Source organism: Squalius cephalus (assembly GCF_949319135.1).
Source record: "Squalius cephalus genome assembly, chromosome: 9".
Lineage (NCBI taxonomy): Eukaryota > Metazoa > Chordata > Actinopteri > Cypriniformes > Leuciscidae > Squalius > Squalius cephalus.
Window position 1 is genome coordinate 36,241,823 of NC_137130.1, and position 144,179 is coordinate 36,386,001.

Consider the following 144,179-nt stretch of genomic DNA (forward strand, 5'->3'; position numbering starts at 1 on the left):
TGAATTTCATGTGTTCACCTTGATTTTAAAACATTAAGCATGATGTGTGTGTGTAATTTATTTCTTTAGACAAGGACAGAAGATCAGACCAGCTTAAAAAAAAGTTGGAAACATCACAGAAATTCTAATGGTTTATATTAAAATAGGAACCATTGGCTTTTACCATTTAAACCATAATTCTTTTTTGTAGTGTGTTTGGGACATATTCCATTAGTATTTAATGCCCCCACCAATACAACCCAACACATATCAGTAGACCCACAGAGACCACTATAATTCCCATTACAACCAATAAAATTCCCATGAAAACCATTAAATCCAATAGAATTTCTGTAATGGTTCCTATAGTTTTTTTTTACCTTCACTTTTATAAGAAATACAGCCGCCAGGTTTCAAACCTGTCAACACTGGATTGGGCTGTCAAAGCAGTCAGGTGGTTCATGTTGTGGCGAATTCATGATCTTTGGTTCAAGTGTTCAAAATCTGGTTCAGGTCTCAGAAGAAATCTTTCAGAGTCTAAGTTTCAGGTCTCAGGAGAAATAACTTTACTGACAAACAATAAAGTGAGAAGCCGGCTGGCCATCCGGACATCTGATCTTACAATGGTCTGCACTTGGGTCTTATACCTTTTTTCTCACCACTTGGTGTCCAATTACCTCACTTAGTGTCCAATTAGCGTTCATATAGTTATCTTTTTATTTTTGCTCCTCCTCATCACTTCGCCACGATTAGAAACACCTGCATTAATGTCCAATTCCTATTGGTGGCCATACTGGCGCATGCGCTTTTCTGACAATGACTTTGCATATGGTTTTTGGGTACTTTTCCATCCCTATCCTCATTCAACCTTTTACCCAGTTTTCTGTCTTGTCCTCACACGACTCTTATCCTCACATGCACTTTTGACATGTCCTGTGTTTCCAATCATGCTTTGTTTTCTCTTTCTCCCTTAGTTGTAGGCCTCCCTTATCCTAGGCCTAGTTCATTTGATGTTTGTATCATGCATTCGGACTCATGTATGAGACAAATGAAATTCTCCAACATTCACTACAGGAGTGAACCAGTGTGTTTGCTTCAGAAGTCATTTTCACGTGACTAGTGATGTAATGATACAAGCTCCGAAGCAGTGGTTCATTGCAAGGACCGTTCGAGTTTGAAGCAAGCTTCGGAGCGTCGGTGTCAGACGTAACATCACTAGTTCTTAGTCTAGTTATTGTCTTGCTTGTTAGTCAGTCATCCTTACCTCTGTTTTACCCCCTCGTGGGCTTTGTTTTCCCTGTTTTCTGTTATAAATAAACCTTGTGTGTTTGCATATTGTCTGCAATTGGGTTCATCCTTCCACCCCCATGACAGTCACGGGTAGAGCAACAACTAGAACAGAACAGAGAGCATGAAGAGAGAATTTTTTTTTTTTTTTTTTCTGTTTTATTGAGGAAAATACACGCACTACAGAACGTCTAATTGGCCAGCTTTTTGATGGGTTGAGAGGTATCGTCCATGATTCTTCACAGGCAGCTCCACATTGGCACCCTTATCACCCACACACACAACATCCATACACACAGTCCCAGCTATATCAACATCCCCATCCTGACCTAGATTAGGATAACAAATGAATAAAAGTACAAAAGTTTACCTCATTTATGAGAAATATTGTTGAAATTGATTGTTCTAGGAAAAACCCTTGTTTAATGAACAATAAAACAGATTAGAACTGCTTACACAGAAACACACACAACCTCAAACATACATAAATTCATACATGCACATACATACTTCAAGCATACATGTACACACACTCTTAAACAAAACAAAATCACACATGCACAGCACACACACACAAGCATATACACATAGAAAAGCCACTGTCCCAAGCACTAAAGATTGCACTTTTGTATAGGCATGTTTGCCAAAAGTTGTTTTATATATTTTATTTTTTACAGCACTTCACAGCATTGTTATTTTTATTTATTATTTTGTATGAAAGACTTCTGATGTAAGATTCAGAAATATTTTGAATGTAGGTAATTGCACTATACTGCACTGTCACTTGATGCTTTTCATATTTTTCTGTATGAAAGATTTCTGATTTAAGAACATTAAATACTTTTGAATTTCATTAAACATGTTCATACATATTATGAGCCGTGTGTTTCATTTAGATGTTAAAGTAGGTGTCCTGTACGAAGGGGAAAGTGATTAGCCATATATCGGGTTAGAGCCTCCCTTGCTGTGTTGCCAGTAGCAGTTTCTTGCCTGTGCATTTGCAGACTTGGCTGAGGGTAATTTACTGTGGAGTCACGAGGTTCCTCCACCCTTTCTTTTTGGCAAAAATTGTGCAAGGCACAGCAAGTAACGATCATAGTTGGTGCAAACGTTAAGTGGAAATCACTCCTCTTAAGAAGAACCCTCCATCTTGACTTGAGGATACCAAAAGCCATTTCAGCGCCTACCCGGACAGAGCTAAGGCACAGGTTGAATGACTGCTGCTGTGCTGGGGTCAAATTTGGTGAGTTGATATAGCCTTTCATGAGCCAGTCCAGGAGGGGGTAGGCAGGGTCACCAATAATTTGAAGCCTGACTTCTTCTCCCTCAATGTTCTTGACAGACTGAAAGAGAGGACCAGAAAAGGGTCAATTCCTAATTGTATACACTGCCGTTGTATTTGTAATTTGCAATATAGTATGTTATCTCTGATATATTACATTGATTATGGGTTTCAGTGTGATTTATTTATTTTGTGTCCTTAAGATCCCAAGTGTAACTATTTTGTGTACCAGTATAGTGCATAAATACATTTCTGAAAGAAAATAAATATTAAAATAGAAAGGTAAAATATTAAAAATCCATCAAAAATAGACACATCTGCCAATATGTGTAGTTGGCAATACAGGCAACATGATAAATGTCCCTATTGACACACAAGAGTTAATTGAAACATTATTTACTGAAATGTATTAGCCAACTGTACCTTTGGCAGCAGGCGAGCCCTTTGAAAGAGGTCAGACATGCGCAGAACGTTTGCGTCATGTGCACTTCCAGGCATTTTGCAGCTGATGCTCCTAAAACTAGAGGCCAACATCACAGGGTTAGACTATGAAATAAACGTTGAACCTTACATGACTTGTAATCATAATGACTGGTAATAACGTGATATTGAATAATAAATATATATGCATTGGCAATGACATAAGATGATGATTAAATACTCTTACTATTTAAGTAGTTTAAATGTCCTACCAGCATTTGTCATCCACTACAGCCTGTAGAACATAAGAAGGCCATCCCTTTCTGTTGAAGAAATCTTTGTATCCACCAGACGGAGGGAGAATTATATTGTGTGTAATGTAATTTGGTACTTTCTGCCCAGGGACTGCAGATGAAATTTAGCTCTGTAGCTAATTCTCGGACAGTTTCTTACTGTCCATTGTCCCTGTCAAATAAATAAAAAATGAAAAATTGGGATGTGTGTGCCGTCGATAAGACCCATTACTCGCGGGACAGAATGCACCTCTTCAAAACTCCGGGTGATTTCGGAAGCCTCCACCTCACCTGGCATCCGTATAAAATCTCTTATCGGCCCATGAACCATTTCCCTACCAAAAAATATATACAAACTTTTGTACAGTGCTCTTGTCAACACTGAATTGATTTGCCACGAGAGGGTATTCTGCACAGCTGCTGAGTTTGTATAAAACAATAGCGACGCGCATAATTAGGGGAATGGGATTCCTGATAGTTACGTTTTCTGGGGCCATAAATTCCTCCACCAGTCCACACAAATGTGTGAACGACTGGCCAGTAGCACAACTCTCTCCCACCAGTCCTTACTACGAACCTTCATCCACATGCTTCTGGTCTTCTGAGGAGGGAGGGGTAGAAAATCGATGCTTCGTATCGCAGCACCACAACTAAAGAGGCCAGCTTCTTGCACCCGTCTTCTTCTCAAAGTTTGCAGCAACAGCACGTAGTCACGCTGTTGCTTGAATAAGATCAACACAATTCCTTCAACTAGCGCATCTTGACAGGATTGAAAATGCAGGAAATTATGAGCTTCCAGATGTGGCAGACAAGCTGTGTGCGCATGTCACAAAATGATTCCGATTGGAAGCGTCAGCACATGTAAACACCAGATCGGTTTAGATAACATCCCATGTAAACAGTCAACCGTAATCCTAGAACGATCTCAATCAGAATAGCAAAAAAGTGTGCATGTAAACGGGGCTAATCACACAGCGCGAGTTAATCTGGACACTTGCCAAAACTCGTTATGAAATCAATGACGCTGTTACGCTGCACAACGAAGCTCTTACTGTACTTACCTCATGATTGCATTGGTGAAATCATTAGTGAGAATGCAGAAACTGCTGCAATGATAAGATCTTCATTCACGCGATTAACAGGCTGTCATCTGCTCAATGCTCATCACTGCAGCCTTTTATGTGATGGGAATAGATCTAAATACTTAAAAAAAACTTCTCACGATTTGTTAATCCTGATAGCTGTAATAGTAAAAACGTATAATAACTGTAATAGTAAAAGTTTTCGAGAGAGTTCCACATGTAATGCTACATACAGTATTTCATATGCAAGCATGTCAGCCAATCACAGCAGTGGGCGTTTACACTGAAGTCTCACAGCAGCCAATCACAGCAGTGGGCGTTTACACTGAAGTCTCACAGCAGCCAATCACAGCAGTGGGCGTTTACACTGAAGTCTCACAGCAGCCAATCACAGCAGTGGGCGTTTACACTGAAGTCTCACAGCAGCCAATCACAGCATTGGGCGTTTACACTGAAGTCTCACAGCAGCCAATCACAGCAGAGGGCGTTTACACTGAAGTCTCTCAGCAGACATGCACCTTCAAACAGAGCGTTCAAATCAGAGGATGAAATCAGGCTAGGAAATATGCCTTTTATTTCTAAATTATTACAACTTTTGATCTAAAAAACATACTAACATTATAAGGGCACCCCTGGAAACATTCTAAAATAATAAAATAATCCATGCAATGGGACCTTTAAGCATAAGAAAAAGAGAGCGGCCGCCATCGCAGAAGAAGAGGTGCTTAAAGCTGCTATTGATGAAAATGTTGCAGTTGCAGACTAAGTTTAAATTCTGCCCCCTTAGAAACCACACAACGCACTGAACAATGTTATTGACCAAACCAAAGTACTAGAGACAGAACTCCAGCTGTGTGATGATGATGTCCCCCCAAAAGCAGAACCAAGTACAAGCTACAGCAAAACCTGAAGCCAAACCTTTTCTTTCATGCCAAACCAGTGCTGCTTTACAGCCACCTCACATTACTGCAAAACAGCCATGCATCTATGAAAATTAATATGCTCGTGAGTCATGTGAAATTAGATTTGAGAGCAATTCTGTGCAACCTTTCAGACCGCAAAATAACAGTGGTCATCCTACTCCTCTATCCTAGCCCATATCTTCAAATCATGGCAGCATAAAATAAAGAGATGGAAATCTTGCTGAAGTGGCTTGACTGGGAGTCAGCAGGGCACGTGGAACAGATAAGGTCATAACAAATCAACTATCCACAAGCAGGACTGTCTATGGCACGCGAAAGACTTGAACAAGCATATGGCTCAACAGAAGTGATAGAAGGTGCCTTTTTCAAACGTATCGACACCTTTCCAAAAACAGCGAATCGAGATTATCCTAAACTGACAAAGTTAAGTGATCTACTAATAGAGCTTCAGTCTGCTAAAGACGAAGGAGATTTGCCTGGCCTTGCTTTCTTTGACATGGCAAGAGGCATCAATCCAATAGTACAGAAATGGAAGTCTTTAAATGCCTCAGATGTAAAGTTATTCACTGTCAAAGTGACGCCAAAATGAATGGGAGTCAATGGAATGCTAACAGCAGGTGATGGTCTGCTAATCAATGGTGGCGCCCGGGGAAGCTTCAGTTTCCGGCTGATAGATTACCCCCCTGCTTGAGAAGGGTTAGGCTAGTCTCAAATCGCTCTCGCTGTACTTTGATGGCATACGTCACAGTCATGTGACATCGGTGCTGTATCAAGTTGGAAAAAATTTCTAACCGGCATGCACTGCTTCAAGTCAGCCGCCGATCAGTCTGCACAGAGCTGCATGAAGTCGAACAAGCCTATTACTTTCTTTTCAGTCACGTGAACGCTTCACTTTGCGTGTCTGAATGTTTGAACCCAGACCACTACTCTACAGGTTACTGCTAAGTGCAGGAGACATCTTAATTTATAAAGTCACATGGTTACATAGATCTCATGATCAACCAAGCCAAGGCCGATAAATTATCTAAATACAGTGTTGGACAGCATGCTACAGGAAAGAAGAAAATGGAAAAAAAAATATATATATATATTAAAATTAAAAAAATAAAATAAATAAAAAGTTTAACCATTTAAAGGTATAGTGGAGGATTTTCTTTTTCCGGGTGGATCATCAAGACTATTGGTCCTCCTAATTGTCAATCATTCTGGTGATATGTTTACGTAAGGCCGTCGTACGTGCTTGCAAGTAAGCATGTATGAGCGATGCCGACAGCAAATTGTAAACAGAGCATGCACGAGGAGAACTGGGCTCGTGCATGCTCTCTCGCACACGTTTAATAGGCGTTCTCTCTCGGGAGCAGGTAGAGTGTTGCGCATGTGCAAGTGGAGAGGGCGGTTCTTTTCAAAAATTCGGAAAAATCCTCCACTATACCTTTTAGTAATATATGAATTGTTATTAATTAAATGTGTCATAATGTATTAATTTCTTAATAACATATTTTATTAACTAAAAGTGTAAATTAATGCGTTAATTACCACAATTGGTCAAAGCAATGTACTTCAACTTCCAGTTGTCTGCTTTAATTAATCATTAGCTAATGATTTGCAAATGTATGTAAAGACTTGTTGAGGCACATGCAGTGAATGTAATGTCGATGAATGTGTGTGAAGGATGGGTGAGTTCGGCTGCACACAAATATCAGCACACCAGAATCTGAACACCTGACGCTGTTACAATGTGTTTAAACTGGACGAGACCAGCTGTCTACACTGGACATGACAGACCATTGCAAGTCCATTTGTCCTTCGTAACAGAACTAGCACAAGAGCTCGGAGTACGTCAGAGATAGAGTGTGGCATCGGTTTACTGTCGGGGTTTTGTCGTGTAGCGTCGCGCCGCATCTAGTGTAGCATCATTGATTATAATGGACGTTCTGTTGTCTTTGTCCAGTCTAGACACGGTGTTATGAAATAGCAGTGCTCGGCGCTGACCTCAAGCTGAACCTGACTTATTCCTGTGCCATGAACAACAAGGTACTGGATGCAGCAGTTCAACAGACTCAGTGAAATCTTGGTTGTACATGGTTGGAAACTGAAATCCATGGCTTAGTGTGGATGTCAAAACTAAAATGGCATATTACTTAATTAGTTAATAGTCATGTGCCTCACCAAGTAAAGTCATAACATAATGATACATTTGCAAATCATTAGCTAATGATTAATTAAAGCAGACAATTCGAAGTTGAAGTACATGACTTCAAACCATTGTGGTAATTAACACATTAATTTACACCTTTAGTTAATAAAATATGTTATTAAGGAATTAATACATTATGACATATTTAATTAATAACAATTCATATATTACTTAATCTATTAATCATTTAGAATCTTTATTAGTTGCTGATGCAGTAATCATTAATTAATGGTTTAGTTCTTCATGAGTCATACATTAACACATGATTATCTGTGCATTAGTTATGAATTAATGATTATTAGTGTACCCGTATTGTAAAGTGTTACCAATGTAATTGTGTATTTGGGTCATGAAACTTCCAGCTTAGCTGGCATAGAGTGGTGTATTTAGTGTATTTATTTGCCTCTGCAAGAAATAATAAATTGAGAATGAGGACTGCCCTCAAAACTCTGTATAGTATTGACCCAGTCTGTTTATTGCTGGAGAGTAAGAATCATTTTGGGGTATCATGAAATAACTGTCTGAAAAAGATAGATTTGTATTTGATATTCCGACAGACTTTACAAAGTCAGTCAAGGTTGCTAACTAGTCGCAAAATAGTGGGTTGTGAGAGTGCATGAGCAGGCATTACTGTCCTGGGCGGAGAGCCAGTTCTGGTGTATTGATCGGAAGGTTGATTGTTTTCTGAACCGTAGGCTAGGGAGTACGGACGTGATCAGCGTAGACCCTGAGACAGGGACGTCACTAGGATTGGAAGACAGGGGGGGCTTAGCCCCCAGGGTATTTGTAACTTGCGTTTATAGAAAATCTTACAGTGAATTGGAATAAAAAACAACTATGTTTAGCCGTATTTGTCTCTTCAACCCGTTACCATCTTCAACCCTGCTAGTCTCAACCTCGTCACACCTACATTTTTATTAATTATTTTAAGTTTATGAATAAGTAATGTTTGTTGAACTTAGTCAGAAATGTTCAGAGCAATCATAAGAATACTGATTTTAGTTCAAATTCTGAAGTTAAGCCACATCTATGATCAAAAATGATAGGGTTGCTGTCACAAAGTGCCCATTTCAGGCTTTAGTATAGTATAAGTGTAAAATTATATGTAAATTTTATGGTGCATGGTACAATTTCTGGTAAGCAATGCTTTTTTATTATTTCAATTCAATTATTGTATTTTTATTTAATATTGACTTATTTGGATAAATATTAGGTACTCAAGATAAGGGTTAATTTTTCTCAAGAAAAAAACAACTCACCTAATGCTGTAAACATACAGAGAGCCCAGCTGGTAGTATTATTTAAGGTTAAAATAACTCAAATTAAATATAGCCTAATATAATGCGTTTTTTTATTATAATAACTTTATTTAATGATATAAGTAAAAATATAATAAATATGTAATATAAAACACATATTTAACAAAATACTCTCTATAGCTCTTATTTTTTCTTGCCAGCTAACTTACGTGCTGTAGCCTATATTATGTTCATTAAATGGCTTTCGCTGAGGTAAATGTGACATAATTGTTCTCCAGCTATGTTATTGACCTCTTCACGCTGATAAAAACACTGATTGATCGATATTATGTATGATCGATATTATGTATGAGGAATATACATTTCGGTAAGTTAGTAGCCTACTGTATAAACACTATAGGCTAGTGTTCGTGTTTTTTTTACTATTAACGTTAGCCAGTAACATTAGAGATGATCGGTTCACGTGCGCTAAGGATCTGTCACGTAACATTTACAAACGCCAAAACGGTATTTATTGATTGAATTTCGTAATAAAATTGACAGAATCTGAGAGTTGAGATTCTTTTATATCATAAAGTAACCTGCTCTGTCTAGTCTGTCGGTCTCCGTGTCCTCGTTGCTTCGCGATTTTTCTGTGCGTGAGAAAACGTGAGAGCGTGTGAAAAGTGTTAATTGCGTGTTTCACGGTGAATGCGTGGTCCAACTTACTTTTCGGCTATTTTTTGTAGCTGGATATATCATTTGTTGCGTCTAAATATGAATGAGGATACGGTTATTGATAAATCGAATTGTTATTGCTGTTCTTATCATTTAGGGGGCTAGGAACATTTTGGGGTAGCTTCAGCCCCCCTAAAATAGGCCTAACGACGTCCCTGCCCTGAGATAATGTAATCAAAGACAAATACATTATCATTATACTCCTACCCGACTCCTCATGAGTCTAAGGTAGACCTTTTACAGGAGTTTATTAATATAAATAGAGGAAGTGGCTCGTGACCAAGTTACGTGATCGCGGTAGAAACTAACCAAACTCATTAATATGCTAATAGCACCGAACCCAAAACGAGCCCACAAGCTCTGCAGAGCTTCACACGCCCGGAACAACGACACACAAACCCATCACATTCTTTAGTGAGTGTAGAACATTGATTATGTTCTTAGTTATATCTGAATCGCAATTGTACTTTTGGGGAATCCGTAGATAGGACGCGGAACACTAGTTGGTCTAAAAACTACATGTGATTGACATCCAGTTCTCCAGTAAAGAATCAACGTTATACAAAACCAAGTTGTGTGTGACCATCATTCAACATGGTGTCAGAAGACGGTTCGTGGAAAAGAGAACGCCTTTGAGTTTGAAGTAAGTCAAGTTTCATCGAAAAGACTTGATAAAAGAAGTTTTACAGACCTCGTCAGAAATGGCGGAAGGCTTCCGAAGACCCGAACCGCTAGTGTTTGATGGCAACATTAGAGAGAAACCAGAATGTATAAAACGGAAATTCCGTGAGTTATGCAACCCACAAAAGAATATAACTATGGAACGCCATAAGTTTAATATGAGAAACCAAAAATCTGGTGAAACCATAGAAGCATATGTGAGTGATTTAAGGAACAAAGCAAAGACGTGCAGATTCGGTGATCTAACGGATGAACTCATAAGAGACAGACTCGTGTGCGGCGTGACCAATGATGGTATGAGAAAAATTCTATTGAGAGACAGTGAGTTAACACTAGCCAAAGCGATAGAATTGTGTCAAATCCACGAGCTGACTGATCTGCACACAAAGACTCTTGCAGCGCCTAAAAGCAACACTAACGTGGACAGTGTGTACCACAAGACTAAGACTAAAATGACACAAGGATTTAAACAAAGATCCAACTCCGATCGCACAGGCTCTCAGATAATATTGAATTGTAATAGTTGTGGAGGCAAGCATGAAGCAAAAAAGGAAAAATGCTCAGCATATGGTCAGCAGTGCCACAAATGCAAAAAATGGAATCATTTCAAAAAGTGCTGTAAAACTACACCAAAGCACACGCCGAATAGATGGAGAAGAGCCGTAGACCAGCTCAATCCTAAAGAAACTTCCACAGATAGCGCAGATGAATCCTACTATGTGGATGGAGTGTCACTTGAAAAGGCTGCTGTACAAACAGTGGAAAAGAACACCCCTCAAAAGACTGAACTAATTTGCACTGTGTACATCAATGGACATTCAGTTGATCTTAAAGTAGACACAGGGGCCAAATGTAATGTCATTTCTGAGGCTTTGTTCAAGAAAATAAAAAATGGGGAGGATTTAAGCTCATCAAAGAAGACCAAGCTCATAGCCTATGGAGGTGAGGTGATACCCACAGCAGGCTTTGCTACTTTCACCTGCCACACAGCAGAAAGGGCATATAACCTCTCGTTCTACGTGATAAAAAGAAACGTGCAACCATTGATAGGACTGCCAGACTGTTTACAAATGAAACTAGTCTCTTTCAACAAAGAAATTCATCATGTGACAACAGATGAAGTTTCAAGCTTTGCAAGCAAAATTCATTCTGAATATTCAGACCTTTTCAAGGACGAGATTGGTAAGCTTCCAGTAACGTATTCAATGAGACTGAACCCAGCAGTGCACCCAGTTGTAAAACCTGCACGCAAAATTCCAGCAGCCATGCAGCACAGGGTCGAAGCAGAGTTACGAAGAATGGTCAATATGGGTGTTCTTACCCCAGTCTCGGAGCCCACTGAATGGGTATCATCATTAGTGGCAACCCACAAAAAGAATTCTGAGGAGATAAGACTATGCATTGACCCAAAAGACCTTAATAAGGCCCTCCTTCGTCCACACCACCCCATGCGCACTGTAGAAGACGTTGCATCTAAAATGCCGAATTCCTCTGTCTTTTCCGTCTTGGATGCGAAAAGCTCTTTTTGGCAAATTTCTCTTGATGAAAAATCATCAATGTTGACAACGTTCAACTCCCCATTTGGGAGATACCGATTCCTACGCATGCCATTTGGAATCAGCACAGCGAGTGAGGTGTTCCAAAGGACAATGGAGCAAATATTCGCTGGTTATCCATGTGCTATTATAGTGGACGACATCCTTGTGGGAGGAAAGGATGTGGAAGAACATGACGAGAATCTTAAAAAAGTGCTGGATCGTGCACAAAAGGTCAACCTCAGACTTAACCCTCTCAAATGTAAGTTTCGGCTGTCAGAAGTATGCTATGTAGGACATGTGTTCACAAGCGAAGGACTGAAACCAGACCCCTCAAAGATCAAAGCCATCACAGAGATGGAAGTCCCAGAAAATGTCACAGCTCTACAACGCTTCCTAGGGATGGTTAACTATCTTGGAAAATTCATTCCAGGTTTCAGTGACCTCTCAGCACCTTTACGAGAGATGACTCACAAAGATACTGAATGGTGCTGGCTTAAACAACATCAAGATGCATTCAACAAGCTGAAAGAGGTCATCACAAGCCCACCAACGCTGAGATATTATAACGTCCAAAAACCTGTTACACTGACGTGTGACGCTTCACAGTACGGACTTGGTGCGGCATGCCTTCAACAAAATGCTCCCATAGCATATGCTTCACGAACCCTGACACAAACCGAGAGACAATATGCTCAAATTGAGAAAGAGCTCCTTGCAGTGGTGTTTGCATGTGGTAAGTTTCACGACTACATATATGGGAAGAAAGTCCACATTGAAACAGACCATCAACCATTAGTAACGATACTCAACAAGCCACTGCACATGGCTCCAGCACGATTACAACGCATGATGTTGAGGCTCTAGAAGTATGACTTCGTGATAAGCTATAAAAGAGGAAAAGAAATGTTTCTGGCCGACACTCTTTCACGTGCCCCCATGAAAAACACAGAAGTGTTAAGCAGTGAGAAGGCTGACTTTGAAGTAATGTCTGTTGAGCACATTTCGCTATCAAGGCTCACCGAGTTGGAAGAGCACACAGCCAAAGATCCAACATTGCAACAGCTTTCTAGGACAATACAACAGGGCTGGCCAGACAGACAAACAAAACTTTCACTTGAACTCCACCAGTATTACCCATACCGAGATGAGCTGATAACGAAGGATGGGGTCGTGATGAAAGGCCCAAAAGCTGTGATCCCCAAGTCACTGCAAAAAGAATACATCACCATTCTTCATAGAGGGCATCCTGGAGTTGAATCAACAAAACGCAGAGCACGAGGTGTAGTGTTTTGGCCTTCAATGAACAAGGACATTGAGAAGGAATGTGGTTCATGCTCTGTCTGCAATGGTATGAAACAGCACCAACAAAAGGAACCACTGAAGCTACATGATACTCCAGAACTTCCCTGGTCAATTGTTGCAACTGATCTATTTGAATGGAATGGCCAACATTATCTTGTTCTGGTGGACTCATATTCAAGTTGGTTTGAGATAGATCTTCTTCGCAGTCTGACATCAACCGCTGTGATTACAAAATTAAAGAGACACTTTTCAGTACATGGCTGTCCCCAAAAAGTGATCACAGACAACGGAACACAATTTTCCAGTCAACAATTTAAGAATTTCGCAAGTTCCTGGGATTTCGTTCATGTAACAAGCAGCCCAGAATATCCGCAATCCAATGGATTAGCTGAACGAGCAGTGCGAAGCGCAAAAGAGTTGATGGAAAAATCAAAGCGAGACGGAACAGATGTCTTCCTCGACCTACTCAATTTGAGAAACATACCTCGGGATGGAATTCTCGGATCACCAGCAGAAAGACTTCTGTCAAGACAAACACGGACGACGCTCCCAATTGACAGAAAGTTACTAGTCCCTTCCACCAAAAGCCATGTCATGGTCAGAAAACGACTTGCACACAAGCGTCATCAACAGAAGCTGTATTATGACAAAAGCAGCAAGCCACTCCGTCCTCTTTCCAAAGGTGAAGTAGTCAGGTTACAAACACCTCAAGGGTATAATAAAGTGGGAATCATCAAAGACATCTGCAAGGAACCAAGATCGTATATGGTGGAATCAGAGGGGAGGGATTATAGAAGGAATCGTAGACACATCTTACCAGTCCCTGAAACTTTGCCACAACAAAATGATGAATACAACCCAGCAGAACATCCAAAAGTTTGTACACCAGGAAAAGATCAAAGTTTCTTCTCCGATCACATAAGTGCACAAGTGACTGACTCTGAATTAAAACCGGAGGCCACTGCACCTACCAAAGAATCTGAAAAAAAACTTTATGTGACTCGATCAGGCAGAATCTCAAAACCAAATCCAAAGTATATCTAGTGACCTGCTTAGAGATGTTTAAGCATTGGAGAGACTGTTAAAGCATAAGAAGTAAAATGTTCTGAGTTTCATTGTTCATAAAATGTGACACTTTAAGTGCCAGTAGCATATTGGTTATACATGCCTTGATTTTGAGTTAATATGGATAATTTGTTGTTATAAGATAATGAGAGATTACTAAAGAAAGGGGATGTAGAACATTGATTATGTTCTTAGTTATATCTGAATCGCAATTGTACTTTTGGGGAATCCGTAGATAGGACGCGGAACACTAGTTGGTCTAAAAACTACATGTGATTGACATCCAGTTCTCCAGTAAAGAATCAACGTTATACAAAACCAAGTTGTGTGTGACCATCATTCAACAGTGAGCGAGTTGCTGGTCATCCTCATGCTCTCTCTCTCTCCCCTCTGCTCTCCCATCAGCCTTTATCTAATCTTTGATTCAAACCATCGATGTAAACTTAGGGAACTGCCTTGATTTGGTTTGTTTACAGATGTGAGGTAATCGGGGACAGTTGGTTCTCTGAGCACTGAGAGGAAAGTAGATTTATAACAGCTGAAGACAACATGCACTGGAGAAGAAACACTTTCGATCTATCACTCTATGGACTGTTTTTGACTTATCTCAAATGCTCCAGCATAGCAGGCAAGTGAAATATTTATACTTTTGTTTATGTTAGATATGCCAGCAGATATGTATACGTTCACTCACTCTTTTTCTATTAATTGTGCAGGTGTAAAGATTATTGGCCATGATACAACAGTCATGAAAGGAGGAAATGCCACTTTGTTTTGTCATCTGACGGAGACTGAGGAGAATTTAACTCATATCGTCTGGCAGAAACAGACAAGAGGAAACCCTGAACAGCACAGCTTCTTTATCATCCACAAGGATGGGAAAACTGAACACAGAAATGATTTACAGGACAAGGTCAAATTTATTGGGAACTTTAAAGAGAAGAATGGATCGATTCAGCTGCTGGGAATGCCACTCCTGGATGACGGGATCTACACTTGCATCTTCAACACATTTCTTAGTGGAAAAATTCTGACAAACATCAGTGTCACAGTACATGGTAAGACTGCGAATGTTATTCTCTCACTTTGGGTTTCAAGTTCAAACAAAATTGACAAATCTGTCATTTATTAACCCATGTAGCCTAGTGTAACTGTGTAACTCTCTTTATTCTTTCACAAAATACACTATTTTCATGCAATTACAATGATTGGGGACTGAAGCTTTCAAGCTTCAAAAACAGGACACAAAAGCATCTATCTATCTATCTATCTATCTATTATCTTTTCCCTACAATTACTATAAAGTTTCTCATGTAAATCTACCATATGGTTTTACAAGATTTGAAATATCGCAAATGAGTCATATAAATCACTGCTACGATATTTTAATGGTGCTTTTGTGTCCTTTTTTGAAGCTCGGAAGTACAGACATTTTTATTTTTGCAAAGGTCCCTTTAGGGGCTCCGAATGAAAGATTCAGTCCGCAAAAAATAAAATAAAGTTTTGGATGAACTACTGAATGTAATTCATCAGTATGTTTCATGAGTATATTTCCTCTCACAAACATGGTGTGTGTAGAGCCAAACTCGTAAAAGTGAAATGGCATTGGCAGTGTTTGTAGTTAGGTATGCACAATATCTAGAACATATTAATTATTGGCTAATTTTGATGACTCATGGTTCACAATTCATTTATTGTCCTTCTTCTTTTAAAATGTAGTTCCTCCTGCGGGGAAAGTAACGGGAAGCACACACGTTTCTGATCATTACGACGTTACTTTGGCATCATGTGTAGCCTCGAATGCCCGTCCTGCAGCAGAAGTGTTGTGGAGATTAGGAGCTCTGAATGACTCTCTGAGAACAGAAACCAGCAGCACACAGCACTCAGACGGCACCGTCACTGTTGTGACCAACATACTGGGAAAACCATCTAAACATTTAAACCAGAAGACGATCCAGTGTGTGGTAAAACACAGCACAATGACAAAGCAGCTTGAACTCGACTATGTGATAAATGTCCACTGTAAGTAACACTGTACACAGCGTAAAAGTCAAGCTAGTGTACAAATTAATATAACAGTCAGGGGCATCACTAGCAGGTCTGGGCCTCTGTTTATCATGTTTGTTTGCTGGTGGAGGTGGAATGCAGGTGGAATTTTTTACTCCTATATAAAACATTAATCACAGTTTTTGGCCTAACTAATGATTATACTTGGACAGAAGTGTAACTGGGTCAGTACAAGGCCAGGCCATTTCAACACCACATGAACGATGTTTATGGTAAGCCAATATTATTATTATTTTCATATTTTTGAATTCTCTTAGATCCTCCAGAAGTGGTGAAGATAATCCCTGATGATCCAACAGAGGCTGAAGAATATCACTGTCTAGTGGATTGTAACCCAGCACCGACTAGCTACATCTGGGTCAGGTAATGAAGTCCTCAGTTCTTTGATTTCTACACTTTTCAGACACATTCAGGCTCTGTCCACACTAGTGCATTTTCGTTTTAACACTGCGTTTTTAAAATGAAAACAATCCTCGTTCATTCTGGTGTTTCCACTGCGTTTCAGAAAAGATCTCCATCCACACTACATGACCGAAAACGCATGTCATTCATGCACACTGGTATGGAATGCCAAAGCTGACATAATAAATAAATAAATACATAAATAAATATACGAAGAAATGTAAAAAAAAAAAACAAAAAAAAAACACATAAATAAAGCCATAACTAAATATACAAAGAAATGTAAAAAAGTATTTATACTTTTATTTCCTTATTTATGTATATGTATTTTTACCACATTTATTTATTTTTTAATGTATTTATTTATTTATTTATGCATTTATTTATTGAAGAGTAGCTAGGAATCCACCATGCCTTAAAATTAGTCCATATGAAGTGCGCAGACAAAAAAAAATCCAATAAGAGAGGCACTTCAAAAGAGTCCGCACACTCCACAAAAGACGAAGGACGTCAAAAAGCGAGATAAAATCAAGCGCTTTTACTGAGAAAAAAGGCAAACGTTTCGGTCACATGCGACCTTTCTCAATGGCAAAGGTTGCATGTGTCACGCTTGTACTGAGAAACGAAGACACCAAGATAAAGTGACAAGGTTTATTGATCAAGCATAAGCAACTTCAGAATACTTGAAGGCTTGTAATGTCCCACGAAGATGGAAGTCCCCGGGGATACTTGTGAAGGAGTGAGGAGGGTAGAGCTTGAATGGATCAGCTGGATCTTACGATAGGAATACTAGAAGAGTCGATGATCCGTACGGGAGAACCCCAGGAAGGTTAACGTGCGTCACTGGAAGCCCACTTCACGGACGCTGCAGAGGAGATATAAACAGGACGTTAGGAAATGGTATAAACCACTTGAAGGAATCATAAACTTGAATCCGGACAAAGATCTCCAGGAACCAGAGAGTCAGGTAACGAAAGACGAGACCGGACACTGAATGAATGTTGACTGAGGTTATATAACAGCGTTCATCAGGGTGAGTGAGATTAACGAGCAGGTGGTAGCGATTAGAATTCCGGGGATGACGAGCGTGACCAGGTGCGCTGAGTTGATATTGATGGAGTGGTATCATTGATGATTGAATCCGTGACAGCATGTTACCGAAACGTTTGCCTTTGTTGTTTACTAGGTATTTTTGTAAGATTTAAAACCCAAGCATCGAAGTTTTACCACAGGTTTACAATAATAAGTGATACATTGATCATAATGAACTAATTTGTGTCAAGATTGCACATTAGTCACACAGAAATAAAGTGATATTTACAGTGATTTCACTAAAGAAGGAGGACGCACTTACTTAAGTTGTGTCTGATTCTGTTTATTTGTAGTCACAGGACATATTATTCACATCACATTTAGAAAGAATGATCATTTCTACAAATTTTCATCCAAGACGAAATCACACTCCCCCATCTCGTCTCTCTCTCATGCTGAGATCACCTGAATTCACCCAAAAATCTATATGGTTCAATGTGAACAATTATCATACAACATTATACAGGTCTGGTATCATTTGAAATGTCTCTAGATTCCTAGATTCCTGACTAACTGCTTGACTTGCAGTCGCATTACTATAGTGGGCTATATAAGAATACTATTGAGGTGATAGCAAGCATTGGAGCGGCATTATCTTAATGTACTAGCCATAACCTCTGGTTATTGTTTTGGGCTTTAACTAAGTTGTCCTATAGGCGACTGTAGGGCTACATGGGTACGTGTTGCGACATTGTTGAACTGCTTTAGCCATAACCTCTGGTTATCGATCAGACTGGCGAGTTTGTGATCGTGGTCCCGGATAATATGAACGGCCGGTGCGAGGCACCCGAATGAACGAGGATAATAAGAGTAAAGAGTTAAATAGAATAATCAAATGCGTCTCCAAACTATTATATAAATGACCAATAACCAATTGGCATTCTAACCTAAATTCAAGGTTGTGATAAAATGGAGTCATGATAAAAGTTTAACTGGAATTAAATTACTTTGCTATGCTGAAAAGACTGTAACATGCAGTAAACCTTCACCTGGGGAAACTGTCACTGGACCGATTGGGCAAGCCTTAGACTTTCGTATAATGTCAGTTTCTCTCATGTGTCTTCATTAACAGAGTGAATGGAAGTACTCCGCATTCTGAAGGCAACAAACTTTTCATTCGAAAATCATCCTCCGAGTTGAATGGCATGTACATCTGTACAGCCTCAACCAAGGATGGAAATGTTTCAGGTGTGCTCTATGTGGATAACACTGGTGAGTCCTTCTAGTTTAGTCTACACATGTATGCATTTAGGAACAGAAGTAAATCAACAGAGACAACAATATTCATAGACAAAACTTAAATATGAAACCAGACAGTTCTCTTTTTCTCGACCCCTTATGTTTTTGTAGGATCCACTGATGTCTGTTGGGATCTGTTGGGTTTTATCTCCAGCTGTGCCATCCTGGGGTTTATACTGTGGTTTTTATTCAGCACAGTGTCTCGAGTTCGAAAGTTCTACTGAAGTAAAAGTAGATTTTACTAAAGTAAGCACTATAATTAGACATCAACATAGGTCATCTCATGGTAAAGTCAACCACAGCTAAACTGATGTGTTGTGACAGAGCAGTGCTGGGGAAGGACATGTTACCTGCCTATGTTATGTTTCATGACTGTTTCAATGCTTGTGTGTGAATTATGTGTGCATGTTTAATTTTTACCATGGTAAAAAAAACTGTTACTGTCACAATACAGTGTGTGTGTGTAGCAGACAGACAGACGAAGACTAGAAGAAGAATATAATTCCAATACGAAGTTTGATAAATCCATATTATTAATATGATAATATCATATGATAATTCCAACACGAAGTTTAATTAATCCATAATAAATCCATACTGACAAGACAATCCAATAAGGGCAGAGAAACGTGACTGAACAGAGAATGAATGTGAAGGTTCAACTTGTATAGCAAACACAAACCAGACTAAATAATTACACACAGCTGAAACCAAAAACACAAACGAGGAGCAGGAAAACTGAACAAGGAAGAGACGTGACAAATGAAAACAAACTTTATTCAAAAGTCCGTGAATAACAAAACTAACAAAATATAACATTTACTGTGGAGTTACCTTTTCAAAAGTACACTTTTGTCTCTGCTCTGAAATGAGGAAGCTTTTTGTTTTTTTAATCAAATGCAAATGCATGTCACATGTTAAATGTTAAATGGTAAAACATTACACAAAAAAGAAAAAACAAATTCAATTCTATTTTGTATTTTCACATTATGTAATGAATGTTCTATTAATCAAAACCAATATAAATCTCATTAGTTTAAAAAAAAGTATTTTTACATTTATTCCAAAATAATAACGACAGTAATTGAAACAATTTATTTTATTTATGAACTGATGTTCTTTTTATTAGTCAGCTTATTCTCAGCAGTCGATAAACAATCACACCCCTGAAGAGTGCATATTAGTACCTCTCTAAGGTATAAGTGTACAAATTAGTACCTAAATGGTACATATTAGAGACTTTTGAAAGTATAGTGTCCCAGTGACAGCTTATGAACCGCTTGTTTCTGAGTGTAGCGATGGCTTCTCAGTGCACATGTGAATATTAGATCACTCCAGTTCTTATGTCTTCCTCCATGTTCAAATCCCTGTAGTTGCATTAAGTAGATTGAGTGCAACAGGTTTTTCAGCAAAGTTTTGATCCTGTTGATAAATGATAGGCTCTAGAAATTTGCGTTAGTAGGCTAATATATTTATAAATAGGCATTATACTTATTATTTAACAAAGTGTTATAAAGAATGTTTACTGTAAGTTATGTGAGAATGTGCCTTCAATGTTCAATGAATGATGTATTATGATATAAACATAAAATAAATTGTATTATTTGTTTCCTGATAAGATGGAAAATAGCAATACATTAATTTTCTGATGTCTCTATAGTCTCTCCATTTTAGGGTTAAACTGTCTGTTCATCAAAGTTAAAAAAGAACTGCATCCCAGAATCCACATTCATTGCAGAACATGCATCACAACTGTGATAATCAGAAATGTTTCTTAAGCATCAAATCAGCATATTAGAATGATTTCTGAAGGATCACATGACACTGGAGCAATGACTGCCTGAAATGAATCTATTGACTGTAGGTTTGATCAAATAAGTGCTGACTTGCTGAACATAAGAAAAAATACTGATCCTATAAATGTGTACAGTAGTGCAAACCTAACAGACTGTTCAGATAATTAGGATCAAGTCAGTTAAAAGTAGCACCTAAACCTGGCTATAAGCATAAACTTGACAAACTGTAAACTGGTTCCTCAAATCTGATTGCTTGATTTGAATGTTGTTGCAGGATCATAAAAGATGTACTGGTGTATCAAGTTCACCATCTTGGAACAGTGTCATCTATCGGTTATAAGATTGCGTGTAGTTGTTTTAGGGGTTTCTTTCAATCAGCAATAGGAAATGCAGTTGGTAAGTTACATTCACTGAGTGATCCATAGATTTATTGTTAAAAATGTTTAAAACACAAAAAAATATTGTTTTACTTTGAAGTGCTGATGTGATGAACATATTGAGAAACTGTTGTGTTTGTAGTTGAATGCGTTGTTTCATATCAAATGAGTTGAGCACGTGTTCACGAGGATTGAGATGTTTTTGTGTATTACCCTGTGATTTGTATTGGACTGATTTATGTTCTTCACCCAGTCCTCACCATTCATTCTCCATTGTGCTGACAATGCTTTATAGTGTTTTTGTGTGTTTTGATGCGTCTTAGTTAATAGATAATTATTAGGGCTGTCAATCGATTAAAATTTTTAATCGCGATTAATCGCATGATTGTCATGAGTTAACTCGCGATTAATCGCATTTAATCGCACATTTTTTTATTTGTTCTAAATGTAGGCCTACCTTAAATTAATAGCCTACTTTTCAAGTTTGTAATACTCTAATCAACGTGAGCATGGATAAATATAGATGCTTTATGCAAATGTATGTTTATTATTGAAACCATAGTCAATATAGAGCATGAAGACGAGACATGTTTCAAAGGTCATAGATGTTTTTTTCAAAGAACTTGTTCATGTCTATTAGACACATGTAGAAAGAACAAAGAAATACCAGGTTCCCATTACTTCTCTTTCTTTGCACTGAGCAATTTACTAACACAAACATGTTTAGATTTTTGCATGACAGGGCAGCTCTTCTGAAAATGCTAAATGTAAATTTATTATTTATTATTACATTGTAGTTTGTCTCTCTCTGTGCCCATTTTGATGAAGCTAAATTCTCAATAAAACTGTTTTCATTGGTATATTTTACTGTTTCTGTTGTCAAACAACGGAATGAATTTGAAATGGTGACTGAAACGCGACCCATTAAAACATAACCAGCTCTCCCTTCCAAGATGTTAAGTTAATCTGCACAAAAATTCTGATAATCGAGCCGTCGTCTGATGAAATCAAATACACATAAGATAAAGACAATATCCGTGCTCTGATTTCGGCTATACTTGTAAAATTAGAGAAGCAACATAATATCTGTGCTTAACTGAATTAAAGCGCTGCTCCTCCGCGCGAGACGCAGAGAGAGAGAGAGAGAGAGAGAGAGAGAGAGAGAGAGAGAGAGAGAGAGAGAGCGAGAGAGAGGTGCGCGCGCGTGCTGAGAGAGCAGTACCGGCGGTACCGGTAACGTTAGATTCTCAGAAACTAAATAAGGTTTGGGCGCTTTGTTGAAGGGAAAAAATCGCTAAAGGGGTCTGCAATGTCGCTAAGTTGGCAACACTGTGTATCTCCATTTCTCCAACTAGGGGTTGGGCCACGGGTCAAACAGAAAATACGCGCTGCGTTAATCGCGCGTTAAAAAAATTAGTGCCGTTAATATGATTTTGCGTTAACGCGTTATTAACGCGCTAACTTTGACAGCCCTAATAATTATATATTCTAGTAGCCTGCACCACTAGATGGAGACATTTCTACTACATTGGATTTTGTTTGGCCAGATCGAAAAAAATAAGAATTTTTACACATGATGTGTTGATATAGTGTGTTAATGGAGATGACGATTTTGCAATTATACTGCCTTGATTAATACTTGATTTGCTTTAAAGTGATGTAACCTAAATAGTAATAATGCTTTTGCTTAAATAGATGTATGTAACCCAATTATTAATGCTGAACAAAATATGTATTGTGTGATTTCACTATTATTAAGAAAACTACTTACTTGCATGAAATTTATGTATTGACTGATTTAGAGTAGAAAGCACTTATGTATTAGAAATAGTTTTTATGAAAAATGGAAAATGTAGGCTACTAGTTAAGGTATGTGTTACAGACGATTAAGAGGAGAAAGAAGAGAAAGAGAAGACGGAGGCGCCGTGAAGGGATACGCCGTAAGCAACTGAGGGCCGTGGTGAAGGAGTTGGCAGAACACCATTTGATGGTGTCCGAGGAGAGTCTGGAACCTGCTTTGGGAAGCTTGCGTATAAAAGACTGAGAGAGAGACTGAATTGTTGGAGACTGAATAGCGCAGTGTCCCTCGACGCCTGAAACCAGCTGATTGTACCTTAATTGAAACTTATTATTGTAACCTAACTGTTACTTTTATAGAACTTTTGTTAACTTTAATAAAACTTATATTATATTATTGGCAAGATATTGTCTAACTGAGTAATAATTTAGAACCTTGAAGGAGAACTCCGGTCAATTTTAACATTGAGCTCATTTTTTTGTAAATTTGGAGTGCTGTCAGTACAGAGAACAACGACAAAAATCGGTGTTGCCTACACCGTGTTATCCTCTTTTTAAAATTTGCACCCTGTTGACTTTGATATTTGCTTACGAAAGCCATTTAGATTATTTAAAAAGAAAATAGCATACCACATGATTTAATAACTCTGGCATCATATTTTTTCCAGTCAGGTCCAGGTTCCTCCGAATTTTTCACTGCCCTGTTCACTCTCTCATCATTTTTGTAGTTGGCCAATAGGTAACTCCATCACTGTACCAATTTTGTGGCACCAAACATCCTTAAACGAGAAGGAAGTAACAAACAGCACCAGATAAATTTAACTTCCTGTTTCAAGAACAGGTCAGTACGTCTACCTTGGGTTATTTCACCAAGTGCATGGTGTAATTGCATATGGGTCACTTTTAAATTAAAGAAGCTGGTCCAAAAAATAAAAGAAATTCAGATATGGTCAACAAATCGGAATTGGGCATCAAGACCTGCAGTATAAATGTGGCCTTATTGAATTTAATTGAATCAACAATGAACTGTCAACATACAGTGAAGTTGCTGAAGAACTTACTGTCTTAAAGGTGCCATGTGTCAGAATTGAGGTAAAAATATCCAAAAAATGAGCTACACGCATCAAAAGAATGAGAAGAAATAAGGGCGATGATGTCATTAAAAAAATGACAAGTTATAGTGCTGCAGAGATAATATCAACCTGAATTAGCATTAGCATTACTAGCCACGGCCCGACAGGTGTCGTAATACCAGTTTCGGCCATGGGAGGCGGTATGCGGGCAACATAACCACCAGTCAAACATGCAATACACGAATAACTCGCAAGGCTTGTGGGCGTACTTGAACCTGATGTCAATCGTGTGGAAAGTAGCCTACAGCCCACTACTACATTCAAATAAAATCTGATAAAAAAAGGAACAGAACCAGAGTAAACATTGGCACTGCTTTCCATCGCTGGAGACAACTAATGGACATGAAAGAAATGAGGTTCGACTCCGAACTTGCAACATTTCTTTTGGATTGGTAAGTAAGATGCTGTTAGTATTTCGTTAGAAGTTTGTTTTATGTTTGTGTTGTTTTTTTCGGGAAGTTATAACATAGAAATGTATCGAAGGCTGTCCGATAAACGTATAACGTACATATAGTATTGTAATAGTACACATAGCACAATCTCTATAGCTTTTCTTGCCAACTACGTGACCTATATTATGTTTATTAAATGGCTTTCCTGAGGTAAATCTGACATAATTGTTCTCCAGCTGTGTTATTGACCTCTTCACGCTGATAAAAACACTGATTGGTCGATATTATGTATGAGGAATACATTTTGGTAAGTCGTAGCCTACTGTATCTTTCAACAGTGTTCGTGTTTATTTACTATTAGCTAGTAGAGATGATCGGTTCACGTGCGCTAGGGATCTGTCACGTCACATTTACAAGCGCCAAAACTTATTGTTTGAATTGGGTAATAAAATTGACAGAATCTGAGAGCTGAGATTTTTTTCAGCGTCTGTAGCGAGTCCGCCCTATATGGGGAGGCTGCAGACCTGGAGCCGGTAGATCTACGCCCCTGGCAGTTTTACGCCCCTGTTGTTCCTGATGCGTCCAGTAGGGAGAGAAGGAAACACGGCGAAATAACACTATATGGGGAGGCTGCAGCAGACCCATGACCTACTGTAGAATTTATTATTTACATTTATTTATAAACTGTTTTTATATACAGGAGACTGACTGATATATGTTGTTGTGAATTTATATAAAGTTACATTTAGGTATTAACCATATTTAGGCCATTAGACATACATACATGCTGTACTATTCATAATTGGTCGTCATACAGCTACAAAACATGTCCTACATAGCATTTTATGAAGACAAACACAATTTAACCCTTTTCTAAAATTCCAAGGGCCATTTAAAAGAAAGAGACAATATTGTTGTTCACAAAAAAAGTTATTTATTAACACCATGACTCCTGTAGATGACTCTCCTATGGCTTGCCACTCTTCTTTAATTGTTTTTTTATCCTCCTGTCAAAGTGCTCCCGCTCACTGATAAAAATAAATAAAAAAGCAAAAATAGTGGTAGAAACAATGGTTATTTATAAATAATGGCAGGATGTCATGTTTCAACATTTTTTCCTTTATAGGATCCTTACAGTACCTTGCGTCAATGACAGGTCCTTGCAGGAATTTCTCCTCAGCCTCCAAGATGGACACATTTTCCACAACAGCGAGAGCACAGATGATGGACTACCAGAGAAAGAATTGAGATTTATCACAGCCCAAATAAGCCAAGCATCATTTTGCATGTTTAGTTTTTTTTTTTTTTTTACAACAAAATCAAAAGTGCCTTTTCTGTATTAAGCACAAAAGTATTATTTTTAGAGCAATGGTCTAACATTATGATAAACTATTTGACATTGAAAACAATGTGAATCTGACACCATGCAGAGCACAACTAACGCACAAGACCTACCTCTGGAAAAAGGACATCCATAATGAATCTGATCTGGTCACTGTGGGTGTGTGTGCTGTCCAGAATTGAAGTCAGGTGAGTGTAGATAACATCAATTTGCTCCTGATCTTCAATGAATAACGGCACAGGCACTTTCTTGATGGTACACTTGGAAAAAGTGTCAAGCCACTTTGATTTTTTTTGTCCATTGATGATGGACTGTGCAGAGAAAATTGAAAATGACATTAAAAATATTTCCATGAATGTGTAAGTTGTTTATTTACTAGACAATCTATTGGTTTAGAATGCAGTTAAAAAAATGCATTCTTGATGCATGTACCTGAATGTGGTTATCGGTTCCTCTTGCCACAATGAAGTCCACCAGAGCCTGGTTGGACAACATTCGGTTCCTCTCGGCAACAACATGTTGTGGCAAGTCATGTGTTAATCCTGGAAAACACCTGTAAAGAGGTCGTAATGTCCCTTCAGTCAGGCATCTTGCCTCCTCGGTCCAGTGGGCGAACCTTTTCCCATGCCTTTTAAAAAGAAAGAAAAAATCTACTTTGTTGGCCCCCAATAGGACAACTCTTGTTATGGACAATAAAAAGGCTGCATTGATAATTTAATCATGTATAATTAATAATTACATATAAGTAATGTATAATGTATAAATAATTTAGCGACCTGTAATGCCTCAGTTTGGTCAATTATTTCTACTGACAAGGAAGGAACAAAGAATGAAACACCAAACTGAGACGTAAAGAAACTAATACACATACCCCTCTGTCTCAAACCGCTCAATTAGACGTAGACACCACCACTCCCTGATTGCAGGCATGTCAAGCTAACAGAAATTGTAATGTCACAGGATTAGTATTTAATTTGTATTGTTAGAATTCAATGACCAGCAATAAAGTACAACTTTATAGCAACCTTCTAAGGAAGAAAATAGAAAAGCTCACCGAAGTGAAATTGAATGGAGTGTTCAGCACAGTGTAAAGGGCATACTGAAAAAGAGTAAAGATTAATTTCCAGAAAAAAGAAAGAAAAAAATAGCTTTAGTAGCCTGTTTTAATAGCTTACCATGAGCATGAAAACTCCACAATCAATGCTGTTGGTCTGTTGAGGAAAGACCTTTAGGATACAAATATATTAGAATGTGAAATAAAAACATACACAGAGCTGAAAATATGTACAGTAGTATTGTAGTTGTGTGTCACCCCAATATCCAATCCTGTGACTTCTGTCCACTGTCCAGGGTCAAGACGATGTGCAATACTCCTAAGATTTGGGTAAAAGACAAATTAACAAAAAAAAGCCATGAGGAGTCCTATGTTACAAAGCCTATGTAACAGTATATCATATGGCCATAAATTAAACCAGCATTTTTACTCCTCTGCTCACACCCATTTGAGTCTATTTTCTCCCACAGAACATGGACGTCCTCATCCACAAAGAGGCCTGATTTTGCTTTGCTGGTTTAATCTATTAAGATAGATGCTTCTATCTAGAACAATGTAACCACATGTCTACATTACATGCCATAAGAACGTGGCAACTGTAAATTAATATGATAACACATACTCTCGTAGCTAAATAAATAAATAAATAAAAAAGACTGCTGGAACAATGCAACCGCATGTCTACATTACATGCCATAGGAACGTGGCAATTATATCTTAGCTGTGGACCTAAAGATGTCTCTGTACAGGTCATCTCCAAAACCAGACTCATGATTACTACACAGGGAGTCTAGTAGGAGGATCTCTCTTAAGAGTGGCTTCAGTACCTATAGGGATGCATAATCATGGTTGTAGCTAGGGAGTGCAGAGAGTGTTATGACAATCCATTTCACATTTAAATTACCTTTGCTTTATGATATAGAGGGTAAAAACACCCCAATGTAAAACCAACATAAAATAATAATCAGTCAATAATAAGAGTAGTCAAAGCTGTATAAAACGTGATACGCAAATGTTTTTTGAGCTACACCATAACTTGTAAAATCTTACACATAACAGGTAATGTTCTGGGCCGGCAGCTTTTGTCCATAGAGGGAACACAAGTGCATCCTTCATGTCAGCATCATCCTAAAAAACACAATCAACAAATATGAAAAATTATTTTACTTCCGACTTACATTAGATGTCAAATACTAGTATGATTTATGCATTCAATACTCACTGGAAAGTAGGCTAAGGGATCTACACTGTCTTTCCATGTAGTAACAACATACATATCAGCAGTATATATGTCTTTGCCCTGTGATAGCAAATGGAAATATTAAGAAGACTATCACTTGCCATTCATATTTGAAATGAAAAAATTCAAAAAAAAAATAAAAAAAAGTATAAACTACAAATAGCTTATTTAAAATCATGTGAAAAATATATATACATGTGCTCGAGCATCTTCATAAATGAGTTTCATGCAGGCATTTCCAATCTGCAAGAAATAATCAAAATAGTTAGCACATACACAAAAGTCTAAGTTCTTTCTACAAAGAAAACAAAGAGCATACATTGCACTCACAGCTGTACTTTTTTTGGTCCATGAAAAATATCTACATGAAAACGTTACTACTTACATCAGACTCCATTTCCCTTCTCAAACCCAGTGTCCAAAAATCTTCTCTTAAGAGGCATATCACTCCCTCCTTCACAATGACCTCATCGGCCAGCCGCCCCGTGTCCAGGATGTATCTGAGCTGCAAAGGACAAAAGAAAGACTAAATGCTTCATATTTTGTTTAAATAGGCAACTTGCCTTTATAAAATGGATGTTTTAGTTAATCGTGGATGTCACAATACAAGCTACTGTGGACAGTATGTTTTAGCATTGATAGTGAAGACATGAACAACTACCAATTTGTCTTGTAGAAGATTATGAGGCTTCATCCAAGGTTGAGCTGAATACTCATCTGCATCCTCCACAATCATATCCTCATCCACTTCCTCCATGTTCACATCTGCAGAGGTTTCTATGGGAATAAAACGAAACAATCTCGGTCATGAATAATGAACTGCAATGGAAAATGACTGTAAGTTAGTGCAATTACTTTATCCATACTCATGCCTATAGCAGGGGCATCAAAGTCTGGCAAATCCACTGTTGCCTCTGAGCCACTAAGGTCTGTAAGGCATGCAAAATTAGATTATTAGTTAATGACACAGAATACAAATGCAATACAACCATTACAACAATGAAATGACAGATGTAGACGTCAATAAAATCAAGTACATATCAGACGTTGATATAAAAGGGTTAATTGATGAGTTTGATATTAAAAGATGATATAATATTGGACCACATGCAAATAAGGAAACATTACATTGTACTTCGCAATGCTTAGCAATAACAGACTAAACAAGTGCCATAAAGTGGCTTGATCCTCTACTGTGTTACTTACTGGTCACTTGGCGAACGTCTGTTTCACCAGATTGAGTAGAGGACTCTGAAACAGCTTAATTGGATAACACAAAATATTGGTACATGACAACATCTGTACAAGTAATATTTAGAACCAATTCTAAAGTCGTATTGCAGTAATTCAAACATTACCAAGAATAGCCTGGTGGTTGATGTTCAGCACCACTTCTGTCCCAAATACTTTTTTTAAGGCCTCTAGTCTTCTCAAATTCTTCTGACTGTTGTGGTGGTGGATGATACTTCTCATGAGGAAGACGTGGGTTGATGGAAGGGTCATATTTAGAAAGTAATTATTTTTCTTTAATTTGCTAAAGAACTGCTCCGCAACCTGGCTATTCACTTTACCAGCAAGTTGAGCTACAAGACCAATCTTGCGGAGAGCATCCCGTTCATCTTTTGAATTGTCTTCATGAAATTTGTCATTAAGGACATAGTGCTCTGCTGAGCCTGTAATTGGGTGGCCATGGCTGTCTGGGACTTGTTTTTTTATACTAAGCCATGGCAAGGAGATCTTCAGCTTTCCTTCCTTTGCCATCTTTATGTTCCCATCTGTTGGGTCAGCTAGACGACCTTCGTGTGGCGTGAAGATTAACGTCTCAGGATAGCGAAGATTGGTGTGTGTGGCCAGTCCCCGTGCAAAATCATAGATTACTACATTGGGTATGTGTTTCCATGAGAGGAGGACATCTGCAAAGTCTCTCGGACTCTCTGCGCGCAAACAGCATTTGATGCTATACACAATTCCACAAGGGCACATGACCTCAGCCCATCCTCCTGGGAAAAAAACATCTACGTCAGGCAGCAGTAATAAAAGTATAAGGCCTACAAATTTAAAGTGGCAGTCACAAACATACCAAAACACAAGCATTTGTTTCTTACCAGAGGCACCCCAAATCTTTTCGAATACTTTATCATAAGTCTGTCTAGATTTCATCTCAGATGAAAGCCTCTCTAGGAGGTCACTTTTTGAGCCAATGGAATCAACACCACATTCCTTGCACAGTTTCCTTATCACCGATACCTAAAAAACAAATCAAAATACAGTTGCAACAAAAATACTTACATGCTACTTAGCCAAAGAAACCCTTCACACTAGTCGCAGAAATTATAAATGAAATCAATTTGACCTTTTTCTTATAAAGCTCATTTTTAAGTCTATCTTCAGAGACAGTTATTTCGCAAAGCTCAGCTTCTTTGGGTTGGTGGATTTTTTGGAACTCTGTGTTGAGGCATTGACTGGACTTGCGTGTATTTCTTCCAATCCATGGTGCCCAAAAGTGGTAATTGGGGTGGACAGTGAAGGGATTGTCGCTCTGTTCTTAAATAACAACAGAAAAAGCAAAATGTTCAAAAAAAGATTGTAAATAGCATACCAAATGTCAAGAAGAGGCACATAAAAGCAAGAGAATTACTTTTTACAAAGCCACGACCAATCATTTGCAGGGCCAGTTTATCCCAGAAATCATCCATATCCATGTGTCCATTGAAATCCTTTGGTGGTGGTTTGATGTCACTCACTAACAACATACAGAAATGAAAAATATTAATAAGACGACCTGTATAATAGAGAAAATTAGGTATAAGCTTCCTGTGGCTAAATATGCACAAGCAGTGTCAAATCACCCAGATTGTATTATATGCTCAAAGCACAGAATTTCAATTTGGTCTATGCCAACACACTTACATGACATGTTGAATGCTCCTTTTCTGTGGAGATCCATGATGACAATGGGTGGATGATCCCCACATGTCACGCAAGAGTATTCATACTCGTGACCTGTGAGTGCCTCAAAATGGAGATAGGCATGGAGCACTGTTTTGGCTGGAGGAAACTGTTCCCCTATAGTGACCTCCAGACACTGAACCACTCTCCCGACAGCAGTGTGGGCCTATGATTTCAGATAACACAATCAATAATTGCTATCCACTTCTTGAAAAACCTTGCAAAGCATTACTTTTACTAGAGGTAATGGTAAATTATTTAAGATAGCCTAACCTGTAGCATGTTTCGAAGATGTATACATAAAGGGAGGTCAAGAATGACACTGTCATTAAAATTATGCAGGCCATCTTTCCACTCTTGATACCTGTAGTGGATTCCACATTGGTGGCAACATTTTGAGTAGGTGGCAACGTCTGAAAAATACCATGTTAGAAAATTAAGCCATACTACAATACCATTTAGGACATATTCAGAACTGATGTCAGTATGTATTTTATAGATCCTATTGGCACCAAAATTACTTACCATGGATAATTCTTGTATTTGTAAGAATTTTGGCCTTTGATGTGATGAGCAGAGGGTCTGATAAAGGTACTTTTCCAGCACATCTGTGGCAGAACATCTCATCAGGAATGAGGCTGGTTGGGTATGTGCTTGAAAATGAAGGCAGACGCAGGTGCTCAGGAAGAGCTGCAGGGATGGTCTTGTTGTTCATGACATACTGAATCATAGATTCCAGCTCTTTTGTCGGGGGGTACAGTAGGCCTGCGTCATCTACACTTTCATGAACTGGACTGGTCTGATCTGTGCTTTGGACGGTCCTGAAAAGCTGATGCTCAGTCTGGAACAGGTGCCATTTTGCTATGTATTTATGGAGGCAGGATCTTCTTGACCTGGCACAAGGACAATGCCAGGAGTTCTGCTTTACATCATATGTGACCATTATTCTTCCAAGTTGGGCATAATATGATGCATGTGGCTCATACACTGAAATGCACCTCTTTAAAGATGGCATTGTCGCCTTTGTCGCAACAGACAAGGGTTTGTTGTCTTGGGTGGCCAAGCTTTGCCTTTGTAGGCAATCTCTCTTTCTTTCATTGCCAAACCATTTTAGCCTGACCATTTCTGTCAGGGTACTCTCTGAAAGAGAAGGATCATCAGCAAATGACCCACAATAGTCTAGTGACCTGAGGTGATGGCATTTGTAGTGGCTTAGTCCACTCCTCCTGGCTAAGTCGATCTCCACTTGACAGGATGGCAACTCACATCTTACATTCTGCTCCGCTCCCCAGATTTTGTACACAACATGGATCGGAACACTCGAAGAAAAAAAATGTTTCTGGACTGCATAGACACCGTTAGCTCGGTCTATGCAGTCAGAATAAAGGTGATGGCTTGCTGTAATGTCATCCCTAGATTTTGTGTGTTTCCTCTCCAGATGTTTTCTTAAATTTTTTTTTTGAATAGTAATGTGACAATGAGGGCAATTTGCTTTGACAACTACGCTGTTTCGTAGTTGTGATTTTATGAAGGACCTACTAGCAGTTAAGGGAGCCACATCAGGAATGGTCGTCGATGTACTGGCAGGCAGGGGAGCCACATCAGGAATGGTCGTCGATGTACTGGCAGGCAGGGGAGCCACATCAGGAATGGTCGTCGATGTACTGGCAGGCAGGGGAGCCACATCAGGAATGGTCGTCGATGTACTGGCAGGGAGGGGAGCCACATCAGGAATGGTCGTCGATGTACTGGCAGGCAGGGGAGCCACATCAGGAATGGTCGTCGATGTACTGGCAGGGAGGGGAGCCACATCAGGAATGGTCGTCGATGTACTGGCAGGCAGGGGAGCCACATCAGCAATGGTCGTCGATGTACTGGCAGGCAGGGGAGCCACATCAGCAATGGTCGTCGATGTACTGGCAGGCAGGGGAGCCACATCAGGAATGGTCGTCGATGTACTGGCAGGGAGGGGAGCCACATCAGGAATGGTCGTCGATGTACTGGCAGGCAGGGGAGCCACATCAGGAATGGTCGTCGATGTACTGGCAGGCAGGGGAGCCACATCAGGAATGGTCGTCGATGTACTGGCAGGGAGGGGAGCCACATCAGGAATGGTCGTCGATGTACTGGCAGGGAGGGGAGCCACATCAGGAATGGTCGTCGATGTACTGGCAGGCAGGGGAGCCACATCAGGAATGGTCGTCGATGTACTGGCAGGGAGGGGAGCCACATCAGCAATGGTCGTCGATGTACTGGCAGGGAGGGGAGCCACATCAGGAATGGTCGTCGATGTACTGGCAGGGAGGGGAGCCACATCAGGAATGGTCGTCGATGTACTGGCAGGCAGGGGAGCCACATCAGCAATGGTCGTCGATGTACTGGCAGGCAGGGGAGCCACATCAGGAATGGTCGTCGATGTACTGGCAGGGAGGGGAGCCACATCAGGAATGGTCGTCGATGTACTGGCAGGCAGGGGAGCCACATCAGGAATGGTCGTCGATGTACTGGCAGGGAGGGGAGCCACATCAGGAATGGTCGTCGATGTACTGGCAGGCAGGGGAGCCACATCAGGAATGGTCGTCGATGTACTGGCAGGCAGGGGAGCCACATCAGGAATGGTCGTCGATGTACTGGCAGGCAGGGGAGCCACATCAGGAATGGTCGTCGATGTACTGGCAGGGAGGGGAGCCACATCAGGAATGGTCGTCGATGTACTGGCAGGCAGGGGAGCCACATCAGGAATGGTCGTCGATGTACTGGCAGGGAGGGGAGCCACATCAGGAATGGTCGTCGATGTACTGGCAGGGAGGGGAGCCACATCAGGAATGGTCGTCGATGTACTGGCAGGGAGGGGAGCCACATCAGGAATGGTCGTCGATGTACTGGCAGGCAGGGGAGCCACATCAGGAATGGTCGTCGATGTACTGGCAGGGAGGGGAGCCACATCAGGAATGGTCGTCGATGTACTGGCAGGCAGGGGAGCCACATCAGGAATGGTCGTCGATGTACTGGCAGGCAGGGGAGCCACATCAGGAATGGTCGTCGATGTACTGGCAGGCAGGGGAGCCACATCAGGAATGGTCGTCGATGTACTGGCAGGCAGGGGAGCCACATCAGGAATGGTCGTCGATGTACTGGCAGGGAGGGGAGCCACATCAGGAATGGTCGTCGATGTACTGGCAGGGAGGGGAGCCACATCAGGAATGGTCGTCGATGTACTGGCAGGCAGGGGAGCCACATCAGGAATGGTCGTCGATGTACTGGCAGGGAGGGGAGCCACATCAGGAATGGTCGTCGATGTACTGGCAGGCAGGGGAGCCACATCAGCAATGGTCGTCGATGTACTGGCAGGGAGGGGAGCCACATCAGGAATGGTGGTTAATTTTCTGGCAGTCTTGCAGCCTTTCAAGTGGGCCACAAAGTTGTCACGTCGGATTTTTATTGAGGAACAATATACACAATGATAGTGTAATTGTGACACACAACCTAGACCACACCGGTGGATTGTATAATCTGAAAGAAAAAAGAAAAACAAAACAAAAATCTAATTTTCTTGCATTCCTACTTCATGTGATCAGCTTAATGTTTCAATGACAATGCTGACATTGCTTTATTTGAGTAATACTAAAACATCAATCATGCATCCATTTAACATTAACATTCATTACAACATTTTTAGAAAAAAAATATTCTACCTTCATGGACGACTGCCCTAGAAAAGTGAAGCTGAAGATGAGTTTGTACTTTATTTTTCTTTGAGGGCTTGAAAAAGTCAGAAGTACAGAAAGGACAGTGAAATAGGGAACAGCAGGAGGTGCATCTGTTAAGCGCAGGTAAGTTGCAACCTCTCTGTATAGATGTTATTTCTTCCCCTGAAGAGAGAATACAATTTACGTTTGGAGAGAGAAAAAGAGATGGGTGTTTAGAGAGAGTTTAGAGAGAGATATTTTAATTTTCTTAAGTAGCTAAAGCAAACACACACCTTATGAGGTACAAGTTAAAAAGAACTAAAGACAGAGTATGCTAAAACACACATTAAGTGCACATACATTTGTCCAGATCAGTAAGCTATTTTAAGAAAACTGTATATTAAGATATACATTAGAGAATTAGATCATCTCATTTATAAGAAACAACTAAAACCAAAATCTACATTCAAACCATATGGGACCAAAGTTTTTAAAGTGGGTTTTATCATGCATGACATATGTATGTATTATTTGACAAAATATTTGAGTGAGTGTGCAGTTCAACTCTTTTTACTTAGAGACAGAGATTTGCATACATACATACATGCATACATCATAGACTGTCAAAAAAAAAAAAAAAAAAATTCACACATTTCCAATATCCACTCTAATGTTGCTCCAGAAACCATGTGGAGTATGCTTAAATGCAAGGAGTAAGCAGGGTCTTACCAGAAGAAGCCATGTCACGCAAGCTAAAGACAGACAACAAGATAAAAATAAAAATGTAATTCATTTTAAAAGTGAGTGAGACAGAGCGGGTAAAGAGAAGACTAGGGGCAGCCTAACCTCTCTCGAAATAAATTATAGACCCATCTTTTGAATTGATATCGCATCAATCGTTTATAAATAATAAATGTTGCATCATTACAATACAATCAACAACAATAACTTGTGAAGTTGAATAAAAAAAACCTGTCACGTAGCACAGTCTCATAAGTTTAAATAATTTGTCTAGTTTTAAGGTCTGTAAGAGGACAAACTTAGATTATAAGAGAAATTGTTAATATTTTAAAATGTTTCCGACCTGCAATGAACAAATGTCATTTCCACCACATCTCTATATACAGCTGTTATTTAAAAAACAGAATAACTTATGCCACTCAAGAATAGTCTAAGTTCATGTTTGTAACTAGTTTTATTCGTTTTTCCACAATGTACAATAATTATACAATTATATATATTTATTATATATATAAATACAATAATATATTTGTCAATAAGATAAATTAACTGCCCTAAGGACCAAATGGTGCACTGTACACCTGTCACACTCTGAAATTTAATATTGGTTTGGGCAAGAGCTTATTAGAAAATAAATTACTTGAATTTTTATATTAAGTAGAGCATGATCTCGTAAATTGTGGATACATATTTAATGTGTGATGAGAACTTTTTAAATATTTTTTAAAAATGTGTGTGGTGATGAAAATGGGTGGGTGGTGGAAATGACAATGAATTAACGTGAATGTAGAGAAACGATGATATTTATTAGAAAAATTCTGAAACTCATCACACTCAGTAAACTCAATTCACAAAGTCATTAAACATAACCACACCTGTTTTTAGTATAGTGCTGAGTTTGATGTATACAACTGATTTGTCTCACAGATGAACGGTTACAGTGCATACTGTAAATAACTGACACAACTGATGGCAAGGCAAAAATATAAGCAATAATTGAACAACAAAATTTAATTTTCATTCATCTAAATGAAATCAATTAATATAAAAGTATAATTTAGAAATAAAAATAATATCATAATATAAATATAAAAAGTATTGTAATTTATTATAATATTATAATATAAAAAGTATTACACAAATCTACTCTTGCAATCCATATCAGTTGTACTTTGTAATCATAATGTAATTTCCACCACAGTGGGCAGTGTGGTGGAAATGACATTTCTGTAGTTTTTTGAGAAAAATTTGGAAGACAGCTTCACTGATTAGCTTTGAATTAATAATTAGCATTTCATGTATGCAAAATACTCTTATTTAACTTAAAAAAAAAAAAAAAAAAACTTTTTAAAAACACCCTTGAAGGTACAGCATGTTTGGAAATGACGCAGAATAAATATATTAACTGATCAAGCAATATTTACCTTGATTTTTCTTCTTTTGTTCTTGATGAAAATATTAAATTGCTTTAATTTCCAACATGTGCTCTGATGTCTCTGAACATTTCCATAGAAACCACCTAAACAATCTTTCACACAAACTTTTTAAAGGGACATTGTGTATAATAGAACAGTGTTGTGCTGGAAATGAGACCAATACTGTGGGACAGCTATATTTTGTATAAAAAGTAATATTGATGGTGGTCTCACATTAAATATAATGTATTTTAATTATTTTACTAGTGCTTAATTTAGGTATATTAATAGTTACCAGATAAGTCATATTTTTAAACTGCATTTTCATTGTTGAAGTTAAAAAGTCTGGGTGTGCAACAAGGAGAAAACAGTGATTTTGACACCGATAAGGAGGTTTAAAAGTATGAAAAAATCATAATAGAAAGGAAGTAAAAAGTTTTTAAAGAGGTTTTATTGTTAGTTTGAAAAAAAAAAAGAGGATTTTGTCCAAAATTATATGTATTTTTAAAAATATGACCAAAGTACATAAAAGTGCCCATAGTGTAAGAATCACCCATATAGAGCATCACAGTCCCGCCCACAGCCCGAGAGCGCTTCGGTGCCGGAAGTAAATTTCCCATTCATTTCTCCCATTGACGTTTTCGAAAATCCGTATCTAAAGAGTTTTAGAGCATGTCTGAGGATATCCAGCTACGGCTGAACTCATAGGCATACAACATATCATTTCGAGTGAAAAAACGGCGAGAAAATCAAAAAAAAGTCAAAGGTACAAGACTGTGTACATATTTTCATTTCCGAGCGAAGGAACTAACTTACTCATCCCATAAACCACCGCGCCTCACTGAAGTCGACTGAAGCCACAACCGCGAAAGAGCCTTTAGAGCGACTTTAAAATCTGACGACAGCCACGCGAACTTTTTCTTGTGCCGTTTATGGCAGTTCTTTCTGTAGTAATTGTGTAAATAGACTGGAAAGCATGGCTGGCGGTCCGTGGCTCACGGATGCAGATCTGGCGGTCCGCGCGGCGTTCTGCTCATCAGTTTCAGCGGCCCACGGGCAGGTTGCTGACAAATGCCTCAACAATTTCCCACTTGTGGTCCATGCTCATTTTATTCATGAAGTTATAGTTCATCCTTAATTTTAATAACATTTAATGTATTTTCTTAATAACAACAAGTGAAAATTAAAAAGTGAAGGTCAGCAAACCAGAAAGTGCATCATATTCAGTTTATTAACTTGCCATGAATTATTGCACAAATGTTCAGTAAATGCATGAAGAGCTCTCTATATGGCTCTGGGTATGCCTAAGCTAAATATTGTTTTGACAGTGGCATCATAAAATGCCTGATATGACTCATACCATATATGAAGACTCCTCGGTTCAAATGTCACATCAGTGATACCGTGCACAAAAACGCAACAGTTTTTTTTTTTTTTTTCTATTTAGCTTGAGTCTTCACGAACTTTCGCGGGGTTTACACAAGCTCCACCAATCAGATGCATCACTGTGGGATTGTGGGATTGTTTAGGATTGTGGGTAATGAAGTACTTCTCCAAGACATCGCGAATAAAAGGCATTTATCTCAAAACAAGGTTAGTGCCCCATGAACTTTTGGCGGTTATATGAGCATATACAATCGCTTAGTACTGCCGTAGCTGGTTTTAAGTCTACCATGTATGGTTACGTTTTTATGGCTTATACCCCAACTGTCAATGGAGAAATTGTATTGAATTTTTACTTCCGGCACCGGCTGTGGGCGGGACTGTGATGCTCTATAAGGCTGCTCTGATATGTGACTAAGCTCATATACTAATATACAGCTTCCCCCTACTGGACGCATCAGGAACAACAGGGGCGTAAAACTGCTTGGGGCGTAGATCTACCGGCTCCAGGTCTGCAGCCTCCCCCTACTCAGTCCGCCAGGTGACAGTGCGTCAGGAGGCGGGGCACATGTTAAGGCGCGTCCGAAGTGCGGATCCGTATGTGATCCGTTCTGGGTCCGCCGATTTAAAAGCGCAGGCGGGGCCGATCCTGGAGGCGGGACTGATCCTGTTAGCGCAGCGAAAACAGGCCACGGACTCCTTTTTCTGTGTAGGGCAGTAGTTACTTGTGTCGTAACAACGTTTAGTTCATGAGTTATTGAACGCGGAAGTCAGCGAATGTGCAAATATAAAACCAACTTTACCTAAGTGATTTAGTGAGTTGAACAGAAACTATTGTCACAAAGAACTGCGAAGATGTTGTACGTCGTGAAATACAGTTTTCTATTGATCAGTGTTTGTAGAAGCATGTCATGGGCAGCCACGGTAGTGCAAGGTATGAATATGTGTAAGTATACACTTTTTGTATTTGTTAACATAAGTTAATGCACCGTGAAGTAACATGAACAAACATTGAACAGCTGTATAACGTTAACAAATATAAAAAAAAACAGTTACAAATATTGGCAATTGCTCATTTAACTAATGTTAACAAATTAATAGTGTACATTTTGTTATCCAATTAAATTTTTTACTTTGGATTATTGCTATGGCAGACCCTGCAGTAGGGGAGACCGGGGACAGTTGCAACACTTTCTGCATTTCTCTCAGTTACTCAGAGACTATTTGAAATAGACCAACCAAATTTGTATACAACTTGCATCTGTCTGCTAATTACCCATACCATTTAAAGATGATTATATAAGACATATCGTTCACAGTATTTATTTGAATGGAAGAAGCCAGATGTTGCAACTGACCCCAACCCAGGGACGGTTGCAACATGTTAAAAATACCTTAAATTTCATTAATTAACTTAGCTTTTTGTCTCAGTGAGCATAGAATTCTGAAAATATTAACTGTTTTAGGCCTACTATAATATTATAGTATTATTAATTTCAATTATATTATTGTAGCCTATTATTTATTTATTTAGTCATATTTATCAAATAGCCTAGAATACATTGTGTAGACAAGTTAAAGGGTAACTCTTGCCAAAATTGAACCTAGGCTCTTTTTGTTAATGTACCAGAGTCAAACTTTCGTGTAAAAGCATAATTTGAATCAGGGCCGTTGCTAGGGGTGAAAGGTGGTGACAGTAGTAAACTTTGTGTACACAAACAATGTAGTCAATGCTCAAGTTCATGTGTAGAGCCCCTGGTGATACTTCGAGCACAGTTTTATGTTGTGTCGAGTAAAACGAAAATACTGTCAATCTTAAAAGTGTCGTTTGCATTCTAATTATGCTTTTACACTAAAGTTTGACTCGGGTAGATTAACAAAAATAACCTAGGTTCAATTTTGGCGAGAGATAGGGCCTACCCTTTAAGAAAATATCAAGCACACACAAGATAGCTTTGCAAATTAATTAGTGTATTTAAGTGTTTGCAGAAAAAAAGTCTTAACAGTTGCTTTTCTTCAAACAGTAATCAAATCTTCTGGGCATGATGTCACCATCGAGTGCGCTACTGATAAAAGTCCTCAAGATGGAGTGTACATGTACAAACAAGGAGAAAGTAAACAGCAGAAACTCTTCTACTTTTACAAAGAAAACGATCTTATCTTCAAAGCAGCGAACGAATCCAAAGTCCTTGTAAGTGGAGCACTTCCCAACCTCAGTGTCACCCTCTTACATGTAACTGCCGAAGACATTGGGCTTTACTGGTGTGAATTTAATTGGGAAGAAAAAAATACTGTTGGCAAGTTCACTTGGTTATGGATAGGTAAGTGTATCTTATTGCATGTAAATAATTGTATTCTAAAACATGATGAGTTTATTATATAAATGTACCGCATGTGTTTAGTATGTAAATGGTGTGAATGGGAAAATTTGAATGGAGAGATTTAGAAGTACAATCACTTTCTGATTGATATTAAATGGAAAAATGCATAGAGTATAAAAAGTATAATTCTAGAATTCTCTGGCCCTGATTTTTTTTTGTTTATTCTGTCATTGGAAGAAAAAGAAAAAGACTGCCCAGAAGATGCTCTTTCTATTGTGGAGATCATCCTCATTGTGTGTGCTGTCATACTGTTCATCAGTGTTATCTGCTGTATGATTATGGTAAGCATAAAATTACAACATATGTTGTTTAAAGGTAAAAACAAAACTTATGGACAACCTTATGCGTATATCTGAAGTGCATTACTGAGCTATGCTGTCAAGTGACTTTTCATTGATGCTTTTTGTGGTTTGATGTTGAAAATCTTCTCATGTGTAATTATTTTGCAATTTTTAAGCTCTGGGATGATTTTAAATGTGCACCATTGGTTCTCAACTCGGGGCCTGAGGACCCACCACTCTTCACATTTTGTACGTCTTCTTTTTTTTAACACACATAATTCAGATCATCAGCTCATTAGGAAAGAACGTGAACTGAAGTGATTGCATCAGATAAAGGAGACATACTAAATGTGCACAGCAGTGGGTCAAAGAGATGTGTCTTTAATCTAGCTTTGAACTGACAGAGTGTGTCTGCTTCCCGGACAATGTTAGGAAGACTAGTTCCAAAGTTTTGGCGCTAAATAGAAGGATCTTCCCCAGCAGTCGATTTTGATATTCTAGGTATTATCAACTGGCCAGAATTTTGAGATCGCAATAGACGTGAAGGACTATAATGTGTTAAGAGCTCGGATCAAGTTGCGTTTTTTGACAGAAATTATGATAGTAGTCAGCCTCAGCCCTCAATGTCCTCTTTTGTTACTTTTCCGATCCATTCAATTATTTCTGAATAGACAAACAATGCCGTTTACATGCTTCATCCTTGTTGCATTATTCATTAAGATAATAATTAATAAATGCACGCGCAATTATGAACTTGATAAATGTTACAGATATGTTTTATGCACAAACAAATGCCTTTCAACTTACATGTGCAAAATTCTGAATTAAATGAATGTGCTGCAATTTGTACAAAAAGAGAGTCTGTAGTAGCCTACGTGTTTTAGCCATTAAGTAAGCACATTTAGTTTCAAGTTTAAGTTTTGTTTTGAAGAAAGCTTTTCTTTAAAGTGAATTTCGTTTAGTATAAATTGTAGCCTATCTTAAAGGTCCCGTTCTGCATGATCCCATGTTTCAAACTTTAGTTAGTGTGTAATGTTGCTGTTAGAGCATAAATAATATCTGTAAAATTATAAAGCTCAAAGTTCAATGCCAAGCGAGATATTTTATTTAACAGAAGTCGACTACAGTGAACGGCTCGTTTGGACTACATCCCTCTACTTCCTTCTTTAATGATGTCACTAGAACCGTTTCTTGACTAACCTCCGCCCACAGGAATACTCCCTCGACTCTACTGGCTACTTGCGCACTTCTTATAACTTACTGTGTTTACTCAGCTCTTACGGTGATTTTCTGAAGTAAAACTGACGCTTCATCTTTTGTGTGATGTACAATAAACTTTATTAAACTCATCAGTACATGTTTGATCATCATTCAGACAGCAGACTTGTAGGCTATTAATAAATAATGGATACATAGCCTACAAGCAGATGACAAATACGTTATAATAACCGTAATTAAACTACTGAACTATACCTGTTTCATCTCTATACAGCACTCTGACTCTGTAGGCATTATTGTCTGACTCGAACTGAACGCCGTTACTGAGAGTTTCTGATATTATCATCATTCCGTGAGATGAATTTGTCCTGAGAGACTGAGCGCAAGCTCATGAAGCTCCGCCCCCTGGGTCGTCCAGCAGCTGCTCATTTGCATTTAAAGGGCACACACTGAAACAGCGCGTTTTTCTGAGCCCCAAAAAATGTCAATTTAAACATGCTGTAAAAAATGATCTGTTGGGTATTTTGAGCTCAAACTTCACATACACACTCTGGGGACATCAGATACTTATTTTACATCTTGTGAAAAGGGGCATATAACGGGACCTTTAATTTTAATACATTTTTCATCAACCAATTGCCTGAATTTAATACATAAAAAGCAATATAGCAGACAATATAATCATGACATGGAGGCGCCGGTGCGCCGCGGTCACTTACACCATTTGGAACTCGTAACACACGCTGTAACCGAATTTACAAATGCACATCTTGCTTGTTGTTCACACACATATTATGTTGAAATAACAATATGTTGAAGTAATATTATTAATAATAACTAATCTTTAAGAATATTTGATTGAATGCTGAATGTTATGTTGTTCAATTTAATAAAATTAAAACTTTAATTGTGATAATTAAAATAATTGAATATTTAATACTGAGTTGCCAATTTTTGCTCATTTATTAATAGTATTTGTATAATATATATAACTGCGCAGCTCCCCCCTGTAGCCTAAATGATCTAGCACAGCAGCATCTGCGTTAAAAAAATTCTGGCGCCGCCCCAGGTTATAACGGCCCACATATTAAAAATGTTGGGTTTAAATCGGGCTCGGGGCCTCGGGCTCATAATTACAGTGAACGTGTCGGGCCGGGCCGGGCTCGGACACAACGTGCTCGGGTACAGCTGCGACTACAGGGCCAAATCTAAAATAAATCATCTTTTGCAAAACAAACACTTTGACAAATAAGTTGTTCCAGATACTCTTCAGAGACCAGAAACAATATTATTTAATTTATAAATATAATTGTATTACAACACGAATTATAATATACATTATATTATAATCGCCAAGCAGGGCATTCATTTGAGAGGTGTGACATTAATCCTTAAAATTCAATTTCATTGGTTTGCTACCCAGTGCCAAAATGGGAGGGGGTGTGCTTTTATTTTTTGCCTTTAAAAAAACACGGCTAGAAGTGTGGCACAGGTAATAGCAAACCAAATCATCTTTGACTGGAGTGCACCAACTAAAATTGAATCTGATCAGAGAAGTAAGTTTACAAGGAGGGTATGAAATGCTAAACATCAGACAGAAGTACCACAGCCTTTTGCAGGTCACGAGATTTGCACTAACTAAATGTGTGAACGACACCATAAAACAGCAAATGCTAAGCAGGCAACACCGAAACAGGTGAAATAATTTCTGCCCACAGATCTGGCTGTACTGAGAGCAACTTGAAGTAAAGCCATGACCATCGACCCATTAGAACTCACTCATGACACTACGAGTGATAAAAACTCTGATTAATCTCTAATGCTCATATGAAGCAGTAGACTGTGAAAGCTGAACTGCAAGAGCAGCTTCAGGTGTCACACAATGCACTGAAACAACAGCAATAATTCAGACTTGGTCAATGAAACTCGGTTTCATGTGACATCTGGAATTAAAATTGCAATGGACATGATAATAGAGCAAGTAAAAGAATTCCACATTTCTGAATTTGAAGTTGTTGAAAATATCAGAATTAACTGTGGTTCTCTCTGCATTTGTTTCTGTCTCAGGTTTACTTCCGCAAATCCCTTGGAGGATGGACGCCAGGACGGGCCGGAACCCACCTGGATCAAGGCTAGGACAGCGGAATTGTTAGAACATAACCTGAGACTCGGGAGATGGGTGAAAAGACACTTCAAGAGGCCATTCACATCTCACAATAGTACATCACTGCATAAATATGGCCTCCCAGTATAGAACTGGAACTAAATTTGCAACACAATTATTATAGATTATTCCACCCATCTCCTAGACACGAACACTGAACACATGCCTTCATCACTACACCCTCACAGCATCATCACCTGGAATAAATTTAGCCAGGCTGAACACTACAAATCATAAGAAGATAAAGATGACATAGAGGGCCCTATTTTAACGATCTGAAACGCAAGTATCAAGCACAAAACGCAAGTAACTTTGTGGGCGGGTCTCGGACGCAAATCTGAAATGTGTTGGTGTAGCTTCATTATTCATAGGTGTGGTTTGGGCGTAACGTGAAATAAACCAATCAGAGTGTCATCTCACATTCCCTTTAAGAGCAGGCGCGCTTGTTCCATGGCGGATTGCTATTATAACGGCGGATTTGCCAGGCGCACGCCAGGAGCGGTTCACAGCCGAGGAGACCGACGTTCTCGTCAGGGCCGTTGGGGATGGAGAAACACCCAAATTAACTTTGGTTAAACAGGTGTACGACAATTTGGATAAATGTGTAAGCTAGATGTATGCTTTTATAATAAACTATCTATCTATCTATCTATCTATCTATCTATCTATCTATCTATCTATCTATCTATCTATCTATCTATCTGTCTGTCTATCTATCTATCGTAATAATGTATGATTTGCAAAAATGAAAACCGCTGCGTCTGTGTGTAGATGAGAGAATTAAAGTGTATGTGTGTTGTGCACACGCTACATTGATTATGGCCAAGCATGCGCCCTTAAAATAGCATGAGGGAACGTTTGCGCCGGATCACGCCTCCTCTTTGCGCTGAACCGCCCTGGGGAGCGCAAGTGTATTTCTTAGTTAACGACGTGCGTCTGTGGAAGGAAAAGTCCGCTGTGCACGGGTGCAAAATAGGAATGATACATGCGTCAGTGTACAAAGTCAATTGCGCTGGGTGCAAGATAGGGCCCAGAGTCCAAAAGTGTCACTTCACTAAAGATCTATTGTCCATCTTCACACTAACAGATCCAGATAGCTTCACACATATAGGATGGTAAAGCTAATCCCATGATTACCGCCTAACAAAGACACACTACCATGCGCTATTCACAATACACTGCCAACTCATTGAAAAACACTGTAATACATATGAATGGCTACAGTCACAAATCAATAATGCAAATTCCATTAAATTTCAAAATGTTTAAACTTTCTGATTGTTATTAGGGTGGTTGGAAAATCAGAGGGCCCCTGATTTCTCAACATACCACTAATAACAGAAACATAATAAAAACGGATAGATCTGGGGCTCGTTCTTCGTACGTTGCTGATGATATCATCATGCTAATCATGATCTGGCTAACTTCGAACACACTTGCCGGATATGATTAGTATAGCTGGATTGAGTTATCTGAGTTAATTGCGTGTTCATGCGCTGGTTTAAAAGGGGATAGTAGAAACATTGATCAGCAACGCTGCTATTGGCTGTTCAGCGTGGCCAAAGAGCGCGCTCAGTTTTTCAAGAACTAATATAGTCAAAGTTTATTCGGAATTTTAATGTTTAATCAAAACGCCAGGGAACACCTCAAAGTCTGCAAAAGCCAGGAGAGAGGGCTGGCAAAAAGTAGCAGACAATTTAAATCCGTTAGAAGTGGCCATGTTAGATGTTTTTAGCACTTATTAGCCTATATTTTTGTATTTTAATAATTGCATAATTACTTTGTTCATTGTAATGTCAGAGTCACCACACTAGATCATGAGAACAAATAAAAGTGAAGTACAAAAATATTCTACATAATGGTAATTTTTTGTTATATTATAGTCTCTTTTATAAAAGGCACTGTTAAATAAATGGTGTTCTGTTTATAAAAGCATTAGTTCACCTCAAAGTTGAAAATTGTGTCATCATTTACTCACCCTCAAGTTGTTTCAAACCTGTATGAATTTCTTTCTTCTGCTGAACACAAAGAAAGATATTTTGAAGAATGTCGGTAAACAGACAGACTTGGGTCCCATTGACTTCCATAGTAGGAAAAAAAAATACTACCCAAGTTACAGACATTCTTCAAAATATCTTTCTTGGTGTTCAGCAGAAGAAAGAAATTCATACAGGTTTAAAACAACTTGAGGGTGAGTAAATGATGACAGAATTTTCAACTTTGAGGTGAACTAATGCTTTAATGTAAAAATATTTTTTTTTACATTTTTCCCCAGTGTAGTTCATTGTAATGACATTGTGTTTTCCTCTTTTGTGCACTTTTACATAATACACCAACACTTGTATCTGTTCCCAAGAAAGTGGTGGCTGAAATATGTGCAGTAAGTGGACATTTTCTACTTTTCAAAGGAAAGAAAGTATAAGACTTTGTAATGTCCATTTGTTTCCATTGCACTGGACAGTGAATAAACCCTCTCAGATAACTGTCATATGGAGGAACTAGCCTACCTGCAAGTGCGTAAATAACTTTACTTAATTTATACTTGTATGCTTTCTTTCTTTCTTTCTTTCTTTCTTTCTTTCTTTCTTTCTTTCTTTCTTTCTTTCTAGCAATTACAATTATACTTATGCAAAATAGCAGCCATTTATATACTTATTTCTGGTTACAATGTAGTCTATTACTTGTGGTGAACACTATTAAAAAATTCATGTAAAACTGTGGGAACCTTTTCTGCCATCTAGCAAAGAATATGGATGGGCGATATGACCAAAATCTAAATTTTACTTCACAGTAACAATATGGTTTCACAATTCTCAATATCAGTTTTGATTCCACAGCATAAACTGAATTTCTTTTTTTTTTTTTTGCAGGTAGTCCAATGCTTTTTAAGTAATTTTATTTTATTTTATTTAAAGTTTATTTGTTTCTATAAGTTTATTCAAATTAGAAAGTGTATCTAAAATTTAAAATTAGAATTAATTTAGATTCACTTGACACTATTATAGTGTGATTTTTGATTATTATTTTTTATGTACAATAAAACTAAAAGCTGAAGATGTTTGTGGAGTATCATTCATCAGTGTTTGTTTTTCCACTCCAACGTTCCAATAATTCCTGCCCACTAAAAGCTGCACGGATAAATTTGCTTACCCCACAAATAGGCACATCTTAATTAGTTAATAGTCATGTGCCTCACCAAGTAAAGTCATAACATAATGATACATTTGCAAATCATTAGCTAATGATTAATTAAAGCAGACAATTCGAAGTTGAAGTACATGACTTCAAACCATTGTGGTAATTAACACGTTAATTTACACTTTTAGTTAATAAAATATGTTATTAAGGAATTAATACATTATGACATATTTAATTAATAACAATTCATATATTACTTAATCTATTAATCATTTAGAATCTTTATTAGTTACTGATGCAGTAATCATTAATTAATGGTTTAGTTCTTCATGAGTCATACATTAACACATGATTATCTGTGCATTAGTTAAGCATGAATTAATGCATATTAGTGCACCCGTATTGTAAAGTGTTACCAATGTAATTGTGTATTTGGGTCATGAAACTTCCAGCTTAGCTGGCGTAGAGTGGTGTATTTAGCTTGTATTTAGTGTATTTATTTGCCTCTGCAAGAAATAATAAATTGAGAATGAGGACTGCCCTCAAAACTCTGTATAGTATTGACCCAGTCTGTTTATTGCTGGAGAGTGAGAATCATTTTGGGGTATCATGAAATAACTGTCTGAAAAAGAAAGATTTGTATTTGATATTCCGACAGACTTTACAAAGTCAGTCAAGGTTGCTAACTAGTCGCAAAATAGTGAGTTGTGAGAGTGCATGAGCAGGCATTACTGTCCTGGGCGGAGAGCCAGTTCTGGTATATTGATTTGGAAGCTTGATTGTTTTCTGAACCGTATAGGCTATTTCACCAATCTCGGTCCTGGAGGGCCGCTGTCCTGCAGAGTTTAGCTCCAACCAGCTCCAACACACCTGTTTGAAAGTTTCTAGTATGCCTAGTGAGACCTTGATTAGCTGGTTCAGGTGTGTTTAATTGGGGGTGGAGCTAAACTCTGCAGGACATCGGCCCTCCAGGACCGAGATTGGTGAACCCTGGGCTAGGGAGTAGGCTACGGACGTGATCAGCGTACACCCTGAGATAATTAAGTCAAAGACAAGTACATTGTCATTATACTTATACTGTATAAGTATAATGACAATACTCCTACCCGACTCGTCATGAGTCTATAGCCTAAAGGTAGACCTTTTACAGGAGTATATTAATATAAATAGAGGAAGTGGCTCGTGACCAAGTTACGTGATCGCGGTAGAAACTAACCAAACTCATTAATATGCTATGGACCGAGCCCAAAACCACGCTGCATTTCCACTGTTGGGCCACAAGCTCTGCAGAGCTTCACACGCCCGAACAATGGTTCGAATTACGTGGGAGCCAGTGGGAGCCATAGAGAGAGGATGAGCCCCATGAAAGCAGTAAAATCATACACCTGTGGGGGTCTCTAAAAATCTTCAGCACCATTATTTTAAATTACAAATAAAGCACTTTTTCCTTAAGACTACTGTAGCATGACTTAAAAGATAGGTCAAGATGCCAAACACATGGATCTCACGGGATCGTCATCACACTACATCCTTATGCTTAAATCAAGTGATCAAAGTGCTCGTTGCCGCTGCGATCAGTGGCGCGGATACTGTGTTTGTTTGTGGCTCGCGCATTCTTCACTCGGACGCGCGCTTCAATCCGTTGTGGAGACTCTCTATTCGTTCCAGTGAAATTACAAAACAAAATGCACACAAACGTGTCTCTGCCTGATATACAACCACTGATAAACATAATCGGATTTGATAAAAAGAGAAAAAAAAAACCTGTACGGATTCGAACCCACTACCTCTGACACGCTTGGCAAAAGTTCAACCACTAGACCAGTTAAGTACACGCTTCAACTTTACCTCATTAAACGACAAATTAAACCAAATGTACTATTTAAATTGAATTGTGTCCAACGCTTTTTTTTTTTTTTATTAAATTTGAATTATATTTACAAATTTTTATATTTTTATATTACATTATTAAGATACACCGCCCCTGCTCATATGCTACTTTTTTTTTTTTTTTTTTTTAAAGAGACCCCCACAAAGATGAAATCATAATTCGAACCCACAAACCCCTCACATATCATTCTTTAGTAAGCGAGTTGCTGGTCATCCTCATGCTCTCTCTCCCCTCCCCTCCCCTCCCCTCCCCTACCCTCCCCTACCATCCCCTCCCATCCCATCAGCCCTCCCCTCCCATCCCATCAGCCTTTATCTAATCTTTGATTCAAACCATCGACGTAAACTTAGGGAACCGACTTGATTTGGTTTGTTTTCAGATGTGAGGTAATCGGAGACAGTTGGTTCTCTGAGCACTGAGAGGAAAGTAGATTTTTAACAGCTGAAGACAACATGCACAGGAGAAGAAACACTTTCGATCTCTCACTCTATGGACTGTTTTTGATTTATCTCAAATGCTCCAGCATAGCAGGCAAGTGAAATATTTATACTTTTGTTTATGTTAGATATGCCAGCAGATATATGTTCACTCACTCTTTTTCTATTAATTGTGCAGGTGTAAAGATTATTGGCCATGATACAACAGTCATGAAAGGAGGAAATGCCACTTTGTTTTGTCATCTGACGGAGACTGAGGAGAATTTAACTCATATCGTCTGGCAGAAACAGACAAGAGGAAACCCTGAACAGCACAGCTTCTTTATCATCCACAAGGATGGGAAAACTGAACACAGAAATGATTTACAGGACAAGGTCAAATTTATTGGGAACTTTAAAGAGAAGAATGGATCGATTCAGCTGCTGGGAATGTCACTCCTGGATGACGGGATCTACACTTGCATCTTCAACACATTTCTTAGTGGAAAAATTCTGACAAACATCAGTGTCACAGTACATGGTAAGACTGCGAATGTTATTCTCTCACTTTGGGTTTCAAGTTCAAACAAAATTGACAAATGTGTCATTTATTAACCCATGTAGCCTAGTGTAACTGTGTAACTCTCTTTCTTTCACAAAATACACACAAAATATTTACATGCAATTACAATGATTGGGGACTGAAGCTTTCAAGCTTCAAAAAAAGGACACAAAAGCATCATTGTCATAGTGATATATTCCAAATCCCGTACAGTTTTGGGAAAAGATGAAGGGGGAGTAACATCACGACAGGATTTTCAGTTTTTGGATGAACTACTGACAGTCATTTAAATGTTTCATGAAGATATTTCCTCTCACAAACATGGTGTAAATCAACACTTGGAAAGTGAAATTACATTAAAATAGATAATTCTGTGATCCTGTTACACACCCTTCATGTTTTTCCAAACCTGTAAGGATTTTATTTATTTAATAATAAGGGGATGTTTTGAAGAGTATTATCTTTACCCTACAATTACTATAAAGTTCCTCATGTAAATCTACCATATGGTTTTACAAGATTTGTAATATCGCAAATGAGTCATATAAATCACTGCTACGATATTTTAATGGTGTTTTTGTGTCCTTTTTTGAAGCTTGGAAGTACGGATATGTTTTATTTTTGCAAAGGTCCCTTTAGGGGCTCCGTATGAAAGCTTCAGTCTGCAAAAAAAATAAAAAAAAATAAAGGATTTTCAGTTTCGGATGAACTACTGAATGTAATTCATCAGTATGTTTCATGAGTATATTTCCTCTCACAAACATGGTGTGTGTAGAGCAAAATTTGTAAATGTGAAATGACAGTGTTTGTTAGGTATGCACAATATCTGGGCCATATTAATTATTGGCTAATTTTGATGACTCATGGTTCACAATTCATTTATTGTCCTTTTTCTTTTAAAATGTAGTTCCTCCCGAGGGGAAAGTAACGGGAAGCACACATGTTTCCAATCATTACGACGTTACTTTGGCATCATGTGTAGCCTCGAATGGCCGTCCTGCAGCAGAAGTGTTATGGAGATTAGGAGCTCTGAATGACTCTCTGAGAACAGAAGCCAGCTGCACACAGCACTCAGACGGCACCGTCACTGTTGTGACCAACATACTGGGAGCACCATCTAAACATTTAAACCAGAAGAAGATCCAGTGCGTGATAAAGCACAGCACACTGACAAAGCAGCTTGAACTCAACTATGTGATAAATGTCCACTGTAAGTAACACTGTACACACAGTAAAAGTCAAGCTAGTGTACAAATTAATATAACAGTCAGGGGCATCACTAGCAGGTCTGGGCCCCTGTATATCATATTTGTTTGCTGGTGGAGGTGGAATGCAGGGGAATTTTTTACTCCTATAAAAACATCACAGTTTTTGGCCTAACTAATGATTATACTTGGACAGAAGTGTAACTGGGTCAGTACAAGATCAGGCTGCCCTCCTGTAACTAAGCATACCTAAATTTCAACGCCACATGAACAATGTTTATGGTAAGCCAATATTATTATTATTTTCTTATTTTTGAATTCTCTTAGATCCTCCAGAAGTGGTGAAGATAATCCCTGATGATCCAACAGAGGCTGAAGAATATCACTGTCTAGTGGATTGTAACCCAGCACCGACTAGCTACATCTGGATCAGGTAGCCTAATGAAGTCCTCAGTTCTTTGATTTCTACACTTTTCAGACACATTCAGGCTCTGTCCACACTAGTGCATTTTCGTTTTAACACTGCGTTTTTAAAAAGAAAACAATCCTCGTTCATTCTGGTGTTTCCACTGCGTTTCAGAAAAGATCTCCATCCACACTACATGACCGAAAACGCATGTCATTCATGCACACTGGTATGGAACGCCAAAGCTGACGTAATAATAAATAAATAAATACATAAATATACAAAGAAATGTAAAAAAGTATTTATACTTTTATTTCCTTATTTATGTATAATTGTATTTTTACCACATTTATTTATTTTTTAATGTATTTATTTATTTATTTATGCATTTATTTATTGAAGAGTAGCTAGGAATCCACCATGCCTTAAAATTAGTCCATATGAAGTGCGCAGACAAAAAAAAATCCAATAAGAGAGGCACTTCAAAAGAGTCCGCACACTCCACAAAAGACGAAGGACGCCAAAAAGCGAGATAAAATCAAGTGCTTTTACTGAGAAAAAGGCAAACGTTTCGGTCACATGCGACCTTTCTCAATGGCAAAGGTTGCATGTTACCGAAACGTTTGCCTTTCTTGTTTACTAGGTATTTTTGTAAGATTTTCCCAAGCATCGATGTTTTACCACAGGTTTACAATAATAAGTGATACATTGATCATAATGAACTAATTTGTGTCAAGATTGCACATTAGTCACACAGTAATAAAGTGGTAATTACAGTTATTTCACTAAAGAAGGAGGACGCACTTACTAATGTTGTGTCTGTTTCTGTTTATTTGTAGTCACAGGACAGTATTTACATCACATTTAGAAAGAATGATAATTTCTACAAACTGCCCGTGCAAAATCAGTTTTTGTGTGTGTTTTTAGTAATTGTTGGTTTGGTGCCCGTGAAAGAGACTGTGAACGCATTGAATTCAGGGAGCAGGCTAGGTTACTACAATTGATGGCCGTGAATAAAATATAATATTCAGAAGTAAACAGTGTAGCTGACATAGTGTTTATGTCAGAATGTTTATTTTTAAACCACAACCTTCTAAGTGCTTCTTTTACCGATATATTTAAGAAAACGCTATGCTTGAGCAAACAGTTTGTGAATAGGCAACTACAAATGATGCCCGTGTAAGAGACTGTGAACGCATTGAATAGGATATGTTTAGTTGGTGAATAGCATAGGTTCCCTTTCGTCATCAGGGAACTCCAACGCCTCGTCGGGGGAGTTCCCCTGACGAATTGGGATCACGCTAGGGAGACCAATTGCCTACGAGTGAATTAAACGAGCCAATGAAAATTGGCATGCAGGACTTGCATTCCGCAGCCCGCCTACCAGCGTGGGTATAAAGGCGGAAGCAACGCATTGCATAGTGCTTTTCGCTGAGGAGCCGACCGATTGTGTCCTCTCTGAGTGAATGAGCTTTAAGATTGTATGTATCTTACGCTCTACGAGTCTGCTGTTTCGGGAAGGGATCTCTCTGTGTTGGTGAGACGGCGTTTCAGCGACCGCGCGATTTCCTGTCTGCCGGCTGCGTCTACACGCTGTTAATTCAAAAGCTGTTTTTACAGCTGGTAAACGGTTGAATGCGCACAGCGGGCTTGCAGTTTCCCCGCTGTGTCGCCGCGTTGGGTCCCTGTGTGCTTCAGCACAATAAAGAGAGTCATTTCTTCCTGAAAGAGCAACACGAGTGAAGATCGCGTCCTTTTCAGGATGACGTTTCACTCGTGTGTTTCTGGATGTGATTGTTTCCTGTCCTCATTTGACGGCCACATTCGTTGTTTCACATGCCTAATCAGTGTGTGAGACTACGTTCGTGGGTGGTTCATGTTCTCTCAGGAGTGCATGACCACGTCGGCACGTTGTTCGTCTCCCCTTTTTTAAAAGGCTCGAGCCGCTCAGCGTGCCGTGTGCCGTCGAGCGCCGGCTGACAGCGCGGGTTGTCACGGCAATTCGGCATTCGGCGCTCTAGATGCGCGATCGAGACTCGTGTACCTCTACGAGGTTGAGTCCCTTTGCTTATTCCCCATCTAGTTCCTTTTCAAAAAAGAGGACTACTTTGGCTAATAGCATTGGTGATCTGGGGGTTACAGTGCGGAACGTCTCGCCAGGTGAAAGACCCTCACGAGCTTCCCACTCCTCTAGCGCATCGCAAACATGCTGAGACTGTGTTCGTGGGTGGTTTATGCTTTCTTATGAGAGCATGACCACGTCGGCGCGTTGTTCGCCTTGCCTGAAGGCTTGAGCGCCAGCGTGCCGTGTGTCATCGAGACGATGGCCACGTTCACTGTCTTGCATGCCTGGTTGACGGCCACGATCACTGTTTCACATGCCTAATCAGTGTGTTGAGACTGCGTTCGTGGGTGGTTCATGTTCTCTCATGAGTGCATGACCACGTCGGCACGTTGTTCGTCTCCCCTTTCTCGTAAAGGCTTGAGCCGCTCAGCGTGCCGTGTGCCGTTGAGGCTTTCGGATGGGATTCTGGTCTTTCTCATGAGGGACCAAGCATTTCATTCGGGGCCCCAGGGGAGGGCAGATGTCGATCGCTACATCGGAGAGAGAGCTGTTATACTCTGAAAATGATGCTGAGTTCCTACTATAATGGTGTGTTCTCATGCTGAAGATTCAGACTTGACAGCCACACTTTCCTGGGCTGTTCTAAAGTGCCTGGATGGGTGTGAAAAATTTTGGCAGTATGGAAGCATTTTGGTGCCAATATGGCAAGCCAAACATGCTTAAATCTGCAGAAGTTTTTCCTCTCTCACTACCCCTGCACATTCAGTGCACGTGGGTAGTTCTGACTCGGAGTAGAGCTGCGCTTTATGACTGACCATGATTAGTCACAGCGCTGGCCTTCGTTCAGACGATGTCCACACTGGTGGTCCAGAAGCGCCTTAAAACCAGCCCACTCGGAGTTCGTTTCCCCCCAGCAAAAGTAAGGGAAACGACCCTGAGAGGAGCGACCCAGAGTATGTGACGTCTGCTCTTCAGGAGTGTGTGTCATCACCACTCCTTCCCCCGGAGGAGGGCCGGGTGGAGAATCCTTTGTTGAATTTTCTTGTTTCTGTTCCGCCGCCGACCAGCCGGTCGGTGGTACCCAAAACCTCATTAAAAGAGCAGTTTCTTCCTCCTCTGGGTCATTCACGGTTGGGACTGCCGAACATGCAGTCTCTCCCGCTCGAGAGTGGGACGTCAGTGTGCGCCACCCTCGGGTCTCGCCACTCTCAGTCCCCTCTTCCCAGCTCTCAGATAGCAGTGGCGCCACCTCGGTCACGTCACTCCTGTCTGCCGCTGGGCGGGAAGGCACGGAGACCAGCAGCCGCCCTTGGGCCTCGCTCCTCGTCTCCTCCCCTTCCCTCGCCAGGCGACAGCCCGCAGCAGAACACTCTCGGGTCTTCTCTGCCGTCTGTCCCCCGGTGGAAGCAGGTAGGTGTTGTCCAAGCACACACCCAGACCCCGCTCTCGGCCGCTACAATGCCACCGGAGCCGTGTCCCTGCCTTCCACCTCGCTGCCCCTCCGCGGGTACGCCGACGGTGCGGGTGGGCTCGTTGCGGCGGTCTCTCGGAGCCTGGTTAGCGCTCCTGAGGCCGTCGCGCTGGCTCATCCGCACCATCCGGCTCGGCTATGCAATTCAGTTTGCACGCCGGCCTCCCAAGTTCAGGGGCGTCCACTTCACCCGTGTGCGTCCAGTGGATGCTCCTGTCTTGCGGAAAGAGATCGACGCCCTGCTGGCGAAGGACGCGATCGAGCCGGTCCCTCCAGCCGAGATGAGGTCAGGGTTTAACAGCCCTTACTTCATTGTACCCAAGAAAGGCGGTGGGTTATGGCCAATCCTGGACCTGCGAGTATTGAATCGGGCCCTGTACAAGCTCCCGTTCAAGATGCTCACGCAGAAACGCATTTTCGAATGCATCCGTCCCCGGGATTGGTTTGCAGCGATCGACCTGAAGGACGCGTACTTTCATGTCTCGATTCTTCCCCGACACAGACCATTTCTTCGGTTTGCTTTCGAGGGTCGAGCATATCAGTACAAGGTCCTACCCTTCGGGCTGGCCCTGTCGCCCCGTGTCTTCACGAAAGTCGCGGAGGCGGCCATTGTTCCCATGAGAGAACAAGACGTTCGCATTCTCAACTATCTTGACGACTGGCTCATTCTGGCACACTCGCGAGATGTGTTGTGCGATCACAGGGACATGGTGCTCCGGCACCTCAGTCAGTTGGGGCTTCAGGTCAACTGGGACAAGAGCAAGCTCTGCCCCGTGCAGAAGATCTCTTATCTCGGTATGGAACTGGACTCGGTCGCCCAGACTGCGCGCCTCATGGAGGAACGCGTCCAGTCAGTACTCAACTGCCTCAAGTCTTTTCGAGGCAAGTCAGCGGTCCCACTGAAACAGTTTCAGAGGCTCCTGGGGCATATGGCAGCTCGGTCTGTTGCATATGAGTCCGCTCCAGCACTGGCTTCACGATCGAGTCCCGAGGTGGGCGTGGCAGAGCGGCACGTTCCGGGTCAAAGTCACCCCGCACTGTCGCCAAACCTTCACCCCTTGGTCGGATCCTGTGTTCCTACGGGCCGGAGTGCCCCTAGTCCAGGTTTCCAGGCATGCTGTGGTATTCACAGATGCTTCTGCCAAGGGCTGGGGGGCCACGTACAAAGGGCATGCAGTCTCGGGTCTGTGGACGGGGCCCCAGCTGCATTGGCACATCAACTGCCTAGAGTTGCAAGCAGTACGCTTACCCTTGTGTCGCCTCAAGGGCTTTCTCAAACACAAGCACGTACTGGTCCGTACGGACAGCACTGCGACCGTTGCGTACATCAACCGACAAGGTGGTCTACGCTTCCGTCGTATGTCGCGACTTGCCTCCCACCTCCTCTTATGGAGTCAGAAGCATCTGAGGTCGCTTCGTGCCGTTCATGTCCCCGGGGAACTCAATCATGTGGCCGACGAGCTTTCACGTCAGCCTCCCCTTCCGGGAGAATGGCGACTCCATCCCCAGGCGGTCCAGCTGATTTGGCGAATCTTCGGAGCCGCACAGGTAGACCTGTTTGCCTCTCCGGACACGACCCATTGCCAGTGGTATTACTCCCTGACCGAAGGAACTCTCGGCATGGATGCCCTGGCACACAGCTGGCCCCGGGACCTATGCAAATATGCGTTTCCCCCAGTGAGCCTTCTTGCACAGACCCTGTGCAAGGTCAGGGAGGACGAGGAGCAGGTCCTTTTGGTGGCCCCGTATTGGCCAGCCCGGACTTGGTTCCCAGAACTCATGCTCCTCGCGACAGCCCCTCCTTAGCCGATTCCTCTGAGGAAGGACCTACTTCTCAGAGAAGGGGCACCCTAGTGCACCCGCGTCCAGACCTTTGGAAACTCCATGTCTGGTCCCTGGATGGGACGCGGAGGTTCCAGATGGCCTGCCACAGGCAGTGGTAGATACCATCTCTTCAGCTAGAGCCCCCTCTACGAGGCGCCTCTATGCTCTGAAGTGGAACCAGTTCGTCGGCTGGTGTTCTTCCCACGGGGAGAACCCACGAACTTGCCCGATCAGAGTCGTGCTCTCCTTCCTACAAGAGGGGTTGGAGCGAAGGCTGTCTCCCTCCACTCTCAAAGTGTATGTTGCCGCAATAGCCGCACATCACGATGTAGTTGAAGGTAAGTCCGTGGGGAAGCACGACCTGGTCATCAGATTCCTTAAGGGTGCTAGGAGGCTAAATCCACCTCGCAGTTTGCACCCTGTACCCTCTTGGGACTTAACTTTAGTGCTTAGAGCGCTTCAAAGTCCTCCTTTTCAGCCTTTGCCGACAGTAGAGCTTAATTACCTGTCCATTAAGACAGCGCTCCTGTTAGCGTTGGCTTCCTTCAAGAGGGTAGGGGATCTGCAGGCATTTTCGGTCGACGAATCGTGCCTAGAGTTCAGGCCTGGCCTTTCTCATGCTATATTGAGACCCCAGCTCGGATATGTGCCCAAGGTTCCTACCACTCCCTTCGCGGACCAGGTGGTGAACCTGCAAGCGCTGCCCCAGGAGGAGGCAGACCCAGCCTTAGCTTTTCTCTGTCCCGTCCGGGTTCTCCGGGTTTATATAGACAGAACGCAAAGCTTCAGGACCTCAGATCAGCTCTTTGTTTGTTACGGAGGCCAGCAGAAGGGGAAGGCTGTCTCCAAGCAGAGGTTAGCCCACTGGCTAGTGGATGCTATCACCAGGGAAAGCTTATGAGTCCCAGGGTGGGCCCTAGGAGTGTTGCCGCTTCCTGGGCTCTGGCACAAGGCGCCTCGCTAACAGACATTTGTAGAGCTGCGGGCTGGGCGACACCAAACACGTTCGCTAGGTTTTATAGCCTACGTGTGGAACCTGTTTCCTTCCGAGTACTTGCTACAGCCAGTAATTAGAGGGAATAGGTGTGTCGGCTTGCGACGCCATTCAGTGAGCGGATACGTGCGTCTTTTTTGCTCCGTTGGTTACCCAACAAATGGCTAACCTCGTGAGTTCCTCCATCACCCCCTCCGGTGCCAGGCGTTGCGGACCACCTGGCACCAGGTCTGCTACCTTCAGTAAGGAGTTGCTAGTAGACTGGGTGCCTTTTCCAGTGGTCCCTGCGGTGACCATGATTGCCACGTGCAGTTCAGCCGTGTCTTCCCCTTGACAGACTCATTCTGTCGTCCCTGTTGAGTATGCTCCTCACTCCTCCGGACTGGGACTACCTTCAAGGACTGCCATATGTTTCACTACCCTACGTGGTTAGTACATGTGTGTATTTGAGGGCCTTCCTCTAGGCTGCCTCAGCTTCTGCAGCGTTCCCCCCCCCCCTTATTATTTCCTTGGGGTCGGGCACGCTTTCCCAGTGTTATCCAATATCCACTGATTGGGTCTTCCCGAGTGAGATTCCTTAGCTAGCTCCCGCAAAATTTTCTGGAAACTGCTGCAGGGTAGCTTAGCTGGGCGCTGGAAGGGGCCAGCACCATGTCGTTTTGGTAGGGATCCCAATTCGTCAGGGGAACTCCCCCGACGAGGCGTCGGAGTTCCCTGATGACGAAAGGGAACGTCTCGGTTACGTATGGTAACCCTCGTTCCGCCTCGTCCCGTCGCCATGTTGCTGTACCTTCGCGGAGGACCGGACACCGTTCGGCTCCTCAGCGAAAAGCACTATGCAATGCGTTGCTTCCGCCTTTATACCCGCGCTGGTAGGCGGGCTGCGGAATGCAAGTCCTGCATGCCAATTTTCATTGGCTCGTTTAATTCACTCGTAGGCAATTGGTCTCCCTAGCGTGATCCCAATTCGTCAGGGGAACTCCCCCGACGAGGCGTCTCCGTTCCCTGGACTCGGGGAACGAGGGTTACCATACGTAACCGAGACGCTACTATTACACAGTAGCGATAACGTTAAGCGCACCAGAATCTATCTATAAATTACAGAAGTAAACAGCATAGCTGACTTATAGATTCAGTTTACATCCACAAATGAATATGAATTACATCCACAATGAATTACATCCACATCCGTCGATTCAGGGAGCAGTGCAAATTGAATTTGAAATCCATCGGACTAACGGTTCGAGAGATATGTGGTTAACAGACACACACACAGACAGACACACACACAGACAGACACAGACAGACAGACAGACAGACTTTTCTGTAATTTATAGATAGATAAATAGATTTTCCACCAAAAATACAAACGGAGGACCTTTATATGACTTGTCTGATTTCTTCAAGCGGTCATATTTACCATGTTTACTATGGTAATCAGGGTTTGAAATTAACTTTTTCACTCACTGGCCAATTTGGCTACTAAATTTTTAAGTTACCGGCCATTCAGAACTTCTACTTTAGCCAAAAAAAGAAATTAACCAGATTAACTATGTCACAGCTTATATATAATGGATTTCATACATGAATTTCTTATTCAAAGAAAATCCTGTCATCCATCCATCTCCTCCCTTCCTCTTTCCTCTTTCAAGTTTCCAGATTATTGCCTTTTACCATTTTACATCATCACATGTATACTGTAGGTCTTGAGACATTAGAAAATGCCGGGCAGTCTGGTTGATAAACAACTCTATGAGAAGACAAAGGACGTTTCTGGAAATTAACATTTGAACTCTCTCTTGAGAAACTAGCATCCCCATCCAAGACGAAATCACACTCCCCCATCCCGTCTCTCTCTCATGCTGAGATCACCTGAATTCACCCAAAAATCTATATGGTTTAATGTGAACAATTATCATACAGCACTATACATGTGTGGTATCATTTGAAATGTCTCAGTGCGACTGGTACAAAGGTCTCATCCCCAAATAAGTCAAACATGAGGTAATACAGTTTTTAAGAGTTTAGCGATATCTTGCTTACAGAGGAGGTTGGGTCTTCCATGCAAATGGCATCCTGCCATCAAAAGGTGTAAACTCTGGTGGAGACAGTGATTCATGCAAATTCCCATTGTTAGCACATGTGAAAAGAAGTTTCTGTCTCGGTCTGAGTACTTAAAGAAATGCCACAAGAGGCTCAGTGCGATTTTGAAGTTGACATCAGCCTGTAATGATGGACGTCTTCAGACATTCAGCATTATGTATTTTTCTAATGTCAGGTTTGCGTCTTTTCTCTTTATTCCAGAGCATTTGAAGTTTTGTATTTATTATCTTTGAACATTAACCTGACCATTAATAAATTGTTATATTTGGATTTATTCTGACTTTGAAATTATTAACTTTAATAGATTACGTTGTATCCATTGTTTCCGCAAATCTGCGTCCAGGCTTAAGTACATACTAGATCCCAGTGTAGATGGAGCGTGAGGCACATCCGGTGGGATTCTAGATTCCTGACTCACTGCTTGACCTGCAGGCGCATTACTATAGGGGGCTAGATACGAATACTATTGAGGTGATAGCAAGCATTGGAGCGGCATTATCTTAATGTACTAGCCATAACCTCTGGTTATTGTTTTGGGCTTTTGCTAAGTTGTCCTATAGGCGACTGTAGGGCTACATGGGTACTTTTTAACAAAAACAAGCCTGTTGCGACATTGTTGAACTGCTTTAGCCATAACCTCTGGTTATCGATCAGACTGGTGAGTTTGTGATCGTGGGCCCGGATAATATGAACGGCCGGTGCGAGGCACCCGAATGAACGAGGATAATAAGAGTAAAGAGTTAAATAGAATAATCAAATGCGTCTCCAAACTATTATACAAATGACCAATAACCAATTGGCATTCTAATCTAAATTTGAGGTTGTGATAAAATGGAGTCATGATAAAAGTTTAATTGGAATTAAATTACTTTGCTATGCTGAAAAGACTGTAACATGCAGTAAACCTTCACCTGGGGAAACTGTCGCTGGACTGATTGGGCAGGCCTTAGACTTTCGTATAATGTCAGTTTCTCTCATGTGTCTTCATTAACAGAGTGAATGGAAGTACTCCGCATTCTGAAGGCAACAAACTTTTCATCCCAAAATCATCCTCCGATTTAAATGGTGTGTATATCTGTAGAGCGTCAACCGCGTATGGAGGCGTGTCAGGTGTGCTCTATGTGGATAACACTGGTGAGTCCTTTAAAATAGTTATGTTTTTTATTATTATTTTATTCATATTATTCTTCTGTTCTATTCAATTCTAGTCTATACATGTATGCATTTAGGAACAGAAGTAAATCAACAGAGAAACAACAATATTCATAGACAAAACTTAAATATGTAACCTGACAGTTCTCTTTTTCTCGATCTTATTCGATCTGTTTTGTAGGATCCACTGATGTCTGTCGGGATCTGTTTATCTCCAGCTGGGCCATCCTGGTTTTACTGTGTTGTTTATTCTGCACAGTGTCTCGAGTTCTAACGTTCTACTGAAGTAAAAGTAGATTTTACTAAAGTAAGCACATGGTAAAGTCAACCACAGCTAAACTGATGTGTTGTGACAGAGCAGTGCTGGGGAAGGACATGTTACGTGCCTATGTTATGTTTCATGACTGTTTCAATTGCTTGTGTGTGAATTATGTGTGCATCTGTTTAATTTTTACCATGTTATTCTTGGGTGTGTTTGAGTACACTCTCAGAAAAAAAAGGTACGAAAACTGTTACTGTCACAATACAGTGTGACAGACAGACGAAGACTAGAAGAAGAATATAATTCCAACACGAAGTTTAATAAATCCAAACTGACAAGATAATCAATTCAATAAGAGCAGAGAAACACACAGAACGCGACCGAACAGCGAATGAGTGTGAGGCTTCAACTTATATAGGAAACACATTGAAACCAAAAACACAAACGAGGAGCAGGAAAACTGAGCAAGGAAGAGACGTGACAAATTTATTTATTTATTTGTGAACATTTATTAGAGGATCAACCCCATGAGATGAAACATCTCGTTTTCATGGGGGTCCTCAGGGTCATGTCCAAACAACATAGAACAGCAGAACAACAGAGTAGATACAATCAAATAAAGCAATAAAATCATAATAATAATAAAATAATAATACAAAAAAAAAAACCTTAACGCACACACTCACACACATTCACACGCACCATATGGACATGCACGCGCACGCACACGCACACACACACACACACACACACACAAGCTCTCACTATCCCCACCCATCACAGATGGAGTAAAGTAAGCCACAGTGGTTCCCAAACTGGTATGTATACCACTAAACACATTTTATTTTATTTTATTTTATACCCCTTTTAAGTAAAACCTTTTTAATCTAGGACTCAGCATGAAGGTGCTTTGGAAGTCGAGCGTTTTAAGAGGGGTATTTGATGTGAGATGTTTGAGAACAACTGGTGTAACATATTGCATATAACACAATAATCCCAAATATAACTGACAAAGTTAACATCACTATATATGTACATATATATACGTAAGCACATTCATATATAGCCTACCCACATACATAACATGGCACATATCGATGCTAAATGCTGAATGCTGAAATGCTAGAAACATAGACAAGTATTCCGAAGATGTGTTAAAGGAATAGTTCACTTTAAAATGAAAATTCTGTCATCATATACTCACCCTCATGTTGTTTCAAACCTGTATGAATTTCTTTCTTCTGCTGAATACAAAGGAAGATATTTAGAAGAATGTCAGTAACCAGACAGTTTCTGGGTCCCATTGACTTCCATAGTATATATTTTTCCTACTATGGAAGTCAATGGGAAGTTTTGATCCTGTTGATAATTTATAGGCTCTAGAAATTTGCATCAGTAGGCTAATATATTTATAAATAGGCATTAAACTTATTGTTTAACAAAATGTTATAAAGAATGTTTACTGTAAGTTATGTGAGAATAAAATGTTTTAAAAATGTGCCTTAAATGTTGTAACAAGCATTGCCAAACAAGCATTCTGTTTTCAATGAATGACATATTATGATACAAACATAAAATATAATGAAATTGGGTAACACTTTATAATAACCGCTAATCATTAGTTAAGCATTAGTAAACAGTTAATTCATCATTTATAAAGCATAATAGACATTAATAAACAGTTTATAAATACAGCTATAAATGCTTTATACTTGATTAATAAGCATATCTATAATGTTTAATAATTGTATTTTCATACTTTATTAATGATCAGTTTATCATTTCTAAATGAAGTATAGCATTATTTACAAACCAGTTACATTATTTACCATTATTTACAAACTAGGTGTTGTCATTGATTAATAAGATCACTTAGAAAGTGTAAGTAAATGTAGTAGATTCAGGTAGTTATAAAGCATTTAGTTGTGGTCAGAGGTCAGTTAACTATTTTGTGAGCTCATCTAAAGTGAGGACTAGTTATGCTTTGTAAAGCGTTTACAACGGAGATTTAAAGGCTCATTGATCTTCTAAACAGAAAAAGGAAACAAACACAACACAGCGATACAGAACAAAAAAATATTTAACAGCCTTTAAATCTCCTTTGTAAACGCTTTACAAAGCATAACTAGACCTCACTTTAGATGAGCTCACAAAAATAGTTAACTGACCACTACTAAACGCTTTATAACTACCTGAATTAACCATGAATTACAGAAGAAATACATGTTAATAAACCATTGTTACGACCCCCGATATAGTGTAGGGGTTCGGGGGTCCAATATTTAAAATTGACATTAAAGAGAAACATATATAATCTATATGTTGTACAAAGACCCACCAATCCAAGTAACTGTGCAAAAAGCCAATACCTTTATTCAGTACAACAAGGTTATAGGCAAAAGTGAAGCAAGACAAACACATATAGATAATATACAGAATATACAAACACAGAATATAGATAATATATACAGTGGATACAGAATTTCTGTAAGATGGTCAATACCACAAAGAGGAAGAGGGGACGTGGGCGGCGCCAAAGAAAAGAAAGTAACAAAACCAAACAAAGTCTAATTTTTAAATAACCTTTAATCCTAACTAAGAAAATAAAGAAAACAAACAAAGATCTTCAGCGTCCATGACCCCCTATCTAATCTTCACTAACTACCCAAAACCAAAAGTACATGGAGTGGCACTCGCTCCTAACCCAATGTACTAGGCAACCCAAAAAACCCTACGTGTTGCAGCATATGTCACGTGACGTTCTTACCTGTCCACTTCTTTCAGGACTAGTAACATACAGTGTATACTCATGTTGCATAAAACAAAAGAAACGAATACAAGAAGAATTTACACATACACTCAAATCAAGCAACACACAAACAAATGGGTTACAGTAATAACAGCAGGGTAATTTGTGCAAGATATCAACACAAAGCCACGTGGGGAGAAAGAAACGTCTGGCATTCTCTGTTATCTGAGGTGGTATTTTCCCATTGGCAACAGTGATGATTCTGACCATTCTGCTCTGACTTGGGTATTAAATCAGCCTAAACCATCCTCCCGCTTGACCAGGTGGGCTTTAAGGTTGCAAGGTTTTAGCTTCACTGCACCGTAAGGGATCATGTAATGTGGTACCTGATGCCCTGTCCAGAGGAATACCTGTGCAAGAGGTGGTAAGCCACATTGCCCTATGCCAACCCACAAAACCAGACCCTAATTTACCAGTCAGCTGGGATGAGATTGGAAAAGCTCAAAAGCTTGGTTCTTCTTTACAGTCATTATGGGAGTCAGCTAAGCAACCTAACACCGATCAAAACTGCATTGCTTACAGTTGAAGCATAAAAACACAAAACAATAAATAAAGTCAAATATACCTTTTTTTTAAACCAATCCTGCAATGGTACTCAATGGTTTGCCTTGGGTTTGCAGGGCTGGCAAGACACAGGGCTTTCTTGAAAGCTGCAGGAGAAATCGACGGTTGCCATGTCCGAATCAAGCCTCCAAGCGGCCCTGATGGTCAATGCTACAGGAACAGGAAAATGTTCCCGTCCATCATCCTGCAGGCTGTTTGTGACCATCAGGGCAGCTTCAGTGACACCTGCGTGGGCTGGCCCGGATCAGTGCATGATGCACGAGTGCTCCGCTATAGCCCTTTGTGCAGGAGGTCAGTGTACCCTCCTCCAGGGCACTTCATCCTCGCAGACGGAGGGTACCCATGTCTTCAACACCCACTCCCCCTCATCACTCCCTACAAGAGGCCAGTGCGAGGTGTGGGAGCCCGGCGCTTTAATCTCCATCATTCCAAGGCACGCTCCATTATAGAGCATGCTTTTGGGATGATGAAGACCAGGTTCAGGGCCATCTTCCTAAAAGTGCTGGAGGTGCACCACAACTTTGTACCTCATGTAAGTGAACTGAAAATACATTTTCAAAAAAACATAAAAATAATTAACTTGTTTTTTTCCAGACCATATCTTTCTTTTTTTTTTTTATCACATCCTGTGCCATCCTCTACAACATCTGCCTTGAGGTTGGTGACACCGTGGCCCCGGAGGATGAGCACGAGGAGGATGTGGCAGAGGATGAGGGGGAGCATGTTTTGGAGATGGTCAGTGGGGCTCCCTGGCGAGACCAGCTGATTGCAGAGGTGTCTGCCCTGGAGGAGGTTCCCATTGACCATGATTATTTGTAACAGGCAAGTCAGAGAACTGTAAAGCTGTAATGCCCAAGACCAAAACTGATTGGCCATAGAATGGGTTTGCATGTTGAAATATTTTATGCTTTGATTTAAGGATGCGGGTTAATTTCTTTTATTCTTCCCTCTTTTTGAAATTATTTCAGTGAAATGGCAGCTGTCGATTGAGTCAGCCCTGCAAACCTGTTGTTAGACATTGTAGTGGACAGTGGAAATATGCAGTCAAACACTCTGGAGACCATCCTAGATGATGTCCCACCGGCAGAGAGGCCTTACCAGGGTCTCTATTGTGGAGCCCACCCAGTTCCAGCAGCACCACCAGGGTCTCCCTGCTCAGCTCAATTCTTCTGTTTTAGAATATGATATACAGAAGTTATGTTATAAATAGTTTTAAAAAGTTCTTTATGTATATAAATATTTATTTTTATCTATTTATTTATTTAAAGATTTTTATTTCCAAATTACACCTGTCATTAAAAAAATAAGCAATGTCCAGAACTATTCCTTTTTATTTCACCACATCAAGTTACAAACACAAACAGACGGTCTGGTCGAACGATTAAATCGCACGTTGAAAACAATGATTCGTAAGTTTGTTCACGAGGACGCCAAAAATTGGGATAGATGGCTGGAACCCCTCTTGTTCGCTGTGCGCAAGGTCCCGCAAACCTCCACAGGGTTTTACCCCTTCGAGCTTCTTTAAGGACGTCAGCCCCGTGGGGTTTTAGACGTCCTGAAAGAAACTTGGGAGGACGGACCTTTGGATAGTAGAAACGAAATTCAGTATGTTCTAGACCTGCGAGCAAACCTCCACACACCGGGGCGGCTCTCTATGGATAATTTGCTACAGGCTCAGAACAGACAAAGCCAGCTGTACAATACGGGAACTAAGCTACGAGAATTTACACCGGGAGAGAAAGTGCTTGTATTGCTCCCAACGTCCAGTTCAAAATTATTAGCAAAGTGGGAAGGTCCTTTTGGGGTCACACAGCGAATAGGAGATCTCAATTATGAAGTGGTTCGAACAGATAGGGGCAGGGCACGCCAGATTTACCAGCTCAACCTCCTTACAAAATGGAGTGAAGGGGATTCAGTGATGCTAGTGACGGTAGTGAGTGGAGAGGAAGATCTCGGACCAGAGGTGAGCCACAAAGTACAATCTCTCGCTCTGGCCCCGGGAGGAGATCACCTCTCGCCTTGGCAGCTCACTGATTTAGCAAAATTACAGACAGAGTTTGCGGACGTGTTTTCGCCCCTACCTGGCCGAACCAATTTGATTCAGCACCATATTGAGACGGAGCCGGGCGTGACGCACTTGGCCATACCAGTTACCTGAACACAAAAAAAAGGTTGTTCAAATGGAGTTAGAAGCAATGCTGGACCTGGGAGTAATAGAAGAGTCACATAGTGACTGGGCGAGCCCGATAGTTTTAGTGGCAAAAACAGACGGCTCGGTGCGTTTCTGTGTTGACTATCGCAAGGTGAATGCTGTGCCGAAATTCGACGCATATCCAATACCTCGGATTGACGAGTTGCGGCTAGGTTTATTCAACATTGGACCTAATGAAAGGATATTGGCAGATCCCCTTAACTCCAATGTCCAAAGAAAAAACAGCACAACGCCGTTCGGGTTGCACCAATTTGTTATGCTTCCTTTCGGGTTGTTTGGGGCACCAGCCATGTTTCAGCGCCTCATGGACCAAATTCTTCGGCCCCATGCCGCATATGCCGCTGCTTACCTGGATGATATAATCATCTACAGTAATGACTGACAGCGGCATATGGAGCATTTGGCCGTCCTGAGAGCGCTGAGACTGGCTGGTCTGACGGCTGTAAGAATTGATAAATTAGGAAATTCCAGACGGTCTGTTTTGGGGGTGACCAGGCCCTGAGAGAACAAAAGGACCTCTCTGGAGATTAGCATTTGAACTGGCTCTCATGCACCATCGAGACGAAAGTCTCACCCCCGAGTCATCTAATCTGCATCTCCTTCCCTCTCCCCTCACCCCCTCTCTCTCATGCTCAGGTGACTACCTGATTTCACCCAAGAAAATGTACAGTTTAATGTGAATGATTATCACAGAGTATATTCATGTTTGGTATCGTTTAAAATGTCACAGTGCGACTGGTACAATTCTCTCATCTCAGAATAAGTAAAACACAAGGTAATAAGGTTTTTGAAGGTTTATGGATAACTAGCATACAAGGAGGGGTTGATCTCTCAAGCAAATGGTCACACCCCCCCAAGAGGTGCTACAGTGTACCTCAGAATGCAAATTTACTATTGTTAGCACATGTTTACATGTGAAAGAGGTCTGGCTATTTAATGGAGTACAGCAGGCAGATTGGGGCCTTTTTCTGTATTTCAGATCGGTCCGTTAGGCTGGGAGATGTAGATCTCTCAGCCTAACGTATTTCTTAATGTTGGGTTTGCATCTTATCTCTATTCCAGAGCATTTGATGTTTTGTATCGATTATCTTTGAATTGATTATGGAATTGGCATGATACATTTACCTGACATAATAAATTGTTACATTGTTGATTATTCTAACTGACTTTGATATTATTTCCATTGAAGAGTTAAACGGAATAGTCAAACATTCACTCATGATTAATGATCCACAGATATCATTAAAACCTTTTCATTTATGGAGTCAGATGAAATAAACGAGTAAATATATGATTAATATATATTGCATTTAACCAACCAATACTTCGCATGAGAAAAGGACAGTAAACGTGAGACCTTCCCTGTGTTATTGGAAAACCTCCATTGGACCAATTTCACGGGCCTTACACGGCCAACCCGAAGTACTGTGCAGTTGGGCGTGTGGAGGTTAAATATCTGGGCTTCCACTTGGGTCACGGACAGGTGCGTCCCCAAATTGACAAGACGGCAACAGTTGCAACAAAGGAGGTTAGACAGTTCCTGGGGCTGGCGGGATATTACAGAAGGTTTGTACCTAATTATTCTGATCACTTTTATCTGATAGATAGATAGATAGATAGATAGATAAAAATGGTGCCGTCCTATGGCGACATAGTGGCGCTCTGTCTGTCGATATGTTTGTTAGTGTTATGTTTTTGAGTGGATTACGTCTTTGGGCAGATAAAATACGAAAGGCTGGCCCTCCTTCACATACGAGACAATATGTTAAACTATCAACTAAAGTTGGACTCTTACGCTTAAGATGTTTTTATCGGATCTGCAGACACCAGGGTTAGGCGGGCACATGCCAACCACAAACCCCAGCGGAAGCCCAGGAAACGGGGCAAAAGAGCTGGCGCTCTAGTCCGGCTTAAACGGCCGCGACATCGATCTCCACTACCGAGCATTCTACTGAAACCTGGCTTGGCGCTGGCATTCCTGACTCAGCGGTTAACCAGGACGGCTTCACCCTCCACCGCACCGAGGCTTCTCAGAAGGCCAAAGGCGGCGGTGTATGTTTCTACGTGAACGAGAGGTGGTGCACGGACACAACAGTGATCGCACAGGCCTGCTCCCCAGTTCTCGAGACGCTTACCATAAAATGCAGACCGTTTTACCTACCAAGGGACTTAACTTCTATCATACTGGTCGCTGTTTATACACCTCCTCAAGCTACTGAGTCTGAGGCAGCCCAACAACTTTCTGCTCACATCATGAACGTCGAAAACTCTTATCCGGATGCTACGGTGTTGATTCTAGGGGACTTTAACCACGTCAACTTGAAGCGGTCTCTGCCCAGGTTTAAACAGCAGATTTGGGTGCCCACCAGGTATGATAAAGTATTGGACCAGTGGGGATAGAGATCTATACAAGGCAGCTAAATATGACTATGAGAGAGCTGTTAATAAGGCCAAGGCTGACTACAGGCACAAGCTGGAAAGCAAACTAGAGGCTAATGACAATAGAGGGGTATGGGAGGGTCTGAGGCAGATTACCAACTATACTAGCACAGCACCAGTGGTCAGTGATGATCCTAAGCTGCCTGACAGTCTCAATGAGTTTTACTGTCGCTTTGACAGAAACCATGTTTATGACATCACACAATTGATGAACATCAATACCCCCAGCCCTCCTATTGTAATAGAGGAGAATGAGGTTAGGCTCTTACTACGAAAGCAGAACTGCAGGAAAGCTGCAGGTCCTGACCTCGTGTCCTCTGCTACTATTAAACACTGCAGATGAACTAACCCCAGTCCTCACAGACATATTTAACTGGTCCTTGAGGGAATGCACTGTCCCTCAATGTTTTAAGTCCGCTGTCATAATTCCTGTGCCCAAAAAACCCAACATAAGTTGCCTGAATGACTACCGACCTGTAGCACTAACACCTGTTATAATGGAAATTTTTGAGAGAATAGTATGTAAACATCTGTCCAGTGTGGTCAGGCTCGACCCCTTCCAATTTGCCTACAGGGCAAACAGGTCTGTTGAGGACGCTGTATCCTTATGTCTCCATTCCATTCTACAGCATCTGGAGGCCCCAGGCAACTATGCAAAGATCCTTTGTATAGATTATAGCTCTGCTTTTAATACAATCCTACCTAGCAAACTTTTTCTGAAACTTCAACAAATGGGGGTCCATAATTCCTTATGTTACAGGATCTTGGATTTTCTGGTGCAGAGAACACAAGTGGTCAAAATAGGTAATAACATCTCCAAATGTCAAGCACATTAACACTGGAGCCCCCCAGGGGTGTGTCTTGTCACCTCTTTTATATTCGCTATACACAAATGACTGCACATCACACACTGATTCTGTTAAAATGTTTATATTTGCAGATGATACAACAGTAGTCCGGCTCATTTCTGGGGATGATGATGTTTCCTATAGAAAAGAGGTCCTCTCATTCATTGAATGGCGTTCCAACCACAACTTAGAGTTAAATGTTTCCAAAACTAAGGAGCTAGTGGTTGACTTCCGCAGAAGGGGGAAGTTGTCCCAGCCCTTGCACATCAATGGGGAGGTGGTGGAGCGGGTGGACAGTTTTAGGTTTTAGGTACAACAATATCATCATCTTTAAAATGGGATGATAACATAACCAACATTACCAAAAAAGCCCATCAGAGGCTTTTTTTCCTTCGCCAGCTGAGGAAATTTGGGGTAGCCTGTAAGGGTATGTTGCAGTTCTACTGAGCTGCCATCGAGAGTGTCCTTACTTTTACTATTACTGTCTGGGTATGACAACTCTACTGTCCAGCAGAGGTCGCAACTAGACAGGATAGTCAATACAGCCTCAAAAATCATTGGCTGCAAACTCTCCCCCAACTGTGTGATCTACGAGGCCCGTATTCACCGGAAAGGCCTAAAGATCCTACAAGATGATACTCACCCTGCCAACTCCCTTTTCTCCATACTCCCATCAGGGAGAAGGATGAGAGCTATTAAGACAAAAACCTCCCTCTTCTTCAACAGCACATACTGCAGAGCCATTAAATCTCTAAACAGTTCTCAACCCCTGAACCAGTCCCTTATGAAAAAAGGTTCTCTTAACGAGTCTGCATAATTTGCACATTTCTTTATAATGATTTTATTATAACTTTGTATATGTTTTATGCCAACCATACTAGTGTTATTTTATCTATTTATTGTAAAGTTGTGGATTTGCGCTCTGTATCCCTATGCAAATTGTGGGTGGGGGCTGCAGGACGGATGGCTCCCCGGGCTGAGTCGGGCGGTGGGGGTATGTGGTGGGGGTATGTGGCAAGGGGGGGCGTGGTTCAGCGACATCTGTGACAGGAGAGAGAGTCAGGAGACGAGCAGCGTGTAAGTAGGTAAAGTGCATAATGACATACACCTGGATCTCGTTGCAGTAATTGCCGTGGGGAACCAGATAAAAGCCACCTTGAAGTGTGAAGCAGAGAGAGAGAGTGGCTGTGGAATCGTGTGCACGCTGCTGGCTACAGAGAGTCAAAGAAATTGTTGTCAAGAAGCTATTTGAAAGAGATTGTGTTTGGAGAGCGCTGAGAGCGTGACTTTTGTTTTGAGAAATATTGAATAAAAAGGGACACACGTTCCACAGTAAGCCGACCCTGTCTCCTTCCTTCATCCATTTATTTTGAACCTTGCCACAATTGTATTTACCTTTAAGTACAACTAGGTGTCATTTGAACGTTTGTAAATGTTATAGAAAGCAATGTAAAAGTAATTAGTCTTTACTTTGACAAATGTGTTTGTACAATTTTAGAGAAGTAATCTGAAGTTTTTGAGGTACTTCCCCAGCACTGCTCTGTCACAACACAGTTTAGCTGTGGTTGACTATACCATGAGATGACCTATGATGATGTCTAACTAATAGTGCTTACTTTAGTAAAATCGACTTTTACTTCAGTAGAACGTTAGAACTCGAGACACTGTGCAGAATAAACACCACAGTAAAACCAGGATGGCACAGCTGGAGATAAACAGATCCCGACAGACATCAGTGGATCCTACAAAACATGGAATAAGATGTTTAGATCGAATAAGATCGAGAAAAAGAGAACTGTCAGGTTACATATTTAAGTTTTGTCTATGAATATTGTTGTCTCTGTGTTGATTTACTTCTGTTGATAAATGCATACATGTATAGACTAGAATTAAATAGAACAGAAGAATAATATGAATAAAATAATAATAAAAAAACATAACTATTTTAAAATATGAAGATTTTAAAGGACTCACCAGTGTTATCCACATAGAGCACACCTGACACACTTCCATACTTGGTTGATGCTGTACAGATGTACACACCATTCAGATCAGAGGATGATTTTGGGATGAAAAGTTTATTGCCTTCAGAATGCGGAGTACTTCCATTCACTCTGTTAATGAAGACACATGAGAGAAACTGACATTAAAAGAAAGTATACATGTGATGATGTAAAATGGTAAAAGGCAATAATCTGGAAACTTGAAATTTAAAATTGCACATATCATTATTTTGTGTAGCCTCCTTACTGGACTGACACATTACACTTTTATTTCCTCTTTTTTTTTTTTTTTTTTTGAAGTAGAAATCATTATTAGTCGCATTTCCACTGTTGGGCCAGTGCGAGCCAGGGCTTTCAACGGGCCAGGCTGGCATTTTTGTTGTTTATGATATTTACATTTGTGCATTTGGCAGACGCTTTTATCCAAAGCGACTTACATTGCATTTCAAGGTAAACATTTATATTCTTATTTATATTCTTACATTGAGCTACAGGGACAGGCTAATATATAAATATAAGATTTAAAACCCAAGCATAACATTTTTACCACCGTTTTACACTAATAAGTGATAGATAGGACGAGAGGATAATTGGATAATTGCATCACAATGGCCTGGCCTGCTATACTTTATATTTAGCCTAGTTTGGATGATGGATTGCAAATGGATATAAAATGTAATACATGGGAGTGATGTATAGTACTCAAGATTGGATTTTCATCATGCCCTGCGTCATTTTAAGCCAAAATGGGGGTCAACCTTGAACAAATTGCAACAGAAGCAAACTCAACTGATTTTGTATCCTCAATTATGTCCTGAGTAAGGAAAAAAAAGTCCCGAAGAATCCCATTAGGGGAAAGTTTCGAAAAAGACCCAAATATACCCATACACAAAAGAAATATATTTGAAATATATTTTCAGGATATATTTTGGAATATATGCAAATATTTGAAATTGGCCCAATAAATATATTTCATACTTATATTTCATATATTTTTGTTATATTTCAGAATAATGTATTTTTTTTTCTGTATGGGTCCCCAAAAGTGTCAAAAATATATGTGGCATATATTCCAAATACATTGTGTCAAAAATATATGTGGCATATATTCCAAATACATTGAAATATATTCTGAAATATAACAAAAATATATGAAATATAAGTATGAAATATATTTATTGGGCCAATTTCAAATATTTGCATATATTCCAAAATATATCCTGAACATATATTTCAAATATATTTCTTTTGTGTATGGGATAGCCTATTCATATGCCTATTCATTCATTTTCTTACATGAATTGGGTAAAAATGTTAACCTTTAGATATCACCATGAAAATTATTGTGTTGATTACTTACATCAAGACAAACACAAAATGTATTACAAGTTTTTTTTAATTGTTTGTTAACAAATTGTTTGTTAACAAATTGTTTGACTAGCTTCTGTTGCAATTTGTTCAACTTTTTTCATAAAATGACTGGACTACTATCCGTCCTAAACAGTATGTGAGATTAAAATAAGTGTGTCCCAAAGCATAGTATGTTGAAAAGAGTATGCCAGGAGTCCCCGGATAGTCTACTATTTCCGGTGGATTTTCAAAGTGTGGATCCGTGCTCACTATAAAAGCTAATATCGCCCACAACCCATTGCGCTTTCGAGGAGGATTCGATGTATCCATGTTGTATTTCATCTGCAACAACGTGAACTTTTATATAGTGTAGATCCGTTTGGCCATTAGCTTTTAAAGGACAAGTTCAGTATTTTACACTTAAAGCCCTGTTTACAGATCGTTTCTGATGAAATAGAACGGTTAAGATTAAAATTTGGACACATGCTGCTGTCCCGAGAATTTTAGGTTTCACAGCAAATCCAAAACAAGTCAATGGAGTTGGACAAAAACTACGATAAAACCTGTTGGAAAGCATCTTTTGCAGCGATTTTTGTGTGAGCATATCAGTGAACACCCCTGACCACTCGGTGAGTTTCACGTCTTTGTAAACGAAAGTTTAATGCGTTTTAGGAAGGATTGTTCCAGTGCCCATAGGCAGCCATTCAGGTGGGGGGGAAAGCGAAAGAAACCTAAAATTCTCGGGACAGCAGCATGTGTCCAAATTTTAATCTTAACCGTTCTATTTCATCAGAAACGATCTGTAAACAGGGCTTTAAGTGTAAAATACTTGTCCTTTAAATGCATCGTTATGCATGAATATGAGGAGAGTCTCTGCATGAAAGACCATGACTGGCAGATCAACATGCTTCTGCATTTCTTTCCGATACAGTAGGAAATTAAATTAAATTAAATTAAATGTGAAGGATTTTATCTTTGACAAGATGATTGACAGGTCAGATTACGTGACAGGATGCGTGTAGCTAAGCGACAGAGCGCAACCGTTAAAAGACACTATTTTATGACGTGAGAGTATGTACCAGTATGTACCAAAGCTTGTAACTCAAATGTATCTATATTTTCTTCACAAAAAGAGTACATACTTTTAGGGTTTAGTAGGCGAATTTAGACGCAACAATGATCTTGATAATGTCATGGACCTGGAAATAATTGGACTCTGTCATGACTTGGACTCTGTCTGCTATAGTAGCCACGCCCCAAACTCAAGCTATCCACCTTATTTTTCAATGCAGAAGCAGGCTATTTTCTGTGAATGTGTAGGGCACTTCAGGTTTATTTGCAGCTCTAGGTAAATAACTGGAAGAATAACAAAATGTACTCCAGGACAGGTTTGAGAACCATGGGTGTAAACATTAACATGGAGATGGAACTGCAAGACTTTGTTGTCCTTTTTTAGCAGCCATTGTGCAGTTAAACTCTGCATTTTATAATACTGCAGCTGCCTATTATTGGCTATTATTAGAGCAATCGGTAACAGCCGGCAACTGTTTACACTACACGAATGCCATGCGTTTTTGGTCATGTAGTGTTGACGGAGATCTTTTCTTAAACACAGTGGAAACGGCAGTATGGACGATGCATCTCGCGCTTCGCCCCTCAGTGCGGGTATAAACAGGAAGCGGAAGCACGCACCATTTGGTTTTTCACTGAGGAGCCGTGCAGGAGCCTGGCCTCAGCGGTGGTCCAGCAATACATACGTAACCGAGACGTTCCCTTCCAGTCGGTCACGTCCGACGTAACGCCGATGTCATCAACGTATTGGGATCCCAAGTAACATGCCACCTATTGCTGCCACCTTCCGGTGCCCAGCGTAAGCCTCCTGATCCCCCCGCACATTGGGGAGGAAGACAGGACAGGGCTCAGGCCTAGGGGTGCGGAGGAACACTACAGGGTTTGGCTAAATGGGAACTCTCCTGGAGCAGAATGGCGCACGTATCCGGTCCATAGGAGAGGAATAGCGCAGCAAGCCGACACTTTGAGCGGGGCCTACAGTGTTCACAGGCAATGGGAAGCAAGTACATGGGAGGAAACTGGCTCTACCCGAAGCCTATAAAACCTAGTGAGCGTTTGGTGTCACCCAGCCCACATCTCTACAGATATCTGTCAGCGAGGCACCTTGTGCCAGTGCCCAAGAAGAAGCACAACTCCGAGTGGAGTTGGCTAGCAACCTGAGGGGGCACGTTGCGTCTTGGGATTGGTATGGAAGACGATGGCATCCACTATCCAGTGGGCCAACCTTTGCTTGGAGACAGCCTTTCCCTTCTGCTGGCCTCCGTAACAGACAAAGAGCTGGTCTGAGGTCCTGAGGCTTTGCGTTCTGTCCACGTACAGGTGCAGAGCATGAACGGGACAGAGAAAAGCCAGGGCTGGGTCTGCCTCCTCCAGGGGCAGCGCTAGAAGGTTCACTACCTGGTGTGGTAGGAACCTTGTGCAAATATCTGGGCGAGACTCCCAGGCACAATTTTTCGACCGAAAATCCATGCAACTCCCCCAACCCTCTTGATGGAAGCCAAAGCAAGCAGGAGAACTGTTTTCATGGACAGGATTTTTAACTCAGCTGCCTGCAGTGGTTCAAAGGGTTGTCTCTGCAGTGTTGTGAGCACCAGAGATAAGTCCTAAGAGGGTATTTAGGGTGAGGTGGATTTAGTCTCCTCGCTCCCCTCAGGAACGGTGAGGATTTTCCATCCACTCCATTGCGATGTGCGGCAATCGCGGCAACATACACTTTGAGCGTGGAGGGAGACAGTCTTCACTCCAACCCATCATGCAGGAAGGAAAGCACCGTACTGACCGAACATCTTCGGGGGTCTTCTCGGTGAGAAGAACACCACTCAACGAATAGGTTCCACTTTAGGGCGTAAGCGTGCATCGTAGACATGACACAGAACAAAATGAACTGTGATTGGTTGCGTTACATGTCAGTCAGACGTCCTATTGGGTGGTCCTTGGGCAAGAAAAGCTGCGATAGAGTCCAGACATTCTGCCATCAGTCTGAAGGTCTGGCTATGCCAGACTAGGAAGTGCTAGCCAGGCTCCCAGGCACCTAGCCAGGGGGACCAACGGGACCACAGACAGACCCACAGTGGGGCAGCGAGATGGAAGGCAGGGACCCGACTCGGATACGGCATAGCGGTCCAAAGTGGGGTCTGAGTGTGCGGTGCAACACTTACCTGCATACTCGCTGCTGGCTGGCGTTGTAAGAGGGGGCTGAGGGTGGCAAGGCACACACCGCCAACCTTGCCCTCTTGGGGACCCAGGGACAGAGGAAATTGCTCTTTTATTGGCTGTACGGCCATTGGCAGAACAGAACAGAAAACAAACTGAAGCCCCCTCCACCCAGCCCTCCTCCGGGCACCGGGCACTCCTCCTGCAGACACCATCTCCCAAAGAGCTACTTCCTCCATCCTTGGGTTTCCCGTCTCAGGGCCGCTTGTGCTTGCGCTTGCCACCTGACTTGGCAGTAGCTGGGACGGGCTGGGCGGCCTTCCTGCGGCTGGCTCCACGCTGGGGTCTGGGTGAAGGCTGCTGAGCAGACCGGGCGGGAGAGGCGGCCCGGGCAAGCATAGCCATCAACTCTTGATCAGGCTTGGGCAATGCAACTCTCCCAGAAGGAGGAAGTGCAACCAAGTCCTCATCTCCAAAAACTTAAGCTCACCCTCCAATGCTGCGATTGACATCTGATCGGCAGGGGAAGCCCTGAATGAAACGACTGGCTGGTCATGAAAGGGACCAGAGCGCTCAGCCAAAATACATACAGTCAACTGTTCGGCTCCGAAGCGAAAGACCAATGGTACGTGCATCCGCTTCCTATTTATACCCGCACTGCAGGGCAGAGCGTGAGATGCAAATGGAAGGGAACTAAGGACTTCATTACCTGACCCAGATGTAGCTAGTTGGTGTTGGGTTACAATCCACTAGACAGTGATATTCTTCAGCCTCTGTTGGATCATTAGGGATTATCACCAATACTTCTGGAGGATCTAAGAGAATTAAAAAATATGAAAATAATAATAATATTGGCTTACCATAAACATTGTTCATGTGGTGTTGAAATTTAGGTATACTTAGTTACAGGAGGGCAGCCTGACCTTGTACTGACCCAGTTACACTTCTGTCCAAGTATAATCATTAGCTAGGCCTAATAGTTAGGAGTAAAAAATTCCCCTGCATTACACCTCCACCAACAAACAAATGTGATATACAGGGCAGTGGCGGCTTGTCCATAGAAAAAATAAGCTGGGGCGCCGCCCCCATCAACATTTCAGAAATTAACATGTGTAAAAACATTATATTAAAATTAAAAAAATAAAATAAAAAATTGTTTACTCATGTGCCGGCTGGTAGTAAGAGCCTCAGAATTTAATAAAAACTGTCTTTAATCGATTAACTATATTTACTATGTTTTTCAATACGTTTCATGGGCGAGGGACGCCAGACACATGGGTGTCTATGTGAGTACACAAATTCTCGGGCAGCATGTGACCTGAAGCTGGTCTCTGATTGGTTTCTTAAAGATACTCCTCGGGGCGCAAGTCGTTGCGTCCCTGGCCAATCATAATTGGATACATGTTATTTTATCCAATCTGATCATTCAACTGTACGCGGCGGGAAATAACCTTGCTTGCTACTCACTCTTTATTACGCAATGGCAGCAGTTAATCCAAATTCTGTTATTTATTTACAAAAAAACCCTTTCTCAAGACTTTCGCTTGAAGAAAAAAAAAAGATTAAGGATCTCGGACCGGAACAACCAGATTTACACATCCAGAAGCAGGCAAGTGACAGAGGACGAAGCTACAAACGGAGCTTTACCCGCGCTTGTTACGAGAAACGGAGCTGGCTGACTGGATGTGATGTTAGCAATGCCCTGTTTTGTTTTCCCTGTCTTCTTTTTCAAAGTGTCGGCACTGAAGTTTTGTGGACAACTACGGGGGTAAGCGACCTCAAACATCTATCTGACAAATGCAAACGTCATGAAAGTAGCCGCAGCCATCTTGAGAATAGCGTGAAACTAAAGTTTTTGGGCAAAGTAAGCATTGCGGAACAACTAGACGAAGGCTACAGGATTGGCATTAGGAGGCACAACGAAGATGTGACAAAAAATCGACACATACTGTCCAGGATAATAGACTGTGTAAAGTTTTGTGGAGCATTTGAGTTGGCTTTACGTGGTCATGATGAGAGTGAGAGCTCAGATAACCCTGGTATATTTCGCGGGTTGGTGGATTTTGTGGCCTCTCTTGATGGAGCATTGAAAGAGCATCTTGACAGTGCTACTGTATTTAAGGGAACGTCGAAAACTATACAGAACGAGCTTCTGGACTGTATGTTATCTGTTACAAGAGAAGAAATAATCAAAGAAGTCCAGACAAGTAGTTTTTTATCAATCCAGGCAGATGAAACCACAGATATTGCGACACTGGCCCAGCTTGTGCTTGTTTTGCGCTACATCGACGACAAATATATAACGTGCAGGAAAGATTTTTTGAGTTCATCCCTCTGCAGTCAGCTACAGCTGAGTCCATTGCTACTGCACTAAAAGAGCGTCTTGCTTCTATCCTCCGAGGATCAGAAAAGTAAGCTCATCTGCCAGGCATATGATGGGGCCAGCGTGATGAGGGGTGCCACTGCAGGTGTACAGAGAAAAGTACAAGATGTGTATCCAAATGCCCACTATATCCACTGCTACGTTCATCAGCTCAACCTGATTATGCAGCAGGCCACGTCTCACATATCCAAGACGAGAATTTTTTTTTTCTAACATTGGTGGATTTGCCAGCTTTTTTTCTAAGTCACCCAAGCGGACATGTTTTCTGGATAAAGTGGTTGCCCATAGACTGCCAAGATCCAGCAATGTCAGATGGAACTTTCATAGCCGTGCCATTAATACAGTTTTTGAGCACAGAGAGGATCTCATTCACTGTTTTGAGAGCATACAAGACTCAGGTGACTTTGACCCCAATACTGTCAGAGAAGCAGGTGCCCTGGCCATGCTACTGGAGGATGATGATTTTAAGTTCTTTCTGGAACTTTATCACCACATCATGCCACATGTAGACTTCCTCTATGCCAAGCTCCAGAAGAAGAACATTGATTCGGTCCATATCAAAGTGAGCATCCAACAGTTCCAAGAGGAAATACAAAAGATCAGGTAACTGTATTTCTGTAATATGATCATTATTTGGTTTCTCTTTCATTATTAACTCTCTCTCTTTTGCCAATATTATAATAAATTAGCTTTGTCCTTTGCAGAAACTCTCTCCACTCCATTGGTGAACAAAGCAGTGGTTCTCAGCCAACAAAGAGACGCCGGGTGCTCAGTCCGGAAGAACGTGAAAGGATTGGAGCAGAGGTGAGTTTGTTATAGAAATCAGTCAAAATACTATTTTACAATATTGTTGTGCTGCAGAAATGTCCTGCCTGCATATATCATATTCTACAGACTCAAGAAAACAATTTTAGTTTGGTATAAATCCTTACAAAAATCATCATTTTAATATTATACAACAGCATCCCAAAAATAATAAATTGGCAACATAAATATAAATGATCAAATTAGGGATGCAAGTTATCGATTAATTCATTAATCTTTAGTTGATTGACCTTATCGATCGATTAACGATTAACTGATAAGTGGCTATTTTCCTGAGAATGTAAATTTCTCACGGTATCAATAGTGTCTTAAACATAAAAAGCAAAATATTGTTTATATACTGAATAAAAATGCATGTTATATTGATGTTTTATGTTTTACAGATAATGGCATTTATGTAGTTTAACAAAATAAATTTTGCACAGAAAATTAAAATGCATAAAAAATAATTGTGGACTGGCACCTGTTGCATGTGAAACATTAAACAACATAACATACATTTTAAATAAAAATCTATATGGGTAGGCTTAGCCTACACAATATTAAAGGGAAAATGAAGCAGTCAATCAAGTTTACATGATTTACTAGATGGATTTTTACTTTAATCAACAATTATATAAGAAACATGACAATGTAAACATATAAAAAGAAAAACTTTATATATTTCGCGACCAAGGAGCCGACATTGTGCAGTATTCTAACCTATGACGTCACGGGGTTGGTTGGCTCAGGAATATAATCAAACTGTCTACACCACGACACTTTGACCACAAACAACTAACGTTAGGTACAGTCATTATTAGCTAACAGCTGTAAGCATGAACTAACTCATGCTAACTTAGTGTTTAGCTAACTTAGTGAAGTTTATTAGTACCAGACAAAAACACAGCATGGTAAGTGTGTGCGCCATGGTGATGCAGGATTGACTGACAGCAGATGAACTCTGACACGGTGGGCATCGCAGTACAACAGCCACGTTACAACAAACACATGCTAACTTACGAGACGTTGAAGAGAGACAGGAATATGATGGCAGACATCGCAAACATATGTTTCAATGTGCAGTTTGTTTACATATAACGTTAGACGTCGTATTTTTGTCTGGTACTAATAATCTTCACTAAGTTAGCTAAACACTAAGTTAGCATGAGTTTTATTTATTTAATATTTATTTGACAGGGACAAATGCATAGAACATTGCTTTATAAAGAATACAAAGTAGATGCCATGCATACAGGTTTATAGCCATGACTAATTTGCAACCCCTGTCCCTGGTTAGGCTTGTAAAAATAAAACAGAAATTACAGATTATTGAATTAAAAATGTATAACCATTTGTTACGACCTCATTGTGGGTCATATTGTGTGGGTTTGGTTGTCCTTTGTCATTTGTTTTGTAGGTTGGAGTGAGTGACGTCATGATGACTGATGGTTTACACCTGTGCTAGAGCTGATGCCGGCAAACTAAAGCAGCTCCCTTCAGTCGTGACGGGTTGCTCTCCCCTCGTGCCATTTTGTTGTTTTGTTCCCGTTTTGGTCTATTCTATTACTTTATTACTTTTACTTTAATAAATGTTATTCCTTTTTGCATATCATTTTAACGTGTTATCTCCTTCTTTGTCGCGGCTTGCGAGCCGGCCGTGACAAATGGGGGCTCGTCCGCTTGTTTGCTAACTTTTGAAAATTCCTGTTATTTGTCGACATGGTTTGGAAGCGTTTTTGTTGCGTTCGGTTATTTTGTAATGAACTTGGCACGTCCATTAACTGAACGTAAAACCGGAAGAATGTTGTTTGGGTAAACGCTATTGTTTGGGAGCTTATTCGTCGTTTGGAAGGAAATGCGCGTTGAATTTATTTGTTTTGAGGACATATGTGACTGTATCATCAGTTAGCTGTTCTATGCTGTTTCTAAGAGGTAAGTGATTTTGCAAATCATATCGTGGTGAGAATATTGTTGATGTTCCCTTGTTAGGTGTAGCTGCTTGGTCCCTTTTGGAACAAGTAGGTAATGTAATTTTTGTTATTTTTGTGTGGCGACCGTGAGTAGAGCAGTTGTCTCGGGAGCATGGCCGTGGTATGAGATAGTCGCCAGCGTGCTGGTTGCTTTTCTTGTACCAGCGGGAGTTGGTGCTTAAATACCCCTCGCCAGTAACCACACGAAGATTAGGGGTGAGTTAGCTAGTTGTTTTTTCCTATAGATAGGGAAAGGGAACTTTTTATTCCTACCACGTGAGGTTTGTGAATCACACTATATTAATTGTAACGTATATTCTAGAGGAAGTATGTCTAATCTCGTAGAAGATTTTATTATTTCTCCCTCTGAAGCGTTACTTGAGTTGTTTACAAAAGATCAGTTATTTAAGATTGCGGATCATTATGAAATCGAACTTGAAGATAAGAGATTAAAAGAGAGTACAATTAGAGAAACAATTAAAACAAAATTGATAGAACAAGCTATATTGATTGAAATGTCTGATACAGCTACTGCTAGTCAAATTAAACCACCAGTTGGCCTTTTAACTTTTGAACAGCAAGAAAGGTTATTGCTCTTACAGCTTGAACAGGAGCGTGTAAAGTTAGAAATGGAGCGTGAGAGAAATAGAATTAAACAGACAGATATAGAGCTGCAAAAATATCGCTTGGATATGATTAGAGAAGGCAGAATCGATGATGGTTCAGATGATGCTTTTCAGGGTGCTTCTAAAATGTTTGACACTGCGGGAAACTTGCGTTTGATGCCTAAATTTAGTGAACGAGATCCGGATACATTTTTTACCTTGTTTGAACGGATTGCGGAAGCGAGAGGTTGGCCTAGTAGGGAACGTACACTACTTTTACAGTGCGTGTTTACTGGCAGGGCTCAGGAAGTCTATTCTTCTCTTTCAGTCTCAGACTGTAACGATTATGACATCGTAAAAGCAGCCGTTTTGAAATCGTACGAGTTAGTACCAGAAGCGTACAGACAAAAATTTAGAACTTTGTCTAGAGGTGTTAATGTTGCTCATGTTGAGTTTGCTAGAGAGCTCAGTACTGCATTTAATCGCTGGTGTATGGCATCTGAGGTAACCACGCTTGAGGAGTTGACTGACTTAATCGTGCTGGAACAGTTTAAGAATTCTGTACCCGCTCGTATTGCCACATATATAAATGAGCAGAAAGCGGACACAGCTGCTAAAGCTGCTGAATTAGCTGATGATTATGTGTTAACACACAAAAGTTTTGAGTTTCGGAGAAGGGACAAATTTTTCGAAGATAAGGGAGATCGTATGTCCAAAAATTCGTCTCTTATCTGTAACTACTGCCATGGTAAAGGCCACTGGAAAAATGAGTGCCCTGTGCTTAAAGCCAAGAGTAAAGGGGGAAAGGCTCCTCGCGTTAAACCAGCTGCTCTTGTGGCACCCGTGTTAAGTCCTGTTAGTACATTGTGTGAAGGATTTCCTAAATTGGGTAATCTTTTGGAAAATGGTGATTATGCGCCTTTTATTACCTATGGACATGTGTCGATGATTGGTACAGAGATAAAGATTCCAGTAACAATATTAAGAGATACAGGAGCCTCTGAATCTTTTATATTGGAGGATGTGTTGCCATTTTCAGTTTTGAGTGACACTGGTACTAGTGTTCTTGTTAGAGGAATTGGGTTGGATGTGATGTCTGTTCCTTTACATAGAGTAATGTTGTCATCTGAGCTTGTGAATGGTGAAGTGGTGATTGGAGTGCGTCCATCATTGCCCGTGGATGGTGTGGATATAATCATGGGGAATAATTTGGCAGGGGGTAGGGTGTGGCCTGATACCTTTTCACCTCCTGTGGTTTTATCTGTTCCTCTTCCAGGTTCTGAAGAAAGTTACAAGAATTATCCGGAAGTGTTCACTGCATGTGCGGTAACTCGTTCCATGACCTCTGCTCAGCCAAGGGTAACCCCTGATTCTGCTGTAGTCAAACCATTCTCCTTGCCTGATGACTTTTCTGTTTCACCTTCTGAGTTGCTCCAGGAGCAGCGACTTGATTCATCTCTCCATCAATTGTTTGAGAGTGTGATGTCTTCTGCTGAAATTAGAAATGTTGCTCATGGTTATTTTTTGCAGGATGGAATGTTGGTGAGAAAGTGGATTCCTCATGGTAGTGATTTTGCTGGGGATCCTCTCATGCAGGTGGTAGTTCCAGAAAAGTATCGCTCACTGGTATTACAGATTTCCCATGATAAACTTGCAGGTCATTTAGGGGTAAAAAAGACCTATCACCGGATCCTCTACAATTTTTTTTGGCCAAAATTGAAGAAGGATGTGTCACAGTATATCAAGACATGTCATACTTGTCAACTAACAGGCAAACCAAATCAGAAGATCAAACCTGCTCCATTGTTTCCTATTCCTGCTGTCAGCCCGCCTTTTGAGCACCTGATTATTGATTGTGTAGGCCCGCTGCCTAGATCAAAGTCGGGTAGCATTTATTTGCTCACGGTGATGTGTGCCTCTACTCGATATCCTGCAGCATATCCTCTTCGTACGATCACTTCCAAATCAGTGGTGAAAGCCTTGACTCAGTTCATTTCCATTTTTGGCATTCCAAAGATTGTGCAAAGTGATCAAGGTTCCAATTTCACTTCTCATTTATTTTCTCAGGTTTTGAAACTGCTGCACATTAAACACAATAAGGCTAGTGCTTATCACGCCCAAAGCCAAGGGGCTTTGGAGCGTTTCCATCAGACGCTGAAGTCTTTATTGCGTTCTTATTGTACAGAGATGGAAGGAGATTGGGAACAAGGATTGCCGTGGTTGATGCTATCAGCACGTGAGGCATGTCAGGAAAGTACTGGGTTTAGTCCCAATGATTTGGTGTTTGGGCACACAGTTCGGGGACCGCTGGCTGTACTCAGTGACCAGTGGGTTGAAAGTGCACCACCAAAAAACTTGATAAGTTATGTGAATGACTTTAAGCGTAGATTATATGAAGCAGGTAAAGTGGCAAAAGAACAATTGCATTCTTCGCAAAAGCGTATGAAGACGATTTTCGATCGACGAACTGAGGAACGGAAATTCATGCCTGGCGATCAGGTGTTGGCTCTGTTACCTGTGGAAGGCTCACCATTTCAAGCTCAGTTTACAGGTCCGTATGTGGTAGAAAAACAAGTTACTGACTTAAACTATCTGATTGCCACTCCAGAGAGGAGAAAGTCCACCCAGTTGTGTCATGTTAATTTATTGAAGCCCTATTATTGCCGTTCTCACAAGATGTCAGACGATGAGGTGAAACCTGCATTAGTAGTTGAGAGAATTTCACTTGTGGGGGAGGGAATAGATGAGGGAGTTTCTTTTCCAGAGGATACAGTACTACTGGGACGTCTAAAAAATTCAGAGACTCTTAAAAATCTGTATAACATGTTGGCTCATTTGCCTGATGATAAATGTGGTGATTTGATTGATATTATTAATCATCATGTTTCTTTATTTGGTGATGTACCTTCGCGTACACATTGGTTGGAGCATGATATTGATGTTGGGGATTCGGAGCCCATTCGCCAGAATTTTTATCGGGTGTCCCCAAATAAACTCCTGCATCTTAACGCTGAAGTTCAGTATATGCTGGATCATGATATTGCACGACCTTCATTTTCCAGTTGGGCATCTCCCTGTTTGCTTGTAAATAAATCCGATGGTACTTATCGGTTTTGCACCGACTATCGTAAAATAAATAGAGTAACAAAACCAGACTCATTTCCACTGCCTCGTATTGAGGATTGTGTTGATCGGGTTGGGGCGGCAAAATTTGTAAGCAAGTTCGATCTGCTTAAAGGCTATTGGCAAGTTCCGTTGACCAAAAGAGCTCAAGAGATTTCCACTTTTATTACATCGGAGGGGTTATTCTCTTATAACGTTATGAGTTTTGGCCTTAGAAATGCGCCTGCAACCTTTCAGCGACTTATGAATAGGGTTGTTTCTGGGTTAGAGGGAGTGGCCGTCTATCTGGACGATGTAGTAGTGTTCAGTGATTCATGGGAGCAGCACTTGAAGCATATCGCAGACCTGTTCTCTCATTTTGAAGAGGCTGGCCTGACCGTGAATCTGGCTAAATGCGAGTTTGCCAAGGCCACTGTGACTTACTTAGGTAAGGTAGTTGGACAAGGATGTGTGCGACCAGTTCGGGCCAAGGTTGAGGCCATTGATCAATTTCCTTATCCTACTACTAAGAAGGAGTTGATGCGGTTTTTGGGGTAAGTAGGGTACTATCGGGGATTTTGCAGGAATTTTTCTACGGTGGTAGCCCCCCTTACTGATCTGTTGAAAGCAAAAGCAGCTTTTGTTTGGACAGCTGCCTGCCAGGTTGCTTTTGAGGCAGCTAAATCACTTCTTTCTTCCACTCCTGTATTGGCAGTGCCTCGTTTTGATCGTTCTTTTCAGGTATGTGTGGATGCTAGCAATGTGGGTGCTGGAGCAGTGTTATTACAGGCTGATGAGGAAGGAATTCACCGTCCAGTTAGCTACTTCTCAAAAAAGTTTAATTCTTATCAGTTGAATTACTCTGTGGTTGAAAAGGAGACATTAGCTTTGATTTGGGCTTTGCAACATTTTGAGGTGTATGTGGGATCCGTGTCAGACCCATTGGTTGTGTACACGGACCACAACCCGCTTGTCTATTTACATTCTTTGCGTTGCCCAAACCAACGATTGACTCGTTGGTGTCTTTTTTTGCAATCGTATGCACTTGACATCCGGCATATTAGGGGGACTGACAATGTGGTAGCTGACGCATTGTCTAGAGCTCCTTATTCCTTTTAACTGATTGACTAACTATGTTTTGTTTTGCTCTACTTGTCTGTCTTAAATTGCTTCCACAGGGCCCGTGGTTGCTGAGGATATTGGAGAGTATTACAGAGTGGTGGGTTTTTCCAGTTTTTGGAGTTGTCGGGTGACGGGTTTCATAAATGTCCACCCTTTTTTCTATGGGGGGGGGGGGGGGGTGTTACGACCTCATTGTGGGTCATATTGTGTGGGTTTGGTTGTCCTTTGTCATTTGTTTTGTAGGTTGGAGTGAGTGACGTCATGATGACTGATGGTTTACACCTGTGCTAGAGCTGATGCCGGCAAACTAAAGCAGCTCCCTTCAGTCGTGACGGGTTGCTCTCCCCTCGTGCCATTTTGTTGTTTTGTTCCCGTTTTGGTCTATTCTATTACTTTATTACTTTTACTTTAATAAATGTTATTCCTTTTTGCATATCATTTTAACGTGTCATCTCCTTTGTCGCGGCTTGCGAGCCGGCCGTGACACATTAAAATACATGTAATAAATACATCCCATACATGAAAATAAGATATGGGCTTAAATAGATGTAGAAATCAATATAAAACTAGTCTAGACACATTTAACAATACAAAAACACAAAAATGTGCATATGTCTATGGCTAACAACTTTGTTTGTATGCATTGTTGTATCCTGTACAGTCAGTGTTCACACAGTTGTTTTAAATGTGTATTAAAAACCTTGAGTTCTGTAAATGTTTTAATTTCTGATGGCAAAGTGTTTAGTTCATGCTTACAGCTGTTAGCTAATAATGACGTTAGTTGTTTGCGGTCAAAACACAGTTTGATGTCGGGATCTGCTGAACAGAAAGGAAGATATTTAGAAGAACGTCAGTAACCAGACAGTTTTAGATACCATTGACATGGAAGTCAATGGTATCTAAAACTGTCTGGTTACTGACTCTTCTAAATATCTTCCTTTCTGTTCAGCAGAAGAAATTAATTCATACAGGTTTGAAAAAAACATGAGGGTGAGTATATGATGACAGGCTACTACCTTACATTTATGTATTGTTTAATTATCTCTATAGGTCTGTGACACAATCCTGGGACACACTAGGGAGCGTTTCTCCTTCACAGACCACCTTGTCTGTGCCACCTTGTTGCAGGGGGACAGGTTTGACGAGTACAAGGATACCTTTCCTGACGATGCATTGAGCAGCACCATCAGAGCGTACCCGATGCTCAATGGAAGCAAGCTCAAGACAGAGCTCAGTCTTATCTACAGCAAGCAAGAGTTCAGTGCCTGCCGTGGTGCTATGGACCTATTCCAGCTGTTTATGGAGAATAATCTCGAAGAGGTCTTTTCCGAAACTGTGACTCTCCTAAAAGTTATCATAACCACACCCATGACCACGGCTGAAGCTGAGAGGTGCTTTTCAACCTTGAAAAGAATTAAAACCTTTCTCAGAATCACCATGACCCAGGAGAGGCTGAATGCACTGGCATTGCTGTCCATGGAAAAGAGACTTGTCACAGAGATGACTGACTTCAATCAGAGAGTAATTGAGAAATTTGCTGGCCAGAAAGAGAGAAGAGCTAAATTTATGTTCAAGTAGGAAAGATGCTTTTTGGTACTGATTTGTTGATCTAAAATGTATATAAAGAAGAGCATTGTTTTATGTTCAAGTAGGAAACATGCTTTTTGTTGCTGCTTTGTTGGTCTGAAATGTACAGACCCTTTCGTCGGAGATAACGTAAATTCACTTAAGAGATCTACCCTTTCCAAAAAATTAGAATATCATGGAAAAGTTAATTATTTCAGGAATTCAACTTAAAATGTGAAACTAATATATTATATAGGCTCATTGCTTGAAAAGTGAGATATTTCAAGCCTTTATTTGTTATAATTTTGATGATTATGGCTTACAGCTTATGAAACCCACAAAATCTAAATGTCCGAAAATTTGAATATTACATGAAATCACACAGTAGTTACACAGTAATCCCATGGTCATTGAACCAGGTTTTGGTTATTTTGACAGTGTGGGCAGGTGCAAATCCTGCTGGAAAGTCATCTTCATCTTCATAAAGCATATTCATAAAGCTTTTCTGCTGAAGGAAGCATGAAGTGCTCTAATGTCCTGGCAGTCCAGAGTCAACGCAGCCGTCTACCAGGACATTAGAGCACTTCATGCTTCCTTCAGCAGAAAAGCTTTATGAAGATGAAGATGATTTTCAGCAGGATTTTCACCTGCCCACACTGCCAAAATAACCAAAACCTGGTTCAATGACCATGGGATTACTGTGTAACTACTACTGTGTGATTTCATGTAATATTCTAATTTTCAAAAATTTTGATTTCGTGGGTTCCATAAGCTGTAAGCCATAATCATCAAAATTATAACAAATCAAGGCTTAAAATATCTCACTTTGCAAGCAATGAGCCTTTTTTATAAAATTAGTTTCACATTTTAAGTTGAATTCCTAAAATAATTTAGCTTTTCCATGATATTCAAATTTTTGGAAAGGGTCTGTATATAAAGGAGAGCAACATTATGTTCAAGTATGAAAACATGCTTTTTGTTACTACTTTGTTGGTCTGAAATGTAAATAAAAAGAGATCAAAATAGCCTTTTTGTTTCTGCTTTGTATTTTGGTATGTTTCTGCCCCCCCCCCCCCCCCCCCCCCCCCCCCCCAAAAAAAAATAAAAAATGCGCCCCCCCAAAAATAATTATCACCAGCCGTCACTGATACAGGGGCCCAGACCTCCTAGTGATGCCCCTGACTGTTATATTAATTTGTATGCTAGCTTATGACTTTTACTGTATATACAGTGTTACTTACAGTGGACATTTATCACATAGTCGAGTTCAAGCTGCTTTGTCAGTGTGCTGTGTTTTACCACACACTGGATCGTCTTCTGGTTTAAATGTTTAGATGGTGCTCCCAGTATGTTGGTCACAACAGTGACGGTGCCGTCTGAGTGCTGTGTGCTGCTGGTTTCTGTTCTCAGAGAGTCATTCAGAGCTCCTAATCTCCATAACACTTCTGCTGCAGGACGGCCATTCGAGGCTACACATGATGCCAAAGTAACGTCGTAATGATCAGAAACGTGTGTGCTTCCCGTTACTTTCCCCGCAGGAGGAACTACATTTTAAAAGAAAAAGGACAATAAATGAACTGTGAACCATGAGTCAAAATTAGCCAATAATTGATATGGCCCAGATATTGTGCATACCTAACTACAAACACTGCCATTTCACATTTTTACGAGTTTTGCTCTACACGTGAGAGGAAATATACTCTGTATTATTACATTATTATTACATTGCATTATTACATATTACATTCAGTAGTTCATCCAAAACTAAAAATCCTTTTTTTTTTTTTTTGCAGACTGAAGCTTTCATACGGAGCTTTCAGAAATCCCTAAAGGGACCTTTGCAAAAATAAAAATATCCGTACTTCCAAGCTTCAAAAAAGGACACAAAAACACCATTAAAATTAGGGCTGGGCGATATGGACCAAAAGTCATATCCTGATATATTTAGGCTGAATATCGATATACGATATATATCCCAATATTTTTTCCACAAAGTGAGAGCAAATATTCAGTCAAAGTCAAAGCCAAATATGACATATCACAAGTAGTTTTATTGAAATCAGCTATTTCAGTGAACAGTTGCAAAATCAAATGAATTAATAATAAACAGGTTTCTTCAACTTAGGGCTGCACGATTATGACAAAAATCATAATTGCAGACGATTCACTTGGAATTGTAATTTATTAATTATGATTATCAAAATTTACATTGAATATATATAAACAAAATTTGTGTTTACATGTTATAATTTGCCTATACACACACACACACACACACACACATACATATATATATATATATATATATATATATATATATATATATATATATATATATATAGGCAAATTATAACACAAACACAAAATTTGTTAACACACACACAAGTACTTTTCCCCTTTACTTAACATAAATCATAAATTGTAAGAATATGACTAATAGTAAAGACTAGTACTAATAAATAAACATTAGGCCTCTGCTAAAGCTGAAGCAGTCCCAAACTAGTTTTTTGTTAATACAATGTTGGTATGAGCCACTACAGTCATTTAAAAATATAAAAAAAAATAACAAAAGAAAAATATAGTGGCATTTTGGGGTTAATATGGAAACGACAGTTACCATGGTGAATACACAATATTAACAATAACTGTTAATGAAACATGGAAACTGCTCCTGGTGAATAGAATGAAAACTTTTATTTCGTGTAATTTACTTTTTATTTCGTGTAGTTAAACTTTTACTTTTATTTCGTGTAATTTACAACGTAACGGCGTTGCATGCTCGTAGTTTCTTTTGCACTTTATACAGTGAGGCGATGCAATTGAGTGTGCGCTACGAGCACAGTATACGGCTGACAGGACAAGAAAGTCCGTTTTTCTGAGGTGAAAAAAGACTTTATTTCAGCGTACACTTATGTCACTGCCTGGTAGTTTCTATTGTGCTGGGTTTTCTGAAGTAGTCATGATTCACCTCTCATAACATAACATGCCCTAAACACGCACGCAGAGTGGAAAAGGAGGAGCGGGAAGCAGTGCAGAGAGCTCCGGGTCAGCTTGGAGCAAGGATCACAGCGCAAATTTGAACTATATCGATATATGCGATATGGTCTAATAATTCCATATCGCATTTAAAAAATATATCGATATATTTTTTATATCGATATATCGCCCAGCCCTAATTAAAATATCGTAGCAGTGATTTATATGACTCATTTTCGGTATTACAAATCTTGTAAAACCATATGGTAGATTTACATGAGGAACTTTATAGCAATTGTAAGGAAAAGATAATACTCTTCAAAACATCCCCTTATTATTAAATAAATAAAATCCTTACAAAATCCATACAGGTTTGGAAAAACATGAAGGGTGTGTAACAGGATCACAGAATTTTCTATTTTAATGTAATTTCACTTTCCAAGTGTTGATTTACACCATGTTTGTGAGGGGAAATATCTTCATGAAACATTTAAATGACTGTCAGTAGTTCATCCAAAAACTGAAAATCCCCCCCCCCCAAAACTGTACGGGATTTGGAATATATCACTATGACAATGATGCTTTTGTGTCCTGTTTTTGAAGCTTGAAAGCTTCAGTCCCCAATCATTGTAATTGCATGTAAATAGTGTATTTTGTGAAAGAATAAAGAGAGTTACACAGTTACACTACATGGGTTAATAAATGACACATTTGTCATTTTTGGTTGAACTTGAAACCCAAACTGAGAGAATAACATTCGCAGTCTTACCATGTACTGTGACACTGATGTTTGTCAGAATTTGTCCACTAAGAAATGTGTTGAAGATGCAAGTGTAGATCCCGTCATCCAGGAGTGGCATTCCCAGCAGCTGAATCGATCCATTCTTCTCTTTAAAGTTCCCAATAAATTTGACCTTGTCCTGTAAATAATTTCTGTGTTCAGTTTTCCCATCCTTGTGGATGATAAAGAAGCTGTGCTGTTCAGGGTTTCCTCTGGTCTGTTTCTGCCAGACGATATGAGTTAAATTCTCCTCAGTCTCCGTCAGATGACAAAACAAAGTGGCATTTCCTCCTTTCATGACTGTTGTATCATGGCCAATAATCTTTACACCTGCACAATTAATAGAAAAAGAGTGAGTGAACGTATACATATCTGCTGGCATATCTAACATAAACAAAAGTATAAATATTTCACTTGCCTGCTATGCTGGAGCATTTGAGATAAGTCAAAAACAGTCCATAGAGTGAGAGATCGAAAGTGTTTCTTCTCCCGGTCATGTTGTCTTCAGCTGTTATAAATCTACTTTCCTCTCAGTGCTCAGAGAACCAACTGTCCCCGATTACCTCACATCTGTAAACACAAAAGTAGATCAACTCCTACTTCAACACGGCCAGTTTAGCCCCGCCCACCGATTCGCCCAAACATGCTAAATAACATAGGACGACATGATAATTGCTAAACCGGATCGAGCTACTTACAAGCAATAAACATGTTGTTTACTAAATATTGTGCAGTGCCTGTTTGTGGAAGAAGACAGTCTGCATAAGCTTCCTTCAGATTCCAGCATGGTTTAACTTTATTAAATCAGTCAATCACAATTTCCCGACGCGGATCTGCCAGCAACATGTGAGTAACCATGTGTACTCTAATGCCTGATCTGCGATCAGTGATTTCTGTGTAATTATTCAAGTTCAGATATTTCTCTTAAAATCGTTCAATAGCCTACTGTTTATGCATCAGTGACTAAACGATCAACTTCACATAATTTCTCGTAGTATTATGAAAATAATCTTTTTTAAACTGTTATTAAATTATACAGAAAGCGATCAAATAACGATCCCTATTCAATCGCCCAAGCTGTCAATCAAACAGCACAGCGCGAGCCGCGAGAGCTTATCTGGACACTTACCAAACTCGTGATGAAATAATGACACTGTTACACTACACAACGAAGCTCTTACTGTGTATTCACATCGTGTTTGCATTGTGATTTGGTGTAAGCATTTGTGAGAGTGCAAAAATTGCGTTGCAATGATACGATCTTTATTCACGCGATCAACAGACTGTCTGTCATCTGCTCAGTGCTCATCATGCTGCAACCTTTCATGTGATGGAATAGATTTAAATATAATGCTTTAAACGATACTTTTCACGATTTGTTAATCTCGATAGCTGTAATAGTAAAAACGTAGTAAAAGTTTTCGAGAGAGTTCATATAATACTAGCTATTTCATATGCAAGCATGTCAGCCAATCACAGCAGTGGGTGTTTACACTGCAGTCTCACAGCAGACACGCCCCTTAAAACAGAGCGTTCAAATCTGAGGCAGAAATCAGGCTTGGAAAAATGGCTTTTATTTATAAATTATGACAATTTTTGATGTAAAAATCATACTAACATTATAAGGGCACCCCAGGCAACATTATAAAATAATAAAACAATCCAGTTCATGACCCCTTTAAATCTAGTTTAAGGAAAAAAATAAAATAACAGACCATATCATAAGGGTGAATCACAATATGCGCGCACACACACACACACACACACACACACACACTCAGACAATCCACTGATTGAGATCCTCTGAATCATTTCCCCTCTCTCTCTCTCTCTCTCTCTCTCTCTCTCTCTCTCTCTCTCTCTCTCTCTCTCACACACACACACACACACGCACGCGCGTGCACACACACACAAACACACACACACACATTTCAAACCAGTATTACACGCTAACCAAAGTTGAAGAAAGTGAAAAAAAAAACATTCTGTTCTTTTAAAATAATATAAATGAAATGATTATATCACTCAATATAAAAATAAACATCTTACTAATTTTTTTTGTAATATAAAATCTTTTGAGTGCTTCTTAGAGTGACAGAGACAGAGGTGTGAACACATACGGTGTGACAGTCACGGCAGTGGGGGACGGTGGAGTCCAGGTCAGCACACAGGGTGCCACAGCATATGTCTGTTAACTTTTCCACAGCAAATGCTTTGATAGAGTCAAAAAATTATTTCAAATCATAATCGTAAAAGATTAAAGGGACACTATGCAAGTCTGAGTGTTTTTTCTCTACGAGCTCCCCCTAGTGTCTGGTAGTAAATGCTTTCAAACACTCTGTCGTAAAAACGAACTGTTGTTCCTCCCCCCTCGCCACGAGCAACCCAGCTGATCAGCTGTCAACCCAGCTGAGCAGAGGAACCGGCTATTTCAAAACCAGTTATGTCTACCGAGGCAAGTAAAGCAATACTTTCTTTCCAACTGATGGCGATTTTTTTATTTATTGTGTTGTCATGCATACTAGTATTTTTACCGGGAACGAACGATATGAACGAGGCGAACTACTGCTTTCGTGTTTGTTTGTTTGTTTGTTTGTTTTTGGGAGAATGGGCATGAGCATAAAAAAATATATATATCGGAGGCTAATATTTGTCTAAAGTTATATTAGCAAGGTCTATAAGTTCATCTGGTAGAATGATGGTTTACCTTTGCTTGTCTAAGAAAACATCAGAACGTTTTTTCTAGCTCGATCATGATATGTGCAACATTTTGCGCGTCTGATATTGCCTACTATCAGACGCGTTGACTTAGTGACATAAAATAAAAGTGTAAGTTACACAAATAAAACCGACAGAGGAACGGCCACACAACTACAGAAATCAAACGTGTTTGCTATGACAATACTAACATCAAAGTTATATTATCTAGCGTACTAGTAAGCCCCTAACAGACAGCGATCATAATAAAAACCTTTACAGACAATAGCAAACATCCTGAGGTCGCAATTACTTGAAATTTAAATATTAAACACAGTTTATTCCAAAGATACTTACAAGTGCAACAGCAGGATCAGCATCCGTTTTGCAGGCTTCTGTTTCTCTCAGTTCTCACCATTCTGAAAAAGCCGGTCCGATATATTTACTCGAGTCTGACTTCTTGCTCGGTCAGTCTCCCGTTTCCTCTTTCGTTGGTCCTCCGACAAAGATTTCCTAGCTTTCTGCTTCTTTTTTACAGGCTCAGCCTCAGCCATAACTCAATCTATCGTTGCCCTTTGCTTATAGCTAGCCCGCCGGTGCTTGAATGGGGGCGTGTACGTGTGCAGTGCCGTCAAGCAATTCGTTACATCGCGAGACCTGATATCACGCGATACTTCCTGACACCGACCCGCGTCCCAAAGTTGCAAGTGAGTTTTTTCCGCTCTCGGGCACCAGGGGGGTGCGAAACCACCACCATTCAACCCAAAATAAGTAATATAACCATTCCACTGACTCCGAAGCTGTTCAGTTAAGGTTAAAAAGTTACCTAGAGCACCTTTAAAAGGAAAGAGACCCGCCCTAAGGCTTCAAAGCAATTTATGAGGAATATCCCCTAGAGTCTGCGAGAGGGAAGATGACTCAATGTTGGACAATGCGGTTAACGACTTAGGAATGGAAACAGAAATGAGTATGGAGAGTACTTAGCCATTTGGGTTGTGAAGTTGCTGATGGTGATGTGAAAACATTCCTTTATAAGTAATAAAAATGACTGCATAATCAAGTCTCTCAGATGCTCTGGGACGCTCTCAGATGCTGTGGCAGACTTTCCCCAACGCACCTGACTTAAGTTAAAACCTGGTGTCCCAGACATCTATGAGTTTTTACTCTACTAAGCATACTTCAATACCTGTTCGAGTCGACCGACGTCTCGACCTTTTTGAACACTACCACTCAGGAATAAGGTCTCTATTGCTCCACTAAACACTCTCACTTGAGAATAGAAGTAAGAAGTAAGTGGAATATGCTTTCAATCACGGTCAATGACTGCAGTGAAATTGATACCGTTATACCAATCACACTGAGACTTTTGAAATGATACCACACATGAAAAGGAAAAAACAACAGATTCACAAGATACATCATATGTGGTATTAGTACCACATCAGCTTTTGTCTTATAATCAAGTCTTAAACAAATGGGGCAAATATTAACCCTGCAAGAAAAGTAAATATTAGTTATGTTAAAAATTCCATCTCAATGCTTTTTCAAATTCACTGTCAATTGCAGAATCCACTGGAGGAGTGTGTTGCTCGACTGGTGATGAAGTGTTCACTCTTAAAAATAAAGGTGCTTTTACAGTTTTTCTGAATTGCTAAAACGCTTTTCTTGAAATCATCACTCACTTTCTCAAAACCTTTAACACAAAACCAAATTCTCAAACCCCATTCACAGAACCTCTGACTCTTCTGGCAAAATCCAACAATTGCCCCATTTTATCTGAGCTCAGAATCAAACAATGCTCTCAGATCAGAGAGTCAGTATTATAAACACTACAGATCATTCATTAGACACTACAGAATACAGAATCCAAAGCATGCAGTTACAGAAAAAAAAGTATATCGTAACAAAGTAAACTAATTTTGCAATTACGTAAAAAAGTATGACAACTTACAGTAGTAGAGGGCCTTTTGTACTGCTGCCCCACATCTGTGGAATGCCCTCCCTGACTCCCTGAGGGCACCTCAATCCACTGACTGTTTTAAAAAAGGCCTTAAGACATTTCTTTTTAGTAAAGCTTTTGGTCCCCTCTAGAAGTATTTTTTTTTTTTTTTTTTTTTTTTGAACTGCTTATCTTTTTTTGTTTTTAACCTGTAGCACTTTGAGATCTCTGATGAAAAGTGCTTTATAAATAAAATGCATTATTATTATTATTATAGTAGTAAGGTGAATAAATGGTATACTGTATGCTCTGCAAGTGTAGTATTGCACTGAATATTGAATAGTAGGCCTTTCTAATGTCTGTATATTCAGCTCTTGCACACTGTGAAAATACAGTGACACAACTGCAAGATTGTTAGTCACTCAGAAGAGATGTGCAACTGCATAATCAAGGTCAGTGAGAGAGATTGATTCTGCTTCAGCATCACGTCTTCATGTTGAGTCAGTCTGAGGAGTTTGTCCACATCACAGACAATCTCTGCAGGAGAAGAGAAAAACCCTAAAGCAGATCCAGCCTGGACAACATTCTCCACACCTGCTCTTCCTCTCCCTCTTCCTCCTTGTTCACCACCTCTTACACACATACTCTTCCTCCTCTCCCTCTAATATTGTTCAATCCATTATTGGTATCAAGTAAATTTAGTAAGTAAGTAAGTAAATTTTATTTATAGAGCACATTTCAACATAGCAAAGCTATCCAAAGTGCTGGACATAGTGAGAAAAATAAACTAAATAAAAACACAGTAACATAAAACCACATAAAACAAATAGAGAAACAAGAATATTAAGTATCAAAACGCCAGAGAGTAGAGGTATGTTTTCAATTTTGATTTAAAAATGTAAATGGAAGGTGCAAGGCGGATGTCCAGAGGCAATCGATTCCATAGACGGGGGGCGGACAAGAGATGACTGAGGGAGACCCAGATACAAAGAGTTACAGTAATCTAGGCGTGAGGTAATAAAAGCATGCGTAACCTTCTCCAAGTCTTGCACTGACAAAAAAGATTTAATATTGGAAATAATCCGCAATTGATAAAAACTATTCCTAACCACGGAATTTATTTGTTTAGTTAAGCACAAATCTGAGTCCATGATTACTCCAAGATTCCTAACTTGGGAGGAAACAGAGGGAAAATAATTGCTTAGCTCTTTAATAATACTACTACTCATTTTTGGAGAACCAAAAACAATTGTCTCCGTTTTGTCCTCATTAAGTTGGAGAAAGTTAAGCGCTAACCATTTCTTAATGTCACCGATGCATTCCAACAAAGGTTGAATTGAATCGCCAGCTTTTAACGGCAGGTACAGCTGTGAGTCGTCTGCATAAAAATGAAACGATACGTTGTGCTTCCTAATAATATCACCCAATGGACGCATATACAAGTTAAAAAGAAGGGGACCCAAGATAGATCCCTGAGGAACTCCACTAATTATAGGAGCAGAAGATGAAGAAAATGTACCTCTCTCCACTGAAAAAGACCTGTCTTTAAGATATGATCTAAACCACCGTAAGGCCGTACCCTTGATACCAAAAAAATGCTCTAAACGCCAAATTAGAACACTATGGTCTACAGTATCAAAGGCAGCCGAAAGATCAGGTAGGATCAATACGGCATTTTTTCCGGCGTCAACTGCAAGTAAAATATCATTAAACACTTTTAACAATGCAGACTCTGTACTATGATGGGCAGTGAAACCAGATTGAAAAGGTTCTAGTAAATTTGCAGTATTTAAGAACGAGTGCAACTGAGACAGCACCACTTTTTCTAAGAGTTTTGATAAAAATGATAACTTAGAGATAGGCCTATAATTATTGAAGCAACCCTCATCCAAACCTTGTTTCTTAAGCAAAGGCTGAACAACCGCATGCTTAAAACTATTCGGAACTATCCCAGCATCCAAAGATGAATTTATCAATGCTTGGATGCTGGGGCCAATTATAGGAAAAGTCGCTTTTAAAATATCAGAAGGTAAAACATCAAGTGTGGTGATAGTTGTCTTCATATTGTTAACTACTTCACAAAGTTCCGTTAACGAGACATGCTCAAAATTATGAAAGAAGACCGGACTTGCAAACAAACTTGAAGACTGATCTGGAAGCTGTAAAGTAAAAGTTGAACGAATCACTAACACTTTATTAGCAAAAAAAGTTAAGAATCTCTCACAGCGTTCAGCCGAGGGTCCACTATGAAATTGAGACCTTGGACTAATTACAGAATTTATCGCGGAAAATAAAATCTTAGGTCTATGACAGTGTTTAGCAATTAAAACAGAGAAATATTTTGATCTAGCTGACTTTGCAGCACTCTGAAACTTATTCAAACACTCTTTGAAAATCTCAAAAGATACAGTTAAACGATCTAGCTTCCATCTCCTCTCCGCTTTGCGACAAGCCTGTCTGAGACAGCGAGTGTTTTTATCCAGCCAATAATACGATTTTTGCTTTGGTTGTTTTATCTTAAAAGGGGCAATAGAATCTAAAATATCAGAACAGGATGTATAAAAAAGAGCAATTAAATCGTCAGGGCCAATGGAGGACTCAGCATTCAAGATCAATGGTTCAACGGCATTAGCTAAATATTTCTCACTAAACTGAGAGGCAGTAAGTGAGTTTATGAAGCGAGAATAAGAGCCTAAAGACTTATTCACAGTGACAAGGTTGACAACAGGGACCGTAAATACAATGGGCGTATGATCAGAAAAAGAAGGATTTTCAATACATACATTATCTACAGAGGTCCCATATGACATAATAAGATCAAGAGTATGACCTAGGACATGTGTTGGTAGATTAATATGTTGAGTAAAACCAAATGAGTCCAGGACGTTACAAAACTCAGCAACCACGGGACGCCCAGGGCAGCAGACATGCACATTAAAGTCACCCAACAATAACATATGTTCATACAACGGAACAACAGAAGTTAAAAAATCTGAAAAATCATTTACAAAAGCCCCAGCCAAGTTCGGTGGCCTGTAAATAAGAGCACAGAATAGGGCAAAGGAAGCAGACTGTAATGTTACACACTGTGCCTCAAATGATGAGTAGCTCTGGACAGAAACAGTATTTATTTTAAGTGATTGTTTAAAAACCATAGCAACACCACCACCCCTACCAGCAGATCTTGGGGTACTAATAAAACAACAGTTTGAAGGACAAAGTTCCTCAAAGACTGACAACTCACCAACACCGGCCCAGGTCTCCGTCAGAAATAGAATATCCAAGTTACGTCTAGTAAAAAAGTCATTTAAAATAAAAGTTTTGTTACAAATGGACCTGGCGTTGACTAGGGCCATATTCAAAGGAGGCTGTGTTGACAAAGCCGAGTCCAGGTGAACAAAGTCCAATTGACGTAAATTCTGACAATTCACTCCTCTCCGGCGAATCCGTGAACGCGGAGGAGCAGAGTAGATAGATGAGTGAGTGAAGTCCGGGACAACAGGGAGATGAAAAGCATATCTACAATCCCGTGACCGTCGCGTCAAATGAAGACCCTCCGAGATGATAGTAGCCAAGGGAAACTCCATCGTAGGTTGTCTAGAGGAAACAATAGCCCGTCTGATTCTCACCCGAGCACCAGCACGACAGCCTCTCTTCCTGCGGCGCTTCCGTAGAGGAGGAACGCAGCAAGGTAAACCCGACCAAAGCAAACTCGACCACAGGTTGGTTAAACGAAGACTGAAAACAGGAATGCAGAGCAGGACAAAATCCGCGGAAATCTCCCATACTGCTTTGAATGTTGAGTAAGTCTTGATGATTGTATGTCAATATTGAGACTACATGATACCAGTGTAACACCGTGAATAATACAAACAGTACAGATGTCAGACTGAGACAAATGAGAGAGACGGCAAGCCGAGTGCACTGGCGCCATTTTGCAAAGAGTCCAATTCAACATTCAGTGCAACATTTTGAGTCAATTTTGGGACTCTGAACTGACTTGTATGATGTACAGTTGGTTTGGTCACATTATTAGAAATAAGTGTGAACTATTTTGAGTCGTTGTGTGTAAACGATGACAACTGTGTTGTAGTTGTGTTCAACTTTCACCTGCCTGTGTTTAGCGTTTTGAAGCATAAGTGCATCACAGTGCAAAAAAATGTGTTTTAATGTGTGAGAATGTGTTTAGAGTTTTGTGTGCATGAGATTTGCAAACAGTGTTTTAACGACCTGAACTTGTTTAATGTTTTACAGAAAGAGTGATTTATTCAACAAATTGGTTTAGGCTATTGAGAATTTGGTTCAGAGAATAGGGTTTAGTGTTTTAGCAATTCAGAAAAACTGTATTATATCTCTCTCTCCATAAAGATCCTTCAATGTCAATGGAAACTTTCCATTGGTTATGAAATGTTCTTCATACATAAAAAAAAAAGAAGCTTTTTAGAACGGTTTACGGAAAGGTTCTTTCGGAAATGCAAATGGTTCTTCTTTGACATTATCTCATAACAAAGCCACATATTAAGGTCTGGGTAGATTAGATGTCAATCAGTTCTCGTAATCACTGTGTTGGATGCAGGAGAAAAGGGCAGGAATACAGATATTGATTTATTGATAAAGAGTGACAAGGTGAGTGGGTCAGAGAGTATCTCTGAAACGGCGAGGCACGTGAGATGCTCCCGGTCAGCAAGTCATGAGGATTTACCAGCAGTTGGAGGAGTGTGTCACAAACAGTGCATTAAACTCTGGGCTGAGTTTCCCGATAACGTTGTCTCTTAGCGCGCTACGAAGACTCTTAAGGTATAACTTAACTGAAGGTATACCATTTCTAGGCGTGTTCCCCGAACTATAGGAAGCTGCTTAAGATATACCTTCTTACGTGCGACGTTACCCGGCGCTGTCCGTAGCGATGGTGCTGAATTGGTTGATATCGATGGCTCGAGAATCAATTATTCTCTCGTGCAGGGGCTGTTTATGTTAGAAATGCGGTGTTCTTTATAAAAAAGCACTTTAGAAATAGTTGAAATTGCATTTATTAGGACTCATGGGAGATTATAAAAAATAATCCAAACTATAATAGCCTATAATAGCATTGCCTACATATTTTAAAACTGTATCATATATTGTTGCAATAATAACCATTTAAAGTTTTTATGTGCTTTCTTCTCTTTCCTATTTTTGTTCACTGAGATGGAGCTTTGATGAAATATTGTTCTTGTAAATACTTTCAAGCATTTCAGTAATAAAAGTGTACATCACGTACGGTGCTCGGCAGTGATCAAAAAGGATTTAAACAGTGAATTTTGAATCTGTTCTTGAAAACGCAGAGATGTGGATTCAGACGGCAATTAAAATTAACGTACGACCTGTTTGTCAAAAAACAGTAGGTACTAATTTGCCCTGGGATTTTTACGCGGGTTGGGTGAGAAAAAACACTGTTATTATGGATTCGGACGGCACTAAAATCACCGACTTACCCCTGTAAATGTTTAAAATACCATACAAGCCCATGAGAAACAATTTTAGCGTCAGAATAGGACTTAACTGACAGTAGCCTATGCTTTCACTGGCCTTTAAAAGCGCTCTTTAATTAAAATACATTTATAAAATTTCATTATATATAATAATATAATTAAAATTCTAACAACAATCAGTGTAATGACAATTTTATTCTTTGCATGAAAACACTTGAATTAGCCTAACTGAACACTGTCTGGGTGTATTAAAACTTCAGAATTATATTCATATAGACCTGCAACAGTGATAAGGTAAAGCTAAGAGTGGTCCAGACCAACCTTCCGAAAGTATGACTTACAGAAGATATACTTAACTAAGAAGGTTTCGGGAAACACGTATTAACGATAAGGTACAGCTTAAGGTGCAGTGGCGTGCACAGACCTCCTCAGGGGCAGGGGCGGAAGGACCAAAAAGGGCACTTTTTTTAATTAACATTTATTTTTAAAATAAATCACCTGTATTTAAAGCAGTACCCGTCTGTCTATTGTGTTTTATATATTTTAATGACTTCCTCACAATTATTTGGAATATCTCACTCGATGGAGAGCAGCAGTAGGTCAGAGAGCCTCTCTCGGAAATGATGATAATATAACTAAATATTATTTACTTTACCAAACAAAACAGAGAATCAAGTCGGTAATTATGAGGAATTCATGTTTAGTTATGTTGATGTTATAAATTGTAGGCCTATGTATTCAATAAAGTGTTAGCTATCATGAAATCAGTAACACTTTACAATAAGGTTTCATTAGTTAAATTTGTTAACATGAACTAATAATGAACTACACTTCTACACAATTTATTAATCTTAGTTAATATTAATTTCAGCATTTACTAAAACATTATTAAAATCAAAAGTTGTATTTGTTAACATTAGTTAATGCACTGACTGTGACATAACATGAACAAACAATTAAAAGTTGTATTATTATTAACTAAGATTAACAAATAGGCCTACAGTAGCCTAACAAATGTTTAGTTTAGTTTAGTTTAGTTTCAGACACAGTTGAGCTAACAAACAACAGCACAGTCTGAAACAGGTGTAGGCTGAAGCTCTTGCTTATAATGCCTACCTTTTTAAAACATCTCATATTTTAATAAAAAATAAAAATAATTATTGTCTTACATCATTATAATGTTGACAAACAAATATAAACAGAATACAAAAACATTAGTATTTCCTATGCAATTCCATTGCACAATCCAAATACAACAAAAGCAGCTTGTTCATTTAACATTCTTTAAATGGTTTCATATAGTTTCAGTGCATTATTTTTTAAATAGTTTCTTTAACTTATTAAGTGCCCCACATATTTTTAGTTCCTCATGACAGCTATTCCATAGATTTACACCTTTAACTGAAATGCAATGGTATTTTGCATTGGTCCTATGTCTTTTTGAACTGTACAAGTTCCCCTTAAGTCATGATGGCATTCTCTTTCTGTGAACAACCCTTGGATACTTTCTGGCAATTGATGATTTTTTACTTTGTACATGATCTGTAATGTTTTTAGTTGTTTTGCATGATTAGTTAATGTTAGTTAATATGAATAATAAACAAATAAACCTCATTGTAAAGTGTACTATGAAATCAAAGATATAAATTCCTTACAATTTAGAGCTGGACATGGACTTTTCCTTGGACATGAAATTTCCTTTCACTAGATGTATTTCCCCCAAGCTAATAACACTTGCTATGGCCTGGACAAAAACGAATGACATTGTCAGACTCAGAATGCGGCTGAAATTGAGTTATACTTTTATGATTGTTAAGCATAACTCACATGCTGCCGCAACTTTTACAGTAGCATGGTAGGATAAATGTAACTGTTCCGTATTAGCTTACCTGCTGCTGCCCGTGCAGTTTGAAGACTCGCGGCGCACTGCTGTACATAGCGCTGAAAAAAAGAACTCCGCCTACTGCCACTTCACCTCCGCCAAATGCTTCCGCCAAAAAAATAATATTTAATATTTGTTTGTATTATTATTGTTCGTGGCAATGGTGTATAAGTGTATTGTTATTTATTATAATATTTATTTTAATAATAATTATTATTTACATTTATCAGAGAGGGGCACAATACATTTTGAGACAAAAGGGGCAGGGGCTTGGTCTCGCGCATCCAGTCGCTCCGCTTCTGAAATGCTCCTGGTGTGAGTTGGCACCGCGTGGAGGACGGAATAAAACCTTGTCGCAGATGTAATGCACCGCAGATGTGTGCAGTGTAAATGAGGGGTCAAGAAGGTTTCGGGAAACTCAGCCCTGTTGCGTATGAGGCTGTGTGTGTGTGTGTGTGTGTGTGTAGCAGGCGGACGGACGGACGAAGACTAGAAGAAGAATATAATCCAAGACAATCCAATAAGGGCAGAGAAACACACCGAACGTGACCAAACAGAGAATGAATGTGAAGGTTCAACTTATATAGCAAACACAAACCAGACTAAATAATTACACACAGCTGAAACCAAAAACACAAACGAGGAGCAGGAAAACTGAACAGACACGTGACAAACGAAAACAAACTGAAAGTCCATGAATAACAAAACTATTAAAACATAATTTACTATAAATAAATAAATCAAATGCAAGTTCATGTCACATTTTCCTGGTCAAATGTAAATCTCAAGTTAGTCTAAAAAAAGTATTTTTACATTTATTCCAAAATTATAATGACTGTAACAATTTAAACAATATATTTTATTTGTGAACTGATGTTCAGCTGTTCTTTTTAACAAGTCAGTAGTAGTTTCAATAGTGATAGCAGTCATCCGCTGAATAAACACTGATCACACGAGTGCATATTAGTGCATCAGAGGTACATTTGGAACCAAAAGTTTACATATTACTACCTAAATGGGACATATTAGAAACTTTTGAAAGGTGAACCATCCTACTGACAGATTTTGTCCAAAACAATAAAGTTAATTAAGTTTAATTATCCTAAAATTTATATTTTTACATTCAACCAAAACAAATTATCCAGTTTCATTATGAGTTTATTCAATGAATACATTCACTTTTTCTTTTTTTACAAATTTGTTTAAATTTTTACAACAATTTCCAACATGAACATGTACAAAATATTTAATCTGTAAAGACTGCCTTCACTTTTCAAGAAAAATTATTGTTAATTAAATAATAATTAAAAATAAAAGCTTGTTGCCTTTAAGTGAAAGGGTTTATTAAATACTTATTAATGTGTTCTGCAAAAAAAAAAAAAAAAAAAAAAAAGCAGCAAACAATTGATCAGTTGTTAAAAACAAGACTATTATTTAAAGGGTACATAACATGCACAGTTTCACCTAATCTCATGTTAATCTTGAGTACCTATAGAGTAGTAGTGCATCCTTAATATCTCCAAAAAGTGTTTAGTTTTATTATAATTTGAAAAGAAAAAACAGCTTTCCGATTCTCTCCGGGAAAAGCCGAGGTCCTGGAGGCGGAGCTATAGAGTCAAGCGGTAGCGCTGATTTCCAGCAAAAGACAGAAATCTGATCCAGTTGTAGCCTACTTACATGACTGGGGTCTTTTATCACTGGGACCGCTCCACGTTTTAATAGCAAACGATTTGCAAATCCAGCGTCGAGGCCTTGTTAATAAAACATTCGTCACTCAAATGACCAGAACACACAACCGCACTTCCTACACTCCGTTGCTGCCCCGGAAAAACAAACTGCATCCACTGTTCCTGTAACACTGGGTTCTTTGGAAAGCTGAACACGGTAAGCTTTCCCTCACATCCAAATACACACTTTTTTGGAGACATTCTTGAACAAATCCTATGCAGCGCTGGCGCCGATGATTTCCTGTTGAAGCGCGTTGATGTGCGCGGTCTCACTCTCCTCTAGTCGACGTGCTCGCGGGCGAGCTTTTCCGAGAGAAATGCTCATATAAGGAGTTCCACTCTTATCTACGTCATTAGATCCACGATCGAAAAAAAACCAGCCGGAACTTGCACCAACCCGGAAGTAAGATTTTCGGCACAGAAATTCTCCGTTATTCGTCAAAAATATTTTTTTTAAACTTTGCCCATGTTTAGCATGAGAATCCATCTCTTTAACAGTGTAAACAACTCTGAATACATGAAACACCATTGTACCCCCCCTTTAAAGGAATGTAACGGTTGATTTTGAAACAAATGGACTGTAACAGTCAACAGTGCAACATTATGGGAAAAGCAGAAATGGAAAAAATAGTTTTTTCAGGCATAAATAAGACCAAGCGTCAAAGAACACACATCTGCACATTGTTAAGGTTTTCTTGTATTTAGAAGCCTTAAATCATGATGCCAACATCTTTGTAAGGATCTCTAGCCTCTGCTCCTTCATGTCTGACCACATAGATTCCTAGGCTGGTCTTGCGTAATGAGGTTAGGCAAGGCAAGGCAACTTTATTTATATAGCACATTCTATACACAATGGCCATTCAAAGTGCTTTACATAGAAGAAATTAAAATAATAAAAAGAAATAAGAATAATTAAAACAGTTTAGAAAAAAATAAATAAACTAAAATAGAGTACAGTACAAACAGTCGGACGAACACTGGCACAGTACTCATTCAGTAAATGCACAGCTGAACAGAAGTGTTTTGAGTCTGGATTTGAATGTGATACTGTAGGAGCACGTCTGATCTCCTCTGGAAGCTGGTTCCAGCATAATAGCTAAAAGCGGACTCGCCATGCTTAGAGTGAACCCTTGGTATTTCTAGCTGATATGATCCTAATGATCTAAGTGATCTGTTGGGTTTATATTATTCAGTGAGCATATCTGCAATGTATTGAGGTCCTAGGCCATTGAGTGATTTATATACCAGTAATAATACTTTCAAATCAATCCTAAATTTAACTGGGAGCCAGTGTAAAGACCTGAGGACTGGTGTGATATGTTCATATTTTCTAGTTCTGCTCAGAATCCTGGCGGCAGCGTTCTGTATGAGCTGCAACTGTCTTATGGTCTTTTTGGGAAGGCCAGTGAGGAGTCCATTACAGTAATCCACCCTGCTGGTGATGAAAGCACCAAGTTTCTCTAAGTCTTGTCTGGAAACAAAGCATCTAATTCTTGCAATATTTTTCAGATGATAGTATGCTGATTTAGTTATTGCTTTGACATGACTATACTGAAGCTAAGGTCTGTGTCACACCAAGATTCCTGACTTGATTTTTAGTTGTTTGACCCCTAGAGTGAAGGTATGCGTTCACCTTGAGAACTTCATCTTTGTTTCCAAACGCAATGACTTCAGTTTTGTCTTTGTTTAACTGAAGAAAGTTTTGGCACATCCAACTGTTGACTTCATCAATGCATTGGCACAGGGAGTCAATGGGGCTGTAATCATTAGGTGATAGGGCTAAGTAAATCTGTGTGTCGTCTGCATTGCTGTGGTAAGCAATTTGGTTCTTTCTCATTATTTGGCTCATTGGGAGCATATAAAGGTTGAACAGGAGTGGTGCAAGAATTGAGCCTTGAGGGACTCCGCATGTCATGGATGTCCACTCAGACTTATGGTCTCCTATACTCACATAGTAACCTCTCCCATCTAAGTATAACCTAAACCACTTTAGGACTATCCCAGAAAGCCCCACCCAGTTTTACAGCCTGTCAAGAAGTATGTTATGATCGACAGTGTCAAATCCAGCACTGATAATTTGCCTGAATCAGTATTTAAACGAATATTGTTTATTATCTTTATGAGCGCTGTCTCTGTGCTGTGGTGCAGTCGGAAACCAGATTGAAAATCGTCAAAGTATCAATATAGAGCGCACAGTTAAACATCAAGACTAGGCTACTAGTGAGTCTCCGTGACGAGTTTGCCCAGGATTTCGAGATCGCCCAAAATGTCCTGGATTCGGCTTTTGCGTTCTACAGTCGCCACTCATCATGTTTACTGTGGCGAGCAGGACGAGGCTGAGGGCCGCGGTAGAACGGCGCGAGGCCGGTGGCGTCATTACTGATGAGTGCCGGGTCTTGCATCTCTCACGGAGGAGCGGGAATTTCCTTAGCAATGTTAAAACGCACATCAACCGATCACTTGTTTAGCGTTCATGTAAACACTACATTCAGATTCACCAATCGGAATGAATTCAGTTAGATTGAAACAAAAGGCGTGCATGTAAACAATGAATGGCGACCGTAGAAAGCAAAAGCCGAATCCCGTACATTTTGGACGATCTCGCCCGCCGGACATGTCCAGGAAAATGAGGATGGTAACCCCTATACTCAGCTTTCTCCACAGAACAAGAGCATGCTAGCTTAGCTTCCAAAGAAAGACGGCGGATACTGTACATTCTGTGAGTGAGATCCCACCCTCTATGGGTGGGCTGAACACATGCGGGACAGCGCCATCTACTGGCTGTAGTCTTTAGCCTCTGGCCAGAAAATCCTCCGATGACGCAAAATGACGATTTTTGCGTCATCGGAGGATTTTTTCCAGACAAAAAATACATAAATCTCTTGTCTCAGGGGGATATGAGGGTGGAAAGCACGGTAATTCGAAAATACTACAGGTTTTCTACTAATACAAAGCGCATTAATGCTAAATCCTGAAGTATCCCTTTAAGGATATAGCCTTCATAAATAGTACACTAGTGTTCTCATTTAAGCATCTCTTCTTGACAGACACAGACACAGCTTCAGTGGCAGGAGAGATCAATATATCAAGGAAAATACAGAAATGATCAGACAGTGCTACATCCTTAATAACAATCGATGAAATGTTTAGACCCTTACTGATAAGTAAAGTGTGTCCACGAGTGTGTGTGGGTCCGTGTACATGCCGAGTCAGATCAAAAGTATTTAAAACAGTTTTGATTTCTTTTGTCATATTGTTCTCTGCATTATCTATGTGGATGTTAAAATCTCCAGCAATGGCAAAACAGTCAAACTCTGAGGAAAGTGTTGATAACAGCTCTGTAAAGTCCTCAGCAAAGGCTGGAGAGTATTTTTACATGAGTTGTGTAAATTTTAGAAATTACTTTGTCTAATCCTGTCAACACAGCTGTTTTAATTTTAATGCACAAACATAAGAGCATTATTTAATTTGAACTCACCTGTTTGTCCAGATTAAAACAAAATGTTGATTGCATCCTCCGTTAGAGCATGATTTGAGTCCCATAAAATGGAGAAAGAGTGCTGAAGGATGAGCGTCGAACCGACGTGCTTTCATATGTCAATATAGCGCCACCTGTTGACCAAAGTGCGGAACTGCAGAAGCAACAACTGCATCACAGTTTCCACAGTCATTAAGCGTCACAATATTAATAATAATAATGGTCAGAAATGTTTCTTAAGCATAAAATCATCATATTAGAATGATTTCTGAAGGATCATGTGACACTGGAGCAAAGGCTGCTGGAAATGAATCTTACTGTTTTGACTGTAGTTTTGATCCAATAAATGCTGACTTGCTGAACATAAGAATCTTATTAATAATAATAATTATTATTATTATTATATATATATATACACTGATCCCAAACTTTTGAACAGTATTGTGAACCTAAAAGACTGTTCAGATAATTAGGATCAAGTCAGTTAAAAGTACCAAGTGAGACCAGGTTTATTTATTTATTATTTACAGGTATATTTTACTACTGGTTATTTTAAATCACTTTAAAGTGAAGCACTTTGAATTGTCATATTGTAGTCCTCTTAACACACTTAGGCCTGGTTTCACAGTCAGGGCTTAGATTAAGCCAGGATTAGGCCTTAGTTCAAGGACATTCACCGAGCTTTTATAAACCTGCCTTAGAAAAAAAAAACATTACTGGTGTGAATCTTGAGACAAACCAATGGCTGACAGATTTTAAAGATATGCCGGTGCAAGTTGTTTCCACCTTAAACAGCTCAAACATGCATTTTAGTCTTAAATGCAAAACAAGGATCAGGTAAAATGATACAGGCAGGTTTAAAACTCATAAAGCATAGTCGCCTTAAAGGGATAGTTCACTCAAAAAGGATGGGCCCCATTGACTTTCATTGTGTTTCTTTTCCCCTCCATACTATGGAAGTCAATGGGGCCCATCACATGTTTGACCACCCATATTCTTCTAAATATCTTCTTTTGTGTTGAACAAAGAAATTCATACAGCTTTGAAACAATTTCTGCTTGAGTAAATGATGATAGATTTTAATTAATTTTGGGTGAACGATCTCTTTAAGATACGTAGACTGAAGTCACACTCCACACAGGAGGAGGCGGTATGAGCCGAAACCCGCCAATAAACCCACAGAAGAAGAAGAAGAAGAAGAAGCGCAAGCAGAAGAAGAAGAAGAAGCAGCTCTGTTGTTGTTGTTGTTGAAATGTTGTCAGGATAATATAATTTTAAACGAATTAAAGCCTACTCTGTATTTCTTCAAAGGGATTTTTAGATCAGTTTTGCTGACTAGAAAGTCTAACAAATCAATAATAGAAATCTGATCCATGGCTATGGACGAATCTAACCGCGCCTCCTCGTACCTGGACGAGCCGGCGAACAGTCGTCTGTTTCTCGTCACCAGTAAGTCCATAACCGAGGAGATCATCCGAGAACACTTCACCCCTTTCGGCGAGATCCAGGACATCTGGGTGGTGAAGGACAAGCACACGAAAGAGTCGAAAGGAGTGTCGTTTGTGAAGTTCTCCAAGTCGTCTCAGGCCTGCACGGCGATGGAGGAGATGCACGGCAGGAGCCTGGCCGAGGGCACCAAACCCATCAAGGTGATACATAGTAGAGGCAGACACCTCATTTATAGCGCTTTTAAACAATGTAGATCGTTTCAAAGCAGCTTTACAGTGATAATAGGGCATAATAGTGCCAGACACAGTTACAGTCCGTGTTGGGGGTAACTCATTACAAGTAACTTGTATGTTTATGTTTTACAATTTAATGACTGGGTCTGGGATGAGGGTAAAGCAATATAATCTCTATATAAATGCAGTATTGGGGGTAACTCATTACCAGTGTTGGGGCTAGTTACTCAAAAAAGTAATATATTACATATTACATATTACTCTCAAAAATAGTAATGCCTTACTTTACTTTATTACTCCCTGGAGAAAGTAACTAGTTATATTACTAGTTATATTACTAGTTACATTTTTTTTCTTAATTACTCTATAATTGCCTGAGATGCATCAGATGGAGGGAGAACATACAAAGGAGGAGTGTTCTTTAGGGTCTTTATTACGCCAACAACAGACTGGCACTGTCTAGCACAAATAACTACAAACAACTGTACTTGTCGTTGTTGACGCTTCCATTTTTCCCCATCTGTCCCAATAATATCCCAACAATAATGTCTGCAGAGCCGCAGTTTCACCCCAGCAGTTTTACCCGCGCATGCGCAGTTTCAGGTTGTAATTCAAGCCCTATAAATAGTCATTTATATGCAAAATTTTCTATAAAACACAACCGGACTTCCGACCTTTTACTATGCGCGAGGGAGAGAGAGCAATACAGCGCTCGTGTTGTTTGAAGGCGGTGAGAGTGAACGGGCTGCGCGCGCGCGTCCGGGGCGCTATATTTTTTTTCCCAGGATGGTAGGGGAAGACTCATGAATATTCATTATGGAAGTCATCCCTGATTGGCCTTAACTGCCGCGTGTCGACCAATCGGTGATGGTAAATGATACCTCGTGCCAAACCCAGACCAATCACTGTTCCATTCACGCCCTCCTCCCCTTCCCTTCTGTTCTCTGTGTTGTGTGCCTTGTGTGTGATGAAGGTGCTACTGGCAAATGTAACGCAAGTAACTAGCTCGGGAAAACTGTAATAATATTACTATTTTCAGACGAGTAATGCCTTACACTACCAGTTACTGAAAAAAGTAATATTATTACAGTAACGCGTTACTTTTTAACGCGTTACACCCAACACTGCTCATTACAAGTAACTTGAGTTACGTAATCAGATTACTTTTTCACGTAACTAACTAAAGTAACGCATTACTTTTAAAATTTACAACAAAATAACTTATTTACTTTACTTTGTTACTAAAAGTTACTTTGTTTTCCCATTTATTGACTGACAGCTCTCCTGTCCTCATGTTGAGACAAATCAAAGTGCAGAGGCGGTGTGTGTGTGTGTGTGTGTGTGTGTGTGTCTATGGGAACATGATGTTGTAGTTCTAGACTAAATATGAGCGTGCATTTACTCATCTCACTTGCACAAAAAAAGTTTCAATATTCCTCAAAATGAATAAAATCAGTGAAATGCAGAATCAGAATACTATGCAAACCTCCAATAACTAAATATGTTAAATAAAACAATTGTATGCCTTTAATCTTACTTTATTGACCAATGTACTTGCTTCTGGCCTTCGATGATTCAGTTAAACCATATGCAAAAATGACTATAGATTTTTTTTTCTTTATTGGTAAAGCAAGTGTTAAACTTTTTTTCTCCTGCATCTTCTTCTGCTCAGCTGAAAGGTTTGTTTGAACAGTGTCCTCTACTGTACATTTACATTTCCTTCAGCCTGAGGCTTATTATTTCACTTTTGGTGTGAAAGGGTCTTTACATTTGCCCAAAAGTAAACTTTTTTTGTTTTAAAAAAACAAGCCCAGCCTAGGTGGAAAAAAGTAACGTAACACATTACTTTTCTAAAGAAGTAACTAAGTAACGCAATATTGTAATGCATTACTTTTGAAAGTAACTTTCCCCGAGGCTGGTTGCAGTATGAGTCCTCATCACAGCTGTTAATGTAAGCGTGTCCTACTCGTCCAGGTGTTCATCGCTCAGGCCAGATCCTCCGGGAGCCACCGGGATGTGGAGGACGAGGAGCTGACCAGGATATTCGTGATGATCCCAAAGTCCTTCACTGAGGAAGATTTAAAAGACACTTTCAAGGTATTATCTGATGGGAAGTTTGAAAATCCTGTACTGGGGACGATTTAAAGGCGCAACGTGTACGATTTTTAGATTCAAATATCCAATAACCACTAGAATAAATATTTTGTTTACTTGTGTACTTAAATTATCCCAAATGTTTCTAACAAAGTTTAAAATCCAGAGAAATCAGCTGTTTTAACCAGTGTAACGGCCCGGGTCTGTGCGTCGCCTGTCAGTGATATCATATCCGTGTTACCCTCGATTTCCGGTTTTACTTTCGTAGAAACCACGGAAACACCAAAGATGCGTTAATATTCTGTTTTATTAAGACAGGTGAGCAACTATTTAGATACCTTTATCTACAAAACTAATTGTTATATATAAGCTCAACACGGTTAGTCTTTTTGTCTTAGTCTAAGTCTCTTGTTTTCTTGATTTACCAGTAACATGCTTGTACCTCCTAGACAACACTATAGTATTCTGCCATGTGACTATCATAGCATAATCAGAAAGAGCTGTAGGAACAGTAATTCAGCAGTTTCTCCACTATACACTGTTTTAAATGAAGGGCATGCCATTTAGCAACACAACTCCTCCAGCTTTTATTAATATAATATTCTAATATCGGTCTAGTTTCCTGCAGTGGGAAACGAGTGTCTCATATCAGCCAACGAGCGAACAACCTTAACATAACTTTCAACACACTCAAATGTCTTTTAATATGATTGTTTTGATCAAGTAAAACAGCGCTGCATTGCTTTAATTCGTCAGATAATGTGATGTGTATGAGTACTAATTGAGCACTAGTGACTGTTTCATTTGAATGAAATTAAATTATGTGAATTTTAAGTGATCAAACGTAATTGTAACATTGTTCAATTTCAGGGAAGAAGGAATCTTATGTTAAATGTAAATTTAATTGTAAAATAAAAAACAAAACGAAAGGAACGGCAGTGGCGACTGCGCCTCTATCAAATAAAATATAAGCACAATCAAAACATCCAGGTAAAATGTCCTCTCGCCCGCCCTGCTTCATACCACAGTGATGTTAATAAACATTTAATACATTTGCTCATCCATGAACGTGATTTCTGCGTGAGTCCAGTCGGCTCATTGTTCATTCTACGCCTTTATTTGGAATAAGCGACTTCTAGCGGTGAAACTTGCATACTGTGCCTTTAAAATAAACTTCTGAGGTATTTTCTGATGGACAATTTGAAAACGCATCATATTTCACCCCAAATTTAAAGGAAATTAAACAAGAAATTGTGTTTTACATAAAGGTGAAGAATGTATTTCTAGCACCAAATTAGTCTTTTCTCCATTCATAACAGTAACAATAATTAAAAATGGGAAAATTTGGGGATAAAATTGAATTTAATTTAATCATTCTTATATAGCACAATTTAAAGCAACCCGAGCTGCAAACACAAGTGCTTCAATCTATCACAATCAATACATAGAGATAAAAAATTACATAGAACCACATAAAACACACAGGTGCATGAGAGGGCTCACATAGCGTTTAACCTACATTTGAGAGTAGCTTGTGTTCTGGCTGATCTAATGGAGACGGGGAGATCGTTCCAAAATTGTGGACCCCCTCGTGAGAAAGCGCTATCGCTCTGTTTATATTTTGTCCTGTTAACTCATGAAAGATGGTGATTCTCTGATCTCAAGGATCTGGGGGGAGTATATATTGACAACATGTTGGACATAAACATAAGTGCCTGATTGTGAAGAGCCTTAAAAACAAGTATGAGAATCTTATACAGAATTCTGTAATGTACAGGCAGCCATTTCAATAAAATGAATAGCGGTGTAACAGAGTCATGTTTTTTGGCAGACTTGATCATCCTAGCTGCTGCGTTTTGGACTTTCTGTTAGCTGGCTAGTGATCTAACATCAATTCCATACAAAGAGAGTTACAATAGTCCATTCGTGTGAAGACCAAAGCTGCAATTGCTTGTAACTGAGTTTATATGACGATCCATTTTTAAGTTACTGTCCAAAACAAAACCCAGATTTTTTACACTGGATTTCATTAAACCAGACAAGGGTGTTTGTTGATTTAAAAGATGGAGTCACAGCATCACTGCCAGGGCCGGACACAATCACCTCAGTTTTGTCTCCGTTAAGCTTAAAACAGTTTGCAGCCATCCAGGCCTCGATGTCTCGTAGACATGCTAATAAAGTATAAGTTGAATTTGTATTTGACTCACTGGCACAAATATCTGAGTATCATCCACGCAGCAATGAAATGCTACATGTATTTTCAGAAGATAGCCCCCAGAGGTAACATATAAAGCCAAAAGAGTGACGGAGCAAGGACCGATCCTTGTGCGACCCCCCCCAAGATTTTGAAAGATTTTTGACCAAATTTGATTGATTTAACATGAAAATCATGCATGGAATCTTAATGGTCCTAAAAACAGGCTAAGCAAAATATAATTTCTTATTTCTTGTATTTGATTTGAAGCTGATATATGAGCCAGATGTCTCTCTGCTGTCTTTTCCACAGGTGTATGGAGATATAGAGTACGCTATCATTATCAGGAACAAGAACACGGGTGAAAGCAAAGGTCTGGGATACGTGCGGTTCCACAAACCCTCGCAAGCCGCCAAGGCCATCGAAAACTGTGACAAGAGTAAGGGTGTCATGCTCTCTGCTTTACGACTATGGCTGTTGTTTTCAGGTGTGCTTATAAACCGCTTGTCTCTGCAGCTTACAGAGCGATTTTAGCTGAGCCCAGGACCAAAAATTCATCCGCAGACAACGACTATTTCAGCAACCCCAGATCGGAGCACTCCGGGAATGATCCCGGCTCCAGCTCATACGCCTTTGGTGAGTATCTGCGCACTTCATTGCATTTATTTATTCATATAGGCACATTTAATGCAACAGCTGTTGCCCAAAGTGCTTCACAATCACTAAACAATGATATGTTACATGTATTTACCATAGTAATAACAGTAATTACATGCAACTAACCCTCAACCAAATCCTAACTCTACCTAACCCTATAGTAAGTGGATGTAGTTACTTAATATTACTCAGTACTTAAATATATAATTACACTGTAACACTGACACCTGTAGTGAATTAGCTCAAATAAAGGGAATATATAATTAATAATTAATCATACTTGTTATGATCAATTACCTACACATTTTAAATCGCCCAAAAAGGCAATACATAGTCCATGTATTTGTATCTCTATATATAGATAATTAACTACAACGAATTATAATCAATTATGAATATACAGATAGACTGTAGATCAAATTTCAGAATGACCTTTACCAGAATTAATTTCACATTGAATAATCCGTTCGTCCACCGAACCGACCATACGATCTTCTTATCAACTCTCAAGGAGGATTATTCTTCTTATAAACTCTTAAGAAAGATTATTCTTCTGGTCATGAAGAATAATTTTCTGTTCTATAAGATTACGAACTAAAGTACTTTGAAGTACTTTAAAAGTAAAGAGACTTTGTTCGGTGAGCAGCAGACAGAGACAATCAAGCGTATAATTTTAATAAATGAAACTATAAAAACATACGACTACATTTAAACAAAGAATACATAACAGAATAACGAAAGGAAAGAAAGAGAAAGAGCAATCACAGAATGGCAAAATATCACAAACAGTTAACCCTTGAGAGCCAGCAAATAATCAAATCACCTTAAAGCAGGAGCAGACAACCTTAAACGCATTTAAATCTCGATAGAAATAATACTTGCATGGATCTTTGTTTCTGAGCAAGAATGCGTGTGTGTGTGTGTGTGTGTGTGTGATGATCCTCGCTGGCTCCTGAGGTTGAAGTGTTCTCTCAGTTCAAACGGTTCGCGGGAAGTTCAAACGGTTTACTTGTAAGCAGAGTTGCTGGAAATTCAGGCTAAGTCCATTTCACTCGTAGATAGAAATGAATGAGCAGAGACTAAGACAAGGCAAGAAGCCGGAGACAAGACTAAGACAAAAAGCTAAGAAAACAGAGGTAAGACACAGAACAAAACTCGGAGAGAGATGATGAGCCGCCGTCATCGTCCTTTAATGAAAATCTTAGTCCACACCTTTTTTGGGTGAACCGACCAATAACACTCAGAAAACTGAGCGGGAGAGAGTCTCTTTGTCTCCTTCTGACACAGCCTAATTTGCATGATTTATGATGGTGTCAGAATTCACCATTTATTCTACTATAAAGGATGGTAAACATAGTATAATACATTTTATTGTAACCTACTACATATATTTAGCTAAGGCAAACCGAGAGATTTAATTCGGTAGATATGCCTGGAAGAAACAAAAGTAGAGATACATTCTTACACTTGATTATAAGCACTTTAGAGTTCAGCGCACACCACTAGAAAGTCATAATTAGGCTAATATGAGGGGGGAACATGCATACACACAGGAATATATCATATACCTTTTGGAATGACTTATATTCTGAGTTAAATGCAAAGAATGTGTGTGTGTGTGTATTGTGGCGTCTCTGAGAGGTCCATCCACTTCTTGCTTCCCTTGAGAGGGGAGCTGAGGTGATTACAAGCTGTTTGAAGCTCACGAAGGCGTTTGGAGGTGTTTCTGTTTAATCTCTACCATGACACTAATGTGTTAATGGAGCAATTTGATCCGGACTCATTGGCGCTAGGACTGTAATTTACATGAATGAGTCCAATAGGTTAAAAGCTTTCTGAAGTTTAGAATGAATAAGTCATTGTGATTTCATCCAGACGCTACACACCTTAAAATAAAGTGTTACCGGATGTGCTTTTAACATGGCCTTAAATCTCGGTAGTGACTTTACCGACCTTACAGAAAGAGGGAGATCATTACAAAGTTTGGGTCCGACACGGGAAAACGCTCTGCCGCTCTTATGTTTGTATTTTGTTCTGACAACACAGAGAAGATTTTCATTTTCGTATCTCAAAGATCTAGATGGATTATAAAATACCAGTATACTAGAAAGATAAGAAGAGGCAAAACTGTGTAACGCCTTAAAAACAAGTAACAGGATCTTATAGATAATTCTATCTCAAACCAGCGACCATTTAAACCATTTAAAATTTAAATTTCCTGGCTGACTTTAGCATTCTGTATTTTTTGAAGACGCGCCGATGCTTTGTTGTCAATTCCAGAGTAAAGAGAGTTGCAGAAGTCCATTCGTGAGAGAACAACCGCAGAAACTGCTTTCTCAAAGTCAACAGTTGATAAAAAAGGTTTAGTTTCAGTTGAGGGACGAAGGTAAAAAGAAACTAGATCTGACAACTGAGTTTATTTGTTCATCCATTTTTTAACCGGTGACAAGTCACCTTTATTCTTATAGTACTTTTTACAATACAGATTGTTTCAAAGCAGCTTTACAGAGATAACAGGAAAATAATGCAACAGAGTTTGTTTCCAGAAGAAAATAGTGTCACAGTCCAACTTAAGTAAGCTGAGTGATGGCTCATTTTTGTTGTGTATATATATATATATATATAGTCGTTCTGGAGAAACCGTGTCCTGAAAAACAAGCACTAGAAATAATACATAAAATGTTTAAGTAATCAAATGTATAAAAAACAATGCATACTCTTAAAATTGCTAATTTAATTAGTCATTTTAAGACTATGCATTGTTTTTTATACATTAATTTAATTAGTAATTAAAGTTACTGAAGTGATTCAGTCAAGAGCAGTGAGAGGTTTTCTCTTTTTTGTTGTGTGATTAACATGAATAATCACATCAGGTTAATTAGGCTGCAGTCACTTTAAGACCGGCTGCACGGATCCAGTAAAACCGTGTACAGGACAAACACCAAATTTTTGTTTTTTGTTTTTTTACACTAGTGTAATTAAGCCTGACGGGGGGGGGGGGGTAGATTTAAAATATTGAGCCACTTCCTGATATCTAGCGCCAAACAGAATTGTGGTTTGTTTTCCTGAGGGTCTGTGTTTCCCTCAGCGCACGAGTCCAGCAGCAGCTTCGCCCCCGTGGGGGACACGTGGAGCTCTGACATCATCACGCGGTGCCTGATGGTGTCGACCCGGGCCGCGGTCACGCAGGAGCAGATCTACGGCCTGTTCGACCTGATCCCGGGGATGGACTTCTGTGAGATGCAGATCGATCAGTACGGCTTCAGCAAAGGTTACATTCATTTCAGTTCACAGTTATTTGTATAGCGCTTTTCACAATACACATCGCTTCAAAGCAGCTTTACGGAAAATGCATGAGTCCACATCACAATTTAGAGTGATCTATTATCAGAGGTAACTGTCTCAGTTATGTTTTTCAGAAATGTACATAGAAGCTAGAAATGTGTTCATTTAAACAATTAAATAATAAAGATAAGCTTTCGTGACCGTGTAGCATAGCAACGTCACATGAGCGTAACCGCGACCCAAAATCTAGATGAATTTGCCCGTATGTGTGTGTCCTGCAGGTCAGGTGGTGGTCCGGTATAATAACCTGGGCTCTGCGGTTTATGCCAAAGAGAAGCTGAATGGGTTTGAGTATCCGCCTGGTAACCGGCTGTCAGTCACTTACATAGACGACGGGGAGGACAGGACCAGGTAGAGGCCGCTTCACCTTCGTCTGATTCTGTTTCACAGTGTACAAAGTGTTTCTGGTGATGGGAAGATGCATACATGCTGCCTCATTAACAGATCCTCTGGTCTCATTCTGTTATTGGTGTAATTACCTAGATAAATTCATTACTTAAAGGTAGGGTAGGTCAGAATTGTCTAATAAAACTTTTATTCAAATTTGTTTAAACTGTCTTTATATACCAATACATAATTAAAATGCAAGTACTCTGAAATAGAGAGTATAAAAAATTGAGTGACTCTAGTGTATTTAATCTTCAATAAACACAGCTCATTAATTCCATTCACTCCCACCTAAAAACGGGTGCGCGACTGCGCGCACGTGGGCAGAGCCAGTAATAGCGGCGGTAGTCATGGCGACGGAGAGTGACAGTCGCGTAAGCCAATCACTTGTTTCGTCCCGGTAAGAATTAATGAGCTGTGTTTTTTGAAGATTAAATACACTATAGTCACTCAATTTTTATACTCTCTTTTTCAAAGTACTTACATTTTAATTATGTATTGGTATATAAAGACAGTTTAAGCCAATTTGAAAAAAAGTTCTTTAGACAATTCTTACCTACCCAACCTTTAACCTGTCTCTTCTGTTGCATAAGGGATTGTGAGGTGTGTATACAGTCAAACCAAAACTTATTCAGACACCAGATATAATTTTTTATCTTTTTTTACTAGTGGGTAAATAGGTAATAGTTCATTTATAAGAGAGAATAGCAAAATAAAGTAAACTGTGACATATTTCATCCAAAAATTCTTCACACAGTGACTACCAGAGAAACTTTATACAAATTTGGGACCAAAAATGATTCAGACACTTTGACCTGACCATGTTTGGCTTAAGTGTTTTTTCTTTAATTGCTAATGCGAACTTTTTACACACAGACTGAACAAAATGAAGCATTGCTTGGTGATTGGTTGAGCTAAACTGGTATTATCTAATTGTGTAGTTAAATTTAACAGCTGACAGATATTCAACATAATTCATCTGTGAGAGTCTAACCGAAGATGGACAAAACCAGTGAAATATCAACTGATTTGATAACTCTGAGTTCTTGTCATATTTTATTACCATTTTCTAAACTATAGCGAATAAACTGTGGTAATGTGGGAAATGTTGAAGGTGTCTGAATAAATTGTGGTTTGCCTGTATCTAAACACTGAACATCCACAGGAAAGAGTGCACCATCTGGGTACCTTGAGGTGGATGGTTTTCATTGGATTGAACTGTTATGTAGTTCTAGACTGCTGTATCTCAGCGCTGTTAAATAAGAAGTGCAGGTTTAGTTAGTGATGGTGTGTGTGTGTGTGTGTGTGCAGTCCCGTGGGGAAGATGGCGATGCAGCTCGTGGCCGCTCAGATGATGTCGATGGTGTGGAACGGCCCCTGCGGAGCGCAGCTGATGAAGACCAGCGCCGTGAGTAATGTTCATTCAACCAGGAACATCTGCACATCATCATAATAATTTGTTACATTTATATAGTGCTTTTCTGGGTACTCAAAGCGCTTTACGTGGAGAGGGGGGGGGGGGGGGGGTCTCCTCAACATCCACCAATGTGCAGCATCCACCTGGGTGATGCGACGGCAGCCATATTGCGCCAGCTTACTGGTGGAGAGGAGACGGAGTGATGAAGCCAGTCAGTATATGGGGATGATTAGGAGGCCATGATGGACAGAAGCCACTGGGTTACACCCCTACTCTTTTCCGAAGGACATCCTGGGATTTTTAATGACCACAGAGTCAGGACCTCGGTTTAACGTCTCATCCGAAGGACGGTGCTCTTTGACAGTATAGTGTCCCCATCACTCTACTGGGGTGTTAGGACCCACACAGAGCACAGGGTGAGCACCCCCCGCTGGCCTCTCTAACACCTCTACCAGCAGATACCTGGTTTTCCCAGGAGTCTCCCATCCAGGTACTGACCAGGCTCAGCCCTGCTTAGCTTCAGTGGGCAACCAGTCTTGGGCTACAGGGTGAAATGGCGGTGTGCTACATGACACATCAGTCAGCTCTGCCGTCTCCTTAAATGAGTGATTCCTTCAAAACTTTCGCTTTGGTGTTCCTTGGAGGACAGAAACTCATACAGTTCTGGAACAACTTGAGCATTCTCAGATTGTGTTTCTTCTGTGAGTCATAGTTATCACGTGATGTTTGTACATGCCATGGACACTTCACATTTCCGGGGTTTTCAGAAGCGGAAGTCATTATATTGGGGTGAACTTCTACAGTGGTGAACAGGAGAAGACAGCAAATATAATTATAGCATTCCCTGTTGCTCCCGTAGCAAAAAAAAAAAAAAAAAAAAAGATTACGGTGGTCAAAAGAAAGGAAGATGTTAAATATGCTAAATGTTAAATATAACTAGTTTTCTGTCATTTAATGTCAAGGTGATTATACAAAGTATAGTGTTATAAATAAGAATTCTTTAAAAATTATATATATAAACAAATTATAAACAAAATTATAAATGGAAAAAGAAAAACTGAAAATATGCTTAATTAATATAAATTAATATAAATTAAGAAAACTTTGCTAGATTTATTATGATGGGAACATCACCACAGTCTGTGTAAAAGGGTCACCCAGAAATGAAATATACTTTGTTTTCTGGTTTAATTTTACTGTTTAATCTGTGTTGTTAAAAAGCATTGTCAACATTATATATGAGCTTGTCCTCCATTTATATTGGCTTGGGAGACTAAAGAAAACTAAAGGTGTGTGTGTGTGTGTGTGGTGTTCCTGTAGGGCTACACAGCGCCTCCTGTGGCCCAGAAAGCTCGAGTTCAGACTGATGATTGATCAGCGGTGTGCGGTGTGTGGTGTGTGGTGTGTGTGTGTGTGTGGTGTTCCTGTAGGGCTACACAGCGCCTCCTGTGGCCCAGAAAGCTCGTGTTCAGACTGATGTGGCTCTTCCTCCTCTGAAGAAGCTGGTGTCGTCTGACGGCGTGGTGAAGGAGAGACTCTTCGTCATCTTCAACCCCTCACCTCTGCCTGTGGATGTTCTGGAGGACCTGTTCTGGTGTGTGTGTGTGATTTACACACCAGCTCTGATAGTGTTGGAGCGTTGTGGTGTATTGTGTCTGAATTTATGTAAATATTTCCCATGAATGTTGTTCCACTACGGACACGGACTCATGCTTATAGACTGGGTGATGTTATATACACTACCGGTCAAAGGTTTGAAATAATTAAGATTTTCAACACTGCATTTATTCAATGGAAAACACAGTAAAACAGTAATATTGTGAACTGTTTCATTTCATATATGCTGATTTGCTGCTCGATAAGCAGTTATTATTATTATTATTATTATTATTATTATCAATGTTGAAAACAGTCATGCTGCTAATTTCTTTCAGGATTCTTTGATGTAATTTTTTTGCAACTTTATATATTCATATTAATGACTGTTTTCAACACTGATAATAATCATGAATGTTTCTTGATCATCAAATCATCATATTAGAATGATTTCTGAAGGATCATGTGACACTGAAGACTGGAGTAATGATGCTGAACATTCAGCTTTGATCACAGGAATACATTACAGTTTATTATATATTCACATAGAAAACAGTTATTTTACATTGTAATAATATTTCACAATATTACCATCTTTGCTGTGTTATCATCAAATAAAGCAGCCTTGGTGAGCAGAAGAGACTGACATACACATTAAAAGAAAATAATTATTATGTATGTGTGTGTGAGTGTAGATTGATATTGTAGATGTCTCATAATTATTATAAAAAAATAAAATAATAATTGGTTAGTTTGATTAATTTCCTTGAACCAATTGAAAACAATCCAGAAATGTTGACGGACAGTTTCAACTTTTTTTCTGTGATAATTAACACTGTTTTCTCCACACAGTCGTTTCGGTTCCCTGATGGAGGTTTACCTGGTTCCCGGCCGTAACGTGGGATATATAAAGTACTCGGACCGTAAGCCGGCTCACGACGCCATAGCGCTTCTGCACGGGAAGGTGGTGAACGGGGTCAAGATGAAGGTCATGCTGGCCGACCCGCCGAAAGAGGAGTCACACAAACGCCAGAGAACATATTGACCTTTGACCTTATGACAGACAGGTAAGTCAGATCAGTAGGTAAGACACGGGTGAAATACTTCAAATATTTATGAATTCACCACAATATTGTTATTTCTGCTGTGAGTACAAGAGCAAATAAAGACAATCCAGAAAACAAGATGAAAATTATGACACAATCTGTTATATTCTTTATAATATGATGTTGAGAGTGAACTTGTTCGTGAATAAGTTGACGACTTGAGACATGATGCAAAACCCTGAACTGACCGCTCGTATATGCGACCTGGAGAAACAATCCTTTAACATCTTCATCTCTTTTGGGGGATTCGTTTATTTCTATATTAGTATAACAAAATGTCACGTCAGTCGAACAGAAACGGTCGTTCAAATGAAGCATGCAGTTCATATCTGTCCTCTACATTTGATTTGCGATCATAAAATTATTGAATGGCACTTGTAATCATTTTTCTAGCTTTGTGTAGAGGCTTGTAATTTCACTGGCACTAGTGGCAGAAATGAGGATTGCACATTTCAGGAGCCAGACAGAAAACAAGAATTTTTAAAAATGTATTTATGTTCACCAACTCTGCATTTATTTGATCAAAAAATACAGTAATAACAGTAATATTGTGAAATATCATTTCGATTTTAAATATCTGTTTTCTATGTGAATATATAGTGAAATGTAATTTATTCCTGTGATCAAAGATGAATTTTCAGCATCATTGCTCCAGTAACTGCAGTTTATTGATATAACAACTGCATTTATTTGATATAAAATAACTGAAAAAGATTTTGTAACATTATTAATATCTTTACTGTCACTTTTGATTAATTGAATGCATCCTTACTCAATGAAAGTATTAATTTCTTTCAGAAAAAAAACAAAAAAATCTGACTGACCCCAAGCTTTTGAACTGTTGTGTAACTAAATGAGTGTAAAACTGCCAATGGTGGTTGAGCTGAGAACATTTGTCATACATATTTCTTACAATCCATGAACGGTATTTTGCATATATATATTTTTTTATCACATAATCCCTGTGACAGTGTAATTATTGAGCCAGTTTTCCTGATTTGCTATAATGCAGGGGTGCCAAACTGCTCCTGGAGGGCAGTGAGTTATCAACTTGAGTTTAAGTAATCCTGAAGACCTTGATTAATGTTTAATTAGGGTTGAAGCTAATTCTGCGTTCCAGACAACTCGGAAATCTGATTTTTCCTCCTACTTGAAAATAACGTCTGGAACGCCTCTCGAAGTCGTTCAAACGACCTGTGAGCTTGTGGCAGATCGATCAACTCCGACCTCAGCGAAAAGTGCTATTTGACGTAATTTCCTAGATTGCGGCAAGTCCTGCTTCCAACAGCCATTGTGTGGATACATTTGTCAAACACAAAAGCAAACGTTGACAATATATTTGGGACATTTCAACGCAGATTTTCCCACTTCTGACCTCGACTCGAACGCGGTATAACTCTGCAGGATCTGAGTTTGGCACCCCTGCTTTAATACTACAAAATGAAGAGTAAAGGACGCTCATTAAAGGAGTAGTTCACTTTAAAATGAAAATTAGCCCATGATTCACTCGCCCTCAACCCATGCTATATGTAGATGACATTCTTCATTCAGACGAATACAATCGAGTTATATCAAAAATATCCTGACTCTTCCAAGCTTTATAATGGCAGTGAATTGCAACCAACAGTTTGAAGTTCATAAAAGTGCATCTATCCATGATAAAAGTGCATCTATCCATGATAAAAGTGCATCTATCCATGATAAAAGTGCATATATCCATCATAAAAGTGCATCTATCCATGATAAAAGTGCATCTATCCATGATAAAAGTGCATATATCCATCATAAAAGTGCATCTATCCATGATAAAAGTGCATCTATCCATGATAAAAGTGCATCTATCCATCATAAAAGTGCAGATATCCATGATAAAAGTGCATCTATCCATGATAAAAGTGCATCTATCCATGCATCTGTCCATGATAAAAGTGCATCTGTCCATCATAAAAGTGCATCTGTCCATCATAAAAGTGCATCTATCCATGATAAAAGTGCATCTATCCATGATAAAAGTGCATCTATTCATCATAAAAGTGCATCTGTCCATCATAAAAGTGCATCTATCCATGATAAAAGTGCATCTATCCATGATAAAAGTGCATCTGTCCATCATAAAAGTGCATCTGTCCATCATAAAAGTGCATCTATCCATGATAAAAGTGCATCTATCCATGATAAAAGTGCATCTATCCATGATAAACGAACTCCACACGGCTCCTGTGGGTTAATAAAGGCCTTCTGAAGCGAAGCGATGCATGTGTAAGAAAAATATTCATATTTAAAAGTTTATAATGTAAAATAACTAGCTTCCGGCCAAACGAACACACAGATTACACTTAAGTCTAAAGCACAACTTTTGCGAGTAATGCGACGCACTGCTGATATTTCCGCTACGCCATGACACACTAAAGCTACTTCTGACGTCATGAGTTGTGTAAGTTGTGCTTTAGGTATAAGTAGAGACTTCGTTTGGCTGGAAGCTAGAAATTTACTTTATAAAGTTATAAATATGAATATTTTTCTAACACAAACGCATCGCTTCGCTTCAGAAGGCGTTTATTAACCCACAGGAGCCGTGTGGAGTTCGTTTATCATGGATAGATGCACTTTTATGATGGACAGATGCACTTTTATGATGGACAGATGCACTTTTATCATGGATAGATGCACTTTTATGATGGACAAATGCACTTTTATGATGGATAGATGAACTTTTATGATGGATAGATGAACTTTTATGATGGATAGATGCACTTTTATGATGGATAGATGCACTTTTATCATGAATAGATGCACTTTTATGATGGATAGATGCACTTTTATGATGGACAGATGCACTTTTATGATGGATAGATGCACTTTTATCATGGATAGATGCACTTTTATAATAGATAGATGAACTTTTATGATGGATAGATGCACTTTTATCATGAATAAATGCACTTTTATGATGGATAGATGAACTTTTATAATAGATAGATGCACTTTTATCATGAATAGATGCACTTTTATGATGGATTGATGCACTTTTATGATGGATAGATGCACTTTTATAATAGATAGATGAACTTTTATGATGGATAGATGCACTTTTATCATGAATAGATGCACTTTTATCATGGATAGATGCACTTTTATCATGGATAGATGAACTTTTATAATAGATAGATGAACTTTTATGATGGATAGATGAACTTTTATAATAGATAGATGCACTTTTATCATGAATAGATGCACTTTTATGATGGATAGATGCACTTTTATCATGGATAGATGAACTTTTATAATAGATAGATGCACTTTTATAATGGATAGATGCACTTGTATGAGCTTCAAACTGTTGGTTGCCATTCTGAATTGCCATTATAAAGCTTTGAAGAGTCAGGACATTTTTAATATAACTCCGATTGTATTCGTCTGAAAGAAGAATGTCATATACACCTAGGATGGCTTGAGGGCGAGTAAATCATGGGCTAATTTTCATTTTAAAGTGAACTATCCCTTTAAGTGTGTAATTGATGCTTTATTTCTGCGTTGACTCATTCTTATGCTGCCACAGAGAATTATGGGATGTTTTGTTGCATCCGACATTCAACAAACTGGCTAAATCACAGCAAATGTGTAGACAAATTGTATAATCAACATTCACAATTGAAGCATAATTATGATCAACAGCAATGTGCTTCTGCCATAATTATTTCACTGTAACTAGGTAGGTGAGGACAATGAACTCAATAATTCAGACATGGCTTGAAAGGAGCAGATAGAAGAGTTTTGGGAATCTTATCTGACGTATTTTTGTAATTCTGTGTGGTGCCACTAGTGTTGCGGAAATGACAAGCTTCATCTTTAAAGTCGGAATGAAATCAAAATGGACCTCATTTATTTCCATAATGCATGTTACTAGTAATATTGTGGATTATTCAGTCTGAATAATTCACTTTAATCAAACGGCCATGACTGGCTCCTCCTGTGACATGCTCTATGAAGTGTGCAAGGCAGCATTGGATTCAAGTTAGGTGAACTTTGAACCTGAATTTGCCACAATTACCAATATCAAGATGCTAAATTTGGACAATGGAACTTCACGGTAACACTTCACAATAACATTAGTTAACATGAACTAAGAATGAGCAATACTTCTTCAGCATTTATTAATCTTAGGTAATATTAATTTCAACATTTACTAATACATTATTAAAATCAAAGGTTGTATTTGTTAACATTTGTTAATGCACTGTGAACTAACATGAACAAACAATGAACATCTTTATTTTTATTAACTAACATTAACAAAGATTAATAAATACAGTAACAAATGTATTGCTCATTGTTAGTTCATGTTAGTTAATACATTAACTAATGTTAACTAATGAACCTTATTGTAAAGTGTTACCAATTTCACTAATGTGACTGCGGCCTTACTCTTTAGTAACATTTCACTAATGTTACTTAATCGTAACTCCCGTTCTATGCCAACTTTAAGTTTTGAAGTTCAGACGTAAATAGAGGCATTATTTGATCTCTCTTTCAGCTGTTCTGGAGATTGTGGACTTGTGTAACTGTGACTATGATGTGTTTGTTCTTACAGAGTTTTAAGTGACATGACGCATGACCCCGACATGACAGGACGAGTATTAACGATGACACGACCTCATAACGACGGACACTGACTGCCGTACTGCCATTTCAGTTCTTTTATAACAATCAAAGTGTTTTTGATTTCTCTCTCTCTTTTTTTTCTTTGTCTACTTTTAGCAAACTGCCAGTAATTCAGACACTTGAAGGGATGGTTCACCCAAAAATTTAAATTCTCATCATTTACTCATCCATGTCATTCTAAAACGTGTGACTGACTATATTATATATATTATAAATATATAATATGTATTATTTATTTTAAAGAATGTTTTCTGAAAGAACATATAATGAAACAACATTGGACCCCATTGACTTTCTTTGTTGGGGCTTCATGCAGTCATACAGGTTTGGAATGACATGATGATGAGTAAATGATGTTGTTTATTTTATTATTTTTTTTATTCTATTTTTGAGTGAACTATCCCAATTAACGAAGGTGACAGACAAATGTCAGATGAGTTTGAGCTAATGCATGGACTCTGTATGTGTTTGATCTGTATGGAATTACAAATAAAGCGTTTGACAAATTAAGCGGTCTTAAATGGTGTGTTTGTTTCTTAGTTCCTGTTATTTAGAGTCCCCCTGTGGTGAAAATTAAGCTTTTAATGTTGTTTATGTGTCTATGTGGTGTCTTTAATATGCTTTAAGACAAACCATGTGTAAATTCATAAGTCGACAGCATTGCTGAGTATTTTCTCCTTAAAACTGCAGTGAGCCAAAGACAGTCTCCAAAACACGCTTTGAAATCGCTGGTGTTTCTGACGTCACAAACTACCTTGTAACCAATCAGATCAACGTGTGATCGTCAACCAGTGGATCTCTGAGCTGAGTGAGTGGAGGCGGGGCTCATTTGCATATTCATAGAACCGCGTATACTAAATGAGGCAAGAGTGTCGAGTTACATTCAAGATATGTTAAGACATGAAGAAAAAACATTTCAGGGAAAAAACATTTAAATTTGTCATTTTGGTGATCAAAGATGAGTTTTATAGGATACAATTATTGACTACAGGGGACTTTAAGACGTATAACAGCTATTTGTGAGGAACAGAATTAAATTTCTGTCAGATCCTCATACAAAGCTATTGTAAAATCAAAATTATTTCAATTAATTACTCACCCTCATGATGTTCCAAACCCATAAGACTTTGTTCATCTTCGAAACACAAATGAAGATCTTTTTGATGAGATCTGAGAGTTTTCTGTCCCTCCATTGACAGATACACAACTACCACTTTGACACTTGAAGGAGTGGTATAATGCCCTTTTCACAAGATGTAAACTAAGTCTTTGATCTCCAAAGAGTGTGTATGTGAAGTTTTAGCTCAAAATACCCCACAGATATTTTTATATAGCATGTTAAAATTGTCACTCTTTGAGGGTGAGCAAAAACGCACCGTTTTTGTGTCTGTTCCTTTAAATGCAAATGAGCTGCTGCTCCCGGCACAGAGGGCGGAGCTTCAACAGCTTGTGTCTTTTTACCTCACACAGACGTGCACTGAAAATATCAAAAACTTTTCGCCTTTTATGTTCAAACCGGAGTCAGACAATAATGGAGAGACTCAAGAAGAAGTGACAACATGTAGAAGCAACAGGACATTTCTGAATGGTTAGTTGATGAATTTATGTTGCTGATGTGTAGTTATCTTCTAGTCATTGATTAGCATATTCTGTCTTGATAATCTATAAATCTCATTCCCGGGGGCGGGGTTTATGTAAATTCTAGGGTTGGTGATGTCACTAACCCGGGAGGAAGCTCGTGTAGTCTCTACCAGCCGTTTGTTAGTCCTTAAAAAACGATTTCTTTAAAAGCAAATATCTCCCTTTGCTCTGAACTTTGAGCTTCGTAACTTTGCAGATGTTGTTTATGTGCAAACAGCAACATTACACACTAACTAAAGTTAGAAAAGTGAAATCATAATCAACCACCCCTTTAAAACAAGTTCATAAAGAGATCAACTACATGAGGGTGAGTAAATTATGGCAGAATTGGGTAATCAATCCCTTTAAGAGAACTGGAAGTTAATGTGAAATTATGTTCTCAATCTGTTTTATTTCATGTCTGAGGGAAATAGGATATTTATTCTTTTATAGCATTTATTAATAATTTATCTATTTATTATTTATAGGATATTCCTCTAATAGTAGTGGAGGGGTTGACAGATGAAAAGAGCTTGACATCAGTCAAAGCGTGAAGTGAGTGCAGATGTTTGCAGATGTTCCTCTTCTCTGTCCCGCAGGCGGAGGCGTTCAGTGGCTTCATCACAGCTTCAGGGATCAGCGGTGTCATTCTCAGATGAATATGATCAATGTGTGTTTGATCTGGTAACTGGAGGGAGATTAAATTCATGGCTTTCAAGACCTTGCACAATAAGTCCCTCTATTTAATCATTTTAACTCAGCTCAGTTTTAAACACATTTCTGTGTGCTGCATTGTTATTACTATTTTATACAAAATATTGACCATTTAATAACAACATTAAGTTATACAATTGAATACAATTTGATTAGATCATAATGTGGATATTAACCGCATCCATAACTTGGGCTGTTCAGAATAGCGTATTACATTGCCATATTACGGGGAATGTTTTCACTGAATGAATTAAAGATCATCTACATTCACTGAAGAACCTCAATGACCCAATACTTCTTCAATATGAACATAAACAGAGAGTGCTTGTGCTTGGTTGGCTACAGTAGCACAATGTAGTTCAAACGAGTTTACATTTCTTGACTTAATTTTTGGCAGTCCAATCAAATAAGATGTTATTACACAAATGTGGACTAAAAACACAAACACAGAATTTGAAACAATAGCTGCGGGATCATGTGACCAGAATGAACACTTGTTTATAATATTGCATCCTGTTTCATACCATTTTTTAAAATGTTATGCGGTACAATACTGCAAGTACATGAACTAATATTGCAATCACTCATCAGGGTTCAAATAAGTATTGTCCAGTCCTTAAATCCTTGTTTTAATAAGCTTATACTTTTTTGATACAAAGTTACTGGTAGAAAATGTGATTTGCACACATTATTTTTATGATTGGATGTTTGCTAATGTAATAAGCTCTTCAGTTAGCATTCCTAAAACCCTTTTAAATGATTTAGAATGGCAAATTAATAGGTGTGAAACAATATGAGGTTTGCATGGTGATTGTCTGAGCATTGCCCTTGTCCTATAGGAATCCTATTGGATTTTCATTTTGTATATTTTTATATTCTATCATGTATGTGTGTGTGTGTGTGTGTGTGTACCAATAACGTTCTAAATTACATTCTTAAAACATGAGAAACTCCAGATGGAATCCATTATGCAGTAAAATAAATTAATATTCCAATCATTCATCAGGGTTCAAATAAGTATTGTTCAGTTCTTAAATCCATGAAGTTTCGTTACTGTATTACTCATTACTGATTTGCACACATTATTTTTTATTGGATGTTTGCTAATTTAATAAGCTCTTCGGTTTGCAGCCCTAAAACCTTTTTTAATGATTTAGAATGGCAAATAAATAAGTGTGAAAAAATATGAGGTTTGCATGGTGATTGTCTGAGCATTGCCCTTGTCCCATTTCATTTTGTCCTGTAGTATATTTTTTTTATACAATATGTGTGTATATATAGGCTACACACACACACACACACACACACACTCGCACTCCATTGCCCTTATCCTATTGGATTTTCATTTAGTCCATTTTGTATATTTTTTATTCTATCAATATATATATATATGTGTGTGTGTATGTGTACCGATAACGTTCTATATCTTAAAACACATGAGAAACTCCAGCCGGAATCCGTCCTGTGATCCAGCTCCTGGTTTTGCGTGTCTCCGGCGTCCAGCGTCTCTGGCTGTGATCCGCTCCGGGCTTTACCGCAGACCTGCAGTGCCCGTTACCGCAGCATCCGTCTAAACTGCCTTCAAATCCAGCCTCACACAGCACTTTTCCTCACTTTCATACACCTAACCTTGACAATACCCTCCAATATTACTGTGATAATCTGCGGGGACTGACCGCTGACCGACTGGGATAAAAAAAATAAAAAAACAACGGCGACTACAGCTTCGCTAATTCACAGCATCGGGTTTCTCGGTTTCTGCGCCAAGAGACGATGTGGACACCGAACCGCTGGTACGTACCGCTTCCGTTTCATGGTTTTTATTTTCTTCTCTCTGTCACACACACACACAAACACCAACGGCTAATTTCCTTCAGGATTGAGAGCTCCCGTCGCCAGTGTCCTCTAGATATTATTGATAAGCTGATTAAAATGGATGAATGGCAGCCACGCATCTCCACAGATGGGAAACTCTCCTCTGGAGTTATTCTGCTAATATATTTGAAGCCTGTGTGTGTTCTTGAGTCTTATATGATGTGTTTCCTCAGATCATCTGCGAAGAACTGGACCTCATATGAGATGATTGAAACACAAACCCTTGTTTACCTAACCGTGCCGTCCTGAAGTGCTGCTATGCTTCTGCTGGTGTAGAACACCTGTGTGTGTGTGTGTGTGTGTGTGTGTGTGTGCTTGAGGTTTAGCTAATGCTCCGGGCTGGGTTTGGGGGTCTGGCCCTGATCTGGACCCTGTTGTCCAACACCCGGTGACTGTTTTGGGGTCAAAACACCCAAGGTCAGGCAGTGACATTGCGGTGTGTCTTTTAGAGACACTAGTATTCCCCTGCTTTAAGGTATTATGATGATATGGACATCATGAGCAGCTGCTGAGTTCAGTCTAAGATGGCTAACGTTAGTTTGACTTCACAGTCACTGACTCTAGTTTAACTCTGTGAACTACAGTACAGCAACAGAAACAAAACACACCTGTCCTTTCAATACAGTTTGTTTAATTAGTTTCTATCCTAAAGTTTGGAGGAGTATAGCCTAGATCGAAAATAATTGTTTAACGTTACTCACCCTCACATTTTTCCAAACCAGGATGACTTTGTTTCTTCTGTGGGACACGAAAGGAGACATTTATGGAAGCTTGTTTCCGACCACTGAATAATAATAATAAAAAAAACTCTAATGTGATATAGCCTAAACTCACAATTGTGAGTTATATAGTCCTATTCTGAGGGGAAAAAAAGTTTATATCTCACAATTCTGACTTCCTTTTGCAGATTTATGAGTATATTTCACAATTCTGCTCTTTATAACTTCCAATTGCGAGTTTATTTCACGCAATCCTGAGAAAAATTGCGAGACGTAAACTCAAAATTGCAGGAAAAAGTCCTGCAATAAAAAGTTGAAATTGCCTTTATTATTTTTTTAAGCTTCGACAGAACTTTGATAGAGCGTCCCGGCTGCTCTCTTCCAATGAGAGAGAAAAACTATACATTTTTTTTTAATTGGCTTTTATTTTAATATGAATTTTAGTTTAAGTTTTAGTAATTTTTATGTGCTTTTAGTTATTTTTATTAACTAATTAAACACTAAAATGATTATGAATTAACTCGTCGTTTACATTGATTCTGCAAGTCTTTTATTTCATGAGTGCGTTGTGTCGTTATAAAGACGTAATTAACGCTGGTGTCGGTGTCGGTGGACCTCACAGCTTTAGTCATTGAAGAAAGCACAGTTCTTCTGTCGTCTGCACCTCTCTGGACTATACAAAGACCCTCTAACGGTTGTAAACTGACCCAGTGCTTGATTACGCCAATTACTGGCTCCTTTAATTATGCAGGATGCTGGGACAGGAATGCTGTCGTCATGGACACCGCCTGCGTGGCCAATCACAGGCAGAGTTTGTGGAGTCAGAAAAGCACCTGTAATGGAGACTGAGGAACGGAGTAACTCTAATCGTTTGGAGAAGTGGTCATAGACCGCTCCTCAACACCACACGTGGTTTCAGGCAGCGCACACCGGGCAGAATGAGTCACACACACCAATGACTTGCTTTCCTCTGTGGGACACAAAAGAAGATATTTTGAAGGATTTCTACACAATGAAAGTCAATGGGGTCCAAAACTATGTCAGACCCCAATGACTTTCATTAAATGGGAAATAATATATATATTTATTTATTTAAATTTTTTCACCTAATTTTGAATTCTCTCATATATTTTCATTTGAATTTAAGTTTTAGTATGTGCTTTTGCAATTTTTATTAGTTTGTTTTTTTGTTCTTTATTTTAGTTATAGTAAATTAGTACTTCAAAACCGTGTCAGACCCCATTGACTTTCATTAGACTTTCATTGACTTTCATTAAATGGGCAAAAACACTTTACATTTAAAAAAAAAAATTCCACAGAATTTAGAATTTTCATTTAAATTTAAGTTTTAGTTAATTTATGTGCTTTTGTCATTTTTTTGTTATTAGCTTATGTTTTTTGTTCTTTGATTTGGTTTTAGTAAATTAGTACTACACCTATTTTAGATAGTTACCAAGGCAAGGCAAGTATATCATGCAGGTCTGGAAGGACAATTAAAACTTTTGGGTGAACTTTCCCTCAGTTAGAGGTTTCAACACAGCCCACACACACACTAAGCCCGAGCATGTGTGTAGTAATAGTGGTGTTGTCTTAGTAAACACCCCTAATGAGTGTGCTGTGTTGGAGTGTGTTTGTTGTAGAAGTGCTGCTCCAGGATCCTGGCCGTCCCACGCTCGGCGTTCGGGCGAGGGTGTCCCACATAAAAGAACAAAAGCACATCCCGATCAATAAAAGTAATGAGTTTTATCTCCAGTGCAGCGTGTGCTTGTGTGCCTCGCACTAATCCCGAGTCTTCACGGAGCGGCTTGATTCTTCGCGTGTCTTGGCGGGTGTCTTTGCCGGGACATTATCCTGCTTTAAAGGGTCTGGTCTGAGCCGGTGTGTCCATCTGTTCACGGTCTGCCTCTGTGTTTACTGTAGTTGTACATGCTCTGCCAGTGACGTCCTCACACAGGTCGAAGCAGCAAGTGGAGGAAAGCTCTGTTCACACACTTAGTTTAATGTGTGGGGGATGTGACCTTATAAGCCCACTTGCTGTTAGTTGGGAAAAATTAAAAAGATAAATGATTTGTTTCACACCAAATGCACACTGTCATTTGTTACGGACATTTTGGAGCCAATCAGATTTCCAGTTCTGTTGTTGTTGTTGTTGTTACGGTCTTGACCAGGTGGAGGCAGCGAGTTGAGGGAAGCTTTGAGAAAAGGTCAGATTTACTAACAGCTTGTGCCAGCGTAAACCCTGTTTTGCCGTTATAAAACTACTGTCAGGATTTACTGAAGACACGCAGTGAAAAATTAGCGCTGAAAAGGCGTGGACAGGGTTATTTTTGCGGCTGATCTTATTGCATATGCATTTGTAGGAGTTTACCTTTCAGAAGCAAACATGTATGGGTGGAGAGTGTTTAAATGAATCATGCAAGATGATTTACTGAAGTTTCCGCTAGTCAATTTACTGGTATTCGCAGCATTATTTACCGCCCTAAAACCAGACGCTAGCTGGTAGATTGTGTTGGCCATTGTTAGAGGTCGACCGATTCATCGGTTTTGCCGATATATCGGTGCCGATAGTTGATTGACTGCTGGCATTATACAGAGCGAGAGCGGCGAGAAACGCATTTGATTTCTATTATAATACTATAACTAGTATTGTCTAGTATTATAGTATTATAACTAGTATTATAGAGGACAAATAACCACTATCACTGGCTGCGTTGTTTACGTTAACACATCACACATTATACGGAGAACTGACACTTCAGATGCAGCCTGCACACACACACACACACACACACACACTTGTGTTTGCCGTTGAGTCTGTGAGGACTTTAGTACCTCAAGCGGTTAAAACACACGCAAACCTCACCCAAATGTTTTATTTCACAGTTGTCACCATCTATTTGCATTCGTTTATATCCAGCTGGTCACTTTTATGCATTCATTAGCCGGGGAAGTTTCATATTTAAAGCTTGTGACGTGATTGCTTTCTCAACATTGATGTTCATGTAGCCGACAGAAACATAAACAAATCAGAAACACATTTGATTCAATTCTTTTTATCACTGCAATACATATTGCTATTTTGATTAGATAATCATCAAGTGTTGTAATAAGCAAATAAAGTGAGAGACTTTACATGTAATATAGGTCTACATTTATGTAATTTTAATGCTCTTTAAGCATGACTCTTTGGATTTATATGAAGTGGTAACACACTTTACAATAAGATTACAATTTTAGCATTAACTGAGGTTATTAAATGTTGTAGAAGTAATATGCATTGTGCAATATAAGTTTTTAATGCATATATTAATATTTGAGCAATTCAACTGTACCTTGATCATTCATGTTAGTTCATTCATAGTACATTAACTAAGGTAATAACAGATAAAATAAAAATTAAAACTCAATTTAAAATGTATTAGTAAATGTTGAAATTAATAAACTAACAGTGAAAGCTAGCTAATACATCATTGTTAACAAATGGGACTTGCAAAGTGTTACCTAGGAAATTTACATACAGTAGGCTATGTTTCTAGGTTATAGGTAAAGAAACACACATTTGACCTGTAATATTTTAATGTTTAAATTATTTTCTGTAGAGTTCGTTCTCATTTTAATATATTCATATTTATATATTTATTTCATTTAGCACATTTCAGTTCAGCACTGTTTTACTTGGAGTGTTTGTTTATGTTTATGATTATGTTTGTTTTTAATCCCAGTATCCATTTTAAGAAATATCGGTTGAATAATCGGTTATCGGCATGTACGGTCAAACCTAAATATCGGTATTGTGTTTTTTTTTATATTATGTAAAAGAGATCTAACTTTTTAATGTAGAGTATTGTTGTATTATACTGGCATAAGTTGTTGCATCTCAATAAACAAAGTATTAGAAAAAAAAAAATATATATATATATCGGTATCGGTGAAATCCACTATCGGTCGACCTCTAGTCATTATGGAAATGATCCGACTGCGTCTGTGTTCATTAATGTGCGTGTCGCAGAACTATCCACTTCCATCGCCGCTGTTTGTGAATTGCGCTCTCACGCTAATTTGCCCTGTTTAGTAAATCTGCCCCTTAGTTTCATGTGTAGGAGATGTGACCTTAAAAGCCCATGGACCATATAAGCCCACTTGCTGTTAGTTGGGAAAAATTAAAAAGATAAATGATTTGTTTCACACCAAATGCAGTCATTTGTTATGGTAATTTTGGAGCCAATCAGATTTTTCGTTATATTGTTGTGTTGCTACTGTCTGACAGTCACTGTAAAACTGTGCCATTTGAGAAGACTGAAAAATGCTATTTTTATAGTATCCACAAAACTTTCTTCTATGGAGCATACAAGAAGATATTTTGAGAAATGTCTCTCAGTGCCGCCGAAGTTGCGTACTTGTGCACTATTCTATAAATATGAAGTATTAATAGTGCTAATATAATCAAACTCCAAAAATGAAAAGTGCACTTATACCCGGACAATACACTAAAATTAACCAAAAAAATGAAGTGTGGAGGGTTGGACACTTCATGCACTCGACTGTTGCAGCTTTAATTTAATAAGCTTTAATCAAAATATCATCTATCATCGTATCGGTGATGTATCTTCTAAAAATGATTCTTCTTCTCTGTATTTGAAAGATGTATTTCATGAGTATTTGCAGCTAGCAGATCACACTGCCTGTGACCACAAAAAACATACGCAAGTAGAACATTAACAAAATAATAATTGAGAATCTTCTTTAGCGTGAAAAGAACTAATGATCTGCACGCAAGTGTTAACTTTCTTTTTTTGGTCAAATGATTTTATTAGGAATAGCCCTAATAAGCCCCCAAGCTCAAAAATCAACCTCATAATATATGACAGCATATAGAACTGATCTAATTGTGCTCAGAACATGTCATTTTAATTAATTGAACTTTACCCACTTACTTTATTTTTATTGTGGGGACAGACGGCATGCTGAGCAAAAAATAAATCAAATCCATAACAGCACTTTGCTGCACTTAAGGTGCGACTCAACTCCGGCGAATTATATTATGAATCCATGCGATCTGTATCTCTGCATGAGAGCTTGTTGCGTTGACCACCGGAAAGCTGCTGGGTTTGAAAGTGGCTTCTGTGTTAGCAGTGCTTCATGCATCGCTACGCTATTGACAATAGAGCATTTTTTCTGCGATGTTTGGCCAATATTTCGCTAATATGACGGAACTTTACTCACAAGCTGCAGATTTGCTGTTGGGTGTCTTAAAGACTTTTCTGCTCTATCCTTTAATAACATCAACTTAATAATCTTTGCAACACCTGCATTAGATTAGATTATGACATTTACTAAAAAAAGATCTAGGCTACTCTAACCTCACTGTGACGGGCTGAGTTTCTGAACACGTATCAGGCATCATTGACATGTACTGTATGTGTGTGTGTTTGTGTGTTCAGATGTACTGAGTCACGTGAGTTCTGTACAGCTCAGTTTCATTAGCTGGACTGGGGAGGAAGTTCTGTGTTTTGAAAGTTGTCTCTCTTGTGTCCTGAATGACAAAGCAAATTTGGATTCCTTATATATCAGGAATCCATTATTTTTATTCTAGTTTGATGACCTCCAAATGGCACCTCATACATCATCTACGGTGCGTTGCTCATTTCCATTTTGTCTGTTTCTGTTTAAGTCAGCATGAAGTTGTGATGGTCTTTTTTTCTCTATTTGTGACGTATATCTGAGTAAATGGGTTCTAGACCAAGAACAAATGTGGGCGGGGCTTTATTTTGTCTGTGGGGAATTGATTGGATGGTTGTGGTTTGCTATTGGTGGATCTCATGTGATTGACAGGTTGCTCCGCCCTCGTGCAAGTAAACTCCTCATCCAAAACACATAAACGCATATCCAGAGCAGATTCAGCAAATCATCATGAAACAGCGTTAAAATAATAACGAACGTAAAAACTTAGAGAGCGTGAGTTGTACCACTTGACTGCTGCAGATTCATTTCAGCGTTGATTGGCATAAATCCGAGTCTGAGGACGTGAACCGCTCCGGGTACGAGAGGAGCGTCACAGGTTTCCATCTCGTAAGAACGGTTATGATGTGGCGTGAACGTAAGCTCGATGAACCGCGGCTGCTGTTTGTTTGTGGCTCTCGGACCGAAGACAGTGGTCCTGAGACTTCCACAAAAGATGTACATGTTTTAATATTTATGCCACTTCTATTATTGCTATCAGGATGTGAAGAGAGTTTCAACCCTAGTGAAAAATAAATTTACTAAAATATATTTGAAATACATTAATTTAATGCTAAGTATACTACAAATACATTTACATATTTATTTAATGTAAATACCCTGCAGTTGTACTGTTTGCATACTAAATTGATATACTGAAAGTCTGCTCAATTGAAACAACTAATGTTGTACTTAATGTACTTTAATAATCCAGAAATAGTGCTGAAGTCCAACTAAAGATATAAATAAGGATATTTGATTGTGCTAAAGAGGAACTATTGCAAGTATACTTCAGGCACACTTTACATATCTTGCATTTAACGACTGACATTATACAGAGATCATACTATCCTTACTAATAATGATATTAAAACACATTTAGGCTTAATATTAAGAAATGTGCATTGTGCAATAAAGAAGTACTCTAAATAAAGTTTAATTATAATATTAATCAGTAAGTCTTAAGCAATATATCAGTAAATATGTTAATTGATTTGTACTATACTCAGTATGAACTAAATGTATTTTAAATAGATTTTGGTGTATAGGTTTTTTCCACTAGGGAAGCAGTATAGCACTAAGGGCCCTATCTTACACCTGACGCAATGCAGCGCCAAGCGAGACGCAAGTGTGTTTTGCTAGTTTCAGCCCGACGCAGTTATCATTTTCACGTCCTGCGCCACGTTGTTTAAATAGCAAATGCATCTGCGCCCATTTGTGCGCCCATGGGCTGCTGGTCTGAAAACGAGGTGTGTTCTGGTGCATTGTTGGTGCGTTGCTATTTTGAGGAACAGAAATAGACTGAGCCATTGACTGACTGAAACCTGGTCTAAAGTCAATGGCGCAATATATATATTTTTTGTTATTTAATGAGCGCGTTAGTAATGTGTGCCTATAGGCGGGTCCACAACGCATGTACACTCTGCTTATTAAACACACAGGGACGCACGTACAGCAGTACATAAACATGCCAAATATCTCAAATAAAAGGATTACAATGGAAAAGATTATTATTGTGTACATAAAGATATGGTGGTGTCCGGCTTTTCCCGTAGATGTTCTGCTTGCGCACTTTAACCTCGCGCAGGAGCAGAGCCGTTTGCGCTCTGGAGACGCGTTCGGTCTTTCCACTATCAAATCCGTCATGCAAATAGCGAATCCGCCATGGCGCGAGCGCAACTGGCATTTAATGGGAATGGGAGATGAGACGCACATAAATCCCAAAACACATCCATTACTCATTATGAGAATTGGGACAACCCTTTTAGACCATGCGCCGGGAGCGCCGACCATTTTTCCTGTCGTTAAACTAGCAAAGGTGGATTCAGACACGCCCGAAGCGAACTTGCGCCATGCGCTTTAGACCGTGTGCTTAGATCGTTAAAATAGGGCCCTGAGTGTTTATGAAAAACACAAATTGCCCACCCAACCTTTAACATCAGGTGTAAATGACACCTAAAGCGACTCCTAATCGGTCCCTGCCTTGGGATTTAGTATGACGACTTGATAAAGGGCACAACTGTGTCTTTGCTCCTGGAAGCAGCGTGAGATCTCAACCTCCTGTCGAGAGGATTTTACATATCTCCCAATGCAACATACCTCACACGTCTGTGCTCTTCGTCTAACAAATCAGATAAAACCCTGTTATTGAACCAAATAAGCAAGGACCTTCCATTTTCTAACCTTTCCATGTTACTTTCACAGTGGATTAGCCATGTAAAACAATTCCTGACAATGCGGATCAGTTTGACAGAGAAACTATATTTTTATATTTTCAGATGAAAATGTGATTAGTGCTAATGGTGGTTGTAAGGGAATTGTTTGTTAAGGGGTTCTGAATGTTATATCGTGGCTAAAATCATGTTCATCTTGTTTGGAAACTTTTTTTCATAAAGAAGCCATTCTTACAATGGCCATTGTAATAATAATAATCCATACATTTGTGTCTTTTATTTTGGTTAGTATCTCTTTTCTGCCTGAAGCGTGTGTGGGAGAGGTTTGCTGACAGATAATCAGGGTGGAGAGGGAGTCCACAGGCCTCGCACAATCATGGGAGATTAGAAGAAAGTGAACCACTAGAGAAGACGATACGTAGACTGCCTATATTCTCATGCACCTTTGTGGGGTTTCACTGGAGAAGTGCAGTTCATCTCATTCAAACAGAAATGAGCAAGATAGACCAGCGGAGCCACATCAGTCAAAAAAAGAAAAAAGAAAAAGAAGCTGCTATCACTTCCATAGACTGACATCTTGGGTTTTTGAGAGAACCAAATACATTCCCGAAAGAGAACCAGGTTGGATACATGATAAAACTTTCTTCTGTAAAACAAAATATGATGTTTGGCATGGGACGGACACTCTTGAGCTTGAAAAGTGACAAAAAGTCACCATAAAAGTATCTTAAAGTCCCCCTGTGCTGAAAATCAAGCCTTTAATGTTGTTTATGTGCCTATCTGGAGGTCATTACGGGTTTAAAGATGTCAAATGTATCATCGTTCAGTTTATATATTGGCTTTATGGTCACGGTTTCAATTCACTAAAGATTTTATGTCGCAATCTCTGATGCACCAGTTAGGAAACATGATGCGATAACACTGTATTCAATTTCTTTAGCTACAATTATAATAGAATTATAAAACAAATTAAAATCCCCCTGTGGTGAAAATCCAGCTTTTAATGTTGTTTATATGTCTATGTTGTGCTTTTAATAAGCTTTAAGACAAACCATGTGTAAATTCATAAGTCGACAGCATTGCTGAGTATTTCCTCCTTAAAACTGCAGTGAACCAAAGACAGTCTCCAAAACACGCTTTGAAATCGCTGGTGTTTCTGACGTCACAAACTACCTTGTAACCAATCAGATCAACGTGTGATCGTCAACCAGTGGATCTCTGAGCTGAGTGAGTGAGTGGAGGCGGGACTCATTTGCATATTCATAGAACTGCGTATACTAAATGAGGCAAGAGTGTCGAGTTACATTCAAGCTATTTTAAGGCATGATGGGGTTTTTTCAAGAAAAAAAATTAAAAATGCCATTTTGGTGATCAAATATGAATTTTAAGGGATACAATGATTGACTACAGGGGGACTTTAAGACGCATAACAGCTATTTGTGAGGAACAGAATTCATTTTCTGTCAGATCCTCACACAAAGCAATTGTATGACTAAATAGCACACAGGTTTTATGGACCACTTTTATGGTGCTATTTTTATTTTCGATGGTGCTGTAATTGGAGCTTGTGAAGGTGAGTAGAGTATATGAAGTCAAACAGCCTTGGAAAAAGAGGGGTGAAGTTCCTCAACTGCTCAGCTATGTATAAACTGAAGATGGGAATCAACTTCCCATGGGAATCTGTTTTCAGCTGACGGCCGTTGAGAAGAGACCTAACTGACAGGAAACCTGGTGAGGCTGAGATGGCACTTCTCTAATCTCTCTGCAGAAATGACTGCACCTCAGTTGACCCTCGGTGAAGCTTGGGAAGTGGCAGTGATGAACACAATGGCGATTGGCCTCATAAGCTCCGCTGACTAATCTGCATGAACACAGGAGGAGGAACAGCTGGTGAGATACAGCAAACATAACAGCCTGGAACTGATCAAACGATGGTGCCGAGGAGAGGCTTCAGAAGGCCTCTACAACCCACAGCTTCCCTCAACATCAGGGACTCTTAAAAACAAGCATTTCTCAGAAATAATCGACTGAAAATGAAAATGTACTCCCCTTCATCTCATTCCCAAAGGAAGTTCTTTCATCTGTGCAACACAAAAGAAGATTAGATATAATTATCACACTTGTTTCCTGTACAATGAAAGTGACCACAAGGTGACAATCTCCAAAGAGGACAAGAACAGCACCATGAGGCAATCATAGAAGTCGTCCATAAATTGTGCATTATGTTTAAAGTATTACTAAGCCATACAGTCCAATTACAATAACGCTATTCGCTGAAAAATGTTGCATCCATGTTTCAATATGTTGAAAACCTGCATGTTATGAGTTTGAAATAAACACACGCCAGCAAAACCATGGACTTACACTATTAACAAGCAACCTATCCTATAATATTATTGTATATTCATATTAACATCCTATTTAAAAATAACTACAATATTACTTTAAAAAGTGTATTCGTTATGTCTTGTATACACATGTTTTGGACCGTTAATGAACAAATCTTAGGTAAACACGATCACTGGGTATCGTCAGATTTCACAAATCGATTCGATTCTGTTTTATAAGCTCGTTTCAATGTAATATTGGTTTATAAG

General features: G+C 39.5%; 8 protein-coding genes across 23 annotated transcripts in view; 6 read left to right on the forward strand and 2 right to left on the reverse strand.

The window, feature by feature from the left end:
• The first annotated feature begins 14,379 nt into the window (after positions 1-14,379).
• On the forward strand, positions 14,380-24,351 carry LOC307164134 (nectin-3). Of its 5 annotated transcripts, XR_013822219.1 has the most exons (8): positions 14,380-14,653; positions 14,742-15,083; positions 15,745-16,047; positions 16,350-16,455; positions 18,659-18,798; positions 18,937-19,071; positions 20,896-21,320; positions 22,469-24,351. XR_013822219.1 is itself a non-coding variant. In XM_079880581.1 (7 exons), exons 1-6 carry the CDS (start codon positions 14,575-14,577, stop codon positions 19,047-19,049), a joined length of 1,083 nt encoding a protein of 360 aa, XP_079736707.1. In that variant the 5' UTR covers positions 14,380-14,574; the 3' UTR covers positions 19,050-19,071; positions 20,896-24,351. The 5 variants fall into 5 exon arrangements, 4 of the variants coding, with proteins under 4 accessions (XP_079736707.1, XP_079736709.1, XP_079736706.1 ...); XM_079880581.1 differs by having other exon boundaries at positions 20,896-24,351; XM_079880583.1 differs by lacking the exon at positions 18,937-19,071 and having other exon boundaries at positions 20,896-24,351.
• Positions 24,352-25,239: 888 nt separating this feature from the next.
• LOC307164133 (uncharacterized protein) lies at positions 25,240-29,950 on the reverse strand. Its single transcript, XM_079880579.1, has 16 exons — positions 29,315-29,950; positions 29,163-29,216; positions 28,823-28,885; positions 28,618-28,733; positions 28,342-28,461; positions 28,152-28,199; positions 27,939-28,016; positions 27,767-27,844; positions 26,975-27,035; positions 26,838-26,888; positions 26,717-26,761; positions 26,534-26,598; positions 26,095-26,290; positions 25,776-25,973; positions 25,461-25,549; positions 25,240-25,348 (listed from the first exon to the last, which is right to left on the reverse strand). The coding sequence occupies exons 1-9, from the start codon at positions 29,937-29,939 to the stop codon at positions 27,015-27,017; spliced, it is 1,203 nt and encodes a 400-aa protein (XP_079736705.1). The 5' UTR covers positions 29,940-29,950; the 3' UTR covers positions 25,240-25,348; positions 25,461-25,549; positions 25,776-25,973; positions 26,095-26,290; positions 26,534-26,598; positions 26,717-26,761; positions 26,838-26,888; positions 26,975-27,014.
• Positions 29,951-38,790: 8,840 nt separating this feature from the next.
• Positions 38,791-47,862, forward strand: LOC307164141 (uncharacterized protein). 2 transcript variants are annotated; one of them, XM_079880594.1, is made up of 4 exons: positions 38,791-39,079; positions 40,158-40,454; positions 40,692-40,795; positions 44,081-47,862. In XM_079880594.1, exons 1-4 carry the CDS (start codon positions 38,989-38,991, stop codon positions 44,147-44,149), a joined length of 561 nt encoding a protein of 186 aa, XP_079736720.1. In that variant the 5' UTR covers positions 38,791-38,988; the 3' UTR covers positions 44,150-47,862. The 2 variants fall into 2 exon arrangements, with proteins under 2 accessions (XP_079736720.1, XP_079736721.1); XM_079880595.1 differs by having other exon boundaries at positions 38,827-39,067.
• A 1,670-nt stretch (positions 47,863-49,532) lies between these two features.
• Positions 49,533-66,204, forward strand: LOC307164135 (nectin-3-like). Of its 2 annotated transcripts, XM_079880584.1 has the most exons (6): positions 49,533-49,737; positions 49,822-50,163; positions 51,092-51,394; positions 51,717-51,822; positions 61,247-61,386; positions 61,586-63,164. In XM_079880584.1, the coding sequence occupies exons 1-6, from the start codon at positions 49,659-49,661 to the stop codon at positions 61,687-61,689; spliced, it is 1,074 nt and encodes a 357-aa protein (XP_079736710.1). In that variant the 5' UTR covers positions 49,533-49,658; the 3' UTR covers positions 61,690-63,164. The 2 variants fall into 2 exon arrangements, with proteins under 2 accessions (XP_079736710.1, XP_079736711.1); XM_079880585.1 differs by lacking the exons at positions 49,533-49,737; positions 61,586-63,164 and adding an exon at positions 66,008-66,204 and having other exon boundaries at positions 49,824-50,163.
• Positions 66,205-71,540: 5,336 nt separating this feature from the next.
• On the reverse strand, positions 71,541-92,925 carry LOC307163958 (nectin-3-like; the record flags this gene model as incomplete). The annotated part of the gene is made up of 7 exons (XM_079880305.1): positions 71,541-71,579; positions 72,155-72,280; positions 72,513-72,652; positions 77,826-77,931; positions 89,913-90,215; positions 92,417-92,758; positions 92,847-92,925. 6 exons carry the CDS (start codon positions 92,923-92,925, stop codon positions 72,177-72,179), a joined length of 1,074 nt encoding a protein of 357 aa, XP_079736431.1. The 3' UTR covers positions 71,541-71,579; positions 72,155-72,176.
• Positions 79,540-88,683, forward strand: LOC307164669 (uncharacterized protein; the record flags this gene model as incomplete). The annotated part of the gene is made up of 3 exons (XM_079881703.1): positions 79,540-80,102; positions 80,204-80,303; positions 88,156-88,683. The coding sequence occupies exons 1-3, from the start codon at positions 79,942-79,944 to the stop codon at positions 88,681-88,683; spliced, it is 789 nt and encodes a 262-aa protein (XP_079737829.1). The 5' UTR covers positions 79,540-79,941.
• A 17,875-nt stretch (positions 92,926-110,800) lies between the features above and the next one.
• Positions 110,801-132,274, forward strand: rbm45 (RNA binding motif protein 45). 3 transcript variants are annotated; one of them, XM_079880577.1, is made up of 10 exons: positions 110,801-111,271; positions 113,279-113,401; positions 115,905-116,031; positions 116,109-116,228; positions 119,338-119,520; positions 119,816-119,945; positions 121,293-121,389; positions 122,829-122,992; positions 123,847-124,061; positions 130,982-132,274. In XM_079880577.1, the coding sequence occupies exons 1-9, from the start codon at positions 110,996-110,998 to the stop codon at positions 124,037-124,039; spliced, it is 1,413 nt and encodes a 470-aa protein (XP_079736703.1). In that variant the 5' UTR covers positions 110,801-110,995; the 3' UTR covers positions 124,040-124,061; positions 130,982-132,274. The 3 variants fall into 3 exon arrangements, with proteins under 3 accessions (XP_079736703.1, XP_079736704.1, XP_079736702.1); XM_079880578.1 differs by having other exon boundaries at positions 130,871-132,096; XM_079880576.1 differs by lacking the exon at positions 130,982-132,274 and adding an exon at positions 128,694-129,272 and having other exon boundaries at positions 123,847-124,065.
• Positions 132,275-132,619: 345 nt separating this feature from the next.
• Positions 132,620-144,179, forward strand: part of osbpl6 (oxysterol binding protein-like 6) — a 65,150-nt gene continuing 53,590 nt past the window's right edge. For all 8 annotated transcript variants that reach the window (XM_079880556.1, XM_079880558.1, XM_079880560.1 and 5 more), the window contains exon 1: positions 132,620-132,889. The gene's annotated coding sequence lies outside the window, so the exon portion shown is untranslated. The remainder of the gene's footprint in view (positions 132,890-144,179) is intronic.

What these genes read in the sequence shown, in the direction of transcription:
- LOC307164134 (XM_079880581.1), top strand. Translation starts at nt 14,575, where the DNA reads ATGCACTGGAGAAGAAACACTTTCGATCTATCACTCTATGGACTGTTT. An exon ending in CAAATGCTCCAGCATAGCAG is followed by an intron (nt 14,654 to 14,741) that starts GCAAGTGAAATA and finishes TTAATTGTGCAG; the next exon opens with GTGTAAAGATTATTGGCCAT. An exon ending in ACTAGCTACATCTGGGTCAG is followed by an intron (nt 16,456 to 18,658) that starts GTAATGAAGTCC and finishes CTTCATTAACAG; the next exon opens with AGTGAATGGAAGTACTCCGC.
- LOC307164133 (XM_079880579.1), bottom strand. Translation starts at nt 29,939, where the DNA reads ATGTGCCCTTGTGGAATTGTGTATAGCATCAAATGCTGTTTGCGCGCA. An exon ending in CAACCACCAGGCTATTCTTG is followed by an intron (nt 29,217 to 29,314) that starts GTAATGTTTGAA and finishes TATCCAATTAAG; the next exon opens with CTGTTTCAGAGTCCTCTACT. An exon ending in CAGAACATTACCTGTTATGT is followed by an intron (nt 27,036 to 27,766) that starts GTAAGATTTTAC and finishes CCCAAATCTTAG; the next exon opens with GAGTATTGCACATCGTCTTG.
- LOC307164141 (XM_079880594.1), top strand. Translation starts at nt 38,989, where the DNA reads ATGTTGTACGTCGTGAAATACAGTTTTCTATTGATCAGTGTTTGTAGA. An exon ending in GTTCACTTGGTTATGGATAG is followed by an intron (nt 40,455 to 40,691) that starts GTAAGTGTATCT and finishes TGTCATTGGAAG; the next exon opens with AAAAAGAAAAAGACTGCCCA. An exon ending in TTATCTGCTGTATGATTATG is followed by an intron (nt 40,796 to 44,080) that starts GTAAGCATAAAA and finishes TTTCTGTCTCAG; the next exon opens with GTTTACTTCCGCAAATCCCT.
- LOC307164135 (XM_079880584.1), top strand. Translation starts at nt 49,659, where the DNA reads ATGCACAGGAGAAGAAACACTTTCGATCTCTCACTCTATGGACTGTTT. An exon ending in CAAATGCTCCAGCATAGCAG is followed by an intron (nt 49,738 to 49,821) that starts GCAAGTGAAATA and finishes TTAATTGTGCAG; the next exon opens with GTGTAAAGATTATTGGCCAT. An exon ending in CTATGTGATAAATGTCCACT is followed by an intron (nt 51,395 to 51,716) that starts GTAAGTAACACT and finishes GAATTCTCTTAG; the next exon opens with ATCCTCCAGAAGTGGTGAAG.
- rbm45 (XM_079880577.1), top strand. Translation starts at nt 110,996, where the DNA reads ATGGCTATGGACGAATCTAACCGCGCCTCCTCGTACCTGGACGAGCCG. An exon ending in TCAGTACGGCTTCAGCAAAG is followed by an intron (nt 119,521 to 119,815) that starts GTTACATTCATT and finishes TGTGTCCTGCAG; the next exon opens with GTCAGGTGGTGGTCCGGTAT. An exon ending in GACGGGGAGGACAGGACCAG is followed by an intron (nt 119,946 to 121,292) that starts GTAGAGGCCGCT and finishes GTGTGTGTGCAG; the next exon opens with TCCCGTGGGGAAGATGGCGA.